The sequence below is a fragment of the Cavia porcellus genome, unplaced genomic scaffold, assembly GCF_034190915.1.
Source record: "Cavia porcellus strain 051 isolate PalLab524CR breed Dunkin Hartley unplaced genomic scaffold, mCavPor4.1 scaffold_29, whole genome shotgun sequence".
NCBI lineage: Eukaryota > Metazoa > Chordata > Mammalia > Rodentia > Caviidae > Cavia > Cavia porcellus.
Genome location: NW_026947512.1, coordinates 21,074,665 through 21,196,560, shown reverse-complemented (window position 1 = coordinate 21,196,560; position 121,896 = coordinate 21,074,665). Strand labels below are relative to the sequence as shown.

Here is a 121,896-nt window from a genome sequence, read left to right as displayed (position 1 = left end):
GATGGAAAGCTAACACACTTGAGTTTCTCAGAACTGTGTCACTAGGACTTCTCTGCTGCTTAGACTGAAGGTGTTTTTCATTCCTCTGAAAGTGTCTTTCACTTGCTTCTGCCTGACTGAGGGCACTACTAGCCTAGGATCACGAGAAAGTCAATTCGTGGCTTTATGTGTGTTTTTTTTAAATCATCAAGAGAATGTAAATTGGGGCCACCAACCTATGTAAGAGCTAGCTGGCAGCTATTAATTCTCAAGGAAGATTATTTTCTGCCCTCAAGGCATACAAGTAGGTGCTGATTTGTTTTGAATTCACCCTTATGCTGAATTGTGGCCTTTGGGTTCCAGGTTTATGGGTTTGTACTAGGGTCTCCTATCAGATTCCTTGCCCTGGAAGCTTTGTCAATTTGTAAAAATTGAAGCTCAATGTAAATAACATTGGCGCAAGTCTCACTTCTCTGGGTGTGTACTTTCGCTTGATTCCGGGCTTCTGGTTTACCTTTTATTCTTTTCTAGTTTATTGATGCGTTTAAACAGAGGTTTTAAATATTTCATTCAGCATTTGCTCTCTTTACTGAGAAGATTAATCAGTAAACTGCTCTGCTATACCTCAGAATCAAAGTCCACAGCTTTTAAAAATTAATAGAATACTAAAGCTGGCTGAACAAATGTGTGGATTGTTCACAGCAATACAAACACACACAAAGGCAGCTGGGTTAGCAGTGTACACAGAAGTGCACTCCTGGAGGTCTGTGCTAGTTATGGGTCAAATTTGAGAGCATCAAGGAAGTCCATGGGGACAGGGATGTCGCCAGTGGAGCCACAGTGTACTTAGGGTCACATCAATCTGCTCCAGATACACTTCACCATGATGGCTCTCAGTGCAGGACTCACATTTCACAAAAACGAAAAAAATGGACCCAGATACTGCCCACAGTTAGACCACACAACAGGACATGTCAGGTTCTGAGGGGACTTATCTCATGCTTTCTAAAATCCTAGGAGAGCTGAGTCATCTTGCTGAACATGGTTCACTTTCACCTTAATAACTGCCTGGAAATTAAGCACCAGAGCCAGCTGTCCCACGTAACAGTTGTCACTTTGGAACTTCTCTGTGTCTCAGTGTCATCATTAGTAAAACTGGAATAATAGAAACAATCACAAGGCTTGCTGCGGTGATCAAATGCATATGAAACACAGGAGGCATCATTCCTGGACTGGACACACTCAACAGAGGTTAACTTCAAAAAGGTAAACAAATATATAAACCTAAAGTCAATTCCTGATTGTCAAACTCTGAACCTTCTTCCTGACCTGTGACTTTGTGTTCATTGAATAGCATTGTGTTTCTTCACTCATGGAAATTTCACTCTTCTTGACGTAGTCCTCCAAGTCCAGCGTCCACCAATCCAGTGTGTGTTCAACATGGGCATCAGCCACATCAGTGGGATTAGTGTATTTACACGTCTTGTGCATCAGTAGGATCTGTGGTCTGAAGGGCTCAAAGCCCTTTTATTCCCTGTGGCTCTTCATCTGAGGAAGCAGCTCAGTGAATCTTTCCAGCAAATTTCCATGACTTCATCTTCCAACAGCATCAGTATAAACAATGGCTCCAAACTCAGCTTCATTTTCTGCCTAAATTTCAGTTCACTCACATAGTTGAAGCACAAAAACAACAACAGCAACAGAAAAACTCACAATTTTGGTGACTTCTTCACGCAATCAGTGTTATTTGCCACTTGCAAAGTATATACTTTCAAACAATGCCCCTCTGCCTCATCTCTCCCTTTCATTTCAGGAGCCCCCTCTCCCAGTAGGGAGCTCAGTTTTTGCACATTTATAGGGTTAATTTTTTTAAATGACTGCTTCTTGGCTGTGTAAGTTCCAGTTTTTCTTTTTGTTTGTTTGTTTGTTTGTTTTTTGTCTTTTTCCTTTTTATCGGTACCAGGGATCGAACTCACGATTGCCTGCTTGCAAGGCAGGCGCTTATGCCGCTGAGCTAAATCCCCAGCCCCTGAGTTCCAGTTTTGTACGAAGTCTCCCATGGACTACTTTTCAGGGACAGAGGTCCATGAATTCCCTTCTGGTCTCATGGGTAGGGAGAGAGAGGCACCCTGATGAATATGTCTTGCTTTAAGTTTCTGTACTTTTGACTTACTTTTTGGTTTGTTCGTTCGTTTAAATTCGTGTTTATTAGGTTATACAATACTGTTAGTGACTAGGTACTTGTGCTACTTTTGGTTATTGTTAGTACTTTCTATGTAATTCATTCATGGAGCAGACAACAGTCAACATTTGGCTGTTCTGAATGGGGTAGGTGCAAAGGAGGAGTGAGAGCCCAAGACGGAATTACCATCAGCCTCCAGACCTGCCCCAACCCGGGCTCCCTCTCAGGAGACAACCACACTGTACTCACAGTGCGAGGCAGAGCCCCAGGAGTCACGCTGCACCCCTTTCCCTTCCCACAGCACGTCACTTCCTGTCTTGGTGGCCACACTGCCTATCTCCATTACAGCTCATTTCACACCAATCTGCCACTAAGCCACTCCCTGTCCACCTGCCCCCCTGAGAATGTTCACTGCCTTTGATCTCTGAATACCTGGTGCCATGGTAGGCCCTCCACAGGCATTCGCTGGATGCCTGAAGTTCTGGAATTTTTACATCAGGATTTCTTGAGTGAGTTCCTCATCCTGCTCTGTTGACTGCTCCATCTTAGGCCATTGCTCTTTCCCACCAGAAGGTTTACAAGGAACTCCTAATGGTTGTTCCTACTCTTCACTTTGCTCCATTCCTACTTGCTTTCCACATTGCTTCAAGAGTGTTCTCTCTAAAGAACAAGTCAGTTACCTTTTTGCTGATTCAACTTGTTCATGTTTCTAATTGCCCCACAGATAAATATAAGGCCTTGTTTCTTGCTTCTGTTCCTCTCAAACTCCACATCTTGCCATGTACGATAGTAATATATGTGGCATTGGTGCAGGTGGAGGCCCCAGTGCCTTTGCATATGTGCCTTTTACCTAGGGCACTGCTCCCTGTTCTATGCCTACCAATTTCTTGACCTAGCTCAAATATCCTTGCTCTGAAAAGCCTTCTGGGACCCTATGGCTCTCACTTCCAGTGAATTCCAACTATTGGAGTATCTGTTGATTGACATAATAATTAATTCACATATTTATGCCCTAATCTCTCCCTTCCCAGCTGCCCTATGGGCACAATCCTGGGCTTATATTCCTGGCTCTGTGTGAGCTTCAGAAAGCACTAGAAGAAAGACGGGGGAGGTCACAGACAGAATGCCAGCTCTGGTGTACAATGAAAACTATCTCCAGGCCACAAGGTCTGGGAGAAGGGCCTGAGAGACTCGGCTGACATCTGCTGAGGACATCTGACCTGTGTCGCACAGGACTGCTCTCCAACCTCCTCCTCATTTCTTTTCTCTTATCCCCTAAACGCCCATTTCTTCTTCCATGCTTTTCCTCTTCCTGTCCTTTTCATCTTCTCATTTACCAACTTTCCTTCTTTCCGTGGCTGGACTTTAACACTGATAACATGTTATACAAACGACATTGTAGCATTAGCAATGGAAGGAAGCTGTAATAAGGGAACCCATATTCTGCTACCACGGCAGCTCAGTTAGCTTTCATTTGTCTGTATTCCTTTCTTCTCTGTGGATGCCCAGATTATCATTTTATGTAGTTGTAATCATAATGTAGTTTTAATTTTATAGCCTACTTTTAAACTTAATATTAGAAGCATTTTCCATGCTCCCACACAGTCTTCATAATTATCATTTTAATGGCTGCATAATACTCTGCTGAATGCATATACCAATTGTGCTAACTGTTTTCGTTCTGTGAGACAGCTCTAGTTTTCTCCTGTGGAAGAAAATGCGGTGATAAGAATGTTCTTTTATTTCTTTTGCTTTCTTGTTCCTTCTGTTCACTTTCTTTTACTTTCTCTTCCTTTCACTTTTATTCATGTCTTTTAAAAATCTCCTTGTACCTCAATGGCTGAAGCTCTTTCCTAGAGTAGTCATTTGCCTCTATGTGGATAAAGAAAATATCTTATGGGGAAAAGCAAAAGATGCTCAGATGTATGAGGCATACAGAACTCCAGCCACTTATAATCAAAACAGAACTATACCCAGGCATATAATAATCAAGATTCCAGAAATCCAATATAAGAACAGAATATTAAAAGCTGTCAGAGACAAGAAACAGATCACTTACAAGGGAACACCCATCAGAATTACAGCAGACTTCTCAGCACAAATCGTCAAATCTAGAAGATCATGGGGTGAAATAATCCAAGCCTTGAAAGACAATAACCTCCAGCCAAGATTGATATATACTGCACAGTTGTCTCTAGAAATTAACAGAGAAACAAGGTGCTTCCAAGATAAAGAGGAACTGGGGGACTTTGCAACCACTAATCCAACTCTACAGAGAATACTGCAGGACATTCTAAAGAGAGAAAAGTACCAGGATTCCACAAACAGTGGCAGAGAGGCCACGATGAATGGAGCAGAAAGTGAAATGAAGAAGACAAACAGACAACTAATGGCAGAAAAAGAGCTCAACAGAAATGAGGCAGAGAAGGTTGGATATAATTTCTAATATAGATGGCCTAGATACACTAACTTAAGGGAAAAGAGAGAGAATCGCAGGCAGAGTGGATCAAGAAGTAGGGTCCACTGAGAGGCTCTTTATAGGAAATATAATTAGCCTGAAGAAAATTATATGGACCAAAATCAAATATGAGAAAACGGAACTCGAAGTGATAGGGAGCCAGAGAGTAATAGGGGTAACTGGACCAGTATTTATGGATAGATTGAACAGACAGGCTTTAATATATGAAGAAATATAACTAGAAATCCAGTCCAGGAGGGAGAAAGTTCAGAAACACTTAGGTAAATAGCAGGTTGCCCACCCCCAATATAAAACCGTGAGTGTTGGGGAGACCCAAAAATACACAGTTCATTCTGGGGGAGTAAAGGGGAGGAATAGTCTTCAAAAAAAAAAGCAGAAGATATAGCTAATAGTATATCAGGAATTAAAACCCTTATTACTCGCACTACTCGGCTTGGATGGAACTTGTTCTGTCCTACTTTGTATATAAGCACTGGCTCTGAGGGCACAGACAGCTGTCCCAAAGATATCAGGACATAGCACAGTGGTCATCTTTAATTTCCTATTAACTCAATCAGGATCCCTGTATGACTTATACTGCTGTATCATGACTGATCTTAGTTAAATCTGACTTGTTTAATTGCTGCTTATTATTGACAGATTTTGTTCAAAACTGTTAGGTTGCTGGTATCAAGTTGAGGAGTATAGACAACTATACTGAAAATGACAACGATTCACCACGATATCCATTCTGATTTGATTACTTCCTGTTTTTGTAGCTCTACACTATCTACAAAGTTGTATTTCTGTTAATCCTGTTATGTACTGATAAGTTCAGTTATACTTTATCTGATGATATAGCCAATTCTGTTGATGATAACAAGAAACAGCACAGTGACCATGGTAGAACTCCTTATACAGCAGTTTTATATGTCTTTTTAGTTTTATGTGTCTGTAGGAATATGTTTAGTTCTGTCCTGCTTTGTTCTATTTTTCCCTCTAATGTAGAAAGGATAGAAATACATGTTAAGACTCATGCTTGCGTAAAACCTATAAACAGTTTGTGAGAACTGATCTTATGACACATGATGAAATGAACAAATACTTTGAAGGAAAGAAAGGGACACTGTAGTACCCAGTGCTGATTCCGGAGTGTTATGATGTGAAATCCAGCAATACTATTAATCTTTGTTCAGAAGGATTTTATTCTAGTAAGTAATTGTTAGGTCTCAGCATAAATGAAGATATGGATAAATGCGTACAGTGTATAGGATTGATAGCTATATTACTTAGTTTTTGTTGGATAGTTGAACAGAACTGTTTGCAGTCTCCCTGGTTGAATTCCCATTTATATGTTCCACTTTTGTATCTTGAACAACTATTTGTGGGGGGGCAATATGTATACATCAACTAGTGATTTATTACTGTTTATTTCTTTTCTTTGAAAGTACCTACTATTTCTGCCCATTTTCTATTTTGTTTTGTCTTTCTTTAAATAAAAAAAAAGGAGTAAATAGGCTGGAGAAGCCTCAGATTTGTGACAGGGTCACATTGTAATGACAAAATGAGAAACATATACATCTTTATCAACAGGGAGACGGCCTGATGGACAGTGTCCGTGATAGGAACAGGATGTAGCATTTGGAGAGACCACAGAACTCTAGGTTTTACACAGATGGGGCTTTGTATAGTGAATTTAATTGAAGAATATTTGTAGTTTACAAATAATGTAAAAAAATAACAAAATCCAACCCATACAGTAATAATAGTGCTGTATCGAATACATATAATGTATGCAAACCTATACTATGCAAAGTCATATGAGATACCCCAAAAGATATACATCAGACTGATGACAGTGGTCACTATTTTGCTCAGGAAAAGGAGTCTGACTTTTAGGGGCTCATCACAGGGAATCTGAGCCTGAACTGCTGTGGTTTCAGTCTTTTTGTTTTGTTTTGTTTTGTTTTTTGGTACCGGGGATCGACCTCACAACCTCGCGCTTGTTAGGTGAGCGCTTACGCTGCTGAGCTAAATTCCCAGCAGCTTTTTGCTTTTTAATCAAGGTATGTTCACATGTTTCTTCTGTAATAAAAGATTCCTTTAAAGTTGCCTCCCATGCTGTGTGTTTCTCTTCGCCACCGCACACTGACAGCCCCGTTTGAGGGGCTGGTTATGAATAAGAGAAATATAGTGAGAAAACGTTGTTCAATAGGCAAAGGTTCTTTTGGAAAATTTGCCTTTTTTTGTGTGTGTGTGTGTGTGTGTGTGCTGAGACGCAGGTTGTTTGGGACAGTGCTGGAGGGCCTGCGACAGGGGAGAAAGAAGAAGAAGCCTCCAGTCAGACCTTGCATGGAACCCATCTTTACCACGCCCTCTCAGGGCAGGTGGAAGTGGAGGCTCCAGCCCTGAGTCCTGGATGGAGGACGACAGATGGGGCCTCCTGGCCCTGCTGTTCAGACCGAGGGGAACAGGTGGGGGCTCTGGGGTCAGAGTGTGAATACTGGGATTCATGAGTGCTGTAGGCAGCGGTGCCCGGATCAGGACGGTGACAGCTGGGCAGCATTTGGGCGAGGGAGGGAGCAGGGGAAAGGGGCGGGGCAAAGGGCCCAGCCTTAGAGGTGGAGATGTTGGAGGGGCTGAGGCCTGGGGTGGGGGTGGGGGGCTGCAGCATGGGGAAGATGGAGCCAGAGTCCCAGGCTGCCCCTGGAAGCTCAGGAAGCTGTAGGTTGAGCGGACACAGAGAGAAGGATGCTTCTCTTCTGCCCTCCACCTGCTGTCCAGCTCCAGCTGTCCCCTACCTAGCCCTAAACCCAAGGCATTTGGGCCACTGCAGCAGCTGTGTCAGTCAGGCCTTTGGCTGGGTCAGGCCTGGGCAGGGCAGGGAAGCAGCTGCCACCCCTCCTCTAGCAGATGGGGGTGGAGCACAAGGAGGTGACCAGGTTGGAGAAATCTCAAGCACATGGCAGGGACACGCCCTACTTTCCTGTCCAAAACTCTTGCCTGATTCCTGTTTCTCTTTTGTTAGGTTGGGTGGGGGTGGGGGGTCCGGACAGTTCTAAAGAACTATGCAATCAGCGATGAGTCTCATCAACATCTAGCAACCCTCAATACTATTGATTTAATATCACCGAATCCTCCCAACAGACTATTTGGAGAATGTTACTTGCAGTTTACTCATAAGAAAACAGAGGCTTCTTGGTTGAAAACGTACACACCACACCCTGGAAAGGTACCGAAGCGAGACCCGATGCAGACGTGCTTGACTCTGGAGACCGACCGCGCTCATCCGAAGCAGGGTCTGGGTCTGAGCGGGCTCCCGAGGTAACAGGTGGGTGGGTCGGTGCCAGCCTCTTACTGTCACAGCAGTTATCGCAGGCAGGGGAAGCTTTTCCTCCAGAGATTTCGGCAGGTGGGAGAGCTCCCAACCCGACGGGCAGATTTAGGAGATTTTGCCTGGAAACAAGAGTGTTGTGGGTAATGCTGTGGAAACAAGCACTTGGGACTGAGACAGTCCAGAGACCAGAGACACCCTGGTGTCAGGCGGGCTGGGCATGCCCGGCTGCAGGCCAGTTCTGCCGGTGAGTCCAGGAGCGACTCCGGAGGCCGGGGAGCCAGGCGCAAGCTGCTTTTTGATGGGCGCTATCCCACCTGGTGAAGCGCCCTCGCTCAAGCCGGGCACAGTGCCACTGCAGGTGCAAACCCGGGGCTCATTCCTGGCTCCTCCTCTTCCTCCGAGCAGTGCTCTGAACGAACCCAGCTGCAGCGAGCCGAGTCAGCCTACTGGCTCCGAGCCGCATCCGGCCAGCAGGGGGACCCCGAGTTCCAGTCAGCGCGTCTGGCTTTGGCTCCCCAAATCCACGATTCTGTCTCCCTGGGCCTCGGTGGCCTCCTCTGTGGAATGGGAAAATTCTGCCCTCGCTTCATCGGCACAGTGCAGGGACTATTTTTCTTAAAGGTTTCTCTTTAAATAAAAATTAAATTATTACAGTAAAAGACACGTTGCCACTAACCTCTCTCAAAATACCCCCCCACACACACACTTCGAAACAGTTCTGGAAGTCCACTTCCGTGAGTGTCTGTAAGAGATGGGATTTTAAAAAATACAGTGAATGCAGCAGCCAAGGGTCATCCATGGAAAGACAGCTCTAAAAACATAAGGTCCTCATCCACCTTATTCCCCAGACCTGCCACTGCGTGACTTCCGGCTCTTCCCCAGAGTCAGCATGGCCATGAACGCTAAACATGGATTCAGGACATCGATGCAGTCCAACAGTGCAATTACAAAAGGCTTCCAGAACTGCTTCTGCAAGTGGCCAAAAGAGTGGGGAAAGTGTGCTCAAAGTGAGCCCAGTATTAGGGTGGTTAATGTTTACGTGTCTTTGCAAAAAATGTAAGCATTCATCTTTTTTTGCAGTCACCCTTGTGAAGAGCTGTGGGACTGCCTTCTTGTGCTCTTGTCTATCTGGACATGCGATAGTTAGTAGGCATCTGTGTAGCAAACTAAAGGGTTCTCTGTGTCATTGTTCCCTAGCCATTTGAATGACTGGCTTTCTGGCAAGCAACTATTTGTTCTCCTGGCCTGCAGTTAAGGACACACTGAGGGCACAGAGCTGGCAGGCTGTGGGTCACCTCTTTGTCCTGACACAGGAAGTAACCTTGGTGTGAATTCCTTTCTCACTCAGTGCTCTCTGGTGATGGGACTGGCTTCAGGGTACAGGGCAGATCTGAAGGAACTTGTTGAAGATCAGGGAATAAGGGCTAGAAGGGGTGAGCCTGGGAGCATGTGTCTTGGTTACTTTTCTCTCATTGCTGAGCAAAACACCTGATGCCCAAAATTAAGAAAAGAAAGGTTCATTTAGCTTACAGTTTTTTGGAGGTTTCAGTCCATACGCAGCTGGCTCCAAGGCAGGGTGGCATGGCTGAGGGGCAACAGTTCATGGCAGCTACAAGCAACAGGAGCAAAAGGGCAAAAGAGAGAAAGCACACTGCCTTCCCACCCTTACACTGTATATAGGCTCCGCCCCTGGTACAGCATTCACATCATCATTCCCAGTGCTAGACAAGGAACCAATCACAAATGCTAAATTCAGTTACCTCCATGACTGCATGAGGCTTGGGGATCCACCTAAACATAAACCATAACAACATGCTACAGCTGCTATGCGGAGGTTAGGATGCTGTGAGATGGGTGAATGTGTGGTGTTCCCACCCCTGGCCTCTGTCCCTGCCAGGTGACCTGCACTCAGAGGAATCATTGAGAAAACTGCTGTGGGCTCAGTAGGCTCCCAGAACCCAGGGCACTGGCTGAAGAGACGGCTCAGTTGGCTCCAGTTCACTTTCTACCTAGCTGGGTAAAAACTCATTTCTTCCAAGAAGCCCCTGGCATCTGTCTCAGCCGTCACACCTGGGACACGATCTACAAAGCACCTCGCTGGGGCCTGGGATGCTTGAGGTGACTGTTCCCACTGATGGTACCAGGTCTCAGTCCCTTATGCTTTGGCCCCACAGGGGAACTGCAGGCACTTCAAGGCTGGCATGTGATACAATGGGAGAATCCTGGACCAGGAATTGGGAGACCTGGTTCTTAGCCCTTAATGGTCTCAAGCCTCCTTCTGAGTCTCTTGTGTTTTAATCTGCTGAAGGGGAACATAGTAGCTTCCATGTAGGCCATGTGATGGTATAGGAAATAAATAAGAAGAAAGCCTAAGCCTTTGTTATTCTTTTTATTCTAGCTATATCCACCCCCATCAAATATATGTGACTGCTCAAAGCAGCATTATTCATAATAGCTGGAAAGTAGCAATGGCCCAGATGTCCAGCCACTGAAGAATGGAAAAACAAAATGTGATATGTCCATAGTGTGGAACATTATTCAACCATAAAAGGAATGAAATACTGATGTGTACTGTTATGGCTTGTGTCCGGTGTTCCTCCCCCATCCAAAGACACATGTTGTCATAGGTGGGGCTTTTGCAGAAGTGGCTGGATTGAAAGTGTGTAATTGATTCATAGTATAATGCTGGGATTAAGGGTGCTGAGATTAAGGGTCGGTGATTACTAAATCTGTCCACTAATTGACTTGGCACTGCCCTAATCCCGGTAGCCTGGGCACAGTACAAGGGACAGAAAGGAGCTTGTCTTGCCCCTTGTTGCTTTGCTACCTTCTGCCCTCTATGAACTGTTTCTCCTCTGTAAAGCCACCTGCCTTAGAGCCAGCCAATTATGGACTAAAACCTTTACAAATGGTGAGCTAAATAAACCTTTAATCCCTTCACTTGTGCGTGTTGGTATTTTGTCTCAGCAATGAGAAAAGTAACTGAGACTTGTGCTAAACTCTGATGAAGCGTGGGGACATTATGCTGGCCAGAGGCAGCAGCCACAAAGGACCGTATGATGTACGATTCTACTGGTACAGAGTGTCCTGAACAGGCAGATCCTTGGAGACAGAAAGTGGATTAGTGGTTGCCTGTACTTGGGTGACTGCTGCTGGGTACAAGGTATTTTGGGAGAGGGAGTGATAAAAATGTTCTAAAATGAAATTACAGTGAAGATTGCACTATTCTTTAAATATAGTATTCAGAACCATTGAATTGTACACTTTAAATGGGTGAACTTTATGATATGTAAATTATATCTCAATAAAACTGTTACTTTTTTTAATGGGTGGGTGTCCTGAATTTAATCTGGTGACAATAATTGGTGAACAATTTGGTCATTTCTGCTTTTAAGCTACTATGAATAATGCTGCTGTGAACTTCTGTCCTGTCTTCCTTCCTTCTTTCCCCCAGTCTGTCTGTCTGTCTGTCTGTCTGTCTCTTTCTTTTGCAGTACTGAGAAACTGAATTGAACCCAGGGCCTTCATCTGAAGCCTTTTTATTTCTCCTTCTTCTTCTTCTTCTTTTTTTTTTTTTTTTTTTTTTTTTTTTTGAGACAAGGTTTTTCTAAGTCACTAACTTGCCTGAGCTGGGCTCAAACTTTGAACTCTCCTGTCTCAGCTTCTCAGAAGGCCAGGATTACAGGTGTGTACAGCCATGCTCCGTTTTGCTCCCAGGCTCAAGAGCCTCTCTCTCCCTTGGAACATACAGAAGGTGGGTAAGGGCACTGCTCGGAAGGTGGGAAGGAGTCTGCATGCCAGGCTGCCTAACTCTAACAGAACTCACAGAATACCCGCTGTCTCAGTTTTACCTTCTGCCCAGTGTGGGGAGGAAAAGAACAGGGTTATTTCCTGTGCTGCCCTGGGAGGTGGTGTGGAGCAGTCTGGGAAGCTCTGTGTGTGTGTGTGAGTGTGTGTGTGTGTGTGTGTGTGTGTGTGTGTGTGTGTGTGTGTTCTGGCCAGGAGGTGTGGGCTGTGTGCACCAATGGGAGCTCTGATGTGCCCATCACAGGTTAGAACCAGCTGGGGTCTTCAGGCAGTAGTGTGTGGCAGGTGGATTGCCCAGAGGCACCTCCTTGGCTACAGACAGTGCCAAGGAAGCCAAGAAATCCATGGCTGGCGCCTTGTGGGCTGGGTCAGTGTGGAGGCTAGGCAGTGCCTGCCAGTCGACGATGAGCTGGTGCGGGAGAAGACGGTCTTTAATTGTGTGTGATGTAGCTGGCAAACAGTTGGCTGCACTGAGATGGGTTTTGAGCACAGCCTCAGGTCCCAGCACTGGAGGGGACCAAGGGATGGAGGAGAGCCAGAGACTTCCAGGTCTGTGTCCAGCCAGCTGTCAGGAACTGCGTAGGTGCTTGGTGAAGGGGGGTCCGTTCTCAACTTTTCTTTCCTCTGATTCATCTCTTTTTACCACTCCTTTCCTACCTGTGCTGTGAGCATGCTCAGATCTCCCCTGTCTAAAACCATCCTCTCCTGCAGCTAATCATCCATCTCATGTTCTCTTCCCTGCCAGCTCCTTCAAAGACTAGTCTGTACCCACGACTTCCATCTTTACCACCTGCAGCATCGTTAACCCTTGAGTGGCACTCATACACCCAGCCAGCGCTTGAAAGATCTTTGAGGTCACCACTCCCTTCCCTGCCACCAAATCTAATCAGCCCTGCTGCTCTGCTCCCAGGGACCACCTCTGTCCTGGGGCCTCCACTGCCACCTACACTGAGAGGACCCAGCTCAAGCACCCAGTGCCCCTGGCCTTTTCCAGAAGTCTGCTGAACCCCTTCCAGAGACACAGGCCACCCACGCAGTCCTGGAGTCATCAAATCCTGTCCTCTCTCCCCCTGCCAGCCTCTGCTTCACTGGCTAACAGATTTCTCCAGGACCCATCTCTGCCTCACCCTCCTGCACTGGCTGCTGCATTTGGTGGCCAGTGTACCCAGAAACCCTCACCCGCCACGTCACTCTTGTTCATTCTTTCCTCTCCTTCCTTTGCCTCTCCTAGTTAGCTTTTGACCATCTGTGACAGAGTGCTGCAGCTGCTGGCAAGCCTCCTCTGCCCGTGGTCACAGGATGATCTTTCTAAATTAGCACCTTCCAGATCCTTCAGGCTTCTGCTCCAAAGCTTTGGAGGCTTCCAAATACCATTAGATGGCTTCACGATGTTTGTCTAGTGATTTACCCCTCAAAAGTCACTTTTCAGTGAGTAAAACAGGAAATTCGTCCTTTGGGGATAGGTGAACTGGAGCTCAGGAGATGCGGTGAGCTGTTGTCTTTCAGGTTCACGCAGCATGAAGGGTGGAGCTGGGGCCGGGGCTGGGCCTTCTGGCTTCAGCTGAATTCACCTCCTGATGCGGTCTCCTTCCCTTCATGGGGGCCTCCTCCAGCGACGTGGCCCCTCAGTGTGCTCAGCTGAGCCCCTGGTCCCGCACAGAACATGCCAAGTGGTTTCTACCTCCCTCATTCAGGATACTTGGTACTTCTGTTTGCCCACAGCATCCTCCCCATGCCACCTGCCCTTGTCCACAAAATATAGCGTCCACCCCTTGCCTGGACCCAGTTCACATGACATGTTGGTCTCTTCCAGCCCCGGTCAGAGCACCTGGAGTGCAGCACCTTGAGCTCCAGCTGATCCAGGGCAGGCTGTATGCCCAGCCCTGTGTTGTACCTCTTGGGGGCTCGCTGAAAAGTGCCATCTTTTAATGAAAAAATAAATAAAATTTCATTATCAAGAGAATAACAATAGTTATTATACTTTCCATTGTTATCTTCAAAGTAGTTACTCAGAGTATAATACATAAACCAAAAAATTCTTAGAAAAAGATAACACAAAATTTCATTTTTAACAAATTAAGATAAACCAGTAGTAAAAATGGAACCTATTAGTAAATATAATGAAATATTTGTAACACAACGGAATTTGTAGTTTGAGGAAGTATTTGAACTTCTTATTTCCTATTTATCTCTCTTCTATTCTTTGCTTTATGTTCTCATATAAGAGAAATATGGGATATTTGAGTTTGTAAGTCTGACTTATTTCATTTCACATTGTGTTCAAAAGTTGCATCCATTTACCTACGAATGCTTCAAGTTTATTTTCTTTAAGGTAGTATAGTATTCCATTGGGTGGAAATACCACATTTTCCATGTTCACAGTAAGGCCTCCTTTGGTACCAGGTGTAAAGCACCTGAGACCCTCTCCTCGCGGAATCATTTGCAGACTAACTGGCTCCATAGTTCCAGGATCACATCTGGAGTAGGCTTCTGGTGACCGAGGTTCCAGTCTCAGCCCTGTCACCTGGCCCTTTTTAAGGTGTCCCAGCTCAGGCTCCTCCTCTACTATTAGGGGATAGTCACACGGGCTTTCCTTGAAATGCTGCTTCAGAAGTTTCTTCATAAATGCCAAACTGCCTGGCACCTGGGAAGGGCCTTTTTGTGCCCACCTGACTCTGGCTCCCCATTGTCCCAGGAGAAGTCTGCAGCCAGTCTCTCTCCCTGTGAGACACAGATGGCATGAAAGCCACACACTTTTACCGAACCCAGTTCTGAGTGCGAAAGCCTAGCCTGAGGGTTCCCTGAGATACTGTCAGGCCAGGGTCAGCTCACTCCGCTCATCCCGTCACCGCCCTAGTCCCTCCTCTCACCCAGGCTCATGATGGGCAGGTGGGAAGTGGGCCAATCTTATTTCCTTCTTGGATCTCAGTTCTTTTAGCTGGAGGAGTTTGGCTGAAGCTCAGAGTGTCAAGCTTTTGTTAAAGCTACATAGCAGATACAATCCATGCTCCCACAAAGTCTTACACCAGGAGCCCACTTGTGAAACAAATCAAAGCAGAGTGCTCTGCCCGAGGCACAGCGGCTTCCTGAGTGGTCACACCTTGACCCACCTCTGTGGGGCCCTGCAGCATCCTGGGGTCCTCTGTACCCCCTCTCAGGTGACAGGGCTGCTGTTCATCTGCTGAGGGTTTGACTGGAGGAAGCACACCCTGGCCGATGTGTGAAAGTCTAGTTAAAAGTCACTGGTATGTCCTGATCCTCACAGGACAGGCTGCAGTTTGGGGCCATTTATTCCCTGGCTCCCCTCCCTGACAGTGACCTCTTTCTGGAGACTCCTGAGATCTCTAGGACTCAGCCCACTCTGATACTCGAAAGGGGCTCAAGAACGTCTGCTGAGTAGAATGACTGATGACAATGGTGATGATGCTGAGGTTAAGGACAAATGAAAGCCACAAACTTCTTCAGGGACTAGGTACAGTTCGTGCAGTTGCGGGGATCAGGACTAAATGACCTGCTTGTCCTGTGCCTCCTCTGCCTAGCATGAACACACACACCCACAGGCTCAGTGTGTCCTCTCCCCGACCTAAGAGAAGGCAGCTGGAAGAGCAGAGTGGAAGTGGGGAGGCCCGAGACCTGGATTACAAGTCTGAGGGAGGCGCCCAGTGGGAGAAGGGTGGGGGGACCCGAGGGAGGTCACTGGGCAGGTGGGGCTGAGGGAGGACCCCAGGGGGAGGGGCACCCCAGACACCCCGAAATCGTTTTGTTTCAACTGCACCATATTCTGATCCTAAAGTTCTTTTCCTGTGCACACACTGCACAAGCAACAGTGCAAAGATCAGGACTGGAGGGACAGCTTCAAGACGGTATTGGGTACAAAACTCAGGATGTCTTGACCACTAGGCAAGCTTTTCCACTCAATGGTGTCCCACACCTCAGAAGAGTTTTGTTTTAGCACTGGGGATCAAACCAGGTTCTTCATACTGAGTTACATTCTTGTTAAATTGCCTAAACTGGGCTGGAACTTGCAGTCCTCCTACCTCAGCCTCCTGTCGTGCTGGGATTACAGGTGTGCCTTGCCTGGGCCACCAGAGGAAAATCTGAAAACCTTTGTCAGCCCCTGACCTCCCTTGGGAGCTGAGCCAAGTCCCACCTACTACCTGCCTTGTGAGTGCTTGTGCATGTGTGTGTGTGTTGGAGTACAGGAGTGACTTTAGCTTCCCTGGACCATCCTTCCTGACCTGTGGAGTCTGGTGCAATTCAGACAGCTTTGAAAGCAGGACAGTGTAGGGCTACTCGGCAGCCCCCGCCCGCACTGTGCTTCTGCTCCTCCTCACTCACCCCTGGCCATAGTGGGGAAATCCAGGGGTGACAGGCCAGCAGAGGAGCAACACAGGAGCACCTGAAGGAAAGAAACAGGACCAAAATGGTAAAGGGAGGGAGCAGGCCCTGGGGGCCTGTGGCGTCACTTTGCTCCCACAGTCACATGTATAGTATAAACTCCTCCCTGGGCACCTTTAAGGGCACCTAAATCTGGCATCTGTGGGATTTGGTCCCAACTTTAGCACTACTGGCTATATATACAGCAGGTTTCATAATTTTGAATTTTGTGCTTTTTCTCTCTTGCCCCACTCTTGGGGCTTGGTGCTGTCTGCTAGCTTTGCTGATAAAATTTGTGCTGGAAATGCGTAGGCTGCTCATGAAGCTCTCATTAGTATCCTATGAGGCAGTGTTTTTACACCCATTGTACGGATGAGGACACTAATGCTCAGCTGCTGCAGCCAGGCAAGACATGGAGGCCATCTGGCTGCAGGGTGTCAGCACACTCTGGAGGGTAGCAGGTCACCCAATCAGCTGGTCTTGGACAAGTAAGACCACAGCAGTGGCTCATGTCAGGGCCAGCCTTTTTGTTCCACCTGTTTGTCCTCTGCCCTCCTGCATTGTCCTGTCCCATGCCAGTGGTAGACTCTGGACTCCCTCTCCTTCTCCTTCCAGCTTAAATCTCCCCTGAAACCAAATGTCTACTCTGGGGGGGTGGTTCAGGGCTTGTAAGTTTTGGGGAGAGGACAGACTCAGCTCCTTGGTCTCTCTCTCAGCCAGCTTTCCCACCTTGAAGTGAATTTAAGGCAGACATAACTTGATTGATGGGTAAACTGAGGAAAATGGGCTGACCCGAGGCCACAGAGCTAGTGGATAGCACAACAGGACTTAGAAACAAGTTTCTGGCCTTTCTGATTCACAGTGAAAGACTTTTCCCAGCACATCAAAAGGCTCTGCCAGACCCTCCTGGGAGACATTGCTTCCCTGAACCCTGTCAGCTCTGACCTCCAACAGGCTGATCTAACCCCCCAGAAGGCCTGGCCTGGGAACAGTCAGGCTGGGATCAGGGAGGGAAAGGGAGTTTGGGCTTATTTTGCCCAGAACCAAGGAACAAACAAATTACCTACAGGCATTATGCAAATACACCTACTACACATCAACAACCAGTTCGAAGAATTATGGGTGGGTGAGTATGGAGGGAAGGCAGGTGTAGGAGCTCAGGTACCCTCTGTAGCTAAGGATGTTACTGAGGGGTTTGAAAGGGAGACCCTAATTGCCCAACCCTTGTCACAAGTTGCAGGGCCTGCCTGGGGCCTTTGTGGGCTTGTCTGAAAGCTGGGTGAATGACAGGAAGCTGAAAATTAAGAGAGAAAGGTTTGAGCCACAAAGGACTTGAGCCAAGGACAGGATGGGAGGCAGTGGACTGGACAATGCAAAGGCCTGCGTTTGCATGGAGTGAAGACACGGGGAGCTTACCCTCTCGGGCTGTCTACCAGCTCTGGGCAAGGACTGCAGGTTTGTCTTGGAGGCGCAGATTCCTTGCTCCCCCTGAAGGCAGAAATGCAAGTTATCTTTCCCTACACCGGGCTTCCTCCTCTTTCTCCCTGAAGATGTGATGGCATCTACTCCCTTCTCCTAAGCAGTTCTGGTTCCAGCCACCCAGTTCCTCTGTGATTCTGCTCCAACTCCCAGCAGAAGTAGCTTGCTCACTCTCCTGTGGACAGAATCCCTTCTTAGCATCCTGAGATTCAACAAAGGGGGCCCTGGGGTCCTTTCCTAATATTCAAACACAAGAATTTTTCAGGTTGGGATCTCTGCGCAGTACCCTTCTGAACCAGGGCCTGCTCTGAGTGGGCATTAGTTAGTGCTCATTGACTCCCACTTACCAGAGGCTTCAGATGTGCACAGCGCAGGCCGAGGGGTGCTGTGGGCCCAGCACTGTTCCAGGACTCAGCAGCCTGGGTGTCTTGCACTAGTCCTTAGAATTTCTTCTGTGACCTTTTGAAGTCTCTGCTTCTTTGTCTGAGGGGATTGGACATCTTGTGGCTTAGCTGCTGTGCTACAAGGAGGGAGGAGAAAGCAAAGGACCCCAGAAGGGGTGACACTGATGCTAGGTCGTTACTTCCATGAGCCTGAGCATCTCATCTGCAAAAATGGAAATTGCTACTGGACTGAAAGGCAATTGTAAAAGATGGATGAGGAACAAATATAATGACTCAGGATAGAGCCTGCAAAGTAACAGTGTTGGAAGGGTGTAAGTTCCTGAGATGCCAGGGACCAGTTTCATGAGGAGAGCTGATTTTAACATTAAGCAGGGCGCCAGGGTTGCTAGCGACGGCTGTGGGAGGTCGGGGCTCGTTTTGAGTGAGGTGTGCATTTGGGAGCCCGGCAGGTGAGACGCTTGATGTAAGGCGTGGCAGGGTTGCAGGAGAGTGGGGAGAGCCCAGGAGGGCTCCGGCTGGCTGCCGCAGTAGGCAGGGAGGGAGCGGATACCCGGAGGCTGCACCTCGTCCAGCCTGGAGGCTGAATTCACACATCGGAACGTTCAGAAAGCTCACGTTTTCCCAGTCCTTTTCACACAGAATCACTTCCTTTGTCTAGAGGAGGCGGTGGAGGAGACGGAGGGCGAGGAGGGAGGGGCCCTGCGGGTGCCACCGCCACCTCCACCCCCACTCCCTTCCCCTCCCGGTGTGCGGAGCCCGGTTGTCACTGTTCTCCCGCGCCTAGGGCGACGGAGCTCGGGCACCAGAGTGGGAGTCGGGTCTCAGCTGTCTGCCACCCCCAAACCCCGACCTATGGGGGGCGGAGGGAGCTAATCATTCTTCAGGCGTCACCAGGGGGAGCGAGTGATGAAGGCTTCGAGGTGCGGGGGCACTGGCCCGGGGCGGCTCAGGTGGCCAGGAGCGGTGCCAGTTTAGGTGTGACCTTGGGTAAGTCTGTGCCTCGGTTCGCCCCGGGGGCTCCCGAGGGAGAACGCAGGAGAGGGCTGCAGAGAGCGCCTGGAATGCCCCACTGGGGCAGGCAAAGGTTCCCCGCAGAGCTGGCGCTGAACCAGGAGGCTGTGAGAACCCGGCACCAGCGCTGCCTCGGGTGGGTGGGCGCAGGGCCGGCGTGTGCGCACGCTGGGGAGTGCGAGCCCGCCCCGGGCCTGGGTCTGAGCTCAGTGCCCCAGACCCACGCCTTGCCACTCCAGTCCCAGGTGCAGAACTGGGGCGCTACCTCTTTAAAAGCGTCCGGGGCTGAGCCTCTGCCGCACCATGTGATTGCTTGAAAGGCCGGGCTGGGAGCGCTGCGGCGGGAGCCGGAGGACGATGAGCTGCCGCGCGGTGCCCAGAGCCCAGCCCTGCCCGGCGCGGCCCCGGAACTCTGGGCGGCACCGCGTGCTGGGAAGTTTAGGCACTGCCTCTGGGACCCCCTGCCGGCCAGCAGGCAGGATGGTGAGCTCACTGCATCCTGTTCTGTGGACACAGGGTGGACAGAGCAGGGCGCGCGGGACCCTTGTGGGGTGTGTGTGTGCTGGGAGCTGCCTCACACCTGATACAAAGCCACTGGTGGAGTGAGTGCTGCTATTTTAAGTTGCTGAATGGAACCTCTGGGGCTGCTCAAGGGAGGGGACAGAGGTTAGGCAGGGGAAGGGCTCAGGTGTCCTGGCCAATCTGGCAGGCACATCTCCCCAGGGTTGCCTGGACTCCTCTCCTCCTCCAGGCAGGCCTCCCCACCCCAGGCTTCCTGACCACAGGTGCCTACCTCGTGCCCCGTGGTGCTTGTCTGCTGATGTGCCCAGCCTGTGCCCGCCATGCCGCACTCCGTCTCCGCCTTCCAGGCTGCCTATATTGGCATCGAGGTGCTCATCGCCCTGGTCTCAGTACCTGGGAACGTGCTGGTGATTTGGGCTGTGAAGGTGAACCAGGCACTGCGGGATGCCACCTTCTGCTTCATCGCGTCACTGGCAGTGGCTGATGTGGCAGTGGGTGCCTTGGTCATTCCACTGGCCATCCTCATCAACATTGGGCCACAGACCTACTTCCACACCTGCCTTATGGTGGCCTGCCCTGTCTTGATCCTCACCCAGAGCTCCATCCTGGCCCTGCTGGCCATTGCTGTGGACCGCTACCTCCGTGTCAAGATCCCTCTCCGGTGAGTGCACAGAAGCAGGTGGCTTGAGGGCCATCTAGAGAGCTTAAAAGATTGAGCAGCAGGCCCCATGTGAGCCAGGTATTCTCTGGGCTCTTCTGTCCCTGCTCACTCTGCCCTCTTGTGTTCTGTGTTATGGTGCCAGGCTGAGCTGCAGCTCGAGGATCAGAGCGGGCTGGGGGAGACATGAACCTGGCAGTGCTTGGGATTTCAGCATCAGATGTGCTGGAGCCGTGAACCCCTGACTGCCTGCTGGGGCTGGGAGGAGGGGACAATTTGGAGCAGCCATTGGGGTAGTGTGGCAGTGACCACTGGGTGGGCATGAGTTGAGCTCCACCATTCCTTAGGGAAAGGAGAGGAGGGAGAGCAGAGCTAGGGTGGGGTTAAGAAGTACTGAAGGGGACACCCCAGAGCTGGGGGTGCTGCTGATTCAACCAGGCCAGCTTCCTGAAGACACTCTTAGCCTCCTGTTCTTCAGGTGCCTCTGTGCCTGCTGGCTCCACCCTCTAGGGCTGTCCTGCATGCTAGGCAGTTTGATTACCTCTGCTCAGCTCCCACTTAACAGGATCCCTGTTGCAGGCAGGAGAAGGGAAATGCTAGGCTGGCTCCTTGCTATCCCCATCCTGTTGCAAAAGTGTGTGACTCTGCTAGTCATAGCGAGGGCTTCTACTGCTTCCAGACAGCACTGGGGTGGGTGGCCTTGGAGATAGATATCTGTCTACATTGGGACTCCGTGCCAGGCCATAATCTCATCACCAAGCAGTGCCACCAAGTGCCAGCGAGTGCCTGGGCACACTGTCAGGAACTGGCCCTGCTGGGATACTCCTGTGAGAGTGCTTGCCTCCTCTGGCATTCTTGTCACCAGTAAATTCCTTTCTGATGGGGAGCCCTGGCTACCTCCGGCACCTGCCACCCTGGTGTAGCTTCCTAGATTCTGTATCTGGGTTGTGGGGCTCTGGTCTGCCTTGGCAGAACTCATGGTTCTCCTGTGGTCACATTTTCCAAGGCTCTTGTCATGCTGACTTTCCTGCTATCCCCATGATCCTGTAAAGGAGATGAAGTGGGAGCTGGCAAAGGGTAAGCAGTCTTGGCAGTGCTTCTGAATCCAGCAGTGAAGAAGTATAACTCGGCCATTCAGCCTCCTTCCCTGTTCCCTGTACCCAGCACCTCTGTGCCAGGCTCTCTGACCTGTTCGACTCCCTGGCAGCCACAAAGTTTACCAGGAAAGGCGGGGTATATTCTAGTGCTTGGGGGAGAAGGGAACATAGCCCAGAAGTCCTGTGAGCTCAGCTGCCAAGGGACCCTCATGCTGCTGATAGGCTCGGGTTGTTGTTGAGCTGCATGGACAAAGCCAGTCTCAACCCATTAGATGGGCTGGGCCTTGGAGCCTGAGAATTATAGCCGAGAATGGCCCCATTAGGAAAGGCAGGCAGATGTGCAAATGTAAGAAGCCTGCTAAAGAAACTCTGCTGAGTGAGTGCAAAGGCTAGACTAGGTCCTGTTATAATGTAATAGAGGTCACAGACTGCAGAATGTGCCCTACTTGCCTGGTGGGGGTGCAGGTGGGATCTGTGTCTCTAGGACCTGTAGGTGATTGTTTTGGAGCTGGGGATCTTGGGAAGCTGTCTGAGGGTGGAGGCAGAGGCATGGCTAAAGTCACTTGCAGGCCTGGGATCAACTCCTTGCTATGGATTTTTAGCTGTGTGACCTTAGCAAGGTTACCTATTTAACCACTTTAAACTTTAATTTCTTCATCTATCAAAGGGGACATTATTAATAATGCCTACTGCCTGGGGTTATTAGACGAATATAATGAGCTCGTATATATAACATACTTAGTATTGGGCTTGCTATATTATATGCAAGCCATAAGTGGTAGGTTTATGGTAGCTGTCTTACTGTCATTATTAATACATGACCTAAAATAGGACTGGATAGGCAAGCCCTGTCTTAGTCCTCCCTACACCTGCTCTTACATGGCTGCATATACACACACGTACACTCATGCAGACACACACATGCAGAAGTGACACATTTCCAGCAAACTTTGAAATACTGTTTTATCTTCTGCCCTGGTGAATTGTTGATGCCTCAAGGGTAATGACACGTCTTGTCTGCTTCTGTAGGTTGTCCGCAGTGTCCCTGGCAGACACTTGGTAAATGGTGGTTGAATTGGCTGAGCTTCCAAAGCATGAACAAGTGCACCTCAAGTAGCCTCGTCAAGTCTGTAATCTCTAGCCTTCTTACTGTCCCCCATCTGATCTCTGGACCCTGACCCCTGCTGTCCCCACTGGCTTTGTGTGGCCCCTTCAGCATCACTTGCTAGCAGAGACTGGAAGTGCCTTGCTCTTCCAGTGGAGAAGAACTTTCCTCCTGAGACACGAGAGCCTAGCTCCTTAAGCAGAGCTCCTGGAGAGGTGTGGTCCTGCCTAGGTCCTTGCCTGTCCTTGCCCTAATGCCCTATAGGAAAATCAGTGTACCTGTCTTACTGCCCTTTGCTCAGCTGGCATCAGCAGCTACCAAGATTGTGAGACCCTTGTCTCCCTGTCCTGATGTGCCAGTCATAGATGGATGTGGACATCCTTCATGTGGTATAAAGGTGACACCAAATAAATGTTGGTGTGGTATGTCTGGGCCCCTGGACACAGGAATCATCCAGGCCTGCACTGAATGAGCCATGAGTTGGTCAGTCCTTTCCTTCTACTTGACAAAAATTCAAGAGCAAAAAGAAATTCACTTTATGTAGTGTGGTTCAGTTACAAGTTAAAAAAATAAGTTCAGGGGCTGGGGATTTAGCTCAGCGGCATAAGTGCCTGCCTTGCAAGCAGGCAGTTGTGAGTTCGATCCCCAGTACCGATAAAAAAAAAAAAAAAGGAACGGAAAAAGACAAAAAATAAGTTCAGATCGTTGATTCTTAGGAATATTTGCATGTTGTTTGCATACTATTTGCATAGCACCGCCCACATTTGGTAATTGATACCCTATTCCCCTCACCCCTGGTTCTAGGAAATCTTCATCTTTCATCATCTTCTCTTCTCAACCAAAGCTTTCTTGCTGGGATCCTGTGGCAATCTGGTAGCTCCTCCAAGGGGTTCCTTGATCAAAGCCTTTTCTGCAGAAAGGAGAAGCAAGGGCTGCCAATGGCCAGATGAGCAGGTGTGAAATGAAGGTGTGTTGAGTCTTTGGAAGCCACTTGGACCCACACTGGAGCCTTGCTGTGTTACTAGGTAGCTGTGCAACCTGGGACGAGTCAGTCAACCTCTTTGAGCCCTTTCCCTTCTGCCATGTGTTAACTGAAGGGATCGGACTGAAGGTCACCGAGCTTCCTTTGGGCTCTCACAGTCCATGGCTCTGCCTTATCCTGATTCTTGCCAGAACCGTCTTGGCATCTTGGGAAGGTTTGTGTTGTGTTTTTTTGGCTCCTAGTGATTATGTGCTAAACACAATGCTGTTTTTTACATACTTTATCTCAGGTATGTTCATAGCCACTCAGTGACAGAGGTTACTGGGATCCCCATTCTGTAGATGATTATTTTAGGTAAAATGAGGTCTTAGGCTGAAGGTTCAGTAATTTGCCCAGACAACAGCAAGTCAGGAACAGAAGCAGGTTTGAATCCAGGCTTGTCTACCACATACCTCTCATCTGGAAGCCAAACATGTCTTGCATCAGCCCAAGCAGCTGTAAGATTTATGCTAGAGTTTCCCCAAAGCTGTCAGTGGGGTGATTTTTCTCCTCTGACTTTGCCAGTGGCCTCTGTACATGGCTCAGACACACACAGCACCTCCTCCATCCCACCTTTACTCCAGTGGGCAGCTGGTGGCCCTGCTTTTGTCCACAGCTGGAAGCCTGCCCTACTGGGTTGCCATGCCAGAAGATTCCTGCAGGGAGTCGTGGAGGCCTGCATGCTGGGCCCTGCTTGGGCAAGGATGGAAATTTGGTAGATTGGAACATATTTACTTTTAGGTACCAAGTTAGTCCTCTTGATCCTGGCAGCCTGGGCTTTTCTCAGTGACTAGAGTGTCTTACGTCTGCAGGTGTCTGAGGTCTCTGGCTTCCAGAACAGCTGCTTTCTGCAACGGTGTCTTTCTGCATCCAGGAGAGGGAGACTGTCTCCATCCCCTGTCCAAGGATGCATCAGTCATAGGCTCAGAGCAACAGCAGCTCTGAATCCCAGCCCCTCACACTTTCGGGCTGAGGTCAGGGAGACAGGAGCTTGCTCAAGGTCACTTGGTTGGGAGCTTTTTCCTCCTCCCAATCCAGACTTATTCTTGAGCCACTGATGTGAAAGGCTCAGATAGGAATGGAAACCAGAATAGTGAGAAGGAACAGAAAAGAAAACTGTGGCTTCAACCTGTCAGTCAGCAGTGGCAGACACAGAGAGCTGCTTTGTGATGGAAAAAGCGGTGGCTTTGTTTTCAATGGGACGACTTCCAGGTGGCTTATGCCAAGGAGTTCCCGGCTGTCACTGCAGAGGCCTTGGGTTGACTTTAGGGGTGAAGGCTGACCCTCTAGAGTTGGGATGGGTGCCAGAAAGGCTCTGAGTGCCTGAGGAGCAACCTGTCCATGCTCTGGTTGCTTGGAAGTTGGGGAATGGCCAAAATGTCTGCTGGAGGAGCTCTTCTACCCGGGGGGCCTGGGGTGGAGCCAGCCTTCGGGCTGCACCTCGACATTTCAGTTTTATTTTGGAGCATAAAATCAGTTCGCTTTGTGAGAAATGTAGGAAAGAAAAAAAGATGTAAAATCATCCATACTTGTACCACCTACAGAGAACTACTGTTAACATTTTGGTGTTCCAGAAAATTTTCCAGACACACACACACACACACACACACACACACACACACACACACTTACACATATGGTGATGTTATTTTTACATATTGAGAGCATCTATCTATGTATAGTTTTATATCCCATTTTATTCGCTTAGCTTTCTAATATAAACATTTCTTCATGTCAATTAAAATTATTATTATGGTTACTTTTTTTGAGACAGTGTGTCATTATGTATAGCCTGGTTGGCCTTGAACTCCTGTCAGTCCTCCTGCCTCAGCCTCCCTACTGTTAGAATTACAGGCATGTGCTACCATACCTAACTCAAATTATTTTTAAGAACTTAAGTGATGGCCTAATATTGGACTGCATTATTACTCATCTTGTAGGGCTCAGCCCAGCTATGCCTTAGGGAATCCTTTCTTCATCTTCTCCCTGACCAGGTCATTTTCTCTCTTGGGTGCTCAGACTGGACTTGGTCTTCCTGCTTCCTGCCATATCACTTGTGAACTAGGGTGTTTTCTATTTAATATGGGCTTGGAAAAACCCAAAGAGCCAGGCCTGGTCCCCATTCGTGTGCACCTGTCTCCCACACCTGGCACCGGGAAGATGTGCTATAAGCATTTTTGGAATAAATGAGTATTTGGATATTATATTTTATTTATTCACTTTTAAATTGCTGGCCATGAGATTGTTACTGATTTCTTGTTTTTACAGAAACACTTTGACAATTCATGTTGTTTCTAGGGTCAGAGCCAAGTGTAAACTCATGGGCTGGGCCTCCTCTCTGTGTAATAGCTCTGAACCTCTATCTGAAAGGACTTTCTCACTGAACTAAATGCTTCCTAACTCCTTTTACTCAATCCTTCCCCTCCTCACTTGCCTGTTTCACCCAAACTGCAAGTCCCCAGGAGGGCGATTGGCATTCCACGTCCACTTACTGTTCTGTGGTGAGGAGGGCAGTCATAGGGGCTCAGGGTATTGTCCTGTTGCCTACTTTCTATCCCTAAGACCTATGCGTCCTCTCTCTTAGCCTTGTGTTGGAAGTCTTGGAGTGTGGCCCTTCTCAGTTGTGCCACACTCCAGGCAGGGGGGCACAGCACAGGGAAGAAGGAGGCTGACACATACGGCTCCTTGAGGTGCATGACTCACCCCTTTAACCTCAGCCTCTGAACTCAAGCTCAGTGGAGGCTTCCAGTTGCTACAGAACAAAGAAAAGACCAACAGTGGGAGGAAGGGGAGGCAGGTGGGTGGGTCTTGGCATTCTTGTCCTGGCCTGGAGGTGAACAAGCATTTGGAGGCTGAGGGCAGGGGCCTTCCCTGAAGGCTAAAGAGATGCTACTTATCTTGTTTCTTATTCTGGCGGTTTGTCCTTAGTAGGGCTGCCAGGAGGTATGGAGTTGAGCACCAATGACATTCGTTCATCTATTTCATAAACATGCTTTGAGCTATGTACCAGGCACTTGACTGGGCCTGGAGATACCGAAATGGGCAGCCTGGCCAAGTCTCTACCTCTGTCTGGGAGTTCTTAGCCACCATTGAGATTATTGACTTCTGTAGAGCAAGATGGCCAAGGAGAAATTTCCCACCTGCCGTGATGGGAGCAGGGATGGCAGAAGACTGGTGCCTGGTGAGCTGCCGTGCCTGGGTTAGGAAGGTGGACCCTATTCCTGCTCACTCTCTGCAGCTGGAGTCATGGGGAAGAAGTCCTTTGGAACTGCCTTCCTGCCACCTTCTTCCAGAATTTCTCTGCCTTTTGGGAAAGGAGGGCAACTGGTTACCCTGGCTTGTCACACAAAGACCTTAATGTAGACAGATCTGTTCATTCACCCAGCAAAAACCTATCAAGTGCCTCATACATACGCTGCAGGCACTGTTGTGGATACTTCGGATACATTCATTAAGAAAACAGATTTCCATGGAGCCTGCCTTCTAATGGACTGGCAGACAGGCGCCAGTTAACAAACACAAAGGTTAAATTATGTAAAGTGTTAGAAGGTAAAATATTCAATTGAAACAAGTAAAAAGAGCAGAGTAAGTTGGATTAGGAATGCCTGCCTGTTAGGGCTGGGGAGAAAGGACTGCAACTTAAAATAGGACAGTCAGGGAGGCTTCCTAGAGAAGATGCACTTGAGCCAAATCTTAGCAGTGAGAGAAAATGCCATGCGGATATCAGCAGACTGCACCACGGCAGGGAAGATAACTCAAGCAAAGGTCCTTGGGTAGGAATGTACTTGAAATGTTGGGGCCATCAAGGAGCCGTGTGCAGCCAGGATGGAGTGATAAAGGGGGTAAGTGGTGGAGATAATGAGCTGCTGGCCTAAGCATGGCTGAGAGGCCTCTGGAGGGACAGGTCCTTTTATTTTGAGAGAAAGGAGGAGCCATTGGCAGACTTAGAAAAAAGGAGGGACATGATCTGACCTAGGTTTTAGAGGACCACTGTGGTACTGTACTGTACCGTACCTCTGCTCTGGGGCAGAGGTGCCAACAGAAGACTAGTTAGGAACTTTTGCAGCAATTTAGATGAAAGGAGATAGAGGTGGCTTGACTTTGAGTGATAGCAGAGGAGGTAGTGATACATGGTTCATTCTGGATATATGTACTTAAAAATTTACCATTTTATTTCCTTTTTGTTGGAGTAAATTGTTCATACAGTAAAACATATGTGTTATGTGTGTACAGATCAATAAAGTTTTGACATAAGTATGTACCTACGTAGTCACCATCCACCCAGATCAATATTTAAACCATTTCTAGAACTCTGGCAGGGTCCCTACATATCCTTCAAAAAGTAACCACTATTCTGACCTTTAGCTACGCAGACTGATTTTCTTCTGTTACAAACTTTTAGAAATGGAACTGAACACTAAGAACCCTTTCATGTCTGGCTTTTGACCCCTGAAATTATGGTTGAGATCCATCCCTGTTTCTGTGACAGTTTAGACTGTCATTTGTCTAAATTCTGGAAATATTTTGAAGAAAGAGCCAAAGAGGTTGTTTACAGAGTAGATATGGGAATTTACTTATGGACTGCATTGGGAAAGACGAGCCAACATGGTCATATTTTTAGTCCTTAGCAGCTAGAAGGATGGAGGTGGCATCATCCAAGATGGGAAAGGCTGAAGTCGTTGCAGGACTTGGAAGCAGAAAGGGTTTAGATGCAGACATGTTTGGTGTGCAGAGTCTGAAAGATCCATCACTGCAGTGTTCAGCAGGCAGTTGTATATATAAGAATGGAATCCAGGACAGAGGCTTGACATGGGCGTATAAATGTAAGAGCCACTAGCATGTAGAGTAGAATCCATTAAGAAGGGAATTATGGTTTATATAAAAAGTCTTCCAAAAGTCTTCCAAAAATCTCAAGTGTTCAGAAGCGAGGCTTTTGGAACGTGACTGGATCATGTAGGCACTATATAGAAAAATGGATTAATCCACTGATGAGTTCATAGGCAAAAGTATGGTTAGAAGGTGGGACCTTGTTGAAGGTGAGTCATGGGTTTGAGTCTTTGATCTCTCTGGGTCTTTTTGTCTCTCTGTCTTTCTTCTCTCCTCTCTTTCTCTTTCTCTCCTTCTTTCTCAGCTTCCTGGATGCCAGGGGTAGAGCATTTCCATCTGCAGTGTTCTTCCTTCATGTTATTTCTGCCTTGGAGCAAGGCACCCATGGACTGAACTCTATGAAATCATGAACCAAAGAAACCTCTTTTCCTTTAAGTTTCAAGCATTGGGTATTTTGTCTCCATGATGGAAAGACTGACTAACACACTATGTCAGATCCCCAAGAGAGAAAATACATGTGAAGAAAAGAACCAAGGACTAGGCCTTGAGAAAATGGAGAGAAGGGGATGTACTAGCAAAAGAGATGGAGGGACACCCCCAGATGTAGGAAGAAAAGCCAGAACTCAGTGTATGTCATCCTGGAAGTCAAATATAAGAAATGTTTCAAAGAGATTGAATCTCTCTCAAGAGAGAGATTCAAATAAAGAAAATGTTTCAAGAAATTGGCTCTTTCAAATGCTGCCACAGGTGATGAGAGATGAGGACTTAGAATCACCACTGGGCATAGCTAAGCCATGAGTGGTCTTGACAATGACAATGTCAACTAAATGATGGGGGCAGAAAACCTGACTGGAGAAGACTCATTTGAGAAGAGGAGTGGAATTGAAGGCAATTGGTATTAAGAGTATGGTTTACTCTTTCGAGGAATTTGTCACAGAGAGCAAAACAATGGGGTAGTAGCAGCCAGGAGAAGTGGGCAGAAGGCATTTGGCTTCGTGTTATTTTTGAAGATAAGAGGGAGGTTAGTATGTGTGTGCATGCTAACCGGAGTGATCCAGTAGAGAGTGAGACAGCAAGGAGGGAATAAAGGACAGAGTTTTAGGCGTAGATGAGCAGGGTTGGATCAAGGGCATCAGTGGAGCAACTGACATTGTGCAGGGTTCTGGCGGCCTTCTGTGCAGATGCTGAAGTTCTCTTCTGAGTGTTTCCGTTGTCTCACTGAAGTGGGAGCACGGTCATCTGCTGAGAGTGAGGATGCAGTGGATGGTGCTGAAGAACAGCAAGTGTGAGGTAGTTCTCTAGGAAGTGCAAGAAGGACTGCACTTGGGAAGCCTGGCGCAGAGGGGGCAGAAACTCATGGTGAGGAGTTTGCAAGGAGACAGCCACATGCTTGTGTGCCTAGCAGCAGCCATGCCCAGCTCCACAGGCACAGGCAGGGAGAAGGAGAGACACTGGTTCAGAAGTGCCAGACTCATCAGAGGTACCTGAGCGTGGTCAGAAGACGGCCCTCGTCCCTGCCTTCATGGCACTTACAGACTAGCTGGGCGAAAACCAACAGGTTCGTGAAAAGGCAGGTGGCCACAGTTTGAAGACAGTTTGAAGAGACTTTGAGGAAGGAAGCGACTCTGATATTCTCTGTAGCAAGCCTTTGTTGGCATCTCTAAAATCCTGTATCAGTATCCAGACAGAGCCACAAAGGCCTGGGAACTTAGGGCCTGGTAGAACTTGTGGTTCATTGTCAACAGTTTGGATTTTATTCTAAGTCCACTGTGAGTCTCTGAGAGATTGAAACAAGGAATGATGTAGCTCAAATTACATTTTAAAAAGGGCAAAAATCATTAACAAAATATTAGCAAATCTAATCTAATGAAATAGAAAGGATAATATATCACCACCAGAATGGTTTATTCCATGTATGCAAGGGTGGTTTAACATTTGAAAAAAATCAATCAGAGTAATTCAATGTATTAACATAAGAAGGTCAGGGTTCTTGCGGTGGGGAAGAGAGAGGGTGGTCAGAGAGGACACAGCTGGCAAGAGGGCAGGCTGGGAGGCTGACAGAGGGAGTAGGATGGCTGGAGATGGACAGTTGGGAAGACTTCGGGCAGGCTACAGTGAGTACCAACTGGGAGGGCCCTGAATGTGCAGAGTGGGAGAAGGATTCAAAGGTGACTGGTTTGTAGCTAAGTCCCCGGGTGGATGGTGGTACCACTTCTGGAGATGGGGAAGGAAGAAGAAATAGAGGGGAGATATGGTTTGTCAGAAGCCACCTGGGCACCTCTGGCTGCTCCAGCTCCTCGTCCCATCTCCCTTTGAGAAGGCTAGGACAGCAGCAGCAAGGTCAGGGGATGTCCCCTGCCAGCTTCCAGGAGACAGCCCAGCTGGGGGCTCTGTCCTATGGCGGGCTCTGTTCAGAAGGGGACAAGTGGCTTCTGGGATAGTAGGAACCTGTGCTCTACTTCAACCCAAAGAAGGGTCCTGGCCAGGGAAGTGGGCCCCCAGAGCCTCGCTTCCTCCGCTGGTCTGCATCGAGGACTGTGCTAGCCCTATACACAGTGCATGTGCCCCCCAACAATCAGGGTTCCCTCACTTCTGTCGCAGGACACTAAATGGTCCCATTTCAGCTAATGCCGCAGAAAGGATAATCTTTCAGCAAGCAGTTTAATCTGCTCTGGATGGCAGAGCAGACTGGCTAGGGGACCTCAAGGCTGGCCTGGGGACACTGTGTCCCTACTCCCCTGGCCTACTATCTGCTCTCAGAGGTCACTGGTTTCCAGTTCTCAGCTTCCCACCCTGGGGAGCAGCAGGGATGGGGCACAGGAAAGCTGCTTATCAGCCCTTTTTTCTGTCCTCACTGAACCAAGGGCTCTGATGCACACCCGCCTGGCTCCTGTGTGTAGGCGGAAACTGAAATTCACCAGCGATTCTTCTGGGGACAGGAGCTGGGAAGGTATATTAGGAAAGATCCTCTACCCATATGCTTTTAATGATCTGCCTTTCAGAGAAGCACCACCCTCCCGCTGCTTTCCAGAGATGCATTAGTGACAGGAGGGTGAGAGCAGTCTCTCCAGGCAGACAGAGTTACGTAAAAATCCTACTTCAGCTTCACTTAGAGCTGTGTTGTCTTGAATGAGTTACTTAACCTTTCTGTGCTTCCATTTGGTCTTCTGTAAAGCAGGCTTCTTATTACTTCCTTCCTAGGGCTGCTAGGCTGTGTGGCTTAGAGATAATGTATGTTAAGGGGCTGGCTCACAGCACTCAGTAAGTGGTGGTGAGGTGTTATTACTATCATTAATAATGCAGTGCTTATTTATCAGTCATCCTAGATGTCATGTGACTGCTGTGTTCCCCTGGCTTCAGGTTCGTGTCAGAATGAATCACATGCCTTGGGGGGAAGGCAGCGTGGGTCTGTCCTACTCCCTGCTTTGCTCATGGTGCCTGGCACCTCGCATGTGCCTGACTGGCCCCAAGTGGGTGACCTGGCATACGTCTACAGAGTGCAGGAAGGAGAAGGCTCACTTGGGGGATATAGAGCTCAGTGGGCGCAGCTGGCAGCTGGAGAGGGAGGGAGGAAGTCAGGTATTTCATGTTCGGCTGCACAGCTGAGGCAGGTGGTGGAGTACAAAGGGTTGAGGAGAGTTGTTTCTGAGTATGCCTCAGGATTCGGAGCGTGGAGAGGTGAAGGGACTCTCCCAGGCCCATGGCAAGCTAAAGGCCAGGGATCCCTTCCCCAGGGTCTCAGTGCAGCACGCCCCCCCCCCCCCGTGCCCTCCTCATGTGGCCTGTCCCTGTGCAGGCAGAAGGGTGCTGATCCTCTGCTTTCTGTGTCCTCCCAGGGCCCTGTCCTGGGCTCGTTTGGTGGGGAGCTGGCCTCCGAGGAGCTGAGGCAGGGGCTGCTCTAGGGCTCTTGGCTCTGTCAGCTGTACCTGGGCTGGCACTTTGTGTCTGGGGACGCTGGTGTGTGGCAGATACTCCTGCTGTGATCTTGTCTTCTATTGCCCATAAGGCCTCCCACCACCCGCCATCAGGGTTGTGATGAGTCCACTGATGACAGCCATTCAGACGACACACAGTGGCTGTGTCAGCCCTGTGGGCTGGTGACAGTCTAGAAGTGAAGTGTGTGAAGCCATGGAGCCCCACTGTCACAGCTGCCTCTGATTCCCAGGATATATGTGTGTGTGTGTGTGTGTGTGTGTGTGTGTGTGTGTATGTGTGTGTAGGTGTGTGTGTGCATGTGGTTGGTTATTGCCATTTATTTTAAAAGTCAAAAAATAATATTCTAGTCAAGTTCAGTACACACTGGGAGGCCGAGGCAAGAGGATCATAAATTCCAACCCAGCGTGGGCAACTTAGTGACTTAGCAAGACCTTATCTTAAAATAAAAATAAAAAAGGACTGGGAATGTAGCTCTGTGGAAAGGCCCTGGGTTTAATCCCTAGTACCAAAAAGGAAAAAAAAAATATTAATTCTAGGCTTCTAGACCATGTTCAACCTGGTCTGCTTGCTCCTGAGCCCATCCCATGCTCCAGTCCCTCCTCCAGGGTCCAACAGGCATCATCTCTCTAGACTGCTCCATTTGTGCCCACAACACACAGACATGGTTTACAGTTCAATCAACGAACGTTTTCTGATAACACAGTCTGTCCTCAAGGGCACAGACTCCTGGCCTCACGGAGAGACTGGCAAGTGCCAGTTGCCACACTGCAGGAGGCCTGAGAAGGCCTGGGCTAGGTCGGGCAGAGGAGCACAAGGTCGCCATCCAACCAGATGCTCAGCCCACCTCTCCCTCTGCCCCAGGCTCACTGTCCCCTGGCCAGTCACTTCTCAACCTACCTAGGCCTTGGGATTGAGGAGAAAATAAAAAAGGATCTGGCATTGAGATCCCCCGTGCACACACAGTGTGCCTGTGTGAATTCTCTGCCCCCAGGATTAGAAGCAGTGGTGCCAATGTCTTAGTGCCCTCTTGTCCTTGATGTTCAGCGAATCACAGAATGACTCTGGAGAGTGACTCTGGAGTGGCAGGATTTGGTAAGCCCTGGGCTGAACACCTCCAATCATCTTGATTATGTCTTTGCACAGTTTTATGAAGAGGCTTTAGTAGTGTTTTTGTTGTTGTTGTTGTTACCAGGACTCAAACTCAGGACCTTGCCTTACCAGGCAGGCACTGTGCCACTGAGCTATATCCTTGGCACCCCAGTAGTATTTTATACTAAGAGTGTAATATATCCCCATTTCTACTATCTGAGAAGCAAAGAGATGAAACAGTTTGCTAGGAGTTGCACAGCTGTGAGGTGGAGTCAGAACTGTTGAACAAATAACTGAGTGGATGAATGAGAACGTCAGAGACGTGACCTTCCCCCAACACTGTCTGCTGGGTGATCTGGGCAAAGCCTTATCTCTCTGGATCTCAGTGTCCACTTTATAAAACGGGCACATTTTCAGTTCCTACCCTAGAGTTGTCTATACGGCAGTGCTCCTGGGACAGGAAGGAAAAGAGGCTTCATTGTCCAGTGCCAGGCTGGTCCTGGTGTGCGTGTGACTCTGCCTGCCCTGGACCTGATCCTGACCAGCAGCTCAGGTGATACCCAAGGGCAGGCTTCATGGCTGGCTCTGAGAGGCAGAAGGAGCTTTGGTTGGCTGTGGGATCAGGGCCATGTGAACTCAGAGAACCAGAGACAGAAGGGGAGGCTGCGGTGCGGGGGAGAGTCGGAAAGTGGGTGGCATCAGGTACTTGGCCAGGAGCCTCCTCTCTGTCTGATGCTGAGCCATGCTGTCTACCTCCTGCTGGGCCATGGGCAGCTCTGGGGTTTGGGAGAGGAGGCTGTGATTTGTCGTGACCCAAGACAGTAAGGTCTGCAGAAGACAGTGTTTGGCCCCCACCAACTATCTGCATGGATAAGGAAGGCAGGAGACATCATCATCAGCAAGTGGGACTCATCATCCCTATCTGACGTCTCATGGCTGCTACCTCCAAGGGAACCACTTGTTTGATCATTTTCTGGGTGCCTCAGTCTCCATGGCTGTCATATGCAAGTGATAGTATCTATTTCATGGGATCGTGGAGGGAAACATACATGAAAACATGTATGTGGTGAAACATCTCCCCTCAACAGCACAGGCTCATTCAGACCCCTTCCTACTGTTCAGTGCGAGGGGACAGAATGAGTAGATGGTTCTAGGCTGGTGTGTGTCTGTCTACTGTGGCTGGTGTGGACACTGGTGGGAGGAGTCCCTTCACATGGCCTGCTGCTGGCAAGCTGGCCTCAGGGAAGGGGCTATGGCAGGCCTGGGAAACCCAGAAAGCTCTGTGTACCGAGCCACTGCTCTGGCGAGGGTACCTGGAGCACCTGTTCTGAATTGTTGGATGGGTACCTCCTCCCAGCAACTGCTCTCTTCAGGCATCTTGCTGCTTCAAGAAAACTAGGAACTCAGGGGATGCTGGGCACCAGAGTGTCTGTGTTAATCAGTTTTCCATTGCCATGACAAAATACTTGAGGAAATCAATGTGAAAGGAGCAAACATTTATTTTGGCTCAAAGTTTCTGAGGTTTCAGTCCATGGTGGTTTGGCTCTGTTGCTGAGGGCCAGAGGAGAGGCTGAGCATCATGGCAGGTAGTTCGAAATGGAGCCATGGCAGCCAGGAAGCCGTGAGGTGGTGGTGGTGGGGAGGGGTCAGGGTCCCAGTACATCTTTCCAGGACACTCTCAGTGACCTGCTTCCTCCAGGTAGTCCCCACTTTCTAATGTTTCTGCCATCTCCAATGCCACCAGCACCTGGGGAGCAAATATTTAGCACATGGCATTTTGGGGATAAGATCCACAGCATAACAGGGCCTTTAGGAAGGAAGACTTACAGCCTGAGGGGGAAGAAGTGCTTACATATCTCCTCACTATATTAGCTGACTTATTGGGTGGCATATTTAATTTTATTTAGCCCTGCAAGACTAGAACTAATATCCCTTTGCAAATAAAACAATAGAGAACCAGGATATAAGGTAACTTGAAAATTGTTACCTAGTGAGTAGCAAAACTGGGATTTGAGTATGTGCCTGCTAGATGGCAAAGCAAGTACTCTTTCTGACTGTTCTCAAGGATTTCAGGCTGTGGGGAGCAGTAGCCCCTGTCCATAAGGAGCTTCTTGGCCAAGTAGGAGACAGAATGCAAGATCTTGCAGAGAAGACAAGAAATCAGTGCAGCTAAGTTAAGAAGGCTAAGATTTCTGAGCTGGAGACTTCAGTGGACCTGGGCATGCCCTGGCCTGCTGTCTGGTTTCCTTTAGGCCTTGCCCGTTTTTTCTCTCGTCCTGGAGCCTAGGTATGCTCATTTGTGACACAGCTGCCTCCGGTCACAAGTACAGGAAAGCTAAATCAGGAGGTGTTGCTAGCATCACATAGCAAAAATAATCCCTTGAGGTCCATGGGGCTGAGAGTGGAGGAGATGGGCTAGAAAGGCCGCTGGCAGGCTCTGGTCAGGTCCTGGGTGGAGCCCCATGAGGCCACTAGGCTGTAGGAGAGGGCTTCCTGCAAAGAAATTATGCCAAGACAGATGAGATTGGGCTGAGCAGCCAATTCACAGCCTTGTACCTTGGCTATGTTTTCCTGGGCCTTAATTCTGCCACCTGTGAAGGGGTTACAGCAGACCCAGATCTTCCCACCTTGCCAGCTCATGTGGGCACCTGGAAAGATCGAAGTTTGGCAGTGCTTTGCCAGTGCTGGGGTGATGTGCATGGCTGTGGTGCTGAGGGTCACCCACTGGCCCTCTGTTCCCTCTCTGTATGGGGAGGTATTTCTCCTAAGACAGGTCACATGTGTGGATTTATGGTGAACCCTGAAGGGCTTTGCTATGTTCCTATTTCCTGTATGGTGCAAGATAATGCTTTTCTTTTCCTGCGCTTTCTTTGCTATCCTCCTCTACATACAGGGCGGGGAGAGGTACTTCTGTGCCATGTATGGAGTGAGGACCCCTGGGCCTTGCTGATGTGAATATGGCCAGGGTCCAGCAGCCTTGGCATTTACCGAAACCTTGTTGGAATTGCAAGCTTGTGGCCTGACCTGGGACTGCTGACTCATAACCTGCATTTTAAAAGGACCCTAGGTGACTCATATCCTTACTAAAGTTTGAGGAGCTGAGAAAGTCAGGGAAACAAGGGGGATGTAAGACCATAGGCCTGCCCTTAGATTCCTCTTGGCCTCTGGGAATGTCAGCATATGAAACAAAACACATGCCTTAAAATCAGCTCTAAGGACTTGAAAACAAGGATTTGTGCATTGCATGACATACGCACACATGTATGTACCTTATAAATATATCCAATTATTATTGTCAATTCAATTAAATGAGATTTTTAAAAATGCCAGTAAGCAAACATGGGTTTTAGAGGTAGTCGACGTGGGCTGCAGTTCCATTTCCAGCCCCTTAGGGCAAACCTTTGGGCAAGTCATCCAGGTTCCTCCCTAGAGGTGGACATCTTCCTCCCCCATGATAGCAAATGAGAGGCTGAACAGGAAGCTCCAGGCCAGTGGTAACCATGGGAGCATTGGGGAGTGGCCAGGCAGGTAGCAGCTCCACTTCACAGGTGAGGAGACTGAGGTTCTGAGAGGGGCTGTGGTTCACTAATGCAGCAGGTGTGAGTCTCACTCCACCCCAGGGCCTCTTCGTTTATCAAAAGGCTGTGGCCTGTGCATTGCCGGGGCTTGTTTCCCTGGCCAGAAGGTGTGCCCTGCTGGTGAGAGTGGGCCTAGCAGTAGAGGTCAGGGAGGATGGGTGGTCAGGCCTTCGTTGGACTTGAAAGTGGTGGTGGGGCATTCATATCATAAGTGTTTTTATCAGCTGGGGTGGGAAGCCAGGCTCCCCACTGCCTCTGCTCCGATGTCCACCCCCTTCTGTGCTTGCAGTGCATGTCCTGATTCTTGCCTGGCCCAGTTCCTCAAAGCCCATTACCGCCAGATTTCTGCAATTTCTTTTTCCAGCTCTGAGCATGGCCCTTTGAAGTTTTCGTGAATGGTGGATGGGGAAAAAAAAGGCTTTGATTTAATAAGCTCCATCCTCCCCCACACACATCATAATGTGCGACTCCCCCATCCAGGGTCATGACAGATGTGAGTGAGGTATAGAGCTTTGCAGAAGTGGAAGAAGTGACTGAAAATGAATGTATTGATCGACCTTCAGTGAAACTGCCTTGCCAGGCCTCTGCAGAGACATTGGCAGGGGCTATGTACTTCTCCATTCTTCCAGGGCAAACAACCTGGCAGGAGCAGAGGGAGGAAGAGGAAGAGGCGGAGGAGAACAGGCCTCTCCTGACTTCAGCCTAGGCCTGGTGGAAAGGAGAGGAGCTGCTCTTGTAGCGGGAATGCGTGGTTAGACTCCCACGGGAGCCACCTAGTGAAGTGGCGGGACACTGGGGCTGGCCCATTGAGGCAGGCCCTCAGAGTGGGACTCTCTAGAAGGCCCCTCACCTGGGTGGTGGTGTGCTGGGCTCCTGGACTGTCCAGAGTGATGTTGTTGAGACAGGCAGGCAGCCTTGGATTGGCTCCTTCTTACCCTCCCTCCTCTTTTATTCAAGTTCAAGTGATTATTGATATAGTTGGCATAAAATCTGCTGTTTATTTTTTATTCATTGTAGTCGTCGTTTCTCTTCTTCCCTTTTTTGCCTTTCTGATTTTAAATGACTGTTTTATCTGTAATTGTGTGCAGTAGTAGGAGTTGAATCCAGTTCCTTCACAACGAGCTACATCCCCAGCCCTTATCTAATTTTTATTTTGAGACAGGATCTTGTTAAGTTGCCCAGGCTGGGCTTGAGATTGCAATCTTCCTGCCTCAGCCTCTCAGAATGCTGAGAGTATAGGTGTGTACCACCATACCTAGCTTAATTCTGCATTTCATACAGCTCAGTTTCCTTGCCCACATATTATGGGATGCCTGCTGCATGCCAGGTACTGTGGCAGTGCTCATAGATCTCATGGAACCAGAATTTGTCCTTTTCCTCGGATACTTGCAGTTGTATCCTTCCAGGAGAAAATGAAGGCTTTTTCTGATTGTCCACTTGAGGAGTAGGAGGGAAGGAATCAGATCCCAGCACAATCCAGGAAACTGCTGTCCTTCCTCCCTCTGCAAGCTGTTGACCTGGGGGGGTAGTGCGCTGGTGTCCTGCCACTTTGCACTGCCTCGGGGCCTTTCCTCACCCGGCCATCCTAGGAGCAGTAGAAGAGGCCTTAAGCAAATAAATGCCTGTGGCCAGTGGGGCTCAGCGCCCAGCAGCAGCTGCCCCTCCCTTCCGTGTGCTGCCTTGGCCGGGATGCTGCTGGGCAGGAAGGGGTGCTTTCTGGGTGGGGCCTGGCCTGGAACTTGGTGCCAACACCTATGCCCTGATTGAGTCAATTGGCATGTGGTGGGACACAGGCAGAGGACACATGGTGTGGACACCGTGAAAAGAGAAGAGAAAATTGCTGGTTCTTGGGGTTCCTCCTGGCTTGCTTTTGAGGTAGGGAGAAAGCCCGGAGTCTGAGAGAACATGGGTTCACTCCTTCCAGGCTCCAAAAGCTGAATCTTTCTGGGTTCTGATGCACCAGGAGGCACTGCATTTAGACTTTGGGGAAGAAGATGGAGAAGTACACGTCATAGAGTGGGGCTCTGAGGATTGTGTGGATTCTTTCTTTGGAATGATTTTCAAGGCAGAGAGCTCTCCCTGTCCTCCTCCCACATCCTGCCATCTGCTAAGTCTGCTCCAGAGCAGAGGGCTGGATGCTGTGAGCTTCAGGGAGCCTCGATGGCCTAGGGCAGTGAGCACAGAACAGCCAAGCCCTGAGAGAGCATTGCCCCTTCAGAGCTGAGCACCCCACCTTCCCAGCCAGGAAAGCACGGGGAGGGCCCCTCCTCTGGTGACTCGTTCTCCAGCTTTCTTCCGGGATCCCAACCCCAGCTGACACACTGAGCTCATCTGGAAGGAACCAGGAATCTATACTGGCTGCCTCTGGCTGGGGCAGATTACAGTTCCAAGTGAAAATGGACCTTCAGGCAAGTGCCCAGGCCCCCATGTTTCCAGGCAAGCCAATAGATACTCAAAAAGGAGGTGATAAAAAGGACTTGGCCCCTCCTTCAGCCTGCACATGGGCCACCACCCAAGAGACCTTTCCTGGTGACCTGGAGGGTCTGGCCTTTTCAGGACCTACTGGCGATCTAGTGCTTGGGATGAGCAGTTTCCCAAACCCCAGGCTCAGGCGTGTCCGTCAATGAGAATCCGGATATGGGTTGTTTCTGTAGCAACATTGGTTGGGTGTGACAGCTAGCTGTGAAACAGAAAGGAAGGCCTTGGGACTGACTTTCCAAAGGGATCAAGTGACTTTTTGTTCATCTATGTTCGAGTACTCTGTTCTTTATCTCTTCAAGAGCTGACTGTTCCCCATGGAGTTGGGGCATCCTTCCTGGCAATGACATGGATACCAGCTGCTGTTACTTGCTGAGCATCTAAATAAGCTGACTCTGCCCCCTCTCCTCTTCTCTTCCCACTATGTCCAGGACAAAACCCAGGCTGGAAGGGTTGTTCCTTACTCAAGGCCACAAGCTGATAAGGGGGAGCCAAGGTTTGTACGTGGATCGTACTCCAGAGTGCACTTCATTCATTCACTGGTTCATTCGTTCACTCAACAGATACTCCTTTGTGTCTTGCGCCTCATCTTCCTCTCTGTGGGACACGTGCTGGAGTGTGGAACCCCTAGAGGAGGGGGGAGGGGCTTCTGGGGAGCAGCCAGAACTGCAGGCTGGTGGAATAGGAGTGTCTCAGGGCTCCTCCCTCCTTCTGCTAGTTCAGCCCAGCTCTCTGTGGAGGAGGATGTGACACATTCCAAAAGAAGGGAGCCATGACCTGCCAGAACTTGCAAAATATCTCCTCTAACTCTTTATCCTTCATACAAGCACACAGATGCTCCCAAATGGGAAAGCTCTCACTCATGACAGAGCCTGGACCAGAACTAGAGACTCCTGACTCCCACCACGATGAGGTATTCTGAGAGGACTGGCCTCCAGGGTCCTGATGTCAGTAATGTGGCTCCCCTCTGCTCCCTCTCAGAGCCAGGGGAATCCTGCATCTTCCTGGCTTCCTCCTACCCTGACCCTCCACCCTGTACTCTGGTACCAACAGGGATGACAAATTGTCTCCTGCCTCTCCTAAGGGACCACTGTCTGCAGAGGCCAGACAGAGGGGCCAACAGGAAACTGAATGATCTGATCAGCTCGCCCCTCCCCAACATCAAGCCTATCCGCTGTGCTGGAAAAGGAATTTCTCCCCTTCACCAGTGTGGTCATCCCAGAGATGCCTCACTGCACCCGCTGTTCATGGGTCACTAAATGTCTGTGCAGGTGAGATGGGTTTTTTCCCGCTGCACTGCATGAGTCAGAAACAGTCACCCCAGGCAGGTGAGACCATTTGGCTTTTGTCCTTCCACCATCCCAGCCTCACCCTGAGAGCTGGAGAGAACCAAATCTCAGAGTGGAAAGAGACAGTGCTAGGATCTGGGTCCAGTTCTATGAAGTTACTGTCCAGATAAGATACCCCATTTCCCAAAAGCCACTCTTTGCAAGGCTATGGGCAATATACCTGGCCTTGGGAGTGAGAACACATGGCTGCATCTCAGAGGCACCTAGGGAGTTGTTTCAAAGAGCAAAGCCTGGGTTGCTGGACTGCAGGATCATCTGATAAACCTTGGGCCTTGGGCTGGGGAGAGAATGAGGTTCTTGGAAAATGTGCTTTATTCAAACCTGAGACACCTCTCTCACCCCTTGCAGCTTCCCCTGGATCTGAACCACTAATGAAACCCAAACCCTCTTTGTAGAGACTGCAGAACTCAGCATGAAGCATGCAGACCGTGGCCCAGCTTGGGAAATCAGTTATCTGGGGACCTTTGAATCTGAGGGCTTTCGCTGGAAGCTGCAGGAACTTTGGTCATGTCCCCTGTGGCTATGCCGCTCTCTCATCCGAGGAAGGAAGCTTCCTGTGCTTGGCACAAGGCCTCCTCCATCACACGCAGAGTAAATCTTTTTGGGCAGGGCCAGTGCCTCTTTTTTCCCCACAGTGTTCAGAGAGGGGCTGCGAGTCTGAAGGAGGAAGGTTGCTCAGAACAGAGGCCTGTTTAGGAATCACACACCCAGACTTAATTGTCTTTTCCAACAGCCGTGGTATTATTTGTCTTCAGCAAGTGACCACAAGTGATTTCCAAGGCTCATTACACTAATGACCTAATCAGTTTATCTACCTCTCTTCTTCCAGGGAGCTCAGAGGCCTCTCCTCTCCAGCCCTGCAGGGCGGCCCAGAGGAGCAGGCCTAACTCCTCATGTAGGGACGGATGATACCAATGTTTGAGATGGTGGGTGATGTCACAGGATCCCAAAGGAGCGGAATTCTGAGGTTGTAGACATCCTGGCCCCTCCCCAGGGCAGGGAACCAGACTCCCTCGGGCAATGTTACTATTAAACATTTGGCCCCTGAAGTGGAGAGCCTTTGATTGTATCTGTCTTCCTGTTCTCCTTTGGGAGGAAGAATTTCTCTGCAGGAAGTAGTTTAATAGTCTGAAAGCCTGACTTCCCTAGTCTTGAGATCCATGTTTCCAGCCACAAGTGGCTGAGATGCTTGATAAGAAGGGAAGCAGAAGGAGGGGGATCTGGGCTGTAGATCTGAGCAGGTCTTAGCCCCGCTCAGCCCTTTTCTCCCTGTCCTTGTGCCTAGTGCCTGGATGAGGAGCACATGACAGAAAGCAGGTGCAGCCAGGCCTGAAGACCCTGCTCACCTCACCCCTGCTCTCTGTAGACCACAGTACCCTTTCCCTCAGCCGTCATGCAATCTCTCACTGTATGTCTGAGGCTGGCTGCTGGTCCCCAGCTCGTTCCCACCACTGGGTGAGAGAGTTCTTTGGGATGTCTGGACTTGATCCTTCCTGCTGTATCCTCACCCCAAACTTCTGGGGTCAAACGCAGGGTATAGAGATTCATTTACCAGTCCCAGCAGATGCCAGCAGCTGACCACACAGGGCATGGAGCAGCTGGGACACCAATGGAGCAGTGAAAATAGACAGACCAGTGAGCCATCATTAGGCCTGAGGGCCCCAGGAGGAGATAGTGCTCTGGAGCCTGGGGACTACAGTTGGCCAGTGGTAACTGGACCAATGGTGGGTATATCTGGAGGGAGGTCCAGCCAAGAAAGACATAACCATAGACTGAGATGGTCTGGAACAGAGAGAAGGGTACCTTTCTCCATTGTTCTGTGTTCCTTTAGCACTCCCATGGACTCAGCTGACCCAGGGGCTTAGGAAATGGAGCCGGCATGGGCCTTGCATGTTCAAGGCCAGATGACACAGAGCAGGACAGAACTAAGAAAGAAAGCTCAGAACAGGAAACTCCAGGACCAGCATGCTCCATGCTTGTCCTTGTAGTAATAAAACACCTCTGATGCCCATTTTTGGTCCATCAAACAGAATTCTTTAAGGCATTGTCTTGTAGGCAGGGAGAGGCCACTGCTCTGTGCACAAGGAAGTGATTCCATCCATGAGAGGGAAACAAAAGACCCTTGAGGAGCTCGGCACTCTTGGATTCCCAGTGGGATTTGCAGGGCGTGAAGATCCGCTTCTCTGGACAGTGGGTGGGCAGAGTGCAGAGCCCAGCTCTGGCCAGGGGAGCTTCTGCTTATTTCCCCATGTGCAGAGCCAGTGCTGGGCTCAGAGCTGCCGTGCACACACTGGTAGCTGGCTGGTGGCCTGGTACCGCTTGCTCATCAGAGGCCCCCACTACTGCAAACTTATGTCACAGGACCTACACAGGGAACCATAGCTGTCTGGTTCAGCAGGTCCCCTGCAGCTGCCAAAACAGTGGGGGCATGAATCAGGAAAAGATGCCCTCATCCAGGGCACTGTGATTGCCTTCAGGGCTGGGGCCAGGCCTTCCTAACTTCTGTCTCTAATGGAGCACCTGCCACTTCATGTATATCTCTGACTTCCTGAGCTGGATCATGTGGTAGTTCCTCAGTCAATCATTTCTGAATAATGTATAGATTTATTAATCTATTTTGTATGTAGTTATTCATTCATTCAACAAATGGTTATTGAGCAGTCACCTAGGTACTTGGAAGCAGTGGTGTGCATGCAAAATTAAGGCTGTCATGATGGAGTTTTGTACATTCTCCTGGAGGGAAACAGATACATCAACACTCAGATATAGAGCCAGCAAGTGAGATCACCTCTATTGGGAAAATTAAAAATGGCAAGAGACTGCAGGCAACAGAGACTGTTTGTCTGGAATCTTTTCTAAGGAGGTGACATTCAGGCCCTGAGACCTGAATAAGGAGTGAATGAGCACTTTGGGAAATGAACTGGAAGTGCAAAGGCCCTGAGGTGGAGGGTGGCCAGGATGTGCACCCAAAGGCGAGTTTCTGCTGATGATGTTTAGTTCCCAGTGGCTAGTGGGGGTTAAGCACAAGGGAAAGGGAGTGAGGGAGATTCAAGAGATAGTGCTACCCTTTGCTCTGTCATCCAGATAAAAACCCAGAGCTATCATTCCGTCACCCAGACAGCCACACTCAGCAGCCACCCTGTTCCAAATATATCCCAAAACTGTACCTTCCTCTCAGCTCCATGCCTGCCTGCTGGAGCATCACCTCCTCTCCCGCCCCTGTGGCTAACATGCCCCATGGTGGCTTTCTCTCTGCCCTCATTCGATGCCGTTACATACTCGCCACTCCATACCTTCAGGTATCCTTTAAAAACAGAGATTGCATTCTATTTATTACTCCTTTGCTGAAAATAACTTCCCTCTGCGCTCAGAATAAGCCCCAGAACATTTACTGTGGCCCCTGCCGCCCGAGGGAACTCTCCCTGCCCACCCATGATGGGCTGGCCCCTCTCTGGCTCTTATTCCTGTGCTCTCGAGTCCTCGGCCCCTGTACCTTCCCCCGGAAGGCTCTGTCCTCCCCTCGCCGTCTCTGCCTGGCGGGCTCCATGGCGACCCCTCAGCTCTCAGCTCCTGTTTGCTCCTCAGAGCTGCTCTCAGCTCCCCTGCTCGCCTCCCACCGCAAGCCAGCAGCACACAGTGTCCCTTGCTGGCTCTCACGGTGCCTGGCCTGTTTTCTGTACAGAGCTTTTCACTCTGCAGAAGCTTTGCTGGGCTTGTTTGCTTTCTGTTGTCCGTGTGTCTGCCTCCTCACCAGTGCCTGCCTGCTCTCCTCTGTATTCCCAAACCCCAGCATCTGGTCCCTCAGCCTGCAGGGTACAGGATGAGTGTCTGCTTAATGAATGAAAAGGAGAGAGCCACAGCTGCCTGGTCCACATCAATAGGGACAAGACAGCTGACCAAATGTCCGGGCAGCACATGCACCTGAACAGGTTACTCAAACGGCACCCAGAGGGCAGACTCGGGAGGAGGGAGGCTCTGGGCCCTGTGTAATCCACAGAGGGTTCCCCTTGCCGTGTTGAGACCTCTACACTGCAGACCTCTTGTGTCCTCCACCTCCTAGAGTGGCAGAGCGGGGTCCAGCAGGTGCTTGGAAGTGGGGAGCTCAGTCTTAGAAATTCCATCTCGACTGCTTCCTGGCTGAGCCGCCTTGGACATGCTTCCTAATCTCTGATCGTCAGTTACTACAATTAGGAAATGGGGTAATGATAGTGCCCGGCTCAGAGGGTACAAAGTCCGAGCCCAGCACAGAATGTAGCAATAAATGTTAGCTCTTATCAGCATCACCTTTGTTACTATTGCTGATCGGTTAACTATTATTTCTGAGTTACCCCCTCAGCCTCAGATTCTGGTTTCTCTTGTGCACCAGCCATGCAGAGCATCCAGGGTGAAGCCATGGCCTCCTCTGCCCTGTCCTCTGTGGATGCAGATTTGGGGGCCTCCTTCCTTATCACTGAGAGACTCAACAGTAGCCCCTTTGTGTCTTTCCCCAGTGAGCCCTCTCCCTCTCAGGGTCTCTGCCACCCCATTGCCTCAGGCAGCTACCCAGTCTTTTCACATTGTCATCATCAGTAAGATGGTACCCACTAACTGACCCTTTGGAGTTAACGTTACCTTGGCTTTTAGAAATACTACCCCATGAGGCAGCTCTTAACCCAAAAGTGAGACGCTCTGTGCTGGGCAGACTTAGGAGGTGGTGGGTCCACCCTGCCTTCTGCAGCTGTATCCCTAAGGCGCTGTCTGTCCTGTCACCTGTGTGTCCTTATCTCCACTGTCTGGGACTGCATACTCCTTCAGGTGGCCAATGCTCTGACCACTTCCCACACAGCTCCCTAGGTGGCAAGGACTTAGGAGGGACATCTAGCACTGAAGGCACCTTCCACATCCCTTCCCCACTAAGCACCTCTTCTCCACTTTCCCATGTGGAGGAGAAGTGAATGTCCCCTGGCCCCATGAGAGCTGGCCCCACCACAGCCAAGGTCCTGGGCCCAGCCCTTTCCCACCAAGGAGAAAATAGCAAGAAAAACAGATGAGACCGATACCCTGTGCACAGGGTCGGCCAGAACCCAGTCCTGGAGAAGCCCCAGGAAAGCTTTAACCCTGCAGCTCTGGGCAGTCAGGAAGGGTGATGGATGGAGGAGGCAGGGAGTACCTCCAGTAAGCAGTGGCCAGTGCCCTTTCTCCCATCTGAGACACTGGCAGTGCCTGTCTCGCCTCTCTCAACAGGTCATCACTGCCCAGATGAGGGTCCTGGGTTAGACCCCAATCCTCAGGCTGAACGGCAGCGCCAGAGGTCACCTGATGCACACTTGTCCCTGGCTGACGCCCTCTTTGAGCAGGGTCCAGCAGGCCCCACTTTAAAGCAGCCAGGCATAAGGTATCCTGAGTCTGCCCATCATCAGCATTTGAACCCCTCACAGTCAGCCTGGAACCCAGAAGGGAGGCTGGGCTGGAGTCAGGAGTCCTGGGCCAGCAGAATCCTAATCTGTGCTATGGGATTCCACTCTTCCCCACAGGGCTCACCTGCAACCTGACTGTGAAAGGGCTTTGTAAATGACAGGTGTGATAGAAGTGATAGATGGGACAGGGACAGGATGTCTAGCTCTTCCTTTCCCATTGCAGCAGCAGCCCAGCCTCCCTTGGTCCCGTGGAGGCCTACCTTAGGGACCTGGCCCAGCCTCCACTGAGTGGTGGCTGAGACAGTGTCCCACAGAACAACCTATGTGCCTTTGGTCTTTCCCCAAAGATTGTGCCTAGACTTTCTTACACTGCATCTGGAGGGAAATGAGGGTAGGAGGACATTCTAAGACTGTCAAGAGCCAAACCTGAGCAAGACATTTTAGCAGCATTCGGGCTTTGTTTGCTGAGCTCCTAAGGACACTGGAATTGTTCCAGGTGTGTGTTTGTCTAGGAGCTCAGAATGGGAGAGCTCAGGCCAAGGGATCTTGGCAGGTTATTTGCAGAACATTTGCACATATTATCCTTGCCCTCTGAAGTAGGTCTTATTTTACCGAGGAGGAATCAAGCTCCCATACTTGCTGCAGAGCTGAGGCTCACAGTTCAGTCTTACACCTTCCAGCCTGTGTCTCCAGCCTGGCCAGCTATTCTGCTGGGAATGAAAGGGGAGGGATGAACTTTCATAACAGCAGGGGAACAGAGCTCAAGTGAATGCGTCAGCTGCAAGCCTCCTGTGCCTACAGGGTAGAAGCGGGGAATAACATCTCACAGGGTCCTAACTTTCTTCTTTGAAATGGCAAAGAGCTCTGATACGAGGTCTCAAAGGTCCATCTCTTGCCTGTTTTCTAGGTGGTGCAGGAAGGAGGTGTCTAGCTACTCCTAACTTCCAAGCTGTCCCCTCTTTCGGTTCTCATAGCCTGCACAGAGCAGATTGCCTTTCATGAACTCTAAGAGGTCTAGAAAAATTGACAGTCGTGTGTGAGGGACCTTAAGCTCCACCACTGAGAAGGAGGAAGCTTCAGATTCTGCAGGCACAGGGCAGAAGAGAATGGATTCAGAGTCCTCCTTTCATAGCCCTAGACCCCATCTCGCAAGCTGTTTACATGTTCGAGGAGCACCCCAACCCTTTCAGGAGCAGCCCTGGAAAATAACAACTGGGCAAACTGCAGAGCCAGGCTGGCACTTTCTCCAAGGCCAGCATGTGGGTGGAAGACACAAGGCTGGCTGTTGGCTGGGTTAGTTTAAAGGGAGGTGGGGAGCCCCCAAAATACCAAAACCTTCAGTCTCTAGCCCACAGGCTGCCTCATTTTCTGAGTGTCATCTAAATGTTTTCCTTCTCTTTGTGCGTCCTGACATGAACAAGGTCCCTTGACGTCACCCTGCTTGTTTCCTCTGAAGGACACATCACCGACTATTGTCTTGTTTATTTCCTTACTTTTGTATTATTGGTCTCTTCCCCCATAATATGAGCTACATAGTGACAAGAATCTGTTTTTCTTACCCACATCCCAGAAAGCAATGACAAAAAACACCTGATAAACATTTGCTGAATAATGCACCCACATATGCAAGCTTTTATGAATGAATGCGTGAGTGAAAGTTCTTAGCATGTGACTGATACTCAGCGAACACCAGCTTTATTTCCTGAGAATCATTATCAGTTAGCATAGCATTGCTGCCTTTTGAAACCCACTCCTTAGGCATAAGCGTGTGTAATGATTGGGAAAGAATGGGAGGTAAGGATGGAGGTAGGAGCTGGGGTACCAGCAGGGGACAACAGGACAGGTGAGTGAAGGTTTTGATGGCAGCGGAGTCAGCAGGGCCTAGTGTAACAGTGGCTTGTTAATCACCTGGTTTTTGGTGAGCCATATATTAGGAAGCACAGGACAGCACTGTCACCTTCCATGTGACCTAGGGAAGATCTTGTGACCACACCCCTCCTACTCTCTGGGTCCTCTAGGAACTCACCAGGGACCAGAGGAGTCTCAGTGGGGGAGGGGGGCGTCTTCATGGCTACGCTGCCTGGCAGCTTCTCACACCTTGCTCTCCTGTCCTTCAGGTACAAGACGGTGGTGACCCCACGGAGGGCAGCAGTGGCCATTGCTGGCTGCTGGATTCTCTCCCTTGTGGTGGGCCTGACGCCTATGTTTGGTTGGAACAATCTGAGTAAGATAGAGATGGCATGGGCGGCCAATGGAAGCGTCGGGGAACCCGTGATCAAGTGCGAGTTTGAGAAGGTCATCAGCATGGAGTACATGGTCTACTTCAACTTCTTTGTCTGGGTGCTGCCGCCGCTGCTCCTCATGGTCCTCATCTACCTGGAGGTCTTCTACTTGATCCGAAAGCAGCTCAGCAAAAAAGTGTCGGCCTCCTCTGGTGACCCGCAGAAGTACTACGGGAAGGAGTTGAAGATTGCTAAGTCGCTGGCCCTCATCCTCTTCCTTTTTGCCCTTAGCTGGCTGCCCCTGCACATCCTGAACTGTATCACCCTCTTCTGTCCCACCTGCCACAAGCCCACCATCCTCACTTACATTGCCATCTTCCTCACGCATGGCAATTCAGCCATGAACCCCATCGTCTATGCTTTCCGCATCCAGAAGTTCCGGGTGACCTTTCTAAAGATTTGGAATGACCACTTCCGCTGCCAGCCGGAGCCCCCCATTGATGAGGACCTCCCTGAAGAGAAGGTGGATGACTAGACTGTGTCTGCACCTTCCAGCCCACATCTAGCAGGCTGCGGCCCAGACCTTGCCTCCCCACTGTCCCTCTGGCCTTGCTGGGCCTTCCACAACTGGGCTGTGGCAGTGACACAGGAGGCTCTGAGGAGATGCCTGCGGAGCAGGGGCCTGTCCACAGGGAGTTAATGGCCCTGCATCTTGGGGACTAGGAGCAGGCTTGGGATGGCAGCCCGTGGGGGTGGAACTGGATGGTGTGAGGCGAGAGAAAACAGTCTTGAGCCCCCTTGCCTGCGCTACCATCCCATGCATGGTCCAGCGCTTCAGAGCTGGGCAGGTCCTAGGTAGGACTATGGAGGAGGCTTTGGGGCTAGGACAGGATGTTAGGGCTCCCAGAGTCACGCAAGGGAATCTGCTGGTCTTAGATGTAGTCCTGTCTGGGACCCAGCTTCAGGACAGAAGGGGGGTCCTTCCCAAGATGGAGGGGTGGGAGAAATGATGATGTTCTGGTTTTTCTTTCTCTACTATTCTCTAGAAGGTGGACAGGGGCAGCCAAAGAGCAGGAATCAAGGAGCATCAGTTACCAACTTCAAAGATTCTGCGTTTTGGTGATGACAGGGTTAGGGTGCCTACTCGCCAAGGGTTATTCTTAGGAGCCCAGGATTATACTTGAGAGAAGCGGAAAGAATGGTCCAGAAATCATTTCTCACATTTGCTTTATTCCCCACCAGCCCTTGGATTCCCAGCGGGGCCTCCAGACCCTGGAGTGTAGTTCTGTAGCCACGGGCTTAAAGCATCCACCAGGGGGCAGCACCGAGCCCTCTTTGCAGGGCGCTTCCAAGGGGCCTGGAGGGTAACTTCCTATCTTCTGGGCTACCATGTCGCACCAGCCCTCGGTGGTAGGCCCGGACTGTCCAAGGGACAACATCACTGCTGCTTCTAGGACCTATGGAGAAGAAAGCTTCAGTTCTTGGGAGCATTCCGCCTTCTTCCGGGGACGGGATGAAGGACACATCCTACAGGCTGACTCCTGGGCTGGAGCAGGCTGAGGGGCCGCCCTCCTGAGCATGTGGGCAGGTCTCTCACGGGCATTTAATCCCTAAAAAGCCCGGGCGAGCGTTTGGCTCGCTTTTGGGGGACTTCAGAAACTGATACAGATGGAGTCCAGACCTGAGGGCTCGGGGAAAGATGAACTCACCCATGCCAAGAGCCTGGAACCCCACTATAGAGAGGGCGGGGAGAGAGATGGTTGTCAGTTCGTGGGTTCTGAATGTGAAGACTGACTCCAGGCATCTGCCTTTGTTGGAGGTGGGGTGTTCCTGGCTCCCAATGGGGGCCCTTGTGACCAATAAAAGACTATAAACCCTCATGGAGATGGCGTCACTAGCACCCACTGCCACCAGTGTCAGAGGAACCGAAACAGAGAAGACAGAATAGGGGCAGGAAGAAGCAAGGAGAGGGAGATATGGGGGCGACTGGAGTCAGGAGGATGCCAGGGAGGTATTTCCATGGCTGTAGTTACATACTCGGGGTAGCAAACCCTGAGTAAGAAAGCAAGCACTGGACCACTCATGCCTGGAAAATGCCCTGTGGACCTCAAGACCCTCCCTGATGGCACTTTCCTCAGAGCAGCACGTTCAAATGCCCCCCACATAGTGACACAGCTCCTCCCCCTTTACACTGAGCTCACTGCCACAGAGGTCCTGTGCTGCCACTGTCACATCACACAGCTTTATTTGGGTGCTTCTCACCCAGTGCACAACTCTGCAGGGTTCTGACCATTGTGTCTCCTGGGCACCCTTATGTCAGGAGGCCTGTCTCGGGGCATGCTGGGCTCACTCCTGGGTCCCAGATTCGGTCTTCTGGGGTTAGGAGGCCAACAGGCACCAGGGATGGTTCCACCTGTTGTTGCTATGGAAATACAGGTCTTGGGCATCTACGGAGCCATATTTTTGGACCGACTCCTTGGGCCTACAGGGCCTGGCAGGGAACAGGTCTTGCCAAAACAGAGCCTGGTGTGGGCTGAGCAGCACCACATGTTGGAAGAGCAATTAGATGTGGGACACTAACATCTCTTCCCCTCCCTCCTTCAGGCCTGATGTCTAGATTCTTTCGGACTTACCCAGAGCCCTAGAACTGCTAGGGGAGGGAACAGGAGTTGTTGTCTCCACTTCTCAGATGAGGAAACAGAGCCAAAGAGATTATCCTTACTAAGGTCACTCAGAACCAGGACCAGACCCCTGCCCTGTGACACCCACTGCATCAGCCCCACCAAGCCTCAGCAGCATGGCCCTGCAATACAAGGCTACTGCAGGGGCCTCGACAAGTGCGTTAGCGGCTGTGACTAACAGACTTATACCCAGAGCTGATCACTGTCTTTTCTCCCCATCATGCCCTGCTCCCAGCCTCCTCTCTGCTTTCCTGCTGCCCCCAGACATAGCAGAACCACCTACCTGTCTCCTCGTCCCAGCCTCTTCGCAGCACTCCTCAGTGTGTGGCGGAGGCTGGAAGAGAACCTGCAGTTAGAGCTTGGGGAAAGCTGCATGCAATGGGACGTTCAAGGTTACCTCCCCAGCATAGTGGGCCGTGGCCCTGCTTGGACAGCCGTCTAGACAGCCTGACCTCCATCTTCACTGCCCTTTGTCTCCTGCCTCAGTTTTCAAATCCACTCTGCATCTAGTCCAGTCCACAAAGAGGGGGCCTCTGGTTGCCCATCTGCGTCAGGGACCCTGGGAAGTGACCCTCACCTTTGACCTCCAGCCGGCAATCCACAGATGCCTCTCCCAGCACATTGATGGCCTTGCAGGTGTAGACCCCAGAATCAAAGGGACTGGGTTTCCGGATCTCCAGAGTGCAGACTCCTTGCTCAGAAAGGGCACGGTACTTGGGGTCACCTTTGATGTCCATGTTGTTTTTCATCCAGATGATCTTGGGCTGGAGGCAAAGACAGAGGAAGCAAGGTCAGGGAAAGGTGTGGCCTGGGACCAGGTTCCAAAGGTCCACCTACAGCCCCCAGTACACATGCTTGGAGGATTCGCTAACCCTGACTCCCCCAGCTGACTCCCCAAGCCAGCGCCCTTACCTTGGGTGATGCTCTGACGCTACAGAATAGCTGGGTGCTGTAGCCAGGGGTGGAGGTGTGGTCAGCCAGGGGCTGGGTAAAGGAGGGCGCTTCTGAGAAGTCTCGCTCAATAAACCCTTTAGGTTTGGCAGCAATATCTGGGTTCAGGGGAGAATTGGAGGTTACAGAAGTAAAAGAGCCCTTGTATGACTGGTGTCACCCAGGATCTTTAGAAAGCAAGTTTTTGAGGAACATAGCGAACGACACAGAGGAAAGGAAAACTAAAACAGGGCTGAGGCGCTGAGAGGGAGCAGGGAGGAGTGGGCAGGAAGCCAGAGCCATGAGCATATCTGGGCAGGAGATCCCAGCAGAAGGTGGTGACCAGCAACCTGGAGATGCCACGTCTCATTTCTGTGTCTTGGAGACACATCTATCTGGCTTTCTTTTTTTGAAATGAAAATCTCTTCCCCATTCTGTGCAGCTCAGTCTGGTGTTAACAAGAGTACACCTTCCAGAGCCTGCACGATCTGGTGGGGAGGTTCTTGGACAGGGTGGCAGGAAGAAGGCCTGGAATTCTATATTTGACGCAAGAGGCTTGGGTGCCTGTTGGAGACAGTAAATGTTGCATCTTCCGTGTTCAGCTGTGTGGTGCTCTTTTGGGGCAGCAAGGTTTGTGCTTTCATTAACAGGGCTCTGCCTAGCATACACGCATTGCCTTTCAGGGTGGGTTCTGTGGGACACTCTGCTTGAGATCCAGAGATTGCTGTGACCCTGCAGCCACACATGACTCTGGGAAAGTGCACAGCCTCCCAAGGGGGCTGCTTGTTTACATGGGTTTGCTCTGATGTGTTTCGCATAACCAGCCATATGCCTGTGTGTGTGTGCATGTGTGTGTGTGTCGTGCACGTAACTGTGGAGCGGGAGGGACGCCTCCACAGTGCTAGGGAGCAGATGCTCAGGACAAGCCCAGAGAGAGGGACAGGGCAACACCAAGGAAGAGACGGAAATGGTAGAGTCAGGATGCCCACCCAGACCCAGTCCAGACCCACCTGCCTTCTGGATGTGCGCAAGCTCCTTGGTGGTGGTGGCCGAGTCACTGAGGCCGCACAGGTTTTCTGAGAAGACCCGGAAGGAGTACGAGTTGCCAATGATGAGGTCAGAGATGGTGCAGGTGGTGGGATGGTAGCGCTCCAGCACTGTGAACCATTGCTGTGGGGACCCCGGCTTGTCACGCTCACCACTCGTCTCATTCTCATCTTCCTCACTTACCCTGTGGCCTCTTCTTTGCAAGGACTCATTCCATGTCCCTAACCCTGGGAGACTAAGCCATCCAGTTTCCAGCCTGAAGGACTTTGAATTGGGAGAGGGGCTCCTGGCTCACTCAGATGAGCACTAGGGGATCTCCCTGAAGTTCTCAGAGAATTCTGCCTTGCTATGCAAGTGCACTTGCTATGCAAACTGTGGCCGCAGAGATGCAACCTCAGCAGCTCTTGACACTTCCTGCAGAAAGAGGCAGCCTCCACCAAGACCTACTAAATCAGAATTTGCATCTTAGCAAATTCCCAGGTGATTCCTACACACATTAAAATTTCAGAAACACAGCTTCAGAGACTGAAAGGCTGCAGAGAGCACAGGCTAGCCCCTCCTGCAGACTTTAGGAGGACAGTGAGAGATAGGGAGGGAAGAGTCTTGCTGAGCCCACTTAGGGATTCGGTGAGCAGTGGCATTGGAGTTGGGTCCTGTGACTCATAATGGGACCTTCCCAGATATCTTGGCCACTTCCTCCCCCACTCCACTGGGCCCCAGCCAGCTCACCCCTGTCTTTTTGTCTGCCTTCTGCACTGTGTAGCCCAGGAGCTCTGTGTTGCCTGTATCCTGGGGTGGGGTCCACTCGAGGGCAGCATTACATCCCCAGACGTCCAGTATCCGGATGCTCTTGGGGGGTCCTGGCTTCTCTGCAGGGCCAGGGTGGGAAGGAGAGTAAGTGTGAGATGCCCACACCCCAGATCTGGCTCCTGCGATGCTTCCTTAGCCTGCCCCCTTCCCCCACCTGCCATCAACTCTAAGGTAGAAGGGGGAAATCCGAGTCCTGGGAGGTAGCCCCTTCTCCCTCGGCCGTACCAATCACCAGGATATCAATGATGGCCTTGGCCTCCAGGCCTTCCAGCCGCACAGTGAGCTCATAGCTGCCCGAGTCAGAGCGCTGGGCCGAGCGAATGAAAAGGATGGAGTCCTGGTCCCCGCTGCGCACACTCACTCGCTGGCTGTCCAGGGCCTGGCCATTGTGGGTCCATGAGGCTTGAGGCTTGGGCTTTCCCTGCCAGAGAAGAGTACTCAGGTGAGTGTGGCAAGTGCTAGATCCTGTGCCCACTGGCTCCAGGGGTGTCTGGGGTTGTGTCCAGGAGTCTACTCTGTCAGTCCACAAAAGCTGGAGCCATAGGTGCTGCTCAGAGACATGTCCTCCAGGGGTCTGACCTGCCCTGGGGTCTGCCTGCCTGTCTGCAGGCTGGAGAATTTCAACACAGTTGTGTGCATGATGGAGAGATCTTGTGGTCCTCAGGAGACCCCATGGGGACACTGACACTTCCTGTGCGACCCAACACATATCAGCCTTCTTCCGACCCTCTGAGCAGGCAGACCCACCTGGAAGGGGATTTGCAGGTTGACGGACTCTCCCACCCGGCGGATGTAGGTCTGACGAAGGTGACGGGGGACACGGATCTTGGGGGCCTCTGCAGGAAAGCAACAGTCTAGGATTATCAGTAGCATCAGGTGGACAACTGGATGGGGCTCCTGGGGCAGAGTTAGGGGACAGCTGGCATGGGCTGCTGGCCAGACAGGCAGACTCCTGGGTGTGTCCTGGCTGTGCTCTCAGTTCCGAGGTGGAGGGACCCAAGGCCCTTGGGGGCCTTGAGAAGCTGAGACTCAAGAGGTTCCAGGAGGTCAGGGCTTCCATGGTGTGAACTGGTAAGCATCCCAAGCACTCCTTTGGCAACTCAACCCTGCCAGACTAGAATTTGCCCTGCAGCCCAGGCATTCTGCTCCAGATGGGGCAGCAGCCAGCTCTCTGCCTCCCCCTGCAGGAGGACAGGTGTTGTATCTGTTGGCCTGAACTAGGGTAGGAGGCAACGGGAGCCATCAGCCTGCTGCAGATCCAGCTTCCTTGCCATACCATGGTGTAGGACTTTTAGGGACCCCTCTGTAAGATTCCGCTTGCTCCTTCTTCTGGGAATGTTGGAGTCTTTCCCCACCACAATGAGGCTGGAGCAGGTACGTCCCCTTCTTGTGTCCCTGCCTAGTTTTAATCTCACATGGGGAAAGTCTTCCTGTTTCGGCTCCCTGCATGGCAGAGAGCCACCTTCCTGGCCACACTCTAATTTAGCACAGTCACTGAAGTCTGTGGACATTCCAAGGGAAGCTTCAGTGGCCATTGTCCCTGTCCCTGGAGGTGGCTGCTCAGTAGCAAACAGGTGGGAGCAGTTGGTCATGGCACAAGGGCAGCCAAGGAGGAGACAGCGAGAAGGAACACTGTGTCTCCAAGGATTAGCTGAGCAGGCACTTGGCTTGGGGGTCACAGCCTGGAATGCTCTCTGGGCAGCTGCAGGGGGTCAGGAATGCTTGGCAGCTCCAGGTGGCTGAGGAGGGACAGCTGAGCAGCTGAGGATCCTGGACAGGCCCCCACTCTGCCCTGCCTAAAGAAGCTTGGTGGTTTCACACTGGTTCATGGCCTCCTCCTCCCCCTTCTCTCTCCAGGAAATCCCCTTCTCTCCTGCCAGAGGAATTTTAATGGAGAGGTGGGCGCGAGTCTGGCTGGCTCCTTCAGTGCTGGCCCTCAGAGGCCTCTTTGAGTCTGAGCTCCCCCGGGCCCTGGGGGAAGAAGGTCTAGGACTCTCCCAACCAAGAGGGCTTTCTGCCATCTCCACACTACAGTCAACAAAGCCGTACTACAGCTGCCACGTGGGGCTCTGCCTTGCTCACCAGCAATGTCCTGGGCTTTGCAAACCACCTGTGAAGATGCCTGGCAGCTCTGCAGAGTGTGAATGGTCCCGAGGGCACATCTAAATCTGACTGTCACCAGAAGGATGGGTGGTGCTAAGGGAGTCCTTGGGCCCTTTGGGATCTCTTGGCATCAATATGCCAGCCACAACAGCCTGTGGTGTCTCTCAAGCCTCAGGGCTGAGTATTGCCTTGAAGTCAAACCTGACCCCTCTTGTGGCCATGATACCATGTCCTCTTGTTTGCCTTGTCCAGAGCTGTGCATTTCTGCTCCAAGCCTCCACTGGGAGTCATCCATCCTCCTGATGGAGGAGAATGAAGGAAGATGGAGAAGCCCTCAGGCCACCTGCTTGCTTGTGTCTCTCTTCACCCTGGGGCCTTGTGCTGTCCCCAGAGACCTGAGACCAGACCAAATGACTCATTGCCATTAACAGACTGAAACCCGATCAGCTCTGGGAGGGCAGCAAGGCTAGGACTGAGGCTAATACACCCTGCAAATAGAAATATTAGCAACAGGGACAGCAGCTGGCCTCCAGGGCCCCAGTGAGCCACTGCCCTCTTGGAGAAGGCTTCATGGGCCTTTTGCAGGCCCTCTTCTTCCTAGCACGGCTATGAAGGACTGGGGGAAGCTAGCCTTCTGTGTTCCAGATGGCTTGGGAGAATCTGGAACCCAGACCTTAGGAAATGGGCAGAAAATGAGCTTCCATGGCTGCTGGAGAGATTAAGATGAGATAGGAGGGACAGATGGCCTCTCAGCATTGGGACCCTGAGAAAGGTGACCAGGGGAGCTGTGTTTTCACTTCTGGGCAGCAGGAAGTCTCTGCCCAATGCCCAGGGCAGGATCACTGGGGGAAATGGCTTCTTTGACCTCCAAAGCCCTTTGCTGCTGAGAGAAGCCATCTGACACTTTTTCCAGGCAAGATGGCACCCGCATGTGGCTTGTGTGTGTGGCTATGGGAGGGGACGTGGTTGCTCGCATGGTGCTGCCCACGGTTGGCCTTGGTTTCTCTGCTAGGGGGAAGCAAAAGGTGAGGCTGGACTTTACCAATGATCTCTTGGATGTGGACAGGCTGGTCCAGCACGGCCGCCGGGCCAGCCCCAGCAGAGCTCACTGCGGCCACTCGCAGGAGGAACTTCTCTCCCAGAGCCAGGTTCCGTATTGTCTGTTGGGTCACCATCATAGGCCGGGGGTTCACAGGCACCCACTCGGAGGCTGAGTGGAAGAGAGGGCAGTAAGGCCTTGGTGACATGGCCGGAGGCACCCTTCTCCATGGGGCTTCCCTTCTCCATGGTGACCTGGGAAAGGAGACCAGCCCATATTTCCTCCTGCCCTCTCTGACTTCTTAGTGTTCAGTGACATTAAAGACAGCTGATATTAGAGCCCTAGAACAGTGGCCAGAGAGGGGGCTGCTGAAGCCCTGAGAGGGTTTGATGCATTTACAAAATCACAAAGCAAGGCAGAGGTAGAGGTCAGGGCAAACTTGAGTGTCATGGAAGAGGACAATGGCAGCAGGACTTGGGCAAACTCCTCTCCTGTTTGCTTTCTTTCCTCACTGTCTGTTGTTCCCACTCTGCAGCATCCCTGTTCCTTCCTTCCTGTCTTGCCCTCCCTGAGCAGGCTCCTTGGAGACTTCATACCTCCTTCTCCTCTCATCAGAGTGGTGCCCAGTGTTCCCCACCCTCATGTAATTCAAAAGCTCCAAGGAGCTGGAAGATAGGGGGGCTTCGGAGGTCACAGGACAGCCCTCTACTTTCAGAGGTCCCAGGAGAGCAAGAGTAGCTAGGTGGGGGGTGCTGAGGAAATCTCTGCTTGCACTCTCTCCCTCTGCACTGTCCCTTGACCCACTGCACCCTGCCCCACCTCCCCGGGACACATGCAAGGCTGAGTCTAGCTCACCTCCCTCTCGGCGCAACTCCAGCACATAGCCCTGGAGCCCCAGTCTTCCCAGCTTCTCAGGGGGTTCCCAGCTTACAGTCACGGAGTTGTGGCTCACATCCACGATGGTCAGCAGCTGCGGGGAGCTGGGGACATCTGAGGGGAGGCCAGGGTGAGATGAAGTGGTTGAGGCCCAGGAGCCCCTCCCTGCATGCCTGTCTCCCCACTCCACTCTGCCCCTCTCTGGTCACCTTCACTTGGAGGTGCAGGCTTAGTGGCTATAGAAGCTGCGGGAGTTGCAGAGGCTGTGGGGGGAGTGGGGACAGATGCCTGAGGCTCCTGGGGCTCCGAAGCCTGCCCTTCCCCAGTGGACTCTGATGCCGCCCCTTCTCCAGAAGGCCCTGTGGCGGGCACCTTGGCAGATTCAGATGCTGTCTCCTTTGGGCCAGAGGCAATGGTCTCGGAAAGGGCTTTTTCTGCCATTGCTGGGCCGGCTGCTGATCTAGCAGAGTGCTCAGAGGTCTCCAGGGATAGGGTCTGGACCTGCAGGGTGACTAGGACACCTAGGTCCAGGCTTATATAGCTGGGGGCTGCTCCACCCCCGGCAAGCGATTCCCAGCTGTGGGGTCAGGTCAGGCAGGGGGACAGCGGGGTGGGGAGGCACCCAGGCCAGGAATAGCTCTGGGGGAGGAACTACAGGGCCCCTTGAGGAGCACACTACCTCGCCATCACCCTGACTGGACCTCAGAGCCAGAGAGCTGGTGCCAAGAGTGGGGAGGGCCCAGATGGGTGAACTGGGACATCCCTGGGGCCTGTGACAGGGAGTCAAGGATCAGGACAGTGGGAGAAAGCAGCCATCTGGAGAATGAGACAGGGTCAGCTCTGTGACTCTGGTGTCCAGGAGGCCACTTGTGGCTGGGTCATAACATGGTGGAAAGATATTAAAGTGAACTCAATCTTTTTTATTGGGGCCCCACTCATTAAATATTGGACCCACTTCCATTCATGAAGACATCACTGCCTTTTAATACTGTTACAAAGCAGTTACATTTCATTGTGAGCTCTTTTTAGGGGGCATTCCGATCACAACAGAGACTGAGCCCCTGCCTCCAGTCTCAGGTGGGGATGCCAATAAGGACCCAGCCTCTCCTAGCTCTTGCTCCAGGCCTCAGTTTCCCATGTATTACTGAGAACCCCTTCCCTCGGGTGGCAGTTCAGATGAAGTCATAGGCAGACCTAAGAGGCCCTGCTGGACAGCAGCACCCTGAAATTTTCAACCCCCTGCTTGGTAGGGACCCCATGTGGGAAATGAGCCAGGTGTGGCCAAATTCCTAGTCACTGAAGCACTCATTCAAAAAAAAAAGTGTTAAAATGGGCAATAATTTAAAACCCCAAAATACCATGTGTCAGGGAGGAGGGGGAGCAATAAAAACTTTCACTGCTGGTGAGGTGTGAATTGGAGCCATGATTTTGGGAAGAGGGAGACTGTGTCTAGTGACACTGATCATGAACCTACTTGGAATAAAATGAAGATTCAGCTGTAGTACAGCTGATCTCACAGACCTCACAGTGAGCAAAGGAGCCAGGCACACGGAAACGGTGTCGTCTCTACACATTAAATTCCAACACAGGCCACATCAGGAATCTTGTTCAAGATACATCCACAGGAGGTCAGCCCATAAGGAGGACGAGGCCAAGATTAGCACAGAGGTCTAGATGGTGCTGGCCTCCAGGTGGAGAGACAGGGATGTGTGCGACTATGGAGGCTTCAGGATGTCACCAAGCATTCATTTCCTGCTGTCAGTGGTGGTCACACAGGTTTTCAATCCATAGTAACTCTCTGAATTAAACAAATACATTTTATTCACTCTTTAGCATTGTGATGTATGATAGATCTTCAGCATACATGATGTCTCTTCAGCATATATGAGATATCTTTCAACTTAAAAATAATTGAATATGCAATTTATTTAGAATTTCAGCAGTAGAGGGTCTGGACAGCCATTGGGTGGGGCCTTGCCTGGGTGCACATGTCCTCTGCTGGGTCATTCAGTGTTCTTCTGGGCAGGGAGCAGGCCCTGGAGACCCAATCTCCATCCTTGGCCTCTGACTCTGCAGCTATAAGCGAATGTGACTAATTCTGCAGGACCCTGAGTCAGCCCTGGCTAACTTATCCCAACCTGGGGGGAAGGGTGGCCCCTGGGGACAGGAGTTGGCTCTTCAGGGATGCTCACAGCCCTGGAATTTTCAAAGACCCTGTGTGGTAGGGCAGGCAGTGCCTAGGGTGAGAGATTACTTGGTCCCACTGACCAGTGGTGAAATGCCAGGTACCCCTCAAGGCTCTGGCCAAGTCCTTTTACATTTAGCAGAGCTTTGACCTTCTAATCAGCTGTACCTCCCCAGCTCCAGCTGGTTCAGATTTCAGGGCAGCAGATAGGCATTTCCTTGCCTACACCTCAAAGCAGAGTATCAAGCCATCAGGCCAACACATGATTATCCCAAATCATAGATAATCCAAACATCAAGGAATCCCCAAATAAATTCTCTTTAGATTTGGAGTTTAGATCTAGACTCTTCTTTGGGTAAGGTTCACAGAAGCCTGGTGAGAACATCTCCACCTCATCAAGGCTAGAAAGCTGGCTGGTCTTCTGAGCCACTCCTAGTCCATCTATCCGCCTCCTCCTGTCACAGGCCAGTTTGAGCAAGGGAGCTTTGATCTCTGCATGGGTCAAGGGATGAGTGTGAGAAGGGCACTAGAATAAGGACTGAGGGCTGGGGTAAGGACAGCACTGGGGCAGCCCATGGCTTTCAGCCCAACAATAGAATGGGCTGCCCCTAAGGAAGGAGGGTCACCAGGAGCACAGAGAGGCAGAAAATCCATCTCTCAAGTGCCCTGCAGAGATCCTAGCCCTGGGAGGCCAGTAGGTTCCTGGGAAAATGTCTGTTGTTTCTCCCACCACCAGCTCCTACCACATTTCCAAAGATCAGAAGAGATAAATTGGATCTAGGGCCTTTCCTTCTCAGAGGGCTCCTAGCCTTCAGGAAACAGCAATGGGTTCTTTCAACACGGAACTTAACTTGGCAATGAACTAGTATCTAAAAGACCATCAGCCATGCTTGGGTGAATCTGCAGATGCTGTCTCCCATGGCGGCTCCTTGAATTCCGACAGAGGACATGATAGCCTCACCTCTGCAGGTTCAGGGCTCCTAACCCTCAGAATGAGTCCAGAAAAGATAGGGAAGTTGAGCCCCGAGGCTTCTTTGTGCCCATCAAGATAGACTGAAGCAAGTGCACCTCACTGTTAAGCTCTCGTACTTTATTGAGCAGCTGTGGAATTAGGAAAGGGAAGTGAGATAGGAGACGTGATTAAGTTTCCAAGTGAAGGTTTCAAGTTGGGCTTTGCAGAGGGTATAATTAGTGTGGTCACTGTGCCTTGTAGGATGTTTGCCTAGTTGGTGGCAGAGCTTGCCAAAACGATGTCCTTTCATAAAGATAATGGGGCAAAGAAGTTACAGAAATCCTCTTGGGCTGGGTTTGGAGTCTGTAAGCGTTCCCATTTATCAATAGGAGTGTATTGATACTGTATCTTATGCTGGTCTGGTCCCCAGAGCTCCACACTACCTCCTGTACACAAAGACTGAGCTCCAATCTCCATGCTGCAGCCCTCTGCACAGGTTTCAAGGGGCGGGAAACTGAGGCTCAGTCAGGGGACCCAGCAAATGATCAGGTTCCAGCCAGTTGGATCCAGAGGGCATGATGCTGTCTTTGACCCTCACCGTGTGTAGCAGGATGGGCTAGGCCGCAGCGAGTACATCCTTGATGGCGTTGGTAAGGGGGAAGGGTTGATTCTGGCCACAGAAGGAGCCCTGGAAATCGTCCTGATCCAGGGTCCACACCATGGCACCTGCCAGCTGCCTGCTTTTCAGGTACTGTGCCTAATAGGAGGGGTCCAGAGGGGCCAGGGTGTGTATGAAGGAAATGTGTTGTGTGGCCATCCCCCAGAGGAGGAGACAGTGGTACCAGAGACCCAGCTTTCAGGACAGGGGACAGGATGCTGGGAATATGGCTGGGCTCCCGAGGCAAGCAGGACTTTGGGCAAGCTTACCTTGCTTTTGACACTTTCCTGGTCGTCGTACCCTACCCACTGGTTGCCCTTGGTAGCATAGGGGACCTTCTGGCTGGGGATTCTATGGATTGTGGCTCCATGGAGAAAGTCACAGACCTGAGCAGAGAACAGGACAGGAGTAGTGTGGGAAAACTTTACAGGTCACCAGAAGTCACTTCCCAAAGCTCTTCCAGCCCCTCAGCCTACAGTCCTACTTGTTGGTCTCTAGGCTGCAGGCTTCTAGAAAATTTGTGATGAAAATACCCCGAGCTCAGAGTTCAGCTGCTATAGCTTGGGGCTTTTCAGAGGGTCTAAGTGCTTCTTCTGTCTTAAACAAGCATGTGAGACACAGTGGGTTGGCTGACCTGAGGACCAGCCCCAAGCCTACAAATGGAAGAGGCTAGACTTGCCTCCTGGTCATTGCTTTTGCCTGGGATGGAAGGAAAACTCCAGCTCTATGGCCAGAGAAATATCTGGAGAGCTCCAGGGAGCTGCACCTGCTGGATGTTTGTAGAAGCAAAAGGCCTGACCCCCTTCCTCCCGTTCAGGGATGCTAGGTCAACTGAACATGCTTTTATTCCCAAAAAATTAGAAGTGGGGGTAGGAAGACCCCTCCCCCGGTGCTATTTGTGGTGTTGGGGGTCTCACTTCCCCCCAATCCCATTACCTCATAGTAGGCGAGGGTCCCTTCCTCCTTGGTGAACCGGCCTGCTAGTCCTGGTCCCGAGATTGGGGCTCCGACATTGGTGTCAGAAGAGGCCAAGGTGTAGCTCTTTGCAAAAGTCGGGATGCCCATCACCAGCTTGCTGGCCGGGGCACCCAGCCTCAATATGTACCCCACAGCATAGTCCTGGGTGGGGACAGGACAGAGACAGACCAAGCAGTGAGCCAGGCTGCAGGTGTGCAGAATGGAAAAGCTCTTCAGTTAATGCTGCCTTCCTGGCACCAGAAGATACAGTTAGGCAGTGCCTCTTGGATTTCTCATTAAACTGCTAACTTCAGTTTTAAATGAGTTTTAAAGTTTCATTCTTGGAAAGCTTCTTTTGGGCACAGGCAGTGATTGTTACTGTTTGACAGATGCAGAATTCAGGGACTGGCTGGTGAAACCTAGACCTCTCAACCCCCAGCCACTCTCCATTCTGCACTGGCCACTGCTCAGTCTACTCTGCAGGCTCCATTCCCAGAGCCATGGAGAATGTAGACTCCATTTCTTCCTCTGTGAAATGGGCCTCAAACCCCTGTCTTGCAGGGTTGTACTGAGGAATCAAGCAGTTGGGCTGTGTGGCTCCTTTCTGGGCACCCACCACGTTGTTGAATCTGTCGGCCTTGCTATCCAGTTGGCCTCGGAAGAGGGGGCTGTGGTGTCCTGTGGTTTGGCGCCAGGTCCCGTGGAAATCATAGGTTAGGATGCTGATGAAATCCAGGTGTCTGAGAGGAAGAGTGTGTGGGGGCGAAGTGGGCGATTAGAAAAGCTCTTGGCTTTACATCTAAGGTGCCAGCAGGATTGAGCAGGGGAAGCAGACAGCTGACAGCCTGTTGACCCAAAGTTCCTGAGGCTGCTGTGCTGGCTAGTGGGGCTCCCTGGGCTCAAGCAGGGTACACTCTAGGCAGAACACAGGTTCTGACATGACTCAGCACTTGTTTGGGAGCTGGCTTCCATCTTCCTCAGCCCCTCCACCTGCCAGCCTCCATGTGGTGACAGTGGGTTAAAAGAAGCAGAGACAGATGGCCTAGCAGAGAAAGAGCAGGACCACAGGGTGGTCCAATCCATGGCACATGGGCAGAGAGGAGTTTCCACAGCTGCACAGGCATGCACGTGTGTGTCAGGAATCTGGGGCAAACGGTGGAGAGCTACCTCTTCCCCACCCTCTGTAGGATCGTTTCAAGTACCAAGTCTACATTCTCTAAGGTTCTGAAGGAGATGCTACAGGTGTGTTGCAATTACTGCTCCTCACTCCTGGGATTCTCACCGTGCTGCCGGGGCGCGGGAGAGTCCCTGCATGACTATTGGCCAAAGTCACATGCAGAAGGTGCAGGGAAAGGGGCTGCCTGTGTGCACCTAGAGGACTAAGGAACATTCTAGAAATAAAAGGTAGGACCTACCACTCTGCTCTGCCTGGCATGAGAATGGTTTGTACAGCCTTTTCTATTCCCTTTGTCAAAATAGGTTCATAGCAACACTCTCAACTAATCAACAGCTCTCCAGGGCGGGTGGGGAAGAGCAGGGGTGGTTGTACCCTATTCGATGGATTTGGAAATTGTAGTATGGGGCTGAAGAGTAACCCTTTCAAGTTCACAGTCTGGGGCTTGGAAGAGCTGGGTTCTGAAACTCAGTTTCCTGAGTCTTCACAGAATATGAGGACAAGCCTGGAGAAAGAGGGGTATCTGTAGGGGACTGGGGAAGCTGCCGGGAAGAAGGCTCACTGGGATATCTGGGCAATGTCATAGCCGGTGTTGATGGCGACTCTCCCTGCGGATACTGCTGCACTGAGCAGGAGCTGCTCTTTTCCTGGATGCGTCTCCTTGATAAATTCAGCCTTCATTTCCTGGATGGGAGACAGTCGGTGAGCGCGAGGCTCCCAGAGGCAGGAGAAGGAGATTGTGCAGGGATACCGGGGTCTCTGAGCACCCCATGAGCCATCTCCATCTGTGCAATTTCCAGTCTGCCTGGGGCTCAGTGGAAATGATTTCAAAAATGGCCCATCCACAGTCCCATCCTCAGGATCACCCATCCTTTTACCACAGCTCAGCTGGACCAATCTCATCCTGCAACCCCACACACACCTGTGGGCCCTCAGTGACTTCCTGTGTTAGAGGGATGATTAGGACAGAGGTTAGGTGAGTGGAAGGTGTTAGCTTTTCAGTCCATGCTTTGTTTTAGCTGGTACATGAAGTCACAAGACCAAAGAGATGGACATTGGTAGAGTGACAGTTTATTTCAACTATCACTTTGCTCCTGGGGAACCAGAGATGCTTGGGCTGCCCTCAATTATAGCTGATGGTCCTGATGTAGTACATCATGGGTAGCAAGTAACATCTGTTTAGGACTGAACAGTGGACAGTGGTGGGCAGTGAGAGGTGGGTACTACACCCCTACCTCCTGCTGAGGCCATGAAGTATCTTCCTTGCTGAAGCCCCCTCCCTGCTTGTCCCTGGAGAACATCAGCTGCAGACAGCTTCTCACCCACCCACACCCTGACCCTGCCACCCACCTTTCTGCTTTGCCCAACCTGCCCAGCACCTTGATCAGGGTGGTAAAATGCTGCTTGTCTCTTCGTTCAGGGTACAGCCAGGCTAAGTCCAGCCCATCAAAGCCATGGGCCCGCAGGAACTTTGGTACTGATTTGACGAAAGTCTTACGCTTCTGGGTGCTGGAGGCTATGCTGGAAAATCTAGGACCAAAATCACCCCATAGTGTGCTCATCACTGATGTGCTAGGTGTCCTGGCCTTGGGCAGGGTTTTCAGGGCCTAGGAACAGGGTTTCCTGAGCCCATGCAGCTCCAAGAGGGCTGGTGGTGACAGCACCCACATGAGGCATTAGAAACACCTTGTGCCTTAGAGCCAGACATTCCTGGTTTCCCAGCCTGGACTATCACTCACTAGCCAGTCACTGGGAGCAGATTATAACCTAGGTCTCAGTTTCCTCCTCTGTAAAGTGGGAGAGTCATAATATCCCCAGTGCTATCCACATGATAATGTGGGAAAGAGTATAAGTTCTCAGCAAGAAGGAACTCGCTAACCACACACCATCCCCTTCTGTATTCCCAACTCTGCATTCTCTGAGGAGTCTTCTCAGGGTCTCCAAACCCCCACATTCCTGCATTGGCTCCCAATCTGCTCCTCCTAGCCCTTAGGGCTGAGTTCACAGTTCTTTGTTATCAGACCAAAAAAGGCAATAAAAAAGAGCATCAATGGGGAAAAAGAGGCGATTCACTGTCAGCTTGCTGTGTGATTCTGGTAAGTCCCTTTCCCACTCTGGGCTGGTTTCATGCCCTTCACAAAGCAGGCCCATGACAAGCATTCAAGCTTCTGTGCCTTAATGTGCTGGAGCCACTGGCACCCCCACAGCAGGTGAGAGAAGCCGTGCCTCTTTCCTTCTGTTCTTTCCCTTTACTCCAGGAATAGGTCCTACCTTTGAGAGCCAAAGTTCCATCCCCCAACGGACAGGAGGGTCTTCAGGTTGGGGTTCCTGTGGGGCAGGTAGAGGTGGGCCGAGGTGGAATGAGGTTGCCGAGACATAGGCCCACACCCGGGAGGACAGTGCTGTCTTTGGGTGACTGGCTGGGTTAGGCCTCTGATATCCTCCCACCTCGAGACTCAGTGTCCTCAGATATTATAGACATTGTGGCGGTTATTCCACTGACTGCTAAAGGCAAAAAACAGTGGGGCAGGGTCCTTCATGTTATCCACCCTCCCTGATGAGGCTCCACTGGGGGAAAGAGAAGGTGCCTTTCCCAGGGGAGCTCAGGGTGCCTTCTGCAGTCCACCCCCTGCCCAACTCCCACCAGCATCCGCCCTCACTGAAGCCAAGACCTTTTGGCTTTGTGTCCAGAGGTGCCCCTGAGGGCCGCCCATCCTCTCGGATAGTCCTGCCCAGCCCCTCCACTTCCTTGTGGCCTGACCTGTTTTTAAGTGAGTTCAGTGTGCCATAGAGAGTCACATCGTTCCACTCCCAGGTGTCAATCTCATTGTTGCTTATGTTGGCAAAGCTGTAGATGATGTGGGTACAGAGGAAGGGGTCGATGGCATCTGGGAAGCAGCTCCCGTCACCTTCCCGGTACTGGGACCAGCTAGTGTAGTAGCAGACCAGTTTGTATGCAAAACCTGCAGGAGGAATCTGGGGTGGGACCTGGGCCTGGATTCAGCCAGACACCTTCTAGCTGAACCCAGGGCTCAACACCAGTGTGGTGTGGGAGGGTGGATGCAGGCAGTGGGAAACAGAGTTGTGAGCGATATGAGAATTCTTAAGATAGGAGGAGTCTGGAACCTGCAGGGAGGTCTTTGACCCAAGGGAAGCCCTGGGCTGTCTATTCTGACCCCTCACGGGGGTGCGCCTGGATGGTATCCCACCCACAGCATGGTCCCTGGAGCACGCTGCCACAGTGGGCCAGGCAGTGCTTCCTTTCCTCTCACTCCCCAGCAGATGTGATCCTTCCTGGCCGCTTGGTTAGGGAGGACGGCAGGAGGCCTCACTCCTCCATGAGGTTTCTGGGTTCCTGCTTGTGGCTCTCTTGGGCTGTTAATCGGAGCCATCTCTGAACCTGGAGCTTTTAAAGTTTCTTTTGGGAAAATTTCTCGCATACAGAAGCATAGAGATATAGAGTGATGATCATCCATAGATGCAGGCAGCTTGGTTTAACAAATGCAAATATCTCCAAACTATTTGAGTCACAGAAAAAGCCAGCAGAGCTCCCCAGTGTCAGAACCCTCCCACTCCGACATGCCTCACCACCCTGCAAGTCTCCCAGGGGATGGGGTGGGAACTGGAGTGCAGGGGGCTACTTACAGCACTGGAACAGCACCAGAACTGCAAAGCCTGAAGGGAAATCACAGTAAGATTCCCTGCAGTTCCCAGGCCCTTCCTCCTCCCTCCCACCCCCCACCCAGGCCATGGGGTTGGGTCCCCCAACCCCCAAAGGTGGGGCACTGGGCACAGGATGCAGAGCATCAGCAGGTGTCAGCTAAAACCCCTGCCTGAGCTAAGCCCACTCAGCCGTGCAGAGACCTGTCAGAGTCGCCCTTGTGCTCATCCTGGTGCAGCAGAGCTGGCCTGCAGGCTCCTAGTGCCCAGCTGCCTCTGCCTCAGGCCCCACACTTCCTTTTAAACCCACTATGCTCCTCTCTCCCACACCCAAACCATCCCCTTTACAGGAACTCAGTGTGTGTCAATGGAGGAACCACACAGCTGGAGGTGGGGTGGAGCATCCTGCCTGTCACTAGGCTGGGATTGAGAAACTCTGGAGTTTTGAAAATTTCAGAGCAGGTCTTCATGAGGCACCTGCAAGCTGCGGAGCCACTGGGGCAGTGACTCAGCCGTCCTTCCAGAAGCTTCCTCCTACTCCTTCTGCCACCACTTGCTTCTTGCCAGCAGTTTCCCGGCTTTTCTGGCAGCTTCTCCACATCTCAGTCCTCAGTCCAGGCTGCTGGCCAGGTTGAAATTGGGTGCAATTGAGTTACATAAGCCACTGCACCCTGAATAAGGCTGTTATTATATCACCTTGCCAGGCCAGACCTGCCCTCCCCTCAAACTTCCTCTCTCTCCTGGATGCTCTCACCACTCCCCAGGGCTCGGTAAGGATCGGGGAGCTTTGGGGGTGGCTTGGGAGAGGGTGGAGGGAGCCCACTTCCCTTCCTAATGGATAGCCAGGAGAGGAGAGGGAAATTCCTGAGAATTTCTGAGGTCTGAGGTCTTTTTCTTTCCCCTCTTTAAGTCCCAGGAAAAATAAGTAAGAAACAATCTGTCACAAGCCAGGAGCCTGGTAAAATCCCAGGTGTAAACCCTGGTCCCTTGTGATTCCCCCCTAAGCAGCTGCTCGGAGAACCTCAGCTCAGTAATCGCTGCTCTCACAGAGATGCTCTCGCAACCCAAGCCCAAGAGGCGGCCCCTCTCTGCCACTCTAAGAGTAACAGTGAGCACCGCTGTGGGTACAGAATGTTCCTAGCATGCTGGAGGCCCTTGTTTCTATCCCTGCACCGCTGGACACCACTTCTGCATGGCCGGAAAGATTCAGCACAACTCCACTTCTCCATCCATCTATAATCTAATAGACAGTGAAAAGCTTGGAACTCTGAGTCAGATGGGCCCAAGGATTCCCAACAAAGCCCTTCCTTTGTGCACAGCAGTGGGTAAAGGCCAGGTGTGAGCTGCGTGGACTGCAGGCCTCTCCTTTCCATGCCACCCTCTGGCTTCCTCTAAAGCACCAGCAGCCCCTCCCCTTCATGGTAAGACCTGCAGAAGGGGCTTGCGTCATCCTCCACGTGCGCTGAAGACTCTCTGCTTTTCCCTTGAATTCTTTTGTCTTCAGATGATCAGTAGCAATTAGTCAGTGAGAACTGCACCCTGATTGTTGGGAAGTCCTCCTGAGCGAGGGCCTTCCTGGCACTTCCCACGGAGACTTTACAGAGCAGCAGATGTGGGCAGAACCTTTCATAAGGCGCAGAATAGGAAGAAAATATTCCCTATTTTCACTCTCCTTGGTGTTAATTGCTTTCTTATCTTCTGAACTCTAAGGTTCACAGTTTAATAACTAAGCATTTTACATGAAAGTAGCATTATACCAAGAGCCACTGAAAGGATTTTGCCCTAGATAGGACATTATGGCAGTGGGAGGTGGGACCAGGGGACATTTACCTTGAGGTCACTTTCCCTGTTCCTATGCAACTTACCTGTGGAGCAAAAAAAAGTCCCAATCAGCTACTCAAGCATCAGCAATGCCACCTTTAAGCACCACCCCAGTTGGAAACTATATGTGTGCCCCCACACCATGTGTCCAGCAGAGAAAGCCAGACCACCCCCCTTCCCCGTGGACTTGGAGTTTCTCTCCACGATCTTAGAATAAAGGCCATTTTAACTTTATATTCTCTTTTTACTGTGCCGAAAATCCTATCATTTGGTTCCCTGACCGGGAAGGCAGAGTGAGTGGGTCCTGGGAATCCCTCCCAGTTTGAGACCCCAGCCCAAGAACCACTTTTTCCTTCCTCCGGGACTGTTCATTTGCTGTCGCTAATGTGCATGCAACAGCGACCTTCCTCACTCCACACAGGTGAGCTGCCTTCTGGGGTTTTTTGTTTCCGTTCCTTAGTGAGCTTGTGACGTAAAACCCATCCTGCCTTCCCCAAAGAGGGATAGCAGTTTTCACACTCCTTAGGCTGCACGGCTTGAGGCAAGACTGACATTTTTGTTTCCTGGGACCTTGCCCTCTTCAGTGACCAGGCCTAGGAGAATGGGTGTTGGGACGTTCCCTGTCACACTTTCAAAACAGGTGATGATCTTTTTTTTTTTTTTTTTTTTTTTTTGGTCTTTTTCCTTTTTATCGGTACCGGGGATCGAACTCACGACTGCCTGCTTGCAAGGCAGGCGCTTATGCCGCTGAGCTAAATCCCCAGCCCCCGATCTTTTTTGTTATATGTAGACCCAGCACAGTGTCCATGTTCCTTGTGGGGAGCTACAACTCTTACTTCCCAAAGCAAAGTTGTTCTCTCAGCTCACTTATAATCCAGTCATGGGGACCACTTCCTGTCCTCCCCAAAACACACCTCTGGGTGCCTGATTCATAACCTTGGTGCTCTTAGCCTCTGAAAGGCTACCAAAAACCAAAAAGCTGATCTTTTATTTATGCTTTTATCACAATGGCGACAAGTTGGCAGAGACCCTTCATCTTTAGGCCTTTTTCATTTTAAGGATGCGTCTTTCTCTCACTCTGCTCCTCCAGGATCTCTCCCCACCCCACATTTAGGATGCGGTCCTGTCTTTACAGCTTCTCCCCTGTATCTCACACACCAAATCCCGCAGCTTTCTCAGCCAAAGGCTGAGATTCCTGCACCGTCTTCTCCTCCTCCTCCCTCCCCTAGGGTCTCTAATCCTTCCAAGAGGGTCTCTAATCCACTAGGGTCTCTATTCCTTCCCCTAATGTCTTTCCCCAGTCTCCAATTTCTCAATCCCTCCTTCCTGAGCCGTCTGTCCCATCTGAAGTTTCTTTGTCTCCTTCCCCTGCATCACCATTTTCTTTGCTGGCTCACCACACTCGGTCTCAGGCAGTCCAGCCTTCTGGTAGGCCACATAGTTGTCAGCAGCCATGTTGATTACACACACACGCCTGCCGAATGGATCTCTACTCCTGCTTTGGGAACAGGCTGGTCCCAAAAGATTATGTTCCTTTTTTAATTTTCTGAGCTATCTCAGATTAGCCATAAATTAGGTTCCTTTTCTGGTATTCTTATTTCAAGAGATCGCTATTAATTGATCTATAAGGTGAACACTAGTCTATTTATTATAGTTCAAACTGGCCAAATATATTTGAACACACTCTAATTTTATAAGATGATTGTCAGTTTATATATCTGTTGTGTTTGTCCATTTGCCTGCTCTGTAAACAGCTATTTCTTTTTATTTGAGCTCAACAATTTTTCCTCTCCTTTTATATTTTCAGATCATTTAGTCAAGGTTCATTTGTGTTATAGATTTAAAAAATATGCTTCCACCTAGGCTGCCAGCTGGTCAAAATGATGCTAAAATTGGTTAAACAAAATCCTTTGCAGGGAAAAGATATTGGACAGGGCTCCAACTGACAAACAAGAAAGTAGCCACCTGATAACTTTAACCAGTTCTTGTTCATTAATTGGAGGCCCCAATAATCTCCATAGCCTTATGGGAGATACCTCAACTAAAGTTCACATGATTAAGACAATTTATTGTTGTTGATCTGATGGTATATTCATGCCTTCAAATGTAGAACTGAGATTGTTTATGATGAAAAGTGTTTTCTTTCAGCTCTAGACACCTGCCTTTTTCTTGTGCTCCAACCAGGAGACTCAGGTCAGACCAATACGAGGTCATCAGTCAAATGATAATTTTTAGACAAAAATTTATATAATATATATATTATACTTAGAGATGTTTAAATAGTGAGCGGTCCAAACAATGTCACAAATTTCTTCAGTGTTCAAATGTTAAGATACTCATGGTTAATAGAAAATAACAGTTCCATTTAATGTTATATGTTAGCTTTACTGCCTATACTATACTGTACTGTTATCAATCTTCTGAATGTTCAACAACTAAAATTAAGAGATTCCTTTTAGATTCCTTTTGCTGGGATCCACCAGATCTTTTCCAGAAAAAAGGTTATATAATGCAGGGGGCAACAGAGCAATGAGACCAGCACTGGGGCAGAGGCTGGGGCAGGGGTCAGGTCTGAGCCTTTCCCAGCCTATCTGCTGGCCCTGGCTCAGCCTTCCTCTGATCAGCAGATACCAGGCATATTGGGGCCATAATTAACTATACTCAACTGGTGTTAAATGACACTGTAGCTGATCTATCTCCTAAATAAAAAGGTAAAATTAATGAAACGGGCCACCCTCCAAAAATCAGATGACATTAAACATTCTAACAGCATAAGAGGTACTTATACAATTGTCAAACCTAAATGTGTATATGACGAATGTCATGTCAGTTTCTAAAATTCTCTGGACTTTATCCTTGTTATGCAAAGCCATTGCTAAAGTTATATTCATAAAAACCCTGTTGATTGTATTATTTGACTCCTGTATATTTTGTTGATTCTTTGCCTTTGTCTCTTTTAGACTTAAAGCTGTACACCTACCCAAGATAAAAACCAGATGTCTTGTGACTGTGGAAGAGACATATACCTTCCAGTGTGGGCCAGATCCCAAGACAAAAGGCTAAACTTGGCCCTCAAACCCCACAGGGAGACCTACTTAATATGGCTTTTCATGTTTTCAACAACAGAGATAAAAACCAAAAGAAAAAATAACAATCTGATCTTTTAGCAGTGACACTTGGCCTGAAAACTCAGGATGAACATTATCCATGGCCTCTATGTCCACAAGTACAGAGAATGTCTTGCCTGAGACCTCCAGTGGGACTTGGAGCTCTGAGAAGGATACCTTATTGGGGACTATGGGCCCCAACCCCCATCAATCTTCAGCAGCAAGTCCAAGCAGATCAGTCAGTAATGAATCTGGTGGTGATGGAGTCTCTTGTGAGGGCAAGGAGTTAGAGGATGGCTTACCTGCTCTCTGGTGGCTAGGACAGTCGCTCTTCCAGGGGCCCTTGAGATTGCAATAGGGGCAAGGCCCCAAGAGAATGCCAGGATTGGGGCAATCTCTTGCCCAATGTCCTTCTTTGCTGCACTTGAAGCATGGTCCAGAGGGGCTCAGGAAGCTCCACCTTGTGTCAGTTTCCCTGTCTCAGAGCTCCAAGTGTCACTGCTAAAAGATCACATTGTTATTTTTTCTTTTGATTTTTATCTCTGTTGTTGAAAACAAGGAAGACTTGTCTTACTTACTAAAGTCCTGTTACAGGAAATCATCCCAAGGACTACAACCAAGGTGGAGCGGCCCCTACCTGGTCTTCTTGGCAACCCCAACAGTGATCAGAGTTCCTGGACTGCCATCCTGGTTCTACATCACTCAAGCAGTGCCCTCCCAGCCCTAAATCTAACCATCCTATTGCCCACTCATCTCTGCCTCACCAAGGCCTCACATCCACAACTCTCAGGCTAAGTCATGTTTTGTTATCCAATTTGGTTCCTAATTCCTTATATTCCACTAATTAATTATCTTTTTACAGCAGGACTCTTAACAGTCTTTCCTAAAGACTCCCACATCATGCATAAGATCATCTTCATGTTGTTCTATGTGACAACAGTCTTAGTTCTCTCTACCCTCAGCTGTTTAGTCAAACATGAGATCCCTGAAGGCCTAGGCTCTTACCTCCCTTATAACAACACAGTCACACCCCTCTTATTCTTTCCAGTTCAACTCCTGGACCAAAGTCCTACCTACTTACCCTCTTAACTTTTACCCTTTCAGATGGGGGAATATTCACCTCTCATAACTTCACTCCTCTTAACCCCACTCTTATTTTTCAGAATTCTACCTCACTGTGGCAATGATTCTACCTCACTATGGTCCTGATAAAATAACATATCTAAATGAAAGGCACCTTTCCTTCTCCCTCACCTGAGTCCTTAAATATGACAGTGGCCTGCCTCCTCATAGCACCTTGTCTCTTTGTTTTTCCAGTCTAATGTGTGGGCATTCACCAATGATAACATTGTCCTGACTGAAACACCTGGCACCAGCTTCTGCATGGGCATCAACCAGCATCCCATCAACCTTCCTAAACCCCATTACAGTGCCCCCTTTCAGCAATAAGTAGTAAAAGAGAGAATTCACTCTTTTCCTAACAATAAAAAGATGGGAATGAAAGGATGTTGCCCAAGATAGGACATTATGGCAGTGGGAGGCGGGACCAAGGATTGTTTACCTTGAGGTCACTTTCCCCGCTCCTATGCAACTTACCTGTGGCGTGAAAAGAGTCCCAATCAGCTACTCAAGCATCAGCAATGCCACTTTTAAGCACCACCTCAGTTGGAAACTATATGTATGCCCCCCACATCACATGTCCAGCAGAGAAAGCCCGACCCCCCGGTGGTCATGGAGTTTCTCTCTGCATCCTTAGAATAAAGGTCATTTTTACTTTATATTCTCTCTTTTACCACACCAAAATTCTATCAGCCACCCCTTGCCCCATCCCTGGTCAGCCTTGGGAAGACTCTCCAGAGTGCCATGGTGAACCACCTCCACTTCATCTCATGCCATGCTGGCTCTCCATACTCAGATCTTTGTACTTGTTCTAATCTCCTCTACCACAAGGCCTTTGAATATTCCACCTGTCTATATCTATGAAGGGTCCAAGACTTTGTGTTCCTTGTGAGTCAGTGAGATGAGCAGCCACAATTTCATGGATGCTGGCAGGTTCTGTGTCAGAGACACTGGACTTTCTGCATAAATAACACAGCAAGCAGTATAACCTTCGTGTCTGAGCCAATCCCCTAGGTCCCCCAGTCCCATGGGGTGACACTGAAGTAGCTGTGTGGGCGATGTGCACACAGTGGGTTCCATTATAGCAGAGGGACCCTGGTTTAAGGAGCCCTGGTCTTTCACAGTGAAAAACAAGCTTGCCTTGCCTGGAGCCTGCAGAGAAATAATGCCTTTATTAAATCAGATGATAAGCAAAACCTGCCTTCTGATCCAGAGAGATGCAATTTCCTCTTCTTTTTCCTTTGTCTTTCTTTTTCCCCCTCTCTCCTTTCCTCTCTTTTCTTCTCTCTCTCTCTCTCTTATTCAGTTGCCTAGGCTGCACTCAAACTCATTCCTGCCTCAGCTTCCTGAGTGCTGTGACTATAGGAGTGCACCCCTATGTGGGGCTGGGAGACACCAGTCCATGCTGTCTTCCAAGGCTGTTTGCTGAATAGACACTGAAAAGAATTTGGAGGAGATAGACAGCACTTGTGCCCTGAGCATGTTCACAATGGCAAGCAGGTCCCAGAAATGCCCCATCACTGCCCTGCTTTAGCCAGTTTATCCTCCCCTGCCCTTCATCTGCTACTCAGCAGGCTCCTTATCCCCAGGAAAGCCAGGCTTTCTGGGCAGAGGGGGTCCCACTGGGGCTACCAGTACTTTGTGTCTCTCTTTCCCACACCAGACACAGTTATAATTGTAGGTTCACCTGTGTGGTGGGTATTTTATTAATACCTGCCTCACTCATAAGACTGTAAATTCAGTGAGATCAAAGGCTGGGTCATCTGATCTACCTTGCTGTCCACCCCCAGTGTCTGACTCATTGTAAACGCTCGTGGAATGGTTGACTACCTCACAGAAGACTCTAAATGGTACAAAACTCCAAATTCTTATATTTGAATTTGATACCGATGTTCTCAAAATTTCATGTTACTCATTATGAAATGTCACTGTGAATAACTGATGCAAGAGGTACCATAAAACCAATTTAATTTCTCTGGACAAATTTTTCTAGGTCCCTGTGCTACACTCAATGTTCATTTAGTCATTCAGTCAACACTGATTGAGCACATACAAGTTTCCTGGCACTGTGGTGGTGGTAGAGACAGAAAAGAGAGTGGAAACAGAGTCAGTCTTTGTGCTTATGAAACACACAGTCGAGCAGAGAAGATGGAGTCAGATTTTGGTGGTACATGCATGTAATTTCAGCTGCTTGGAGGATCAAACAGTTGAAGTCAGTCTGAGTAACTTTCAAAATGCTATTTTAAATTTTTTTTAAAAAAGGTACAAGGATGTAGTTTAGTTGTAGAGCATCCCTGGGTTTGATCCCCAGGACTGCAATAAAATGTAATGGGCCCAAAATTACTTTGTTCATGATGAAATTCAGCAGTGTTCTCCTGTGTCCTTTCTAGTTATGAAGCATCTTCACGTATCAACAGAGCAAAACCCAGGGATAACATTGTTTTTTGCAGAAGACCCTATATTTATGGAAAACAGTCAAAACTGCCAGTCTCGTGTTATTTTGGGTTTTCTTCAGATGCAGGTGGCCCCATACCCTGTGGTGGTACTCAGTCATGAGTGAGGTAGGCTCAAGGGTCAAGGTTTGCTTTTATTGTTCTCCCTTCTTGGTGGGTAAGTTCATGCCTTTGAGACATAGACAGCTGTAGGCTGTTTAACAATTATCTGATTCGGCACCATTACACTGATATTTTGTTCTATTTGGTCAAAATTTTATTTCTTTGGTATAAGAGAGTTTTCAGTTAACATGTAAATCTTCCCCCATTCCTTTGTTTTGCTAGCAAAACTAGTAATACGATTTTTAAGGCTTTACAGTGAACATCTGTCTGGATACTCTATAAAGAACTTAGGACAGAGAATTATTTTATGTGTGAAGTAATTATATGAAATCTTTATCTTTTTTATTTTCTCTAGGATCCCTATATTTGTTAATATTACTGGCCTGCCAGTAATATTCTTTGTAACCCATAAGGCTGAAAGTTCATGTTATAAAGTCAGTCCACCACTTTCAAGAGCAGTGGTCTTTAATCCTTTTGGACCATGGACAAGACTTGTGGAAGACAATTTTTTTCCTAGGTGGGATAGGTGGGTGGAGACTGGTGGTGTTTCAGGATGACTCATGCACATTACATTTATTGCCCACTTTATTGCTGTCATTATTGCATTGTAACATGTAATGAAATAATTATGCAACTCACCATAATGCAGAATCGCTTGCTATTCACTGATAGTTTGATTCAAGTCTAAAAGCCATTGATTTATTATGGTCTCTATGTTAGTCAAACCTCTCTGCAAATGTTCATTTGCAGTTGCTCCCTGGTGCTAGCATCACCATCTCAGCTCCACCTCAGATTATCAAGGATGAAGTTCTCATGTGAAGTATGCAACCTAGATACCCATGAAGGCACTGTTCACAGTTGGTTTCACACTAGTGTGAGAATCTAATGCTGCCCCTGACCTGACAGGATGTGGAGCTCAGCTGTAAATACAGATGAAGCATCTGTATTTACCCCCATCATTTGCTCCCAAACTGGTCTGAGGCCAAGGATTGGGAAATCCTATTCTGGAGAACTTTTAGGTCTCATTTCCACATGTAAAGTGTAATCTTTGTTTCTTTCTTTTTTTTTTTTTTTCTGGCTGGGGGTGTTCTGGGTGTCAAACCCAGGGCTGGGCTAGTGCCCTACCACTGAGCTACTCTCCCAGCTCTGCTCTTTGTTTCTCAATAGTTGGTTTATCATATCACAAAGGCTCTCTTGACCAAACTTTAGACAAGGCCGTAAGCCCTTCTGGGCACTTCTTTGTCAGTTTCAGTCAATAGCCAAGTCAGTTAGCAACCCCCCACACCACTCTTTACATTTAATCACCCTCAATATCCTTATCCTTTAGTGTCGCCTGGGGCATCTGCTCACCCTGACCTGTTTTCAGCAAGGCCTCTATGTGGTGGGTGGATTTAAGCCTCAATCTTCCTCATTCCTGATGTTTCTCCTTAGTGATTTTCCATCCATTGACCACACTGCTACGCCTGTCTTCTTGGAGTTGAGCCCAGTGTTCCTTGTTACGGCAGGAATCTGCTGCCATGGTTGCTCTATCTGTCACGATGATCCTGAGTAAAGTCTCTTTTATCATGTTTAGCAAGTGAAGTTGGATCTTTTTTCTTTAATACAGATTTAATTAAATGGAATTTTTGGCACAGTCAGTATCCAGTTATAATCTGGTAAGAAAAATGATGGATTCTTATTGTAGCCATATAAATAACTTGCTTAATCATACCCATTAATTCCATCCTCAAGTGGATAATCTGTAGCAATGTATCTAGTCACATTTTCCTCCCTTGGATTTATAAAATAGGATATTTGGTCATAAAAAGTAAGTGAACTTGTAAAACTTTGCTATCATTGTTTGGTATACAAGGCCAATCAACACATGCCATTGTAATTTACATAATTATTTTTCTTAAGTCATTGTGATAATATATTGGTTCATAGTTGATACTAAGATCTCTCATGGAATTTTTTCTTTGGAATTTTTAAGTTCAATTGGATTAAAATGACATTTAAAGAGAGTTTCAACATGCTAAAAGTATAAAACTATACTACATTTGAAAATGTAATAGAAATACATAAAATATTTGTTGTAGTTATGGATTGTACACAGAGAACAATTAGGATCAAGACATGGAGTTTATAGTATTATTTTTTTAATGGTCACCAGGAGTTAACACAGGAAAATGCAGGAAATCTACCCGCAACACCAAAGACATATAGATTATTTAGTCAAGAGCCTAAATCCCACAATGTGCAATGTCCCACAAGAGCAATGTCCCACATGAGTCCAGATAAAAATCCAGAGCTCATGACAATGCCTCCCCTGAGTCTAACTGGAGGTCCAGAGCCCATAAGAAGGACTCACACCAGTCTGTTTTTCGGATCCGTGCCAGGAAGGCCCAAGGGTCAGCAGTGGAAACCAGAAAGTCCATGCCAGCAGGATAAAGGAAGTGTGCTAGGGGGATGAGGGTTCTATGCTGGAGCCGAGAAGTCACACTCACAACAAAGACCAGGGCTATTCTGAAAGGCACCACAGCCATCCTCAGTGACACGGAGGCCCCGAGCTCCTCCGTGTACAAGCACAGTCAGGTATGTGCCAGGAAGCAGCATGACGAGTTCATCCTGGAGACCAAGCAGCACACGTCTTCCCCTCTGGAGCCAGGAAGCAATGCTTGATGTGAGGACCAGAGCTTCTCCAGGAGAACCAACAGCTCAGACAGCAACTCATAGGAAAACCCACAATGCCTCCTTAATGCCTCAACCCTCCACAACCTCCTTCTCCTTCTCCACCTATTTATCCTGGCAACTTTCCTCAGGTAGAGCATCTTCGTTCAGTGCCATGCTGATGTAATACAGCTGGCATTAAGTTGACCACCAGTTCTTAATCCATAACAATATTTAAAAAAAAATTTTAGATTATAATGTTAACCTTATAGATATTCTAGGTTAAGTAAACTATATTGTTAAAATTTAAAATGATATTAGAATTTATTCCTGCTTGTGTAGCTATAATTTATTAAATTGAGGATGAGGAATAGATTAAAAAGAAAAGTTTTCTGATGTCAATTAAAATAAAATATTAATCATAATGAAATCAGTTCATTTCATTCATTTAGTCATTAGTAATTAATTATTGTTGTTGATCTTGTATTTGGTATTCTAATTCTGCAAAGTTATAACTGTTTTTTTATATTAGTTTCCTGCTCAACTCTGTCCTTGTAGCAGGAAAGTACCTATTGATACTAGTGACCAATAACCTTGACTGTGTTCCAATAAAGCTTTATTGACAGTGAGTTTGTCCTGGGAGCCACAATTTGATGACCTCTGTGCTAGAATCTGGATCAAATGTAAAGGTTTTGATTTGGCCACTTGCTCTAATCAGCTGATACAGGGAAGCCCGTGCCATGCGAGTGTATCCTGAGATACCAATAGTTGAGATATCAAGTTAGTTCTTTATTGACACTGCTTTGTTATTCCTTCTTGTGGCAGAGAACTTCAGAACTTCAATGATAGCAAAATTCTACAAGTTCACTTACTTTTTATGACCAAATATCCTATTTTATAAATCCAAGGGAGGAAAATGTGACTAGATACATTGCTACAGATTATCCACTTCAGGATGGAATTAATGGGTATGATTAAGCAAGTTATTTATATGGCTACAATAAGAATCCATCATTTTTCTTACCAGATTATAACTGGATACTGACTGTGCCAAAAATTCCATTTAATTAAATCTGTGTTAAAGAAAAAAGATCCAACTTCACTTGCTAAACATGATAAAAGAGACTTTGCTCAGGACCATCGTGACAGATAGAGCAACCATGTCTAACAAGATTAAATGAAGGGGCTGGGAATTTAGCTCAGTGGCATAAGCGCCTGCCTTGCAACACGTGGTTGTGAGTTCAATCCCTGGTACCAAAAAAAAAACAAGGTTAAATGGTTCTGAGTCAACTAGAGAGAAGAAAAATGGAGTGTTTTATTAAGATAAAGCGCAGTCAGTTTATGTGAGAAAACCAGGACACTGACAAATCTCCAGAGTCTTTATTGTAAGGCAGAAAGTAAGAATGCAACTAGTTGACACTGTTATTTAAATCTCAAAGCAAAATGTAAAATAAACGAGCATGGTAGAAATTATTCTGTCAGTCTTTGTACATGAACATTGGAATGCTTCTTTTCAAAGTGAAATGTATAATCATTTTCAATAGAACCATTGAAATACTTAATACATTTTACTTATAAAACTTAGTCAAGTTAGATGTTTCTTCTTGACAAGTAGGAAAAAATAAGATGGCTCATGTAATTGTGCTGAGCTGATCAACCATTTGAAGAATGTCAAAGATAGTATTTACTTTTAAATATGTCTATTTTCATAAAGTGAAAGAATAAATATTTATATTATTGTCGGTCATCTGAAAAATGTGTAACAGCTATTGATGATCTCAGTAATAAAGCACTTACTTGGCATGTTCTAGGCGCTGTAAAATAAACATAAGCAACATCACATCATATCAGGACAATGTAACAAACATAGTATAACATAGCTGCATAACATAAACACATAACAACTTACTTCTACAGATCGTTTGCTATAAAAAGTTTAAAAGTTCTACTATTAATGCTATTATATGGAGCATGAATTTGGGCAAGGTAAACTTTAAGTTGTCAGAAGATGCAGGATATGAATGTCAGGTGCCCAAACTAGACCCCTGCCCAGCTAGAAGAGAAAAACTGGAGCAGAACAGTTATTCACACCTGCAGGAGCACAGAGTTCAACACAGCTTCCCTACACAGCTCAGTCAGCTAACAGTTACCCCACACAGCTCAACCTGCAGAGAGCTGATCCTGTAAAAGACATTAGAGAAATGCTGTGCTGCCAGCACCTTCTATACCCAACAGCGCCTCGTCTATCAACTAGCCCTAGACCCTATACTCAAAGGCCCAAAATTTTGCACCCCTCTAGCAATGCCCGCCTCCCCTACCTAAGCTCCCCTGTAAAACATGCTCTCACCCCCTTGCCTGGGGCCAATGGTCTTTTTGCCCTTGGCTTTGCTGCACCTGGTCTGCAACAAAGTCCTTGCTTAACCTGTGCCTATCTTGGTGGTCTCAACTGTGTCTCAGTTTACCCTAACATCTGGCACCAAAGCCTAGGAAGTGAGCTCCCCTCCTAGAATCTCCCTCTCTGGACCCTCACTGGGGTACACAGAGACTGCCTAGACATCCAACCGCTGGCCCTTCCTCACCGAGACTTACTGCTGGACTTGGTCTCCTCTTCAGGTCGGGTAAGTGCCTTTGACATCCTATCACCTCCTCTGGTCTCTGTGTATTGTCTCTTCTTTCCCTAGCTCTAAATTATTCTAGACACAGCCTGAGTTGTGCTCCCAAAACCCCATACTGGTCACATTCACCCACAGGAGTCTGATCCCTGACAGTTGCCCGTTTCTGGGAATGCCTGGCTCGGCCACCCGTCCACTCACTTGGCCTCAAGGAACTGCTTGGCAATGTCCCTTCTTTTTGTTGAGTTGCTCTGTTTGGCTGGTGTTTGGAACCACTGCGGGTAATTTACCTCCCTCCCTTCCTTCTTGCCCCACTGGTGTGTGTTCTCGAACATCTCAGACCTCTCCACCTTATCCTCCATCTGAAGCCAAGGGGCCTCATCTATCTCTGTAACAGAACATGGATAACCTACAAGCTGGGTAACAGCTCCCAATGGCCACTCCACGGCACATTTGATTTTTCAATTCTCTGAGACCTTGACTACTACTGTATCAGGCCAGGAAAATGGCCTGAGATCCCATATGTCCAGGCATTTTTTGATCTCGACACAATCCCCTCCTTCCTCACCTCCTGCAACCCTGCTGGGCTCCTTCTCATTTCCATATTCCCAACTGCTCCCTCTCTGCCCTCTCCTGACTACAAATTGGCCTTCACTGCCAATCCCTGTTCCCTCGCCCCTCCTCTATGTCCTCTTCCACCTACCACTCTTCCTCCTCCAACTGGGACCCCTCCAGCTGTTGCTCATCTACCACTGGCCTGTCAGTGTCCCCAGCCTCACCTCCTACTCCCTCCATTTCTCCTGGACAAGCCCCTGTCCTACAATCTCTCACTCTCCCTCTCACCTCTCAATCCTCTCCCTCTCACACTCACTCTGGACTCTGCTTCAGCCCCGCAATCCCTGCCGCCCAACTCCTGCTCCACGAGGTCACTGGCACAGAGGGCACTGTCCAGGTCTATGTCCCCTCCTCCCTCACTGATCTCTCTCAAATTGCTCACCACCTTGACTCTCTTCTCTCTGACCCCTGCATTTACATCCAAGAGTTTCATACCCAGCTCAAACCTGTACCTTACTTGAGATAATGTTAATGTCATCGTCACTTCCACCCTCTTCCCTAAAGAACAGGAACAGGTCTTGACCCTAGCCCAAGCTGTGCTGGCGACCGATGCCTGACTGAGCCCCTGTTGAGGAATGGTGCTGTGGCTGTTCCCTGGGTCAGACCCCATTGGGACTTTACCAAAGAAATGAGGAAGGAATCTGGCCTGCTAAGAGGACAAGAGTACGTGATCACTTGCCTCACAGAAGGACTAAGAAAAGCAGTGCACAAGTCAGTTAATTATGACAGTTAAGGATATTACTCCAAAAAAAAAGGATGAAAATCCAGCTCGATTTATGTTCCAACTGGCAACCACCCTAAGTAAATATACTATTCTTGGTTCAGAAAGCCCGGAGGGACAATTAATACTCAAAATGCATTTTATCACCCAATCAGCTCCTGATGTTCACAACAAACTCCAAAAAATTGAGACAGGCCCTCTGACTCCACAACAGGAATTAATTTTCCAGGCCTTTAAGGTCTGTAACAATCGAGATGAGGCTGCCCACCAGTAATGCATCTCTGACTTACTTGCCTCCGCCATAAGAAATCAGAACCCAAACAGAATGCCAACAGAGTATCCAGGGTCACAAAAAGGAGTCCACCCTTCCAGGTCCCTGCTTTAAGTGTTAACAGGCCACTGGTCAAAAGACTACACCAACCCGAAACCCTCTCCCAAGCCTTGTCCCACATGTGGAGGCCCTCACTGGAAGTCAGGCTGTCCTGTGGCAACCAGGGATGTTATGGGGAGCCCCTCCCAGGGCATCCTACAGGACAACCCAGTTCTCTCTGACCTGATTGGTTGAGACTCTGACAACTGACACACCCTAAAAATCTCAGAAACCCCCTGGACCATCACAGCTACTGAACTTCGGGTAAATCTGAGGGTGGAAAGTAAGACTGTTTTATTCCTAACTGACATGGGGGCAATTTGTTCCACCCTCCCTTCTTTTCCAGGACAGCTCCTTTTGGCTGACATTTCTGTTGTGGGGTTGATGGCTCCATATCTAGGCCTCCCAGACTCTCCCACTCCTCTTCCAGCTACAAAACCACATATTCTCCCATGCCTTCCTGGTCATCATGACCTGCCCCATCCTGCTTCTCAGGAGAGACATCTTAACAAAACTGTCCACTGATCTAACTATCCCCAGTACCACCCATGCCCCCCACGCCGCTCTCCTTTCCTCACTGCAACACCCCCGCCTCCCCCCATCCCACTCATAGAGGTGAAAGAAATACAGTGGACATCCTGTTTGGGAGCAAAACAGCCTGCTCCACATACACTTACACACCAGGCCCTTCCCTCACACTTCACATCTTCTTACACACCTGGCTCATGGGCAGCAGTTCTCGCAAAGTCTCAGCCACTTCTGTGGCGAGAGTAGGGTATGTTATAGTTACAATTGACACAATAACCGAGGTCCAAGCTCTCCTCCACACACACACCACCTCACAACAGGCTGAACTCATAGCTCTGATCCTCCTTTCCTCTCTCTCTGGGGAAAAAAAAGCCGAGTTAATATCTACATAGACTCAAAATACGCTTCTCACATCCTTCACAACCATGCAGCAAAGTGCAGAAAGGGGCTTTCTTACCACCAGAGAATCCTCAATCATTAATTCACACCTAATGAAGATGCTCCTAGAAGCAGCCCTTCTGCTGCCCAGGAAAGAGTGGTTCACGATAAGGGACATCGAAAACCCACAGACTCCATTGTGCAAGGAGACTCTTTCACAGACCAGACAGCCAATGAGGCTGCTGCCTCTGCCAGCATTCACCCAGGCCGGAGCCAGTACCTCTTCCTGACAGGCATCACCCCAACTATTCTACAGAACAACATTCACAACACCAGACACTCCCCCGCTTCCATGGTTCACCTAGATCACCCCATGTATCGCCATCTCCTCTTCCTGATCACATTCATACCCTTGATGCATACATTCACCCCAGATCTGGCTTCAGCAGCCCCAACTGACTGGAACACCACAAACGGTTGCCTTCTATCAATTGTCTTCCTTTTGTGGCTGCGTGGAACCCCCACTTATCTCTGCCCGCAAACTGTAATGGAACACGTACCCTGGTATTCTTGGTCCTAAAAACAGATACAGAATCTGGGCAAAATGAGCTCCTGGCCCCCGTGCAGATCCCTCTCAGCCGACAGCCACAAGCTCCAATGCTCATCCTCCTCCTAGCAGGCCTTGGAATCTCTGCCGGCATGGGGACAGGAATGGCAGAGGGACTGTCTCCACCACAGCCTGCCAGAAGCTCTCAGAAGAAGTGTCTGAGGGGCTTGGAAAGATTTCTGACTCCATCCCTGCCTTTCGAGAAGAAGTAGATTCCCTGGTTGGGGTGCCCCTGCAGAACCGCTGCACCCTGGATCTACTCATTGTGGAGAAAGGAAGCATCTCATCTTCCTCGGAGAGGAACACTGCATCTACATCAGCAGGCCGGGTTTTATCCATCAGACAGTCCAGGCTGCAAAACAGGCAAAGTGTGCCTTCACTATGGGTTGCGATGGAGGCTTCTCCAGAGCCGCTGAAAGTCCTGGCTTCTCCCCATACTTGGGTCCCTGGTCCTACTCTTTCTGTTGTTATTGTTTGGACCTTACGTAATAAGACTCAATAGGTTTCATCCACAGACAGATCCAATTCATAGCATCCAAATAGCTCCTCCTGGCGGCCCGTTACCTCATTGTCCCACAGGAATCCCAAACTGAACTGTAGCTGGAACCAGAGATCATCATGCTCCTAATTCGCCTCACCCGGATCTGATACCCTGTCCTGTTGCCACCAGCCCAACCCCTCTCCCACTTCATTTTCTTCTGCCTCTCTCTTCTAGGATGCCTATATATCCCCCAGGCATTCCTGAAGAGGTCCTGAGAAACTACAACCCCTATTCCTCTTTTTCTATAATAGAACAGACAGGAATGTCAGGTGTCAGAACTAGACCACTGCCCAAGCAGATCTGTTACTCCCAGCTGCTGGAGTATGGCATTCTACAAGAAGCTAGAAACTTCCCCACACAGCTCAACCAGCAGAGAGCTGATTCTGAGACACATGCTGTGCCTGCGGCACCTCCTGTAACCCACCCCACCCCCTGTACACCATGCCACCCCGACTACCAGCTAACCCTAGACCCTACACTCAGAGACCCAAAATTTTGCACCCCCCTCAGCAATGCCCCCCTCCCCTACTTAGATTCCCCTGTAAAACATGCTCTGGCCTCGGGACCAATGATCTTTTTATCTTTGGCCCAGTCACACTGGATCTTCAATAAAGTTTTTGCATGTTGCTTAAATTCTCCCTGTCTCAATAGGCTCAGCTGTGCCTTGGTTTACCTTAACATCAAACATGCATGTGTTTAAAAGCAAGAAATAGTTACATTTAAAGGGACACACCAGTAAATAATAGTAATAATAGTTTCTAGAAACATTAACTTTGCTAAAAAAGAGAAAAATTGCAATGTAAAAATGTTCCTAAAGTTTAAATAATTAATAAAATTCTGTAATAAACTGGATTATAAAATCTTTTAAAGTAATAGGTGGCCATAGTAACATATGTCTGTAATCCCAGCACTCATCAGGAGGCAGGAGGATTGCCTTGTGTTCAAGGTTAGCCTGGGCCACATAGTGAGCTGCTGTCTCACAAAGAAAAATTTAACAGAATAAACTCTTTTTAAAAATTTTTTTAAAATTTTATTTAAGGAGAAAAGAAAAGAAAAAAAAGCAGAGAAAGGGTACAAGTTATACAGATTTACAGAAAAAAATAAACAGTAGGAAATCACTAGCTAATGGATTACATTTTGTCATTCAGAAACAATTGTTCAACTTACAAAATTAAAGCTTGTAAAGTGGACATTCCAACAGTGAGACTGCAAACAATTCTGTTCAATGATCCAACAAAACTCAGTAATATCATTATCTATCTTATACACTTAAATATACATGCAGTTATATCGTTTAGAGCACTTCCTTTTCCTCTCTTTTGTACAATGACAATTACACATTTTGGGTTTTGTTGCTCCCACAGTTCTTATTACTTTTTTGGGAGAGAGTAGAACCAAATGTGACATAACAGAACAGTCAGTCAAATCAAAAGGGTGGACATAATAGATAATGTAAAAGCATAATACTAGGTGATCAACAATGGTTACCATAATGCCTCCCGCTATCTCTAATAGAATTGCCTATATCATTTGTTATAATAAAATTGAACAAAACAGTAAAGAACAAAACCAACAAAACCAAAACATTGGAGACATTATAGGTCTTCGAAAGTAGATAATAGTCTAGACGAATGGGCGTCATAATGAATCCTACTATCTTCACAGCTGTTGCCTAAACTTTTGAACCTGGTACTATCAAGCAAAACAGAATAGAGGAACATCAGTCAAAACAAGATGGTGAGAGTAATACAGGGCTTTAAATCAAGATAATGGAAAGTCAAAGTGGGTTACTATAATATATCCTGCTATTTTTTAATTTATTTTTCCCTTAATTAAAAGGATAAAAAAAGTAAATAATAAAATGGAGATTGAGATAAAAGATGGCATAACAGCAAATCAGCACAGATCAAAACATAACCATTTAAGCAAAATAGTGTTTCACCACAAGATTATCCCGACATAAAAGTAGTTACCATATTGTCTCTTTCCTTGAAATCTTTGAGTATAACTTCGTATACTGTAGCATCAAATATATCAAAACAATGTAAAGCCATTCAAGAGAATGACAGTATTACAGGGTATTTAGAATCAACTAACAGAAAATGAACAATGGTTTCTATATAATCTCCTTGTCTATAAAAGTTTTTGCTTATACTATCATACATAATAAAATCCAATAAGATACAACCTGTTTAGACCAATGGAGACAGAAGAACAAAAGCTTGATGAGACTTCAAAACAAGATGATACTAAATCAGTATTACCTCTTAAGACATCATTTTCTCCAAAATAGCTGTTCCTATCATCCAATCTTCTCTGCCTCATTTCTGTTGAGCTCTTTTTCTGTCATTAGTTGTCAGTTTGTCTTCTTCATTTTATTTTCTGCTCCATTCATTGTGGCCTCTCTGCCACTACTTCTGGATTCTTCATATTTTTCTTTTTTAGAATATCTTGCAGTATTCTCTGTAGAGTTGAATTGGTGGTTGCATATTCCCCTAGTTCCTCTTTATCCTGGAAGCACCTTGCTTTTCCATCTATTTCCAGGGATAGTTGTGCAGGATATATCAATCTTGGCTGGAGGTTACTATCTTTCAAAGCTTGAATTATTTCCCCCCACGGTCTTCGTGATTTGATGGTTTGTGCCGAGAAGTCTGCTGTAATTCTGATGGGTGTTCCCTTGGAAGTGATCTGTTTCTTGTCTCTGACGGCTTTTAGTATTCTGTATTGGATTTCTGGAATTTTAATTATTATATGCCTGGGTGTTGCTCTGTTTGGGTTGTAGGTGGCTGGAGTCCTGTATGCTTCATACAACTGAGTATCTTTACCTTTTGCTAAATTAGGAAAATTCTCCTGGATTATTTCTGTGAGTAGCTTTTGTAGTTCACTTGTTTGTGTCCCTACTTCTTCTTTTATGTTCTTAATTCTTAAGTTATAGACCCTCTTATCATCTTCTAGTCTTTGTATTATTGCTGTTTGTTTCTTTGTTATTTTTAAGAACTTTTTCACTTCATGCTCCCATATTACAAATCTGCCCTCCAGTTCAGATAATCTGTCCTTAGTTTCTTTCAAGCTGTTATGTCAGTTTTCAATAGACTTTTTAGTTTCCTGGTATTCTCTTTGAACCTGCTTCACATATTCTATGCTTTCTCTATTTTCTCCATTAAACAATTCTCCCCTCTTTTTCTGTTCTTCCATTCCACCATCTGTTTTTTCTTGGGTGGTGCTTAGCATTTCTCTAACTATTCTGCTTATGTCTAGCTTCAGGTCATTAATAACTTCATTCCTGAATTTGTCTATGAGGCTCTCGAGATAGTGCTTTGTATCTATTGGTGCTGGGTCTGCTGTTGCCTCTTTCTCAGGATTGGGGGCCGAGGACCCTTTCTTGTTGCTGCCTCTTCCCATATTCTTTGTTCCTTATATATGCAAGAGTATATAGGAGGCCCAACTTCCTTCCCTGTCAGCCACAGTCTGATTGATTTGCGCCGGCTAGGTGTTCCCGCCCACCACAGCACCCCTGGGAGTTACAGACCAGACAGCCTATGCAGGGCCCACCCCTCCAGGTCACCTTCAGGAGCTGGGACCTGGGCTGTGCTAGCCTACTGGGTCTCAGCCAGCAGTGTCACGTGGGCTAGGCACTGCTCACCAATCCCACTTGAGAGGCAGATTGGTGACTGAAGTCACTGCAGTGCCCTGTTCCCGCAAGTCTGCCCGGTCCCAGAATGTCCTCTGTTGGAGTCTCCTAGCCCGTGGGGAAGAGACCCAGTTTTCCCTCACTCACCGGAGGTGGATGCACGGCTCCCCGCCCATCCCGCTCTCAACTCTGTTTGCCGATTCCTTTTCTCAGAGCTTCCGTGTGTCTCTCTCCCTGCGGAGCTGATGCAGACGCAGCCGCCGCACGGCGGGAAACCCAAATCATGGCTTCCAATGCCGCAGGCTCCAGCTTCCACGCTGAGGCTTTATCTGTTCCTGTTATAGCACCAGGATTGCATTCCCAGTTGGTTTCTCTCAGCCCAGTTTGTTCTTGGATCACTGGGGCATATCTCCTCTTGCTTATGATTCCTTACTCGGCACCATTCCTGAATTCTAAGCTGGGTGTTTCAGAGAGCCTCTGTAGCTGCTGCTATCTGTCCGCCATGTTCTCCCGGAAGTCCTCCAGAATAAACTCTTGTTCAAGTGGCTTTTTGCTACCCTAAAAGTGGTACTGCCATTTAAACATTTACATAAATGTAAAGCAATAAAAAATTTCTAAAACATTTTTCTACTTTAATACTTTAAATCTGTTAACTCAGATTTTCTTCTTGTTTAAACTAAAATTCAAAGAAAAATAAATAAAGCTTTTTACTGTGGATTTAATTAATGAGCTTGGTTACTAGTTTATATTATAAGAGGGAACATAAGTGGTAAAGAACTTGAAAGTTTTAATATCTAGTATGTAATTGTGCAAGACAAAAATTTTATGTAATATTCCTATTCAAGGTGATATGACTCTTTGGAAAAATTAAACTGATAATTTTGGTTTAGAAACAACTCTGGCTTTTTCCTGACCATTGTAAAAAAAATTTAAGCATATTATTTTATAACACTTATTTTTTTCATGAAAGAATTATTTTTAATTGTCTGAATTTATCCTATTTTTTTGCTGGTCAGATAAACTAACTCTAATTTACTTGAGGCTGTAAAGCTACAAAACAAACTATTCAGTTAAATTAGTGATCATAACCATTGTCCTTACAAAAATAGTTTTTTAAAATAAAAATTTAAAAATCACAGGGTTATTATGTCAAGTGAAATTTTAAATTGCCAGATACTAGTTGATGTTAAAATAATATAATTTGTATGAATAATAAATTATGTTTGGATAGGGAGCAACATATTTTTAGAATACCTCTGCTATTACAATAAGCTACAGCCACTCGTAACAGACTGAAGAGCTTAGACAGTCTTTGGTTTAACTGGTATATATACTGATTATTTTAGAAAGATAAAAAATGTGATGACAGGGAAAATTTGCAAGGTAATTAACATTTTGCTTGTTAAAATGGAATGTAGAGTAATTTCACCTTAAACTTAAAAATGTTCTTAGTGAACTGAAACATAAACAAAAACAATAGAAGACAAATTTGTGGTTATGCTATAATTTTAGATAGTCTAAATGAATGTAAATTTTATTTTCCTGAGTTTAAAGTAGTTACAAATAATGAGTTTGAAAAGAGAAAGGACACGTGTTAAATTGTTTTCAATACTATTGGCTCAATGTTAATGATTTACTTGTTAGCATTATATTCTTTATTGCAAACTGTTGCAAAATAATATCCATCAGGAGTCAAAGTAGAGTTCTGTTTGTTTACAGAACCATTTTAACCTTTTCCCAATTAATACAAGCCCCTTCTTATCATCAACATAAATGATTCCTCTGGAAGTGGATAGCTATATGCATTTGTTTGCTCAAAATTCTTTCATATTTGTAGAAAAGGTGATTTTATCACCTCTGGTACAAGTTGGAGGAGCTGACTGCGTGGAGCAGATGAGGTTGGACGCATTCAGGGTGGTTTGGCTGTGATGGAACAACAGAATTGAAGGCAGAAGTTTGACTCCCAGGAGCCCCCGCCCCAAAGGAAACCCAGAAGTGGGTCATTTGAAACATAATTAAGTACTATTAGGTCTTTGGAAGGGAGGCATCACTGCAGGAAATCTGAGTAGTTTGGAGATTTCCTTTTGAATTTGGCAAGAAACCCTGTCTCTCCTTTATAGTCCTTATCCTTTATAATGATGGTCTCTCTCTTTTTAAACCTTATATAAAATGCTCTGAAGAGATATTATTGTTTGAATCATTTGGTTAGAGAAATGAAAGAAAATCAGTTTTGCTTCCTTTCATCTTTGGGATAAGAATTTTATCTCGGTCGCCATCGATGGCTCCTGAGATTGTAAGGACTCTCAAAAGGAGAATTTGGGGGATGAGGAGGCTCTGAGATCAGAATGAAGAAGACCCAAGATGAAGCACAGAATGCAGAGAACAGTCACTAGGGCACCAGAAGCCTTCAACCCTATTTTCGCAGATGCCAGGACATATCAGAATCCTCAAACATTTCTCCAAAAAAGACCATGAGAACAAGGTTGAGGAAACCTGGTCTGTTGTGCCCTGACAGAAATCATTCAGTGGTCAGGTCATGGCATCAAACCTAGATTCCACTTGTGCTGACCACTTGGCCCTGACCCACCAGATCCAGACTCAGAAAGAGCCTTGGCAAGCATCAGTTTAGCTTTATCACTGAAACATGAGGCTTCTGAGACAAGCTAGGAAGTGCCAAGTGGGGACTCGGGGGGTCTAGGCATGGTCAAGGTGCACTGAAAGCCCTATTTGTCTGTTGGCTGCATGGGCAGGAGCAGGTGGCCAAGAGCTGGGTGGAACCTTCAAGCACTGAGCGGCCAATAGAGGACCACAGATCACTGCATTTAGAAAAGGGATGTTCTCTTATGTAGAGTAAAGAGAGTCAGCTTTCAAACAGAACTGCCTGGCCAAGTACAAAGCACAAGTATTTGAAGGGAAAAGTTCAAACAGCCTGGAGATGGCCACATTTACATTAATAACATTTCTTCATGATGGAAAATAGCAACTTGCTTATGTGCTCACCAATATCAAGCCATCCTCAGGCTTTAACACTGCAAACCTTAGGGATCAACTTGTTTTTGTTAGAGTCCACATTCTTGGGAAACAGTCAAGACTTATTATTTCTGAGGATTAGAACAAGTCAGATGGCTGTTTCTTCTTTTCTTCCCCTCCTGTTTCTTACTGTGGTATAAGAATGCTTGGTCATACAAGTGATAAACTAAATCAAGATGAAGGTGATAGTCCCCTCACGGGATTCTGGAAACCAAAGTGTCTCCAGAGAAGTCAAAACAGTGATTGCACAGGGTTTTTTCAGATGTTCTTATGTGGGATTCTTGGTAAGCAGCCAGGGTAAGACTTGACCTCAGGTATTTTTTCTGTCTGGACAGGCGGGATGGCCACATCCAGGTGACCTCACCTGTACAGAGTTCCCTATGGGTCTGTGTTCGCTGGCATGCTGTACACACGGACAGTGGACTGCAGATAGAAGACTACAGAAACAGCTGCTTGAAAAGCTGGCGTCATTCTTCACCCATCCCGGAAAACTGCACCACTGCAGTGTGGATGTTTTTTCCTGAAAAACCCCTGACCTTGACCCATCTTGTCAAGGCAGCGATGGCCACTCTAGCTGGCCCAGGCGACACCCCATTCCAGGGCCGGGATGGTTTGCCCATGCTTCCCGCCTTCACAGAACTCCACATCCCCTCTGGGGTTAACTCTTCACTTCAACGCTTTGTCCTAGTTTTTTGGGTTTTTTTTTTTTGTTGTTGTTTTTTTTGTTTTTTTTTTTTTGTCTTTTTCCTTTTTATAGGTATCAGGGATCGAACTCACAACTGCCTGCTTGCAAGGCAGGCACTTATGCCACTGAGCTAAATCTCCAGCCCCACCCGTTTTAGTTTTGTACAGGCACCGGTTTACCCAATTTTTTTAGTTGTTGCTAAGTAGGTCTGACTACTGCATGGTGTTGTAATTTAGAATCTCTTTGACGGGTCTTATCTCTGGAGTAAGCAAGCAATTTTGGCAAAAAGAGAGAGAAATCAGGAGACAGAGACAAACTGAGATGTGAGGGGAGAGCAAAGCAGTCTTGGGCATAAGGGACCCCCTGTCACTCGCTTTCCCTCCAGGTAGTTACTACAAAGGTCGTCAAGAATTTGGAAATGAAACCTGTCAAATTCAGGCCACAGAGAATGAAATATGAGATGATTACGCTGAATATCCCCTTTTAAAGCCTTGTTCTAATCTTTCTGAAATTCCACCGCAGAGCTCACCTCTAAGGGATCCTCTGGGAGTCTGGGATTTTTCTATGTTCTCTGGCCACATCAGAGACAGTTTTTCAGAGGGATAGGGCACATGTTCCTGCTCCAGTGTCTGTGGAAGTCTGCCTCAGAGCCTGGCCCTGCAGGGTCCCCAAGGGTCTGGGACAACAAACCAACACTTCTCCAGTGTTTGAGAAAGGCAGAGGCCGATCTCCACAGTGCAGACCTGGGCGTTGAGGGGAGAGTGAGCAGGAAATGGCAAATGATCTCCTGGAGCTCATGAGGAAGGTGGGGTGGGGGCCTGAATCGTGTCACAAAAGGAAGGGGTGGGGAATACCAGAATAGTCCCCTTGGCCTTTCCTCCAATGGGCCACCATAATGTGAGGGGAAAAGGGAAAAAACAAAGCTACAAGCTCCACAGGACAGGCTTATTTCAGAACAAACCTGAGAAGGACCACTGTGGCACTAGAGACCAGAAAAGTAACTCTGGCACGGACTGTGGGGTATTGAGGGTGGGGAGTGCAGTGAAAGGGGGTTGTGGCTGTCTGCTGGGGGTCCCTGCCCCCAAAGCTGGGGAATGTACAGAGAGCAGTGGCTGTTACCAGCGGCAGGACTGAATAATGAGGTGAGTTGATATCAGTAGTGGGGATGGATAATGTGTGTCACTGGGATAGCAGCTGTGCTGGGCCAGTTAGAAGGGTCTCTTGTCAAGCTGGCAGTGGTTAGATTCCTATAGTAAGAGCAGTTTGGGGGGCCTCCAACATGAAAACAGCCAGTAGAGGCATCTACAGAGCTGCTATCCTTAGGGGACCTTTGGATCAGGCCCTGTTTGGGAGCCCGGGTGCATTCCTGAACAAGGGTGCCTGGACAGATGGTACCCTCTGGGTGGAATAAGGGTAGGGTGAGCTTTGAGCACTGGTTGTCCTGTACCCACTTTCTTTCGTCTCCCTGAGCTCCCTGCAAGCTTTTCTGCAATGCCCTGCCTCAGGCTCACCTTTGCAAAGGCAGGACTGTGCCACCTCCTGGGTTAGAGAGCTAAGGGACCACCAGTGCCCCCATGGCCTCATGGCAACAGACTCTTAAGGGGAGGGTATATCCAGGGACAGAGTAAGGGTCGTTCAGTCCAGCCTCTCCTCCCCGTGTAGTCCAGAGTCAACCTGGGCAGTCTTGCCTTGAGTTTGATTTTATTAAGGGAGCCAGCCCCTTTCTTTCAAGTGTTGGAGACTTTTGGTGCTGCCTTGAGGTCCTGCAACAGTTAAGAGAAGGTCTTGGGGCATGTTGTCCAACTCCCTGATCTCAAGTCAAATGAACCTGAAACTGGGCTTAATGACAGTCAGCAGCAGACTGAGTCACCAGCAGCTGAGAGATTTATATAAAGGTCACCTTCTCTTGGCTTTCATGTCGTCAATGGAGAAAGCAATTTCCGTATTAGATTCCTGTGACCGTTGTAACAAATTATCACAAACTTTGGAGGCTTATAACATACAAATTTAACATCTCATAATTCTGGAAGTTAGAAGTAAGTGTTTTATGTGGATGACTTCAGGGTGTCTGCATTCCTTCTGGAGGCTACAAGGTGGAATCTGTTTCCTAGATATAGCATCTTGTAGAAGCTACCTGCATTCCTTGGCTTTTGACCACATCGTCCTCCCTCTTTGAAGCACATTATTCCAAACTCTGCTTCCATTGTCACTTTCCTTTCTGTGCCTAACCCTCCAGCATGTGTCTAATAAGGACATTTGTGATTATATGCAGCAACCTAGATAATTCCAGATAACTTCCCCATCTTAGACATCCTCAAAATCTCTTTTGCCAAGTAAGGTGACATATTCACAGGTCCTGGGAGTTAGGGGATGGACATTTTGGGGGAATTATTATTCTCTCTTCTACAATCTCTTTTTAAACTACTCTCCTCAACCTCATCCATTTCCCAAAGATGAGGAACCAAGAGACCAGGAACATTTAAACCAAGAGATGAGAAACTGTCTCCCATTTACCCTAAGGCCTGTATTCTGAACTTTGGCTTCCATAAAGATCCAGCCTTTTCCTCAGGACTGGAACTGGCTTGTCCACAGCTGTCTCCCAGGCCATGGGAGAATCAAAGTAGTAACCTGATATCCATACCAATTGTATGCTTACACCGTTTGGTTGTTTACATTACCCACCCTCGGAGCCCAAGAGACTCTTGGCTAAAAAGTGGTTTCACAGCATTCGTCAACCCTGAGAGCCGGGGAGTGATGGCTTTTTAAAGTGTGCCAAGGGACCGACACACCTTATGCCAGCATGCTGTGCCAAATATTGGTGTGGATATGCCAGTTTTTCTCTCTCTTGCAGAAGAGCATGCTGAGACTTGGAGAGGACAAACTAATTTGCCCCAAGACAGGGAGATGTTAAGACTTCAGCCAGACTCAAGTCTGCACACTGTGGGGAGGGTTGCTTGAGAAAGGCTGTCATCCTGAGGACACAGAGAGGAGGAAGGGGAGGAGGAAGACAAGGGGGAGAGAAACACCAGGGACTGCACTAGGAAAATTCATGGGATGCTGGCTGACAATGGAATGGAAGAGTTAAAATTGGGATTGTCCTACATACCTGATATAGTTCCTGCCAAGAAAGGAAGTCAGAAGCTAACTATAGATCAACAACCACTACTGTAAAAGCTTAGTCTGTTTCTGGGTTCTGCCACCTCCCCCTGTGGGTTATTTTCCACCACCCCTCTATCCCTGCAATGCCAAATTTTGGAAGTACATGCCAAAATATGAGGAATTAGTTATTTTCCATTCTCCTTCCTGCCCCTGAAATACCTAGTATTTAAAGCTGGAAAGTGAAAGGGACAGCAAAAAACTAAGCAGCCATCCTTGGCCTAGTTCTGTAACCAGTTTTGGAGGAGAAACACATGTCAAAATATGGCGTACATGTGAGGAGTTTTGAGAAAATTTTGAGATAAGGGAAGAGGTAGGTGAATGCCTCCTGGTTTAGGGGAACAAGAAAAGGAGCTTGTGGGAGTCACCTGGGACCAAGGGCTGCACACACCCATTTTTCGGGAGGGGGTAATGAGACCCCATGAAATGCTCAGGGCTGGCTGAGTTGGGCGGGGCATCCTAACTGTTGTGGTTGGGCAGTTGGGGAGGCCTCTCTGTGGAGCAATGAAGCTGTCATCTGAGGGATGTGAATGGGGTTAATCATGCCAAGGAGAGTGAAATGGGCTAGGTGGAGAATACACATGCGAGGTCCCAGAGGGAGGAAAAACGAGCAAGTGAGCAGACCAATGTGATTAGTGTTGACTGAGGTCTTGGAGGGAGGCAAGGGGCAGGGTGGGTAGAGAGACAGGGTCTGAGTCACGGGGGTTTTTGTAAACCATGCAGAGGTCTGGTTTCACAAGCAATCGGATTAAGCAGGAGTAAAGAACAGAATTTATATCTTGGAAAGACACTCCTGCTGCTCTGTAGGGTGTAGACAGAGGGCAAGGTAATAGAAAAGGCCAGAATGTGAATGACTATTAATGAGCTCCAGACAGGAGATCTGGTAGCCTGCGCTAGGCTGGTGCAATGGGGGTGGAGAGAAGGTGTCAGATTCCAGATGTTCTCTCAAGTGAAAGTCAACACACTGATGAGATGGATGTAAAGGAGTGAGGGAGAAAGAACTGGAACCACACTGGCTCTCCCTTTAGCCATGTGGACAGCTGTGGAAATTTTCCAAAATGAGAACACTGACCAAACAGAGGTCTGTTTCAGACCTCTGAAGACATAGAGCTTTTTGCTTCCTCTGTGTACCAGAATGTTTTGGTTATTTTCTCTTGTTGCTGAGATAAAATACCTGACACTCAAAGTTAAGGAAGCAAAGATTTATTTAGCTCACAGCTTGTGGAGGTTTCAGTCCATAATCAGCTGGCTCCAAGGCAGGGTGACACATGGCAGAGGGCAACAGTTCATGGTGGTAGAAAACAGCATGAGCAACAAGAGCTAAAGGGAAAAAGTACACAGAGAAGACTCTTTCTGTCCCTTATATTGTATGTAGGCCACACCCACTTGCATGTAGCACCCATTTGGACCATGAGTCATTTACACACTCTAGAAGCCCACCTCCATGACTACTTGGGCTTTGCGGGACATCCAAATTGGAGCCATAACACAGAGCAAGTAGGCCAGTGAGTCTATGCTTTGGGAGCTCAGGGGAAGCCAAGTGAGAGGAAGGTGGATGTGGGCATCATTAGCACAAAGATGCTGTGTATAGCCTGGGAAGGATGGGCCCACGTAAGAGTGAAGGAAGGAGGCTGAGGCCCAAGTCTGACTTCTGGAGACCAGGCAGAGGTGGAGGAGCCTGAGAAGGTGCAACAGCAGCTCCTTCTCTCCACCCTACATTTGTGGAGTCCCAGGCTCTGCTCCACATGACACAAGCCTGGAATACCTACAGTGGGACAGAGTTTGAGTGCATGTAGGGACAGTTGTAGGAGCCCACAATTACAAAATGGTGTGGCAAGGATTTATAAAGATGGGCCTGAGAGAAGAAATTGGAAGAAATATCTACCATTCTTGGTCCCAGATGCTAGGGTGTGACCTAGTCTGTGGCCTCAAAATGTATGCAGCAAGGATGTAAGGGCTGGGAACTACCCCATTCCCGGTGACTTCCCTTGAGACTCCCCAAGTTCCCTCAAGCCTAGATCCACCTCTTTCCCTGCTCCCTTCCCTAGCACCCTGGCCCACCTCTAGCCTCCAAGTTCTCCCTTATAGCCAGATCACCTCCCGACAGACCCATCTGGCCACCAACCATGTACTGCCCTGCTCATCCTCTTTCAGTCCCTGTCCTTGTCCCTGGCCCCCCCAGATCCCTTCCCTTCCCTGATGTGCTAGCTTCCTCAAAAAGAGAACTGTCTTCTAAAACCAGGATTAATGTGACAGAGAAATAAACACAGCCTGGATCCTTGCCCTTCATCAAGGCAGGATATTTTCTCAAAAACGATTGCTTCATTTCCTGCTGTTGAGAAATTGAGCATGTTGGTATTTGAGAGGCCCTGCAAAGAGAGAAATGTGCCCATGGAGAAGTGAGTTTAACCCCCTCTTGCCCTCCCTGAGGACCATCACCCTCCCTCTTCCACTGACAGGGGCTGCACCTGTCTGCTAAGGCCTGGCTCATGGTGCCCACGGCTGTGCTCTGTCCCCAGGTTCAGTTCAGAAATCTGCTCCAAGCTCTCTCTCCATCCTCACCATGCATCCTTCCCTCCTCTGCTCCTGCTTGCTCCGGCCTGGACATGCTCTGGGGGTCATGATGGCTCTCAGCCCCCAGCCTCTAAACCTGAGGTCATGATGGCTCTGTGCCCTGCGGTGGCAGTGAGCCTGAACCTCTTTTGGGCTCTTGTCCATTGTGGGCTCAGGTCCCTGTAGATTACCCAGTCAAACATCCTTCCTTCCTTTGAATGTGTTTAAGGTGTTCCTTTTCATTTTACCTAGAATTATAATACTCCGTGAGAATCCCTTCTCCTCCTGCGTTCTACACACTTCAGAAGATCAAGCCTTGAGTTTGTTTCACACCTCATTTGTCTTCCTCTAATGCCTCAGCCAACAGCTTTGACCTGAGGAGTTTGGACTGGAGCTTGTCCAGGAAATACAGCACAGGGGTATTGACTCTGTGAAAATGCTTCTGCAAGAGCTAAGAGCAGGGGGAACGGTACATTCATTCATTCAACAAACACTTTTTAAGTATCTGCTTTATACCAGAAATAGATGCTAGATATATAATAGTAAACCAGATTGATAGATTCTGCTCCCGGGTGATTCTCTTGAGAGAGGGAATGAGGAAAACATTGTGTGGCAGTAAGTGCCATGATAAAAAATAAACCAGAGTGATGTGACAGAGTACCAGGAGGTGGCCAAAAGCGACCCTAAGGCTGAGCCACGGCCTGGGAAGATGTGCATTGGTGTAGTCCAAGGAAGAGAAGAGACTTCTGCAACTGCGGTCAGAAAAAGCACTTTTTCCATCCGTGAAGCACCTAATCTGCACTGGAGACTGCGTAATACAATGCAAGCTGACAGCGAGCCATGCTGCTCACCATTGCAGCCTGGAATAATCTGAAAGCCAGCGTTGCCTGGTGGGGGAGAGGGGCGCACGGAGCCCAAGAGTCCCAAGTAAGTGGTGGATCCCAAGGGCCTGCCCGCCCTCGGCCTCCTGCCTCTTTGCCGCCCTGCCCTTCTCCTCCTCTCATGGTTTTCTTGTCTTTCTCTTTTCCCCCCACCACCACTTCTCACTGCCTCTTCCCTTCACATTCCCTTCACGTCACATCATCTCAAGTGCCCTGAATTTGGAAGATATATTTTAGAAACATTGCTCATGTTTATTTTATATAGCTTTTATCTTGCTTTGAAAACCAGGTGTTCTTCATGGTTTATACGTGTCTCTTAATTAAAAAGAAGTGGCAGCATCCACACAGAATTTAATTTTATACGATGATATGGTCCTCAGATGATTATGTTTTTCCACTGAAGTCAATGCCCCTTAATAGAAAATGGCTCCCACCACTGGATTAAAGGATTAGAAAGAGATTGTCTCAAGGCCTTTGGGGCCTGCTGCGCCTGGAGAAGGTTTCTGCAAAAACTGGCTGAGAAGGTTTGGATGCTCTCCAAAGGCCAGTGACCTCTGAGTCACACCAGAGGTGCTCTGGACAGAGCCTGGGTGTCCTGCTGCCCTGCTGGCTGGCTTTGGCTTCATGGCTGCTTCTGCACAGATTGCCCAAGGTGGCCAGGAGTTCAAGGAAGGCCTGCTGGGATCAGCTGGTCAAGATCGAGTCCTTAAGGAAGCTGTGGAGACAGGCCCTGGCTCAGGGTGCAACGGGAGCCTTCTGTCTCCACTGTTTCAGGTCCTCCTGCGTGATCAAGAAAGGACGGGTTGCTCTGGTAGTGGGGAGGGGGCATGTTGTCCAGCACTGCTCACCACTCATCCAGCTCAAGGCTCATTTTGAAAGGGTTGCCTGGCTGGGGAAGCATGAGGAAGAGAAATACATAATGTCCAAGGGAAGACCAGGGCCTCCTTTGCTTTCCTGAGAAGTTGCACTCAGTGATTGGTAGTGGCTGGCTGTGGCCAGTAGGTCATCTAGTCCAACCTGGCACCAGGTCAGAAGAACTTGCTCAGGGTCATATAGGGAGGCAAGAGTAAAGGCTGAGTGAGCTTCCCTCCACAGCAAGCAGCCTTTGAGTCCAGTGACACAGGAGGACTGTGGCAAGTGGGCTTCTTTGCCAGGCATTGGGAGTGAAGCCCTGTGCTGGCTCGTGTTATGGACCCATATCCCCCCGGCTCAAATCCTTCAGAGTGGGACGCTGAGTGAAAGAGGCCCAGCCTGTGTGTCAGGAGTGCCCAGGACTTAGCCATGGCTGCCTGTGAGCCTCAGGAGATGCACTGAAAGCCAGCTTCGAACATGCATAGCTTGGTGATTTCTACACCCAGGAAACCCAGAAGAGCTCTGTGAGCTGTTGTTACAGTGTGGAGCTTTCACAAAAAACACCAGGAGAGAGCTCAGGGAAAATGGGATCACCAGCATGTGGGTCTCAGTTTTTAGGGTGGGCTGGACCCTTGATGCCTGCACTGTTCTGCTCCAGAAGGATGTCAAGGCCAAGCAGAAGTCAGGGCAGAGGCGATGGGCACTTGTCCTTTTCCTTTTCCCTTAGATGTCTCCCCTCTCCAAGTGGCCCCTTTAGTGTTTTTCCATGGAGTGTGGTCCCCAAGGAATGGCGGGGTTTAGGGGTGGGAGCGATGGAGGGGCCCACAGCTAAGCCTGGGCTTCTGGCTGCCTGGTTTCATTCATTTATTATTGGCCTAGGTGACAGCTGGGAACGGCAAGGACACACTGGAAGAGGGAATTGGGCAGGGTTGAGGCCATCCTAAGCTCCTAAGATCTCCTACGCCATCTGAGGGGGGCCAAGGAGGGCAGGAGAATGACAGGAATGTCCATGTGCACTCCCTTCCCCACGCCCACTCCGAACAAAATAAGATGGGGCCCAAAAGAAATGTGGCCTAGCCCTCTAAAGGGGTGTTCTCTCCTTCAGACATGTTTGGAAAACATTTGTTGCTGGAATGCCTGAGCGAATTAAGAGGGATCTAGCTATTTTCTCTCTGCATCAAGCTTTGGACATGGAGGAATGGCTTTACTTGCAGCCAGAGATAGCAGAGGGAGCCTAAAAAGCATTTGCTAGCAGTAAATCCACCCTGGACCAGGTGGAAGGTGGTCAGGAAAGCAAAGGGAAGAACAAAGGGAGCGGGGGACCTTTGATCACACCCACCCCTGAGAAACTTCCAGGAGTGGCTCTGTCTCAAATGCTTGGCTACTTTTACCCTCTGCATCTGGAACATGTATATCTCTTCTGTGTGAAAGCCTTATAATGTAGGATGGTGACGGTCTGAGGCTGTCTCTTCATGGGGTGGGGTAAGGATCTGGGCAGAAGGAGGAGTACAGAGAGCTGACTCCCCTGGAGATCTAGGGGAATCTGGGGACCCCTCCAGTGGGAGGAGGTAAGAACAGTGGTGCCAGATGAGCCAGTTTCCCCGGAGGCTCTGAGCTAGCTGTGGGGCTTTCAACCATCTGGGGCACCCCAACGCCCTGGTGTCTACTTGAGCCCTCTTCAGGCCCTCTTGGGAGGGACAGATAAACAAGAAAGATAACCAGCAACCTCCCTGACTTTCTGTCAAATAGGGGATCTTCCTCGGGAAACACAGAGATCTTGAGTTTGAAAGCCACATCCAGCACTTTGAGACCCATTTGGAAAGGAATGGGAGGGTCTTCTGCCTGAGGTGGGATAAAGAGTGTCGGCTTCCAAATTACTCATGGGAAAATAGAGCAGGAAATGGTGCTGTAGCCACCACACTGAATCAGGTACAAGTCATTAGAATGAAAGACAGAAAGAAGTCAAGAGAGAGAGAGAGTCAAGCCAAGATGGCTTTACTAGTGACTACTACCAAATGTTTAAGGAACAGATACTTCCTCTGACACAGCTCTCAGCAAGTGGAAGGAGAGCTTCCCAGGTCATTTTAGGAGGTTAGAAGAACCTTGATGGTGTAGATCATTTTTTCATAGGACAGGGCAGCATCTGATGTAACAAGGACATCCTCAAGTATAAGAAAGAAAGCACAGAATCCTGTCTTACTCATTAGGATGTGAATGCAAAAATGCAAAAGAAAATCTGGCAATAAACAATGATGATAACACAGCATGACCAACTTGGACTAATCCTAAGAATGAAAGATGACTGTAACAGAAAAAATTGATTAAATGTAATTTACTATGAATAAAAACCATTTGCCAACATTCACATTCATGCTTACAAAAACTAGGTATAGAGGGAACCTTCTTTAGGCTTACAAAACCCATGATATGTAGTATATTTAATGCTGAAATGTTGTAAATTGTCTCTCAGATGAGTACAAGAAAAATAAGCTGCATTATTAACTTTTTCCACCACTGTATCGGAGGTCTTAATGTAGCTGACAAGAAAAATAAAACAAAAGGTATGCAATTTGAAGTGCAAAAAACAAAACTTATTTTTGTAGGTGATATGAGTGCAGAACAATTGGCAGTATAAATAGAATAACTGTCCAAATTAATAACAGGGACTCAAAAGTTTTTGGACACAACACCAACATACAAAAGTCAGTGTGACCATAATAAGGTAGAAATTGTAATTTTTACAAAGGATAAATTTTATACTATTAACCAAAAATAGACCTTGGAATAAGTCTAATGATAGATGTGTGAGATTTTGAAGAATATTATAAAATTTTATTAAAATATATTTAAGAAGATAACCACACAAAGAAATGCAGCATGATTTTAGGTAAAAAAAAAATCACAAAAATGCCAATTCTCATCCAAACTTTTCACAGATACAGTGCAAGCAATTCTAATCAAAACTTGAACAATTTTTAATGACATTTGCCATTATTATTCTAATATATATATATGGAAAAGTAAGAACTAAGAATATTCACAATAGTCCTTAACTCAGAACATGTTTGCCCTCTTAGATGTTAAGGCTTTTTATAAATAAAGTTTTAGTAATTAAGACAGTGAATTATTGAAACAATGAAAGAAAAGGAGACCAATGGAACAGAAAATAACCATGCAGACACAGAAAATGACTACCTCAGTGGTGACATTACGGAACCAAAAGCAGGAAAAGGATAGATTTTTTTCACCAAATGGTGCTGGGACAACTGGTAACCTATGTAGGAAAAACCAGAATAAAACTCAGCCCTACCCTGTGACATCTTCAAATGCCAATTTCAGAAAGATTTAATCTTTAAGGCATAAAGGAGGAGGGAACAATCTAAAAAATATTTGGAAGACAATACAGAAAAGTATCATTTGATCTTAGACTGGAGAAAGATTTCTCAAGTCACAGAAAGTGCAAATCATAAGATTGGGAAATTTGATTACATTAAAAGACACCTAAAGAGAACTAAAATTCCAGCCTCAAATCAGAAAATATACTCAAACCTATAGCCAGCAAAGAATTTGTAATTAGAATATGTAAAGTGCACCCATTTTTCATTAAGAAAAGACCACCTAATAGAAAAGTAATTGGAATTCTCAATTCTCCCTGGGATTACGGAATATGAACTCTGACCCCGGGAGGATGGGCTTTTACATTCGGCGCCCAACGTGGCCTGACTTTACGACCTTCCCTCCACGACCACCTGTCCCCTAGAGATCTGGTGTCTACACTTTGCAATCCCAGGGAAAAGCAATTGGGATTGTGAGTAAATTCTAACCAACCACTTCCAAGGCAACCTACAATGAGAAAAAAGAGATAAGAGTCATATCTGCGCTTGTGGGGAGCCAAGGGGTTCTAAATCCTATCTAGGACAAAGGCCACAACTCATGGCCTAACTAGGGTTTCCATAATCCATAGAGGAGAATGTCTTGGGGTTGAGTGGCTGTGAGATTGGCGGGATCTACAAAAGTCTTTATAGCCAATCAAGGGGTCCGAGCACCTCCTGGCACCAGCTCTGCACATATCAGTAAACGGGTAAAGGTGAATTACAATGCAGGCAAGTCGTCTTCCTGCAGGGGGAGCTGTCTCGGTGGTCCTCTAAGATGGTGAAGCGCGCAGTGGACTATTCACAAAAGAACAAACACAAATCATTTAGAAAGAGTGTTGAAGCTAGTGAGAAATTAAACTGTAGGGAGATGCCAACCTACTCCTTACGTTGGCCAAAGAATGGGGTGGCAGTGAGGAGTGGAGAGCAACGAGAATCCTGCTGATGGGAGGGGAACCCGCACCGCCACTCAAGGAAAACACATTGTGCCTGGCAAAGTGGAACATCCCCTGCCTTGCACCCCATTAGTTCCCTCCTGAACAAATTCTCCACAGACGCCCGAGGAGACAGCTTAGGCATGTTCACAGCAGTATTTTCCTTTTTTTCCCCTAACTGGAAACCAGCCAGACACTCACTGACAGTGGACTGTGTCCCCTGCGACACACTCATGCGATGGTTCACAGTGAGAATGAGTTACAGCACAGAGAAGGTGCCACTGAAAATACTGCGCAATGCGACTCATTTACATAACTTTCAAAACAGGATAAACTAGGCAATACCACATTTAGAAACATGCTCTTAGTTGGTAAAACTACAAACAGAACAAGGGAATGGGAACCGCAATCTAGCTGGAGAGGTGCAGAATCAGGGAGGGGCACAGTAGAAGCTTCCAAAGTGCTGGCAATGTTCTGTGGATTTCTCTGCGTTATGGATTCATGGAAAACCCTGCGTGTAGTTATCTGAGATACTCTTTTGTATATATGATACATTTAACAGTCGAAACAAAATGAAAACAATCAAGCATTTCAGCTCTAGGTAGAGTACGATCATTTGGATGAACACTCCCAGGGCCCACCAGCATGGTGGGGCCTTCATGTGACCAGTGGGTGAGGGTTGCAGCCAGACTGCCTGGAGGCCTGGTAGATGTAGTGACAGATGATCAGAGACCTCCTCTCTGTGGGGGTGACACTGGTCCTCACTGTTAGGGAGTGGTGGAGGACTCACCCTAGGTGGAATACCCTCTATTCCTTTCAAAGTGTTTTGCACCAAGTTAAGCAAACTTTAACAACTCCAGCATCCTGTCTGCAAAGGCTACTCCAGGCCGCAGCACCTAGTTTACAGGTGGAAGTATTTGTGGGTCATAAGGCAGTCTGTGGTTAGAAGGTGAAAGTCTTGTTTCAAAAGTGGTAGTTGCTTTGAGACAGGGGCTCAAACTTCATAAGGGGGGGCATTATCTTGGGAAATGAGAGACCCATCCCAAGTGGGATAATAAAGTTGTCTTATATGAAGAGAATTTATAATGATGATAGTAAAGTTTGATTTGACCTGCTCTTAATCATCCCCACAAACCTGCAGCTCTACCCAGTCCTGTGATGAAGTCCGCCTTCCTCCCCACCCCCTGGACTTGCCTTCCCCACCATTGGTCATGCTCATGCTGACCATGGAGCTCCCCATCAGCAGTCCTGCCAACTGTGTGCAGCATCCCCCCGCCTTGGCTCTGGCATAGCGCCTGGCACATGGCAAATGGCCAGGAAATGCTTACTGGTTTAAGCATTGCTAACTTTGCATGCAGAGACAAACTATAAAATCAGATGTCACAGAGGACAAGAGCTGCAGTATAATGCAGTGTACTCAAAAGGGAGAAAGATGGAGATGGTGGGGACTTAAGTTAGGTCCTCACTCCACCACTGATTGGTTTCTGCCTGTGTGGCTTCACTGGATTGACACCAGGAACAAACTAATGGGCACACTGGTGTATAGCCAGCTGCAGTCTAAACACCCAACACACCTCAGGACACACCATAACAGCATGGAGGAGCTGAACCAAGGCAATGACTTTAACTCAGGGAGGAAGCGCCTGCAGCATCCTAGAGAGCAAGATTGGGCACTGGGTCGCATCTAGGTCAGCATCTAAATCCCCACTGTGCTGCATATTGCCCATGTTACCCAAGGGAAATGAGATAACGATAATTACTTTGTAGGCACACAGAGAAAATTAAATGACATGGGCTCATTCATTTGCTATCCATTCAGTAAATGTTTATCATACGGTAATATAAGCCTAGGATGGTCCCTGGTCATGCAAGAATTTTAATACCCTAGTGACTGGACACATTTAAAGGGCAAATGACAAAATGCAAGTCAGTTATACAATTAGTATCTCTTAGTTTGTTAAAAAGGAAGGTTTGTGCTAATATAAACTGGAGAAATTTTTATGCCCAGATCTTGTACCCTGAGAAACTAAAGATAACAACATGTAATATATTAACAATTATTGTTTTTCTATTATTTTGTTCTGAAGTTTTGTTTTATCTTTTTTCCAAAAAAATTTTGGGGAGACAGAGAGAGACAGAGAGAGAGAGAGAGAGAGAGAGAGAGAGAGAGAGAGAGAGAGAGAGAAGGGATTGAGCCATAGAAAGAGAAGACTAATTAAGACATTGGGGCACATGCCACTATACAAGATGCTGGCATAACACATGCTACCCACGTAGCCCAGAGCTGATAAGACAACTGAACTGCACCATACAGAGCTTTGGGCACCAGAGTACGCAGAGCCTGGGTCATCAGCAGAGTTGGCTCACACAGTCCAGGAGCAGGGCAGTTATTACTGCCTACAAGGCCACCAAGTCAGGTGCCTTCAACAGCTGACCTAAGGGACAAAGGACACATCTAGGAGACATCTGCATGGACACCATGCTCCATGCTGGAGAAGGAACTGGGGTCAGTGCAGTGTTTGAAAGAGACCATCAAGGCAGGACCCCTGTCCTATAAGCTAATAAATCAGCCAAGGAAGTGCTGTCCTCATGTTCACCCCTAAGAACCCAATCACATCTTTCTTAGATGTTTGGATCTCAACTCAGCGTGACCACTCAGGGACGTTTCTGGCACACTGAGCTCAGTGGTGGTTCCTCCTCTCTCCTCTTGCTCTCCAGCAGACTCTCTGTTGTCTGAAAGGTCTCCTTTGTGCATCTGTTCATTGTCTGTTCCCCTCAGTGGAATGCTAGCCCCAGGAAGAGCATGTGTTCTGGCAGACTTGTGTTCTTGCTGTGTCCACTGGGCACAGGCTGCGATACCATAGACACTTGGTGATGCTGAGGGGCCAGGCTGCAGCAGGAAGATGCAGGGGACACATGGGGAGCAAAGGCCACAGAGAGATGGAAGGATCACAATCTAAGCATAACTGGCTTTCAGGGTGCACCTGTGATTTCTGTCTCAGGAGGACTCACTCAGAAAACGGGAGGGGCTGAGCTAGCAGGATATCTTCAAGCACCCGAGATCCCACATGAGGAGCTGGCATGCTGAAGTTGATGCTGACAGCTGAGGTTCCCAGGAACAGGACATGAGACCAGGAAAGGAGGCTCAGGCCTGACAAAGGGTCTCAGCAAGCACTCTGCCCCTTGGACTCCTCTCTGAAGCTGGGATGCCCTTGCTGGGTGGGGACTCAGGACAGGAACATGGAAAAGCAGACTGCTCTGAACTACAGAAGGGCCAGGGTGGAGCAGTGGGCAAGATGCTCCAGGGCCATCTGGTGCTGTGACACCCAGTGAGGGGCCCAGTCATCCCTTGTCCCCTACCTGACCCCATCCTCAGCCTTCACTGAGCCCCACCTCAAAACTAGACCTCCGGCGAGTGCAGATTTTCTTCAAGTACAGTGACCAAGGTGCATCCAGGGCTTTGCAGAATACTGAAACAACCCCTTAAGCAGTAATCCTGATGTACTTTTTAGGCATATGTAGGCCCGTGTTTTAGGCCTCAGTTCTGGACTCAGAACACGTAAGATTCATTCTTCAGTTATATATCTGCAAAATAAAGGTAATCGTGCTGGGAGCAGTAGGTGAGCTAAGACCTGGGGAGGCCCCCCGTGGGTTGCGTTTCCAAGCCAACATTTAGTACTCGGCTAAGAAAAATCAACTGTAGGGGCCAGGGATTTAGCTCAGCGGCATAAACGCCCGCCTGCCATGTGTGAGGTCATGAGTCCAATGCAAAAAAAAAAAAAAAAAGACAGAAAAGGAAAAGTCTATTGTAGTCTAGGGCCATGGGGTTGGGTGGAGTGGGGTGGAGTTTGGGGAGGAGGAAGAACCCATCTCTGCTGCCCTCTACTGTCCATCTAGGGATGGCACCCGAGGAGAGGTCAGCAGGAAAGGACCTTCTGAGCAATGACCAGTGACTGCTCTGATGCTATCACCAGTGTCCTGGAAGATGCCCACTGGAGGGTGGACTCGTCGAGGTGGGACCTGGCACAGGCCTAGCCCATTCTGATTGGCACAGATCTTTCCACTTGGCTCAGACCTGTGCCTGCCTTGTACCATTCTCCCCTCTTATCTCTGCAAAGTAGTTTTGAGTTACATGGTGTTCTTAGAGAGTCTCTTCAGAAGCCACCACCCCTGGAAGGAGAGGGGCACAAACTAAAATTTTATTTATCAAGTAAAAGATTCAGCCCAGGACATACAGAAAAGGAAGGTGAGGTGGGAAGCAAATATCATGGTTATAGAAAAACTGCAGAGAGGCCCACCAGAGCCAGCCTCCAGGGAAAGCAAGGGGTGGGTGCACCCAGGTTTCAGGCTGGAGCTGCAGGGTCTTGGGGCCTCATTTCCAGGTGCAACACTTGCAGGAGGCACTGAACACCAGGCCTGGACCACAGCTCTGCTGAAACAGCTCCCCTCCTGCACAGGTATAAAATTTGGACGCTTCCTGAGGGCTAGGATATAGCCCATCGGCTTTGCCCTGGCAGAAGGTGTCTTGTCCAGCGCTGGGGTCTGGCTTGGGGTTAGAGGGATGGCCAACTGTAGGCACCTCAGGCTCTGGAGGACCTGGAGACACGGATGGAATACCTGGGGAGACAATGAAAATTCAGTCAAGAGATCCTAAACCCACAGGCCAACCCCTTAGGCCATAGGAAGCAACAGCCCAGATCCCATGGCCCAAGAGCAGAGCAGAATCAGACCACAGCCATATCTGCAGCTGGGTACAGCTACAGGCATAGCTAAACTTGGGGTGCAGGAAGTTTGGGAAATAGCACTATTGGGGCATAGTAATTTCTTCCCAAAACCCAACAGCTGTGGTTTAAGATGGCAGGGGGTACGCCTGAGCCCAAACTTCACTTGGCCCATACTCACTCAGTTCCCGCTGCAGTGTCTGGATGAGTGGGTATCGGCCCTGGTTGCAAAAGGAGCCTGAGAAGTCGTCCAAGTCCAGAGCCCACACCATGGCACCGCCCAGCTCCTTCTGCTTCACATAGCCAACCTGTGCCAGGGAGATGTAGGTGCAGGAGCCTGGAGAAGCCCAGCCAGGTCAGCCTGGGAGCCCAGCCTCATCCTCCCCACAGGGCCCTTCTGTCCAGTACCCTCAAGCCCATGGGTGATGGGGGATTCTGCAGATGGCCTTAGCAGGCGAATCCAGACACTGCTGACAATAAGCATGGCCCAGATGGGGTGGGAGGGGAGGTGGTGAAAATGATAGCATCTTGGTCCTCCTGGGCTGAGTTGCTGTTTGTGTTACTACAGTTGTGTTAGGTTCAGTTAGTGCAGGGAATAGCTAGACTTCATAGAAGATCTTCACCGAGTTTTACCTCCCTGTCTTTATGTCTTGGTCCTCTCAAGAGCCTCCTCTCTCACACCAGATCCGCAGAGAACACAGGAAGGATGTGTGTCCCCTCAGAGAGGTGATAGAGAAGCCTCTGCCAAGGGCTACACTGCTTGCTCTGGAGTGGGTTTGAGGGTGGAGGATTGAGTTGCTCTGGACCCTTTGCCGGCCCCCACATACTTCTCCCACCACCTCCTTTCTACATCTGACCCTGCTCAATGGCTGATCTCCTTGGGGAGAGAGGCCTGGAAATAAACAGTGAGTTCAGACTGGGCAAGACCATTGAGTAAATCCATGATACGACGCCAGATGGGCCGAGTGAAGTCATATGCCTTACCATGCATTGTTAGTTCTCCTCTTCTTGTGTCTGTAGAATTTGTTAGTATTTAATAAAATACAAATCTTTTCAACAGTGCTATTTTGAATGTAATCATCATGTATTGCAAACACGTAACAAAAAATGTGATTCCATGTAATGTCATGTTCTCTCTCTCTCTCTCTCTCTTTCTCTGTCTCTCTCTGTCTCTGTGTGTGTAAATGGTGTTAGGAATTGGACCCAGGGCCTCATGGTAGTCAAGTGCTCTACCACTATGCTACATCACCAGCCCTTTTTACGAGCTTGCTAAGAGTCTTACTTACAGTCTTACTAAGTCGTATGGGTTGGCCTTGAACTTTCAAGCCTCCTGCTTCAGCCTCCTGAATAGCTTGGATTATAAGCATTCACTATCAAGCCTTGCTTATTGTGTGTCTTTTCTTAATAAATAGGTGGTAAAGGTACCAAATATGGAGATTGGAGAAATGCTGAGATATTTACAAGAAGACCGATCCTTGAAGAGGTTTGGAATGTAGTTATTCAATGTTACCAACAGGTCTTGGGCCTCTCTGGGACCACCTGGCTCCCAGCAGGGCTAGGCCTCACCTTGGCTTTGAAACTCTCCACGTCATCAAATCCCACCCACTGGTTATCCCGGACAGCATAGGGCACCTTCTGGTCCTCGATTCTGTGCTGCTGCTTCCAGGAGCAGACCTGCAGGAACGGAGCAGGGGAGTAGGGAAGAGAAGCAGATTCCAGAAGGCACCAGCCCATCCCCAGCAGAAGGGACCAGAAATTGGGAAATTCCTGTCTGAGGAAGCCTGGAGAACAAAGGAGGTTCTAGACTGGAAGGCCTAAAACTGTGGATTCGGACTTGAGACACTTAGATTTAAGCATAAATCCAGGATGACAGGAATGGGATAAAACCTACCAGGCCAGAATTCTCACTTCAAAAGCTAGGGGCAAAGAGCTCTAGCTTCCCAGGCAGCTCCAGCCCCCCACCATCTCAGGGTGTCTATGAGTTTTCCCACCTCATAGTAAGCCAGAAACCCTCCTTCTTTGGTGAAGGGGCCAGGGGCACCGGGCCCTGTGGCTGGGGCCCCCACTCTGGTGTCTAATGAGGAGGCCAGGGTGAAAGACCGTCCGTAGGTGGGCATGCCGAGGACCAGCTTGCTGGCGGGGGCTCCCTTCTGTAGCCACAGTTGTACAGCAGCATCCTGGTGGTGGAGAAGGAGAGCTTGTTAATCTCTCCTACCTTGGCCTGGCTCTGACTGTCTAGGAATGGGGGCTTCAGAGAAGGGGGTGATCCAGAAAGAGCTAGCAGGACAGGGACTCCCCTCCTGGAGATTCTAGGCCCTTCATTAATATTACAATCCTGCCCATCTTCTTTAGACTCTATAATGTAGTGGGACAAATCCCTGACACATGCAATTTCAATGAGAAAATATTTATTTTGACCCACAGTTTCAGTCCAAGATCAGCAGACTCTAAGATAGAAACAGCATCATAGGGGAAAGCTGCTGAATTCACGGTGACTAGGAGGCAGAGAAGGAGTGGCAGAACCAGAAAGCAAGGATTGGGGTGCCTTTCAAAGACACACTCAGGTGACCCAGTTCCCCCACCTGGGCATTCAGAGGTCACCCCCCATGATCTAGCCACCTCTTTAGGCCCCACTTTTTAACAGTGCTGCAATGGAGAGCAGGTTCTCAATACCTGCATCTTCAGGAGATTTTCTGCATTTTCTTTCTAAACCATGACAGATCCTGCCTTAGATCCTGAGCCCCAGCGCAAGAAGCTGCGGGGGCACTGGCTTTGGATTCAGACAGCCACTGTCTGAACAAACATGTACTTTCAGCCCAGTGTGTGCTACACTCTGTGCTGCAAGACTGGGTTGCTTTAGGGACCAAAGCAGGGACGTCCCTGCCTTACAACTTGTTTAAAATGGAAATAATGAACTGCCAGCCCCAATAGTGCCGTATGCATTGTGTAAGGCCTCATACAGTGTAGTGGGGGACTGTGAGTATCGCCATTAGCATTATTTCGGTTAGAAGTATCAGCTGAGCACAAAAGCAGGGCCCAGAGCACTGCCTGGCACTGAGGATCTCATGAGGCACCCACAGCTTCCTGATCTACTTCTGAGCAAGGTGTTCCTGCTGTCATGTGTCACGGGTGTGAAGCTCCCAAGCCCAAGACAGGAGGAACACAATGTAAGTGTACACACATTGTATTTATATAACTTTTTAAGGCTAAGGGCTTGAATCCTGGGCCTTCAGCATGACCTACACGCTCAATACTTCTTTTGGTTTTTATTTTGAGACAGAGTCTCACTAAGTTTCCCAACCTGGTCTCTAATTTGAGATCCTCCGGTCTCAGCCTGCCAGAGTGTTGGGATTACAAATGCGTATCACCACACTGGCTATAGTTGTGTTGAATAAAGAATGATCAAATTCTTCCCCTGAGCCAAGGTGAGAGCCCACTTTCCCCTGGAAACCAACCTAGTTGAGACCAACTTGAATTACTACATGCCCTCTTAGGACTTAGGTAAAGAACAGTTTTCACTACATGGATTTCCTTTCGTCGATCTACATTTATCCTTGATCAGACTTGAACTTCCAAGATCAGAGCCCTGTTAACTAAATGGACTTTCATGAAAGTTTGGGGACCTCACACCTCTGGCCAGTTAGTCTGCAGACACGGCATGGTGAGCGGAAGGGCTCTGTGTCAGAGAAGAAAGAACTCTTTCTTCATGGACCCAGGTATGCAGCACAGAGCACCCTACCCACCATATTGGTCACTTATTTGAAGGGTTAAATTGGTTTGTCTGTCTACTATCAGCCAAGATATCACACAGAAGTGAGATTTCCCTCTCCTCAGAGGTATAGAACAGGAAAATTTCTAAAGCAAGCAAAGAAAAAGATTCCTAGTTTTCCTAATTCTCTTGGCTACTTGCTTGTTTTTTTATTTTTCTTCCATTAGGGGCTTTGAGGTTCAGAGGGCCCCCCACCCGGGCAGGGTCTGCAGAGGAGCGGAATCCTGCCTCTTCCCTTGGGTCACTTACCACGTTGTATTCAGCTGCTGCTCCACTCTCCCCCTGCCTCTTGTAGAGGGGACTGTTATGTCCCGTGACCTTCTCCCAGGAGCCATGGAGGTCGTAGGCCATGAGGTTAATGAAGTCTAAGTCCCTGCAGGAGGCATATAAAGAAGAGGCGAGAGCTAGCGTGTGGCCTGGGGCAGAGACCTAGGGGTCAGTGGGCATGGAGGGCTGTCCCCTGGCTCTGTGGTCAGCACTCCAGCAGTTCTCATTTCCACTGTGAGGTGGGCAACTGTCTCCCCCTACTCTTTCTTCTCTGTCCCAGCCCCCCCCCCAACACTTTGCAAGAAGGAGACTTGGAGCTAGTTTATCATTTTTTGGAGAACTCCAGCTCAGTGCAGTTCTCAAAATTTAGTGCGTGGGAAGCCCTCCTGGGGGATTTCTCTAAAATGTAGGTTCTTCCTGGCAGGCCTCCCAAGGGCCTGAGGATCCATGCTCCAGGAACACACGGCAAGGAGCCAGAAGCCAGACCACCATTCTCTTGGGGTTGCTCAGGGGCTTCCCTCTGGCTCCCCTACCCCTGGGGTTCTCTTTAAGAGTGAATTCTCAAGGGGAAAAAAAAAAGAGTGAATTCTCAAGAAAAATGGAAAAAAATACAAAATGAAGGATCTGAAATGGAAAAGACACAGCTAGCAAAGCCTTCTGTACACCTTTAGTATCTCAAAGTAACACTTAGGGGGTAACAATGTGCTCTCTGTACTGGGAAGCTCAGTCCACCCTGTGCTTCGCCTGCCTCATGGGACACAAGGTCTAAGTCACAATGTCCAGGGTTGAGTAGGGACCACACTCACTGGGCAAGTTTGTCCACCTCATAGCCAGCATCCACATAGTATCGTCCAGCAGGGACAGCTGCGCTCAGAAGGAGCCGTTCTTTCCCTGAGGTCTGGGCTTCCTGCTGGAAGGCGTTGGCCAAGCCCTGCAGGGACAGGGCAGGTCAGCACTGAAGAAGGGCCAGACTGAGCTGTGTAAATGTGTGAGGTCAAAATAGCACCCAACTACTGGGAGGCCACTGCCCTGGGTCCCCTGGCAGGCCAGGTGACCCCTGTCTCACCGGCTGTACCTGAATGAGGGCTGTGAAGCGCTGCTTGTCTGCAGCCGGGCTCCCCCGGCTTCCTGGGTACTCCCAGTCAAGGTCGAGGCCATCAAAGCCATATGTCCGCAGAAACCTGACGGCTGAGTTGACAAAGATCTGCCGATTGCTGGCTGTGGCTACCATATCTGTGAACCTGTGAGGTGGTGACAGAGGGTGTGGGTCCACCCTGGGCCTGACAGAAGATCACTGTCCCCCACCAGGGCAACCTGAAGCCACATGGGGTGCTGGTGTTTGTGGGTCTAAGCCAGGAGGGACTCGGGAAGCTGCTTAAGGCTGCTGGAATGTCTGCCAGCAGGTTAATAAGAAGGGACGACAGAAGTCCTTTTGCCCCTAATTGTTGATGTGCCAGGTGCAATGATTTACTAGGTACCAGGCTGCCTGCCATGCCCACCTGAATCAAAGCAAGCTGTCCCCACCCATTGTTATACCACATGGATGCTGAGAAAGAAAACAAAGCTGGTGCGGCAGCCCACACCTGTGGCTGGGGATGCAGCTCAGTGCAAAGGCCCTGGGTTCAGTCTGCGGTACCTCTAGAGAAGAGATGAGTTTCTAAGATGTGGGAAAGAAGGGAGGTGTGGCCAGGTTGGCAAGGATCTGAGTAGACTGGAGTTGCTGTTTCAGGCCCCTGGCAGGGTTAGTAGCTATCTCTCTTCTAACCTGACTTTGTAGAGGACTCCCTCCCAGGCCCATTGCTGGTCCGGAGCTCTCTGAAATCCCCATGCTACCCAGGAAGCACCTGCTGACTTCTTCCTTCCTTAGCAGCTCCAAGAGCAGGCTCTGCATTTCCTGGGGCCTTAAGTTCCTTATAGACAGACCCTATTCTAATGTACTCTTAATAATTTCTACTATAATTAATAGTGGCCATTGTTAGGTATTGCCCACATGCCTGGGAACAGCAGGCTAGAAACACCTGCATGTCAAGGAAAAATCGGAGGATAAAGATTATTTTGGAAAGATGAGCCAGAACATTTATTAGCTTCTCAAAAGGGTTCATGATCTTAAAAAAGAAAAAGTTTTAGAAACATTGTATAGTTAGAACCTTGGGAACCTATATCTGAATGTTGTAGAAAAATCCAGCTCCAAATATTCTATTCCATTATCTCCGTATATTAAAAAAAAATCTGTTTCAGACATGCCAATAGTTTAGCATCCAAGTTCTACCTACCTAGAAGTAGAATAAAATTCATCAGACAAAAGGTGTGGGATTGGGGCTCAGAAGACACACATACGCGTGTGTGCGTTGTCTAGGACCAGCTGGGACTCTCTTTACCCGTTTCGCAGAGGAAGAGTCAGGGGCCTGGGAAATCAGAGCTCTCCGGGCCATGTAAGTTGTGCTTCTGACAAGATTGGACCTCTAGCAATCTGGGGCCACCCACACTCTGCTGTCCCACCGTAAGCCACCAAGAACCCAGAGGAGGTAAGCTGTTCCTCTCCCTGGACTGGATTCTATATGGATAGCTGTCCTGGTCTCCATCCAGGGGCCCTGCCACCCAGGGGCCCACAGCCCACTCACTTCTGAGTGCCAAAGTTCCAGCCCCCAATGGCCAGCAGAGTCTTGAGCTTGGGATTCCTGTGAATACAAAAGATGCTTTAGATTTACCAACTAGCTCCTGGGGTTTCTGGATAAAAACGATGGGGTGGGGTTGGGGAGACATAAGCCCCAGGAGCGGGGCCTGTGCTGAGCTCTCTGGAAAAGAAGAAGGCATGTTGATGGTGTGTAGGACGTGCTGTCTTCCTGGGGGAGACATCACAGGAAGTGAGTCTCAGAGAGACTTTGTAAAGATGGCCTTAACACTTGAGCTAAAGGAAGGATAGTTTTTAGGGCACTCCTGGAAGGAAGGACTGTCCCAGGAGAGGGGATGAGTTCCTCACTTCTGATCCCACTTGGACCTAAACTGGAAGGACCCCTAACAGTTCCCTAATATACACTACCTCTTCCACACAAATCTAGGGAAGCCCAGAGGGGCAATGTGACTTGCCAGAGGCCACATAGCAGGTCTGTGGCAGGGATGTGGGCAGTTTCTGGCTCTGAGAAGAGAGACCCCACCACCACCACTTCCCTAGGGGATCCCACTTCCCCTGCAGCTCACGTTCTCTTCAGGCCGTTGAATTCCTGGTACAGTTGTTGGTCATTCCACTCCACAGTGCTGAGCTGGTGGTTGCGCATGCCTGCAAAGGCATAGATGAGGTGTGTACACAGGCTGGGGTCCACAGCTCCAGGGGTGAAGCGAGCGGCCTCTGCTCGGTACTGGGCCCAGTTGGTGAAATAACAGACCAGTTTTGCAGCAGAGCCTGACCAGTCAGGAGAAAGAAAGGACATTGGCTGTCAAACATGTTTCTGGACCAGCAGTGTCTCCTGGGCATCTGTCTGATACATGATGGTCCTAATGGTCAGAGATGGCATCTGCTTTGGTACAAGCAGCATCTTTCAGGAGAATGTATTCAGAGGCCAGTTGTGGTGTCCTCAGGATACTGAGTGGCCAGGGCCACTGTCACCATGGTCGTTTCACCATGTACAAGCTGAGCCTCACAAGCTGAGTCCTGTTTCAAGCATCACAGCTGCCATGAGAGTGGCTCAGAGGCCTAGGACCCAAATCTCCTGACCCCTCACACACTTGAAAGAGCCCAAGTTCCCAGGCAGCCCTCCTTGCTCCCAGCTTGTCTGGCCCATACAGAGCCTGAAATGAGACAGAGGACAACCCAGGTGGGCCCCAGCACAGGTGTGGAGGAGATTAAACATGGCACATTCCTGTTCCAGAGGAAGGGAGACAGAACTTTTAAACCTGCTGGGGATACTTCAGAAAGTTAATTAAAATGCAACAGCAGAGTGGAGGCCCTGGTTACTGGATCCACTAAGTTTATGTTTCTTTCATCGTATATCAAAGTGGTTTACATTAACTTCTTAGCCTTTGTAAAGAAGCTATGTTTATCAATATCATGTCTAGGCTCTAATAAAGATCTTATTTTATCTCAGAAAAGGCAGCTTGTCTCTGGAATCTTCTGTAACATGTGGGAAGACTTGGCTTTGCTTCTAGTGAGATCCAGGGGCCACAGCAACCACAGAGGTCAGGCTTATGCTGGGTGGCCAAGGACATGAGAAAGCAGGATGTATATGGACCTTTGATCCAGGTTTCCTTGGGTGTCAGCCCCATCTGAAATGGCTGTGAGATCTCTGAGGTTTCTTCCCATCCTAAACTCTGTGATGGGAGGTTTATATGAGCCAACATTTATGCCAAGGACTTGGTGGAGTGGCCATTTGGACTACAGTGTGCCTGTGCCCAGCCTCAAGACCCGCATATTCCCCCAGGGCTGGCGGGAGAGTGGAGGATGGGCAGGGTGCAGAACAGCTAGAAGAGAAAGCACAAAGGGCGGATCTTGACAGAGGTCACCCAGAGTAGAGAGTGTTGGCAGGGCCAGGATATAGCCTCAGCGAGCTAGATAGAAGGTTGGTGACAAAAGGGGGAAGAAGGGGGTTAGCCCAGAGCTGGACCTCGCAGGAAGGAGCCAGAAGCTCTTGGTGGTGGTGTTAGGCCACAGCCTATCTAATGCCACCTACAGATTTTGTGTGGTGGCAGCAGTAAAGAGAAGTGGGTAACTGGGCTCGGTGGTACATGCTTGTCGTCCCGGCAATCTGGGAGATGAGACAGGAGGACAGAAAATTTGGGTCCACCCTGGGCAACTAGGCAATTAGGGAGACCTTGACTCCAAATAAAAATATGTGAAAAGGTCTGGGAATGTAGCTCAATATGAAGGCCTTAGGTTAAATCCCCAGTACCCCCAAATAATAAAAAGGATGATGGAAATGTGACTGGTTAGAGCAAGGATTGTGGGGTGTCAATGCTTGTCCCCCACTGTGTGACCGAGGTGGGAAATATATGTCCAGTGCCACAGTCCAGCGTGCAGGTCAGCAGTCTCAGCTTGAGCATTGCCAGACCACGGATGTCTAAGGTGCAGGTGGGATGGGAAGGGGACCATGAAGCCAAGTCCCTGAAAATCCCCTGGGGCTGGGACATAGGAAGACCTGGGTTCCTTACCTCTCAGGATTTGGCTGAGGAGATGTGTTCTGGAAAGCGCCTGGGGCTGGGACATAGGAAGACCTGGGTTCCTTACCTCTCGGATTTGGCTGAGGAGATGTGTTCTGGAAAGTGCACCTGCGCGCTGTGAGTTACTAAGGGGTGGCAGGGACTCAGAGAAGGCTTGAGGAAGGTGGGTGGTTAAGCTGGCCTCATGGGCAGGCAGGAGGTCAACACACAGATAAAGTCAGGACCTTCCTTGGAGAAGGAACTACAGGGTTACTAAGAGGGGCTGTGCTTTGGAAGAAGTCCCTACAGTCTGGTCTGTCCTCAGGGAGTGTGGGGCCTGGGTGCGGGGAGAGTGGTGGAGCCCACGAGGGGCTGGGCTCGGGCAGGTGCCACTTACCCCACTGGACCATCAGCAGAAAGGTCACACCTGAAGTGAAACAAGAAACAAGGTAGAGGTTGTGTCATCCTTCTCAAGGCCCCAGACCCCTCCTGCTGACAGAAGCACACAGGCTGGAGCTGCTCAGGGAGGGCTGGTTTTCCAAGAAATGAAATTCTTGTTTCCGAGGAGCCTGTGTCCATCTCTTGATGAGCACCAGATAGCAGAGGCACCCTTTCTGGCAAGGCTGTTTCTAGAAGCTGATACTCGGCTGAAGGTGGTATGGATTTAGGATGGAGGGAAATTGATCACATGAGAAATTGAGAGAAATGGCTTCTCTGTGAAGCAAGGAGTAAACCTATCCCAGGGCTGGGCAGGGCCCACGTAGAGGGGCTGGGCAGGAAGACCCTGTCTCCGGACGCTACAGTGCCTCTGCCATGATTTACGACTTCCTGCTGCTTTCCCACCATTCACCAAGAGAGGCTCATGGCATTAGTGACATCTTGGGAGATCGAGGGCTGGCACACTCCTTCCTTCAGAGAAGTTTCTTCCACCTTCTTGGTGACCTCGGGCTTTCTGTTAACCTAACCTAACCTAACCTAACCTCTCCTGCAGGGAAATTTGCAAGGACATGTAGGTCTGCCTTTTGCAGAACAACCAAGTAACATGGGATTGGAGGAAGCACTGAGGTTTCTTGGTAAGGCCAAAATGGGCACCCAGGGCAGGGGCTCACTGACTCTGGGTTTCTAGGTCAGAAAGGGGAAAGTCATTTATCCTTCTTTGAGGAAAGCCTTGTCTTGCACCACAAAGATTTGGGTACTGAAAAAGGGGGCTGCAGGAACAACAGCCAATGGCTTGCAAGTCAGGACCTCCCCAACTCCCTGGAGCCCTCCAAATTCTTCGAAGACAGTAGCATGGAGCTGCGGCCAGCACAGCTCCACTTCTCTGGGGATGCTGAGGCCCAGCCCACTCTCCTGCCCTTGTCTACATACCTGTCCAGGCCACAGACGGTGCCATGATGCCTGCTCAGCTCAAGAACTCAGTGTGCTAGGTGTTGTTCTGCTTTAGTGGCTGCCCTGTCCCTTGCCAGTTGGGAGTGCTGAAATTTGAGGCAGAGGGAGGAAAGAGCTGGGTGGGGCAGGGGGAGGGGAGGCGGCAAGTAGATGGGGAGGGTTGAGTAAACCTGACACAAAGGCCTTTGCTTTTCTGGAAAAATCACAAGGCATAAACTGGCCTCTTAATGTTGCCAAATTGAGAGGCAAAGAGGAAGGCAGAAGTGTTTGTAAACCTTCTGCTGGCTGAGCATGACTCTGATCTCCTTCCTGTGGGTTAAAGAGGGCCATAGGCACTTCCAAACCTAACAGGCTTTTAGGAAAGAAAAATAACTCGGGAGGTATCCAGGCTCATCTGCTTCCCACAGTGTTCTCTTCAACTCAGTTTCTTCTTCTGTAAGACAAAAGAATTGCAAAGGAAACTTCATGATAGTGATGGGGGAGGGGCGCGTCCTGGGCCTTTGCTCTGAGCTATGACCCTTATAATTTTTCACTTTGAGAAAGAACCTCACTAAGTTACTAAGTTTCCCAGGCAGGGTTTGAATTTAGGAACTTCCTGCCTCAGCACCCCAGAATGCTGCCATTATGAATGTGTGCTACCACTATGGGCTTGATAGCTTTATTCTTACTACCCATGTGTCAGTAATATTTTATATTCATTCATTAAAAATACATAATAATAAATCGTAATTATAATTTTACCAGTTGTTTTAAATGCTTTGCTTTCTTATGAAGAATTACGGATGCCTGTGCTGTACTTGTTCCCTGAGAATGGTGTGACAAATAACCACAAGCTGGGTGGCTTAAAACAACACAAATGTTTTTTGTTTTTTTTTTTACAGTAAAACAAGAAGTCTGAAACCAGGGTGTGGTGGGGCCATGGTTGAGCTGGAGGCTCTGGGAGACTCGTAGGTGTCTGGTGGCTCCTGGGTCCTATGGCCTGTAGTAGCATCACTCCAATTCTGCCTGCTTCTGATCCGCATGGCCTGTCCCTGGGTTCTTGTTTGTCTTTTCCTTTCTGTCTTCCACAAGGACACACTGATCCTGGATGATCTCATCTTGAGAGCCTTACATTCATTAGTTCTGCAAAACCCCTTATTCCTGAGCTTGACGTGTGGCACAAGCCTATAATCCCAGCACTTGGGAGGCTGAGACAGGAGGATTATTGAGAGTTGGAGACCAACCTGGGCTTCAAACTGAGCCCAAGACCAGCCTGAACTACAGAGAGAGACCCTGAGACTCTCAAAAAACGATTAAATCTCCCCCTCAAAAAAAAACAAAAAACCCTTATTCCAAACAAGCCCACATTCTGAGATTCCAGGTGAAGCCGCCTTTTGTGCAGTCACCCTTCCCTCACCGCGAGTCCTGTGTGCTTCCTTGTTACTTATCCTCTCCGTAACGTCTGGTGCACGCGTTAACTCAAGTCTGCAGAGAAACCTTGCACTTCTAGGAGGGCCAGTCTTGGTTAAGCAGAACTGTCCAGTGGAAACAGGCTCTGGAGTCAGGTTCCCACTTTGCCACTTTCTATCTGTGCAATCTTGAGTGAGCTCTCTGATTTCTCTGGATTCCAGTTTCTTTATCTGTGAAGGAAATTCTTGAAAGGAGGGTGCGGGGTGCATGGTGGCTATTATTCCACCTGCCATTTCTGCCAGGTCCCATCAGCTTCAAAGATCCGTCATCTCTCAGCTAACCTCCCTGAGAGGATTAGCTGTGGTGCCCAGAGGGACTGTGGCCTTTGTTCCATTGTTTCTGCCCCCCTCATGGAGATCCTGCACTGGAGCCTGGGCAGGGTCACTTGCAGTCAGCAGTGGTGCCTCAGGTCCCGAGCCATGGGCAGGTAGGGACAGGCAGATGCAGGGAGTGAAGATGCAGTGGCCCTGAGCCCTGGGGACTAGAGGCTTCTCTCCTCCCATATGTGACTGCCTGCCAGCTTGATGCGTTTCCACTTTATCCCTTGTCACCAGGAGGAGCCACTGCAGCGGCCAGGTGCTGAGCTGTCCCTAAAGGCCCAGGGATGACGTGTGCCTGGCAGGCTCACCATTAGCATCCCTACCCTGGTTAATGCAGCTATCTTTTTTATTATTACTACTTATTATGTTGTTTTTAATTTTTGCCCTATATCATTTCTTTCCTTCTTTTTAAAAGTGTATAGAAACCTAATGTTTGCAAACAAACTCCTCTGAGTTGTTCTGGTAAGAATGTGGGATTGTGCAGAATCTGGCAGTGCTTGGAATTCAGAACTGTATCTCCTCAATATGAAGGCTGCCATTCCTTTCTTTAGGCTCTAAAGGGGTCCACGGAGAATCTCACCCGCTGAAGGCCTAGACTGATATGTGCCCTCTTTCCTTAAAACCCAGAGCGAACTTCAGAAACTTTGAAATGTTGAAGGCACTTACATTTAAAATAAAATGAAAATGAAAGAGACTGTCCTTTCTGCTGGGTGTTGTTTTGAAGTTTTGGGTTATCACATAAAGAAAAAA

At 48.7% G+C, this 121,896-nt stretch overlaps 4 protein-coding genes and 1 long non-coding RNA gene across 13 annotated transcripts; 1 reads left to right on the top strand and 4 right to left on the bottom strand.

Moving 5' to 3' along the window:
• Positions 1 to 6,297: 6,297 nt before the first annotated feature.
• Positions 6,298 to 18,737, bottom strand: LOC134473964 (uncharacterized). Its single transcript, XR_010044471.1, has 3 exons — positions 17,967 to 18,737; positions 17,557 to 17,628; positions 6,298 to 13,685 (listed from the first exon to the last, which is right to left on the bottom strand). It is a non-coding gene; the product is annotated as an uncharacterized LOC134473964 (long non-coding RNA).
• A 64-nt stretch (positions 18,738 to 18,801) lies between these two features.
• On the top strand, positions 18,802 to 50,192 carry Adora1 (adenosine A1 receptor). Of its 8 annotated transcripts, none has more exons than XM_013157794.3 (4): positions 18,809 to 19,010; positions 19,355 to 19,517; positions 19,904 to 20,217; positions 48,208 to 50,192. In XM_013157794.3, the coding sequence occupies exons 2-4, from the start codon at positions 19,392 to 19,394 to the stop codon at positions 48,845 to 48,847; spliced, it is 1,080 nt and encodes a 359-aa protein (XP_013013248.1). In that variant the 5' UTR covers positions 18,809 to 19,010; positions 19,355 to 19,391; the 3' UTR covers positions 48,848 to 50,192.
• On the bottom strand, positions 49,523 to 58,355 carry Mybph (myosin binding protein H). The gene is made up of 11 exons (XM_003474683.4): positions 58,008 to 58,355; positions 57,778 to 57,912; positions 56,926 to 57,093; positions 54,528 to 54,616; positions 54,006 to 54,201; positions 53,700 to 53,839; positions 52,934 to 53,093; positions 51,906 to 52,042; positions 51,571 to 51,757; positions 51,277 to 51,327; positions 49,523 to 49,769 (listed from the first exon to the last, which is right to left on the bottom strand). The coding sequence occupies exons 1-10, from the start codon at positions 58,237 to 58,239 to the stop codon at positions 51,311 to 51,313; spliced, it is 1,461 nt and encodes a 486-aa protein (XP_003474731.2). The 5' UTR covers positions 58,240 to 58,355; the 3' UTR covers positions 49,523 to 49,769; positions 51,277 to 51,310.
• A 2,703-nt stretch (positions 58,356 to 61,058) lies between these two features.
• Positions 61,059 to 67,714, bottom strand: Chi3l1 (chitinase 3 like 1). The gene is made up of 10 exons (XM_013157819.3): positions 67,589 to 67,714; positions 67,370 to 67,399; positions 66,486 to 66,687; positions 65,996 to 66,052; positions 65,104 to 65,254; positions 64,287 to 64,408; positions 63,167 to 63,290; positions 62,530 to 62,712; positions 61,863 to 61,979; positions 61,059 to 61,692 (listed from the first exon to the last, which is right to left on the bottom strand). The coding sequence occupies exons 1-10, from the start codon at positions 67,611 to 67,613 to the stop codon at positions 61,552 to 61,554; spliced, it is 1,152 nt and encodes a 383-aa protein (XP_013013273.1). The 5' UTR covers positions 67,614 to 67,714; the 3' UTR covers positions 61,059 to 61,551.
• A 40,563-nt stretch (positions 67,715 to 108,277) lies between these two features.
• On the bottom strand, positions 108,278 to 119,695 carry Chit1 (chitinase 1). Of its 2 annotated transcripts, none has more exons than XM_063239788.1 (11): positions 119,357 to 119,695; positions 118,386 to 118,415; positions 116,057 to 116,258; positions 115,480 to 115,536; positions 113,934 to 114,099; positions 113,665 to 113,789; positions 112,841 to 112,964; positions 110,814 to 110,999; positions 110,389 to 110,496; positions 109,004 to 109,130; positions 108,278 to 108,718 (listed from the first exon to the last, which is right to left on the bottom strand). In XM_063239788.1, exons 1-11 carry the CDS (start codon positions 119,379 to 119,381, stop codon positions 108,474 to 108,476), a joined length of 1,395 nt encoding a protein of 464 aa, XP_063095858.1. In that variant the 5' UTR covers positions 119,382 to 119,695; the 3' UTR covers positions 108,278 to 108,473. The 2 variants fall into 2 exon arrangements, with proteins under 2 accessions (XP_063095858.1, XP_063095859.1); XM_063239789.1 differs by having other exon boundaries at positions 116,057 to 116,135; positions 119,357 to 119,691.
• Positions 119,696 to 121,896: the final 2,201 nt, after the last annotated feature.

Excerpts from the sequence above, each read along its gene's own strand:
- Adora1 (XM_013157794.3), top strand. The coding sequence starts at position 19,392 with ATGAGCTGCCGCGCGGTGCCCAGAGCCCAGCCCTGCCCGGCGCGGCCC. Across the intron at positions 19,518-19,903 it reads GCCGGCCAGCAGGCAGGATG|GCTGCCTATATTGGCATCGA; the intron begins GTGAGCTCACTG and ends TCCGCCTTCCAG. Across the intron at positions 20,218-48,207 it reads CGTGTCAAGATCCCTCTCCG|GTACAAGACGGTGGTGACCC; the intron begins GTGAGTGCACAG and ends CCTGTCCTTCAG.
- Mybph (XM_003474683.4), bottom strand. The coding sequence starts at position 58,239 with ATGGCAGAAAAAGCCCTTTCCGAGACCATTGCCTCTGGCCCAAAGGAG. Across the intron at positions 57,094-57,777 it reads GGAGTTGCGCCGAGAGGGAG|CCTCCGAGTGGGTGCCTGTG; the intron begins GTGAGCTAGACT and ends TCTTCCACTCAG. Across the intron at positions 53,094-53,699 it reads AGGCAGACAAAAAGACAGGG|CAATGGTTCACAGTGCTGGA; the intron begins GTGAGCTGGCTG and ends GGGTCCCCACAG.
- Chi3l1 (XM_013157819.3), bottom strand. The coding sequence starts at position 67,613 with ATGAGCACAAGGGCGACTCTGACAG. Across the intron at positions 67,400-67,588 it reads CACAAGGGCGACTCTGACAG|GCTTTGCAGTTCTGGTGCTG; the intron begins GTCTCTGCACGG and ends ATTTCCCTTCAG. Across the intron at positions 66,688-67,369 it reads TCTGGTGCTGTTCCAGTGCT|GTTTTGCATACAAACTGGTC; the intron begins GTAAGTAGCCCC and ends TTCCTCCTGCAG.
- Chit1 (XM_063239788.1), bottom strand. The coding sequence starts at position 119,381 with ATGGCACCGTCTGTGGCCTGGACAG. Across the intron at positions 114,100-115,479 it reads TGGAACTTTGGCACTCAGAA|GTTCACAGATATGGTAGCCA; the intron begins GTGAGTGGGCTG and ends ACCACCTCACAG. Across the intron at positions 113,790-113,933 it reads GCTTCACAGCCCTCATTCAG|GGCTTGGCCAACGCCTTCCA; the intron begins GTACAGCCGGTG and ends CTGTCCCTGCAG.